Source organism: Apus apus, chromosome 23 (assembly GCF_020740795.1).
Source record: "Apus apus isolate bApuApu2 chromosome 23, bApuApu2.pri.cur, whole genome shotgun sequence".
Classification (NCBI taxonomy): domain Eukaryota; kingdom Metazoa; phylum Chordata; class Aves; order Apodiformes; family Apodidae; genus Apus; species Apus apus.
The window spans coordinates 2282318-2409951 of record NC_067304.1 but is presented as its reverse complement, the minus strand read 5'-3'; the positions used below and the strand labels follow the sequence as shown (position 1 = coordinate 2409951).

The following is a 127634-nucleotide window of genomic DNA, read 5'->3' as shown; positions in this document are numbered from 1 at the left end:
GGCCCAGGTTGCCCAGGGAAGCTGTGGCTGCCCCATCCCTGGCAGTGTTGAAGGGCAGGTTGGATGGGGCTTGGAGCAGCCTGGGCTGGTGGGAGGTGTCCCTGCCCATGCTGGGGGTTGGGACTGGGTGATCTTGAAGGTCCCTTCCAACTCAAACCATCCCATGGTTCTGTGTTTCACAGCACAGAAGCCTTGTGAACTTACAGGGGAGCAGGTTCATGTCCCTGTGGAGCTGTATGGGAAAAGAGATCAGGATTGCCTGGACTTCCTCTCAGCGAGATACTTGTTTTGCAACAGGAATGTCCCTACTTTGAGCACTAACCTACTGACATCTGAGTTGTCCCCTGGTGCTCAACTCCACACGGTCAGGGAGGGGGAGGAAGGAAAGATTTAGAACTTTGCAGAACAAGCAACAACAGCAAAAATAATCAACCTCTCCTTTAAGTTTGCAATGGAGACTTTAGGTGGTGCCAACAGCCAGGAATGCCACTTCATCTCAAATCCAGGCCTGGTGTAGGAGAGCCAAGAGGATCTGGAAATTAGGACTATGCTGTTCATGGGGTTTGGATTAGTGTGTTTTGAACAGAGTTGAGAGGAGCTTGGCATGAAGCCACTATCCAAAACAATGTAGGGAAGCGTGTGTGGTTTGAGAATTACTCAACAGCATTTGAGTTTTCAGTTTTTCCTGACTTCCCATCCAAAAGGTATGAGGGTTCCAGGACTCAGTTTCCTCCACAATAAGCAGCTCCACTCAGTCATGTTCACTAAAATCCTTTGCTGTTGCACTTTACACATGCAAGTGTGTGGTTTCCCTTTAGAAACTGCTTGGAATCAAGCTTTAAACGAAAAAGGGATGAAAAAAAACGCATTAGAAGAACTCACAGGAACACATAACAAGTAGTTGAATGTCAATATCCCAATGATTTGTTCTACCATTGCTAAAATTTAGCAGCCAGGAGCAGCAGAATTCAGAGGAGTCACTTTGCTGTGCACATGCAGCAACCACCCAGTGCCCCGCAGCAAAAGTTAGAGCAGTTCACACTTGAAGGGATTTAACCCAGGGCACAGGATCTGTACACAAAGCAGCCACCATTTAACTCCAGATTTTGAATTTAGGGCCCTGGATGGTGTGTTCACACAGTGCTGGCCACCCATCTGCTTAATTATTAATTAATTATTCACCTGCAGCTCTTCAGCCTGGGCAAGTTGTGCCATGGGATCATCCTCCAGACAAGGGCATGAAGCCTTGCAATCAGTATTGCTGGTACAGTTAATTCTGCTCCCACCTCTTTATTGATATTTCTGTGTCAAACTCCATGGCTGATCTACAGAAAATATAATGAAGTTGATTTTTTTTTCCTGGCTTTTTAAACCAAAGTGATAACATTCCTTCATTCTTCACTATTTTAGTAAAGAACTACAAAAACATGGGGGAAAAGGTGTTTTTAAAAAACACTAATATCTAGTTCTGGTGGATTAGAAAAGGACTGAGCCAGAAATAATGGATGGACAACAAGTTCTGGTAGTGCAGATAATATCAACTTCAGCAAAGTGTTTTCTTTGAAGTTTCACATCATTCTAAATAGATCTGAAAATGATGAAACTGCCTCCATGTAACCTGCTGAAATCTGGCTGATGAATTTTAGTCACTAGCAAGCAGCAAATATATAAGAAGTGCTAAGCTGGGACATTGAAACTTCTGCAGGATTTCAGAAAAGAAGCACAAATAATTTCACGGAGTCACCAAATTATTGAGGCTGGAAAAGACCTTTAAGATCATCAAGTCCATCCTATGACCAACACCACCACATCTCCAGACCTAAGTGCCACCTCCAGCCTTTCCTTGAGCACCTCCAGGGACGGTGCCTCCACCACTTCCCTGGGCAGTCCATTCCAAGCTCTGATCACCCTCTCCATGAGGAAGTGCTTCCTAATATCCAACCTAAACCTCCCTGGTGCAGCTTCCACATCCATCTGAAGAAGAAGAGCAGTTTTATTAGTGTTTTTATTTCCTAATACAGGCTCTTAGAAACCTCCACTGACTGAAAACGTGGTGTTGAGCTTGTGCACCAAATAGGTTTGGAAATGATTTATGTTTGTGAAAGAGATGGAGGACCAGCACTGGAAGATATTGATACCTTCCATCTCCCTTGCTGGAAGACAAAAGTTGTATCTGTGAGGGCTGTACCTAATAATAATAATAATAATAATAATAATAATAATAATAATAATAATAATAATAGCAGGAGCTGTTTTTCCTCCTGTGTCTGTGTTGTAGTCTGCAAGGTCCTACCCTATGGACAGAGTTGGTCTGGTCACATTGTTGACCACAATGCACACTGGTCATGGCATGGGTAACATGGATCTCATTACCATAAACTAATCTGCTTCTCTTGCAATTAAAAACATGCCTCCAGCAGATCTGTCCCTGTTGGGACAGATTGTTGGCTGCTCTAATATAAAATAAGTCAAATTCTTTTTAATGCTCCCTGCAAAAACATACACCATACCCTTGTCTTGTTAACTTTGTCCTTGTGTAATTCCATTTTTTTGCAAATCCAACAGCATTCCATGGGGAATGGACCCTGGTGGCCAAGGCAAAGCTCTCAGCTACTCTGTTGCCTAACTCTGGATGGTGGTGTTGAAAGTAAGGGGTTAAAGAGGCCCTGTGCTGCTTGTTTTCCCATCAGCAGGAGAACCTGTGAGTCAGCCCAGCACATGCATAGTCATCCTTGTGAAAACACACCTGGAGTGGACAAAACCAGACTGAGAAGAGCAGGTCAGCAAAAAAAAAAAAAGCCAAACAGCTCTGGAAGTGACAGCAGCACAGCTTCCATACTGGAGACAGCTCAGATGGACACAAGGAGCTCCACAAGCTGAGCTGGGTATCTGAGTCACTTCACACTACACAGACTTCAGCATCCCTCAGTTTTCAAAGTTTTGAAACAAATGAACCAAGCCTGAGTGATCACCCCCGGGCATTTAAGGGAAGAAGGTGGATTACAGAGATCATAGAATCATGGAATGCTTTGAGTTGGAAGGGATCTTAAAGCTCATCCAGTTCCAACCCCTCTGCATGGGCAGGGACACCTCCCACCAGCCCAGGCTGCTCCAAGCCCCATCCAACCTGCCCTTCAACACTGCCAGGGATGGGGCAGCCACAGCTTCCCTGGGCAACCTGGGCCAGGCTCTCACCACCCTCACAGCAAAGAATCTCCTCCTCACGTCCAACCTCAATCTCCTTCTTCCACTTTTCATCCATCCCCCTCATCCCATCCCTCCCTGCCCTTGTCCCAAGCCCCTCCCCAGCTTTCCTGGAGCCCCTTCAGGCACTGGAAGGTGCTCTAAGGTCTCCCTGGAGCCTTCTCTTCTCCAGGCTGAACACCCCCAATTCTCTCAGGCTGTCCTCATAAGAGAGAGATGGAACATTTGTTTTTTGTTTCCTCTTACAGCTTTGTGAATGGATAAACTATTAATATTCATGTTGGAATCTGTCCCAGCACCACCATCTTCATTCTGAAACAAGATGTTTGTTAGGTTTTCAGAGAGAACAGAGAAAAGCCATCTGTTCCCAAAAGTTTGATCTCCATTCCTCTCCTCCTGATTGGATACACCAAGTGTAACTTAAGAGGGTGTGAGTACAAAAAGTTCTTCACCCATAATTAGGGTTCTTTGAGTATGGAGGCAGTAGACAAACACAGCCTTCAGCTACACTGGTGCCCTCAAGAATGTATAATGTCCCATTCCTAGCTCTGGAACACTTGGATTATTGTTATTATGCTGGGAAGCATGTTCCCTCTCTGTTTCCTAACAGCTCTCCTCAAAGATACACGTACACAGCCAGGTGGAGGCAGCTCTAGCTTGTGCAGGCTGCTCACAGGCTGGGGCTGAGCCAGAGGTTGTGCATTATTGTAGGGTTTTACCTTGAAGGAGAATATCTTGATTTGGGTCCTGTGCTTTGCTGTGTGGTTTAGGGGCGGGTTCTGGTCAGTTCAGGGCATGGATGGAATCAAAATGCAGCTGGCTGGCTGGTTGCTGGCCCTGATGTATGGAAAATTGTTGTCAAGACACTATTCAAAGCAGATAACTTCCCAGGCTTTTGTGAGTGTTGTCAGCATAATGGTCCCACTGGTAGGAAACTGATAAGAGGTTATATATCCTGAAGAGAACACGAACAACAGGGACACTGAACGGAGCAGTGGCTGCAGAAATGCCCTTTGACAATGCTCATTAAATCCCAAAGGCCTAACTCTGGGCAGGGGCAACGCAGTGAGTTTCAGGGAGCAGCTGCAATTCTTCCTGCAGGTAATTCCTTCTGAGCCACTCTGGACCAGATCAGCAGCACTTTGGTATTTAGAATCATAGGATGGTGAAGGCTGAAAGGGACCTTAGAAATCATCACATTCCAAGCCCCCTGCATGGGCAGGGACACCTCCCACCAGCCCAGGCTGCTCCAAGCCCCATCCAACCTGCCCTTCAACACTGCCAGGGATGGGGCAGCCACAGCTTCCCTGGGCAACCTGGGCCAGGGTCTTCCTGCCCTCATGGCAAAGAATTCCCTCCTCACGTCCAACCTCAATCTCCCTCTTCCACTTTTCATCCATCCCCCTGCTCCCATCCCTCCCTGCCCTTGTCCCAAGTCCCTCCCCAGCTTTCCTGGAGCCCCTTCAGGCACTGGAAGGTGCTCTAAGGTCTCCCTGGAGCCTTCTCTTTTCCAGGCTGAATAGAACAGCTTTTTCCCCCCATAGTTTTTACAGATGTAACAGTTCTCCTCTGATCTGCAAACCAACATGACACCAGCATAGAACTTCTTGCTGGATTTCACAACCTCTTCTGCCCATGCAACTGGACTTCCTCTTGAAATGCAACGTGTAGTTTCCATTCCAGTGTCCTCCAGCAGAAGGAGAAAGGCCAACACTATCTGCAGAATTAAGAGCTGCTGTTTCAAAAACTGGTTTTAATTAGCATTCGTAGTTCCCAGCCAGATTGAGGAAGTTGTTTGACACCATTTGTTGAAACAGCCTTTCTTAGCTGAAAAGGAGTTGAAGGGAAACAGATGGTTAAATTCTGTTTTGCCAGCTCATTTTGGGAAAGGAATTAATCCTCCCATCTTCCAAAGAGGCCAGAAAAAAAAAAAATCAGGAAGCAATGCTCTGTGCCAGTGGCTCCCTTAGAAAACTTACAGAAGTAAAAAGAAAGTCTAGATAAAAAATATTAAGGGAAAAGTGGAAAACTGAGGACTCTGAATAAACTACAATAATAAAATGTTTATAGGCACACTGGCAATGCAAAATCCACAGAAGGCAGTTTCAGAGTCCACGTGGTTTTAAAATAAACTCCAAAGACCAAGCTAGAATCAGAGACACTAAATCCAAATTTCCGTTTTGGAAGGTTTTATTTCCCTCTTCACTCCAAAGATTTCAAAGCATCCACCTTAGAACTACTTATACTGATACAAGAGAGGAACTGGTGAATTTTTATACAGGTGTGAAAAGCTTGGGAGTTGTGAGACCAAAAGTGAAATACAATGTTTAAATTATAGAGGTTGGCAGTGAAGTTTTAACCCAGTTTTAGCCAAGGAATTTCAGCTTGTACTGGTAAGTAAGAGATGGGAGAGAGATGCAATATTTATTGTCTAATATGTTAGCCTGCTAAAATTTAGGAGTTTAAAGTTGTTACTTTCATTTGATCCACCCCTGAAAACAATAAACTCTAGAGCATGATACAATCCCTAATTGTCTAGGAAAAGCTCTGCATTATGCTTATAAAGCCTTCATTTTATGCCTAGAAAGTAAGCAGGCTACTGCCATAGTGTTTCAGGTTCACTTATGTCAGGTATCACCTGGAAAAAAGGTGATACCTGGAAAAAGTTCCTACCTTCAGGGCAATCACCAACACCACAGATGCTCCAACTGCTGCAGAAATATTTCATGAGAGAGGCCTGACAGAACCACTTCCTTACTTGTCCTCTCTAAACAAGGAACCCATAGAACACCACTGACTGGGAAAAATAACCAGGGGACAATGAACCGAGGCCACAGCCATGCTGCAATCCATGCTGCAAATTCTAGAATCCTCAAGTTTTCTGTAGATATAAATCTGACCTGACTGGGCCATTCTTAGACACACCAGAACAATGCAGGATTTTGGTGTGATCATTTCACCTGAGTAATAAGGTGATTTCTCTTGCCAGACAGACTTTGGACTCTTTATTAAACCAAAATTACTTCTATGATGCAGTGAAGCGTGTACAGACATTTAGCTGACAACAAAGCTTTGGAAGAATGAGCTGCAAATATTGCATAGCTCCTGGAAACCAGAAAGAGAAGGAAGAAGAGAAAAACCCAAAAGAATGACTTATCTTCATCCTTTCTGCTCTGGTGGTATCTTAAGTTAGAAGAAGGGACGTGAGGAGCAAAACAGCATTTAAAAATCTATCTTGTCTATTGGAATCTGCAGAGAAAACACTGCCACAAATTGCTCTAGTACTGTCATTCTTCTCTGCATGACCTTTCTATCAAGTTGTCTGGTTGACATTACTGAAGTAAATTTGGATCAATTAGCTTTAACTTGTCTTTAGGTTGGACTCTGATGCTCCTTTGTCAGCTATGATGAAGACACTGCGTGCCCCATAGTTTGCCCATTATGATCTACTGAGGAAAAAAGGATGTTTTCCTCTAACCTTTGCTTAAATACAATTGTAGACATGCTGAAAATGTAGGGTAGAGCTACAGGAGTCATTACAAATGTGCACACAGACTTTTTTCTTGCATGTCACACAATCAGCTCCATACAGTGTTCAAGACAACAGGAAGGCAAAGTAAACCACAGCTGAGACTTGCACAAATACTCCCTAGCAACTGAGATTGAAATTGCCTTCAATTTTTAAAGCTGTTCTTTTCTTTCCCCTCCAAATGCTGTGAATTCATGTTGCTAATAATGAGTTTACTTGCATAGAAAATGTCCAGGCAGCCCATAGAATCATAGAATGATATCATAGGATCATGGAACGGTTTGGGTTGGAAGAGACCTTCAAGATCATCCAGTTCCAACCCCCTGCATGGGCAGGGACACCTCCCACCAGCCCAGGCTGCTCCAAGCCCCATCCAACCTGCCCTTCAACACTGCCAGGGATGGGGCAGCCACAGCTTCCCTGGGCAACCTGGGCCAGGGTCTCACCACCCTCACAGCAAAGAATTTCCTCCTCATGTCCAACCTCAATCTCCCTCTTCCACTTTTCATCCATCCCCCTCATCCCATCCCTCCCTGCCCTCGTCCCAAGCCCCTCCCCAGCTTTCCTGGAGCCCCTTCAGGCACTGGAAGGTGCTCTAAGGTCTCCCTGGAGCCTTCTCTTCTCCAGGTAGCCCCCCGGTACCGGCTTGCAACACCAGGCTAAAAACTAAACATGAAGAATGTGCATAACTGAGTAAACTCTGACACAATGCCATGCAGTGCTGGTGCAGTGAGGCACACATCAAGCAGAGGCTTTGGCACTCAGGTTGTTACAAAGCCCAGGCAGAAGCAGCCTAGAAGAAACTTGATGGCACCAATGAGAAGGGAGATGTGATATAATGAGCAGTGTCTAAACCCGCCCTTCTTGTTTTCATATTTGAAGAGCATGACTCTTCCCTGCCTATGATGGATAGTTATTTGAACACACTATTTTCATTAAGCACAATTAAATAAGACACTGCCAAAGCAAAATAGAAGCTGTTTACAACAAATGTGTGCAGTTATGCAGGACTACCTAAGGGTCCACGTATTGCAGAACTGGTCAACAGAAAAGATAATTACTTCACACATTAATATATTAATCATGGACATGTGACTCTAAAGCTGTATTATCTTTTTCAGACAGCATGAGAGGAAGAGACAGACCTTCATGTCCCACTTTGCACAATATTTGCATTAAAATGTGCCAAGCTCAGTATTTGCAGTAACACTGGAACAGGCTGCCCAGGGAAGCTGTGGCTGCCCCATCCCTGGCAGTGTTGAAGGGCAGGTTGGATGGGGCTTGGAGCAGCCTGGGCTGGTGGGAGGTGTCCCTGCCCATGCAGGGGGGTTGGATGTAGATGATCTTGAAGGTCCCTTCCAACCCAAATCATTTAATGATTCTATGATAATATGCAAGTAGTTCTGATCCATAGGGTCTGAGGAGCTGTCCAGTGAACCATTAGAGAACAATGTTTGGTTGAAATTAAAGAGTCTTCAGTATGTTTGTCACCACCACATCCAGGATGCTGACTGAGCCTGGAACCAACAGAACAGAGAACAGAAAACGGAACTGCATGAGATGTTGCAACAAAGACTTAAAAGCACACATCCATCTCTTCCCTCCACCATCAGTCTGTGCAGTAGCAGACAGTCTATCTTCATTTGGGTGTATAATCCACACACATAATTAATTGTTACTGTTTCTGAGTAAGTATCTAAAGTTTCCAAAGTCCTGTCTGAAATTGTCAGATATCTGCCATTTTAGGAGTGAAGTTTTCAGTTGGTCAGATGTACAACAAAAAGATCATAGAATCATGGAATGGTTTGGGTTGGAAGGGACCTTCAAGATCACCCAGTCTCAACCCCCTGCATGGGCAGGGACACCTCCCACCAGCCCAGGTTGCTCCAAGCCCCATCCAACCTGCTCTTCAACACTGCCAGGGATGGGGCAGCCACAGCTTCCCTGGGCAACCTGGGCCAGGCTCTCACCACCCTCACAGCAAAGGATTTCCTCCTCATGTAAAGCACAAAACCATGGATGCATTACAATGAGCTGCCAGAAAAGCTGAAAAAAAATAGTCAGAGCAAGAACTGCCAAGTTACCTAAGAGGCCAGAGCTCCACATACCCACTTATTATGATAATGTGAAGGGCCTTCTCACATGTAAACAGCATTTTAGTAAGCTGGCTTTTGAACAAATTAAGAATGTAAAGTCATCACCAGTTCAGTCATGGCAAGAAACTGCATGGAGAAGACAATGGAGAAGACCAGGAGCCAAACTGTGATTCACAGTAACATCCTGGGGGTAAATGTGAAGCAGTTTCCACTGGTCCTTCACATAGAAGACACCTCCATCACACTCCAGCTCTCACCCTTCCACTGGTGTCTCTGAAAGCTCATGTCCTCAGGGGCACAAAGGACGTTGTAACTGAAACTTGACTGACCTGGTGAAATTCCCACCACAGATCAGCTGCAGAAGTGGAACAACCACCAACTGAGAAGCTGGGGCTCTGGATTCTCACCCAAATACCCTCTGCATATGAGATAAAAGAGACTAGGACATCTCGCCAGATTTTTGAAGCAGCACTGCATGTAATCTTTATGTCCTGCAGAAAGATTTCACAGTAGATCCACCCCCTGCATGGGCAGGGACACCTCCCACCAGCCCAGGCTGCTCCAAGCCCCATCCAACCTGCCCTTCAACACTGCCAGGGATGGGGCAGCCACAGCTTCCCTGGGCAACCTGGGCCAGGGTCTCACCCTCCTCATGTCCAATCTAAAGCTCTCAAGTTTTAATCCATTCCTCCTTGTCCTCTTGCTACAAGCCCTTGTCCCAAGTCCCTCCCCAGCTTTCCTGGAGCCCCTTCAGGTACTGGAAAGCCACTATGAGGTCTCCAAAGGAGACACACAAAGGAGACAGATTATGAAGAGTGTGATTAAAAAAAAAAAAAAGGAAGCCCGAATGTTGTTTTTTTTCTTTCTGCATATCTTGAGGAATCTGAAACATCCCAACAGTTAGGCCTGCATGTAGATTCCTCAAGATCCATCCTCCAAGCTGATAGGAAAACAGTCAGATGAGGGCAGAGAACATCTTGTGATCTTTCTGAACCATCCCCAGGAGAAACAAAAGGAATCAGAGGAGCTAAGCTACATGCAATGGCTTTTACCACCTCCACCTCCACAGCACTTCTGCATGGCCTTGTGTTCTGGGCACTGCTGCAGTTGGCTCTCTGCAGGCACCATGTCCTCTGAACCTTCAGCTCCAGCTGGCACAGAACATCCATCCTCCATAGGTACCATCCTCCCAGTGCCTTCACATTCCATTGGGATGAGTGGCAAACACTCAGTGTGCCATTCCCATGATAGCCTGTCAGCCACAGAGCTGGAGCATGGCATGCATCAATGACTTGACCTCATTAGCCCCACAGAAAAACTGGAGATGGTCTTTTGGTTCCTCCTAGTCTGATCTAGAAGAAAAATACACAAACACTGCTTCTGGAGGGAAAAGAAACAGGCAAGCCTATCCCACCTCCCCAAAACCAGTCAAATGTTTCCAGTATGACACTGTTTAATGAGGAGATGCAAGTGAGACTTGACCTTCATGATTTATTTTGTGTGTATGTTTTTGAATCAGATTTTCCAGTAGGTAAACTCTGACTAACCCCACATCCCTCCTTCTTCCCTTTTTTAATTCCCTGGCAATGTTGGTGATTTTTGATGTATAAACCAAAGAAAAGTGATGTAGTGTCTGCCCAAGGCTTCTGGCAGCCTCCAATAGTAGCTGGGAGGACTGACCCCAGTTAATGTTATGGAGTTGAGTCCCTTTTCATCATTTTGTTGTCCAGGGTGAATAACTACACACTGGGCTGACCAGTGGATAGAAAATGGAGAAGAGAGAAAACACATGAGATGGGGAAGTAGGATAAAAAATCCAAAACACAGGGAAAAAAGCATGAGGAAGCAAGGCAGACATGGCTTTGAAATGAGCTGGGGGAGGGAATAAAGACATTTTCTTATTAAGCATCTCTAGGCAAGACTTATTTATTGCACCAGGTGTTGCTGGGTAGACAGACATTTAACTCTAGATTACCTGTCATACACAACATTTCAACCCTTTCCATCAAGTAATTTTGTTTCTCTGCCTCCAGAACCCCATCCAGGCTCCTTCTTACATTTGGGTGGGTTTTTTTTAATGTATAAAAAGACAGTGCTGGAACAAGTGGCTATTGCACAATCCAAAGGATCTCACTCTGACAGAAATTAATCTTGATGACAAGTCTTTGTGGTGAATGAAAACTGGAAAGCACAAGAGCAGCTCAAACTATGGCCCCACTGGCCTTCACCTACCATCAGGAAAGGACTTTACAGACACGACCCACAGTTTCAGGGTGCAATCCCTGACTTTGCTGAGCTGATGTAAGAGCTAGTTGTGCAGAAAGAGGGAGGTCTGGCTCCCCTGCTTTCCTTTCCCTGTGTGGTCCTGCCCCTCCTGGCAGCAGCAAGGTGTTAGATTAGCTCACCACACCTTGTGGAACCTCACCCATAGCTCAACTTGAGTCTCAAGTCCTGCCGTGGTCTCAAAACAACAGCTGAAGTTTCAGTATATGTTTGGTACACGTGCTGAAACAAGGCCCAGATAAATGATGAATCAGAGATTTTTGTATTTACTTTCTTAGGAGGACTTTGTGGAGTAGACACAGCCAGCACCACTGACAGTCCACTCTGCATGCAAAAAGAGATCCAGAAGGAAAACGGAGTAGAGTCAAACAAAACTAAAAGGGAAGCTGGTGAACAGGCTTCCTATTTTTTATTATATTTGCCTTGCTGAAGAACATCAGGAATTCTCCTATGCTGCCAACAAGGGCTGCCTTCTGGTGAGCCCACAGGGCAGAAGAGATGCTTCTACTCCCAGCATAATGCCCTGAAGAGAATGTTGGCAGATGGGAAAATGAGGCTGTGGAGGCAAATGCTTTATCAGGACTCTCCTCAAAGAACACAGGAACAAGGCAGTTCAACCTCAGCAACACCACTATGCAACTTTCCATGTCCCCAGCTAAGAAGGAACAGAAAATGGCTGAAATTCAAGAAACAAAAGTATCCAAGGGCACAGATCAGTAAAAAGCAAATGAAAGCCTGTGCCTGACAGCTGGGCTGAGGGAAGCACTGGAGGGAACTACAACTGTTGGCAGGTTCTCTTTACAGTGTTTCCCTCCCACTGTCACAGCCCTGAAGTGAACACTTTTGCAGATTGCAAGTAGCAACGTTGGTAGTGCAGCTCTGAGCTGGCCTTGCTGTAACTGGGTGTTCTGCTTCAGTTATCAATCATTGCAGTTCAGCATTTTAATGACCAGCTGTGGGGAAGTTAGCAGCACCTTTTTTATACTTGGGCTTGAAGAGCCTCCTTAGGTTGTTTACATGTGATAAATTCCTGGCATTGAACTCACCCACACTGTAGCCATCTGTTTTCTTGAGGGATGTTGCAGTGCTCCACTCAAGATGGACAGTTTTCTTCCAAAGTATGCCTTGAAGTGCTCCTCACAGTCACTTCTGAGGACAGCCACCTCTTTTCAAGGCAACATAACACAAGCAAAACTAACCAGACCTCCACTTAAAGGTGTTAAAAAAAACCCAGCACTTTTTAGATGCAAGAAATGGAAACTTTCAGCTCTTCACTCCTGTTATGCGGCCTCCAGTGCTGGCTCACAGCAGCAGGGGACACGTTCTCACTCTGTTACACTGTGCAGAAGCATTTTTGACACGGGAAGCCACTGTTTTCAAAGCAGGCTTCCACATCCCATTTAGAAAAGTGTCAGCCTTGCACAGCACAGCTAATAAGGCTCACCTCAAGCTTGAGATCAAAAGCTAAGTGGCCTTAAATGCAAATCCCTAACACTATTTATTTGCTGTGACATTCTGTACTTACTACCTGGCAAAGACACCCTGGGCTCTGCTCTGGAACATGCTTAACCTGCAGCACTTAATGACTTCATTAAGACTTGGGCACGCACTCCAAGCACGCACACACGCATCTTTGGTATCACAAAGCCCGGCGGAGTCTTGAGAAACAGTTCATTCTCCACACGGACACAGGAAGACCGCGACACTGAGGAATCTGGGCAGGGAGAGCCTCGCTTCCCGCACGGCTGCTGGCCTGAAGCTCCTGGAAGGGAACAGTGTGTCCTTTAGACAGTTTGCAGAGCAATTAACCCCGGGCTGTGGGGCTGCAGAAGCACCAGAGCTGTGTGTGCCCGAGCTGTTACCCACCCGTCACCCGCACACGATCCCCCGGGGCCTGCGCAGCTGCTGCCTCAGCGCGTTTTGTCACCCCTTTATTTTTTATTTTTTTTTCCTCGACTCAGAGCAGGGCCTAGCGCGTGAGAGCCAAGCAGGGCTGACGAGAGGGCGACAGAGGGGGAGCGGATCGCGACTTTTTAGCTGATTTCCAGGGCAGAAGGTGCCGAGCGGGACCCTCGCAGCCCTCTCCCCTCAGCCCGCTCCCCTCAGCCCCTCGCTCCCCTCAGCCTCACCCCGCTCCCCTCAGCCCGCTCCCCTCAGCCCCTCGCTCCCCTCAGCCTCAGCCCGCTCCCCTCAGCCCCTCGCTCCCCTCAGCCCCTCGCTCCCCTCAGCCCCTCGCTCCCCTCAGCCCGCTCCCTCAGCCTCATCCCGCCTCCCGCCGCCTCCCGCCGCTCTCGCGAGAGGTCGCCGCGCTGGTGCCATATTGGGTCATCTCTGCCCGCGCCTCTCGCGAGAGCGATGGCGACGGGCGGTTGGGCCGGGAGGGTTTGCGGGGCCGCCTGAGGCGGAGCGGGACCCGTCCCGGGAGCGGGACCCGGCCGTCCCACCCGCGGCGGGAGTGTCACCTCCCCACACACACACACACACCCCGCCCTGCCCGCTGCTTGGCCGCACGGCAGCCGCCCCTCGCCTCTTCACCTCGCCTCCTCTTCACCTCGCCTCACCTCCCCGCGCTATCCCGCCCCGCGCCGTCCGGGGGAGGGACGGAGAGAGAAGCGGGGTGGGTTTGTGTCTGTGTGTGTCTGTGTGTGAGGAGGGGAGGTGGTGACAGGGCCCCCCTCCCCGTTTCGCCGCCCCCTGAGGTGCGGGGAAGGCGGCGGGAGCGGGCGGGGCGGGCGGGGCTGGTGCTGCGGGGCCGCCCCCGCCCGCCGGCCTGAGGAGTGAGGCGGGGAGCGGAGAGGAGGAAGGAAGAAGCCGCCGCTGCTGCTGGAGGAGGAGGAGGAGGGTGGTGGTGGCGGCCGCGGTGCTGCTGCAGCCGCGGGCAGAGCCTCCCCCTCCCGCCGGGCCGGGCGGGGAAGGCTCCGGAGCCGAGATGTCTCAGGAGCGGCCCAAGTTTTATCGGCAGGAACTGAACAAGACGGTGTGGGAGGTACCCGAACGTTACCAGAACCTCTCCCCGGTTGGCTCCGGGGCCTACGGTTCCGTCTGGTGAGTGTCGGGAGGGTACGGGGTTGGTGTGCGTGCAGGGGGGGGGGGTTCGCCCCAGGTTGGTGCCCACCCTGCCCGCGCTTCTCGCCTGGAAACCTGCCCCGGTTTGTAGGGATGAGGAGCGAAGCGACGAGAGCGGGGCGTGCTTGTCCTCCGAGGTGTTCCTCTCCCCCCCAGCTCTTTTTCCTGCAAGAAACGCCTTTTTTTTTTTTTCCCCCCTCCCGGTTGAAGAGCGATACCGCCGGGCAGCGCAGCCCTGGCTTTGGAATGCGTCGGGGATTGCACCACATGGCAGGTGGCACTAAAACATTTTTGCAGGGGAAGATAATCGTGTCCCAACCCTTCCCCCCCCCCCCCCTTCGAGTGAGCTCATATAGACATATTTCACCGTGCCTTTTTGCAGTTGTAGCTGGGGGTGGAGAGGGATGGAGGCTGGCAAGTCCCCCGTAGCTGGCCTTGCAGAGCCGAGGGTTTTCCACCTCTCCCAGTTTCCTTCTGGACCTGATATTTGAGGCAATTACATTTTTAACTGCAATCTGTTGATAGGCAGGGAGGGTAGATGGAAGGCTGGGAGGGCTGTTTCTGCATCCCTGTGCATTTGCAAGTACTCATATTTCCTTGGTAATAGTAGATCAAGATAGAAAACTTGTTTTATTGCTGCAGGACGACAGAATTGCTGCAGTGTGGGCTGCCCAGGGGAGTAAAGTCCTGGTGTGAGAAACACAGAAAGCTTGAAGATAAGAGTTTAGTTTTTAATGCTTACTTGATAGGAGCAAAACATATGACAGGTTACACGTGCAAAATACAATACTTCCTTAATTTGTAGTTTCTCTGCTGAAGTGTGTTGGATCTTAAAGATCATTTGATCTTAAAGGACTTTTCCAGCCCAAGTGATTCTATGATTCTGTGATCAGGAAACACAAATTGGCTGGGCTGCATACATTGTTTACTAAAAGACAAGGTGGTTTTCGAATCAGTTTTACATCTAGACTTTAGCAGGCCTGTGTAAAAGTGTTCATAGGTGACTTTGGCCTTTTATTAAGAAATGTCTTCGACACAAACATTCAGGTTTTTCTTCTCTGCTCTTTGGTGCTGTCCAAGTGTGAGCAGAATTTTCAAATGTGGCTGCACAACGATTACACATCTGCTCTGCTGTTGTATTTGAGCATGCATATTTTTTCATTAACATAACATGCAAATTTGTCACAAATATCTTTATGTTATATCCTGAGGAGGAATGAATACTTCACTCTACTAGTAAAGCAGGGGAGTTGCTCTGCATGTGCTGCAGGTTTAAATAAACAAGGTTCTCAGCTGTTCTTCAACTTACTAAGATTTTTTTAATAGTTTAGCTTAAATAACATGCATTTCTTGAAACTGCTGTGCCTCAAGCATGCAGTTACTTATATTTCAGAAAAGACAAAGGCTGGTCGATTCTACTTAGCAAGAATAACCAAAGTATTTGAGTTTCTGTAAAAGAGGAGGGTTTAATTCTAGGGAAAGGAGGATCTTGCTGTGGTAGCTGATAAATATTCCTGTAAGTGCCACAGAATTACGTAACTCCCCAAATGTAGTAGGAAATTAATTTGCTCAGTGCCTTGTCCATTGTATTTTTAAGGCTGGCCCTCCACAGTCTAGCACTTTCCTCTTGATTTCCCCCCCTCTCCACATCTCCATTGTGCATGTATCACTTCCAAAGTTTGTTTTCACAACCAATAACTAGAGTTTGCATCATTAATTTCCTGTTTTGCTGTGTCAAAGCTTTCAAAGATTGTGCAACTCTCTTCAGTCCAGATGAAACAATTTGGTATTGGAAGCAATTTTAGACATGTGGCACACGAGCCACTTTGCAGCCCACATTAATGGTTTTCTGTACGTTCTGCAAAAAATAAGAACTTAAAGAAATTAAAGTGTGGCTACAAAAGAAGATGGACACTCCCTATTTACAAGGAGTCACATGGAAAAGACAAAGGGTCATGGGCACAAGTTGCTCCTGGGGAGATTCCGATTGGACACAAGAGGTAAATTTTCCCCATGAGAACAATCCTACATTGGAATAGTTTCCCAAGGGAAGAGGTGGATTCCCCCACATTGGACAGTTTGAAGTCTCAGCTGGACAGGGTGCTGAGCCACCACATAACAATTAGAGCAGAACCTGGAAAGGTTGGACCAGATGATCCTTGAGGTCCCTTCCAACCTGGTGTTCTAGGATTCTGTGATTCTATGAAATATGTTTCAGGACAGATGCCATTCAGAAAGACCAGGAGTATGGAAGGTGTGTCAGAATTAAGAAAGCAAAAGCAACAAAAAAACCCTTGCACCTATGCAATTGTATTGAGCTGCAAATGGTGACACATTGAATTTAGGATATTCCTGCAATTACTTGTTCTATTCCCTGTCTCTTTAGACATTTTTCTCCCCTGGCAAGTGTTACCTGCTTTCATTTGAGGCTTTGCATGTGAAGTACCTCTGTGTTGGAATAGTAAATTGCAAGGGTTAGCCACCCTTAAGCTGAATGGTTAAATAATGTTTCTATTAGAATATCACCAAATGCTGTGTTGCTTATTTAGTTGTCAAGATGTTTTTAAAAATGAGGCATTTCTAGGAAGTGGAGGGAAAAGATTAATAAAAAAGAAATAGTTAAGCCAGCAGATGAATAATTTAGAATATGGAGCTGGCTGTTTTAGATGTCTAACGTGAGTGTGACTTGGAACACCCGAACATAAGAACCTGACATGATTTTGTAGTCAGTGGATGGAGAGAGGGGCATTTTCTGCAGGCAGCTCAAGGCACCCCAGGTATGTGCCTAAGCTCACCAGATATCCCAGTGTTTTCTGAAATGCTGTGTGCAGTGTTGGAAGAAGTAGGTTCAAGCAGTCCGCTTGGGTCATTTTCAGGATCTGTTTTTTAAAACGGGGAGTATGTGGAGTTGCAAGTAGGGATTTGATTCCAAAACTTCAAGAAACATCAATATGTGTCCTTAGATTGATGGTTACTAAGTCGTGTAACAATTGCTGTGACATCTGTTGTGTGAAATGCTATTTCACTTCTTGCAGCAGCTTTGTAGAATCTCGTAACACAGACTTTTGCACAAAAAGGATTTTCTAAGCAGGTCCACACTAGAAAAAGTGGGTTCTGGAAGTATCAGCCTTGTAATATTCCATGGAAGGAGGAGAGGGGCCTGGGTAATGCAGCATTTTGCAGTGGGAAGTGGCTGGATGGAGATGGGATCAATGGGTGACTCACACTTCAGCTGGCAGGTTGCTTCATTTCTTGTGTGTGCTGGAGAGAAGTCTCAGCAGCCAGCACTGTTAGCTCAGCCAGCTCTAAGCCAAGCAAAGAGGTGTTTTGATCATCTTTGCCGTCAGTTTCTGAAACTCTGTGAAGTCAGACTCTGTACTCTTCGCAGCTTACTTCATTGTTGTATTTTTTGCAGATGTTTGTGTGTTGCATTGATACCTTTGTAAAAGAAGGGTTTGAGGGTTTGGGGGTTGTTTTTTGTTTTTGTTTTTTTTGTTTAATTGCTTTGCAAACTTTCTGGATTGCCCAGTTTAATTTTGAGAAGAATTGAACAGCTAAGGCTTCCTTTTCCATAAGAATATTTTAGCTTTTCTTGTCCATAGGCTGTCAGGTTACACAGCCCCTGCAAAACCTGTGATTTCTTCACATTTCACCAACACTGACTCTGAATTTCCTGGGTATTGTGAAGATACTGAGATAATTCCCTTCTTTTTAAACTAACAGAGAAACACTATGGATTTAAGAAATTCTAGGATATTAGGCTCCAGAGGAAATGAATTAACAACCCTAAATACCACTTTTTCTCACCAGTGTGGGTCTTCAGGTTTAGTAAACCCTTATCAAAGCATACAAGTGCCTCTGAAGTATGGATGCACTTGGAGGGACAGGTGCCTGCTTCTCCAGTGAGGTGTGGTTGATACTTGAGGAGTGATAGGAGAAGAACTATAAAACTGAGTGGGATGAAGCAGCTGTACAGGTAGGATTAGCAGAACACATGAGGAAGGGGATCAAGCAGGGGGGGTTGCACAAAAAAAGCCACAAGCAGAGCTCTGAAAGCCAAGGCAAAGAGTTGACACTTCACAGGAACTTTGTATATTAAGAAGTGGAATTAGTGTGAGAACATCTGTCCTGCAGGGAGATTTTTTTATTGCAACTTTCTTCAAAGCAGAAGCCAACGTAGCAGAGGAGAGTAAGATTTACAACTTTTTATAGGGTGTTGGGAGGCTGACTGCTTGAAATACATGTGTAGACTGAACTGTAAAGTAGCTGGTGTTAATGAACTGTCAGGTACTAAAAACTCTGAGGTTTATGTCTAACTAGGGATACATAAATTAACTGAAAAGGCACCACCAAAGAAATTCTGGTCATTTGGGTATTTGCACAGGAGAAGTAGTCTGCACAAAAATTAATATGCTGGTTATCTAATGCTGAAATAAATTGTTCTCTTTAAGTAATTCAGTGTGTACTTAGTTCCTCAGGCTGCCTTGCATGTAACTTAAGAAGATGCAAGCTGAATCAGTGCATAGGTTCTCTAAAAATCATTGTTTTATTCTAGCTATTATGCTCTGGATTCAACTCAGGTGAGCTCAGAATTCTAGTTCACTTAGGGTGAGGTGGATGCAGTTCAGGTGCAGTAGAACAATAACCTCTGAAGAGGTTAAAAACCAGAGAAGCTGTGATAAATTCTCCATTTGTGCTGATCTTATTTTAAAACAAATTGAAAACTGAATCATGCAATTTATTTTTTTCCCAAACTGGGCTTTTTTAAGCTGAAATAAGATCAGTGTAATGCAGCTGTTTTGAGTCTGTGATGAAAGCCAGCTTAGTGTTCTTTAAAATGTTCTCCAGCACAACAGCTGTTCTGTAGCTCTGTGTTCTGTACTCAGAAAACCCATTAAGCAGTTATCTGTATTGGCAGAAAAATTACTCAGCATGCCTTTATCTCCAGGGAAATAGTCTTTAGGCCTCAAATATGACTGGACTTGGAGTTCTTCTGGCTTCAAGAGTAACTTTAGATTGCAAATGTGCAGTAATACATGATGTTCTTTCTTGGGATTGTGGACAGTGTCATTGGGCTGGTAAAGAGTTTCTCAGTTTGGCTGGCTGCAACTCTCCTTGGAGGTTGTGGATCTGCTACAGGGGAACAATGACTTGACACAGCCCCAAAAAATGTCATTTAAAAAAAAAGGTGACATTTAACTTCCTTCAGACTCTGAAATAACTTATGCCTGGTGGCTCTGAAATCTCTAAACAAGAATCTTGTGCAAATGAGGAGAGACATCTGAGTGTGTGGCTGGGAAGGTGGTTGATAAGCAGGGGATCCCCTTATATTCAAGGTGGTATCTGCTGCCTTCTGTACCCAAAATGTTTGAAAGCAGGTGAGGATTTGTGACTAATTCCCAGCAGCTTCTGTTGAATTATGATGACTAATCTTTTGCTCTGAGTCCTAGAAAACACCTTGAGTCTCACAAAAGTATTGTTATATAATTACAGCTGGAATTAGGTCTGTTTGGATAGTGCAAAATGGTGTAGGTGAAGCTTAAAAAAAAAAATCATGTGTTTTCCTGAAGTGTTGCAGTGTAAATATTGATATTCTAGTGGTGTGTGAAGACTTGCTGAAGATCATTTGAAATCAAGATTAAAACAACAAATGCTTGATGGCTTCTTTTGTGTGCCCAGGCTGAGGGAGGTGTAGAGAGGAACTCCTGGGTGGAAGTGGTTGATAATGGGCATAATTGAGGCTGTGTGGTGTGGCTTGAGTCACTCAGCTGTGGCAGTTTGGTGCTCCTGTGATCTGTGTAGCTGTGTTTTCATGGCTTTTCCAGTGAGTTCTTCCCACTCTATGTGTACAGGTACCAGTTGTAGAGGAGAGGCTCTTCTTCCACCATGCACTGTGGGTTTTTCCCATTCACTTGCAGGCACTGGGACAAGGATCATTGTTCATAGAAACAAGCTTAGATTTTATTTTCTGTTTCTCATAAACCTCATGTAGCAGGTTCCTTGGAAACTGAGCAACGTGGAGATAAGGAGTCTTTTTTGCAAGTTAATTCCAGTTAGTTGCTTGAAAAATAAAGTGCAGCCACATTTATTTCAGGTTGCTTTGGCAGGAGGTGGGAGACAAGTTCTAAATGCAATTGTGGGTTTGTTCAAGGACTACTTTTGTGATTGGTTTTGAACTTGCTGTTAGTTAAGTGTTTCACACTTTACATTTATAAATGTATAGCTTTCCTTTTCACTTGGTATTTGTCAACAACTAGTACATGCTTGCTGTAGTTTAAATTTAAATGGAAGCAGGAATTTGCCCTGAATTAAAATGCAGCAGGGAATTAAATATTGTCCTTCTCTGACTTTCTCTATTTCATACTTTCCCTTTGCTTGTTATCTTGAATCAAGTTAACCTTGATTTCACATCCTCTCTCTCATCCTCCTTCCTTTTTGGCAAACCAGAGCTGTTTTAGATAAGAAGATCAAAGGAGAGAAGAAAGAGGAGTAATTTGGTTCACAGCTAAATACCTACATTTCTGTAGTTCCTCAAATACAAATCCTCAGTCAGCTCTGGAAGACTTCTTGCAGTGTGTCAGAAATTTAACATAGTTCTTTATGTGTGATTTTTTCAGTAGTTTCAAAAATAACAGGCTTTTGCTTCTTAATATGAGAAATAAGTAGGTTGTAATAGGGCTTAATTCAGAAAATGATATTATAGTACAAAATACCAAGTAAATATATGAAGTTAGGATGGAGTTAGTCTTCCTGGGTTCTAAGAAGAAGCATTTCTATGTACAGGTTTTATGTAAAAGTTTCTAAGCTAAAGGGACACTAAATATCACTTACCACATGGATTTTTGTCTAACAGGAGTTTGGAATTAGGTGTGATTTACTAAAGAGGTTTGATTTCAGCTTCAGTTGTGATTAACAACCATCATAGTTAATGCTATTAGGCACAGGCCTTGTTTTTTTGTATGGACTTAAACCATAAAAAATGGTGTAAATCCATACAAAGTCTTGAGTGTAGCATTTTGTGATGAGGTGTGGTAGATGAAAATATGCTTAGGAATACAGATAAAACCAGTACTCTTCCTCTCCAGACTTTAATTGTCATATTTACATTTAAGAGCACAACTCGTTTTAGACAGAAAAATCATAAACACTTCTCTTTTTTTCCTACAAAATGTCCCTTTACTGTGTGAACAAGATGTTTATTGTAAACATTTTATGTAGAAACCACCAGTTGTGTCAATATGTGGGGATTTTGGGTGGGTTGTGGACCAGGATGTCTAGAAATTCTTTTCATTGCAGACATGGAGAAGTGGGGTTGACTGTGACTAAGTGTCTAGAGTTGCTAAGCGTGGATATGAAGGTTTGAATGAAGAATGAATGTTGATAATTTGATTACTCTTAATTGCAGTTCTGCCTTTGACACAAAAACCGGGCTGCGTGTGGCTGTAAAGAAGCTGTCCCGACCATTTCAGTCTATCATCCATGCCAAGAGGACCTACAGGGAGCTGAGGCTTCTTAAACACATGAAACATGAAAATGTAAGTTGAAGGAGATGGTTTGAAAAGTTGGTCTAAAGTTGGACTATCCATTGAGCATCCAGCATGTTGCATCTGAGGGTTTTGTTGCATAGGTTTTATCCAGTACTAAATACAAAGCTTGCAGTAGTCAAGGGATTATTGTAGAAAAACATGCAGATAAAAAAAAAACCCAAACAAACTAAACCTCAAACAAAACCCACATGGTATTAAGAAGTCTTACTATTTCCTAGAATAATCTGGAAATGACTGCTTTGCAGGTTCATGCTGCCTTAAGGATTGGGGCTGCAGGTGAAGTCACTAATATTCTCCTGCTCATTTGCTGTAGTTGGCATTATGTTAAGAATTTGTTGAAAAAGTAAAATCTCAAAGTTTGTTTTTAGTGTCTTCTGGAGGGTTTTTCATATTTGTTTGGTTGTGGCTTGTCTGTGTCAGAAGGATGGGGAGTGGATGTTTGCTGGATTCCTGTAGGTAAAATAGGGAGGAAAAAATAGGAATGGAAATCAGATGGCTTTTCATACCAACCATCCACTTCAGTCATCAACAGGGACACAAAATAGGATGGTCCAAATGTAGTGTTAAGCTGGGGTTTGATACAACCTCTATTTGGTGTAGAAAGCAGCTGGCTGACCAGTTTGATGTGGCATCAACACACCAGCATCTTTATTGTGTGTGCTGTTTGGAGCATAAAGTCTCATCACCGGCCCTGTTTGGAGCTGTCAGAATGTCAAGAAGAAAGGAGGGTGTGGATTTCTCTTGGCCAAGCAAGCTCCAACTTAGCAGAAGGAAAAAAAGCTGCTTTGGAATTGAGCTGAGCAAAGCAAGGACCTTTATTTATCCAGCACAAAAAGCCGGTGAAGCCTGATTTCATTGGAAGGTTCTCCTGGGAGGTTTTTTTGAGAACTTCTATGATGGTTGTGTTGTGGCTCCTAACCACTGCCATCACCAGCCAGTATTCCCTAAATCCTGGGTTTTTTAATGTGGCAAACAGAACTGGAAATTCTGACACATAGATGGAGTGTTGTCAATGACTCTTCCTCTGTGCCTCTCTATGACTCCCTTGTCTCAGGAGTAGAAGTGGCATTTGGTCCTGCTTAATATCCATCCCCTGGAGACCTTTTCTTGTAGCTGAGATATTCTCCAAACAGGAAAGTTTTGAATATCTGTTTAAAAAATAATAAAAAATCAGCATATAATTCCATTTCCTCTAAGCCAATAAGGTTAAGCAGTGATAATTAGATTGTGACTGATGCTATAACACTTGTGTGTCTGACATTCATTAGTACTTTGGATTAGTGTTGCAAAGAGCCTGTGTAGCTATAGGAAGAGAAGGGGCAACAGGAATAATATATATAGAAATGTTTCTTATCAGTTGATCTGTGGGGAGTTTATCTAGGTTGTGGTTTAAAAATCTGCAGATGCAGAGGTGTTTAGAGCCAGTTCAGGCAGGCTTGTCAGTGTCAGGTTCCAGGAAGTCTTGTTAGCTTGCACAAAGCCCAGCACTGAGCAGATGGGAGAGCAACTGGATTTGTTGTCATAAGAAGAAATTGATAAGATCTGTGATATCCTAAAATGCTGGGAGGGGAAAGGAAAAGGTTGTTAGGGATTGGGTTCTGACTCTTCTGGTGTTCACACTTGCTCAGAGGTACATCAGTGACGTGCTGCAGAGTAACTGGATGGAAGTTGTTGTGAAACTGGATGGAAGGTGTGGATGGTTTGCTACTGTGCTTTACAGCACAGCAAGAAAGAATGATACATAAACCACTGAAGTCTAGATAGCAAAGTCAGTATTTGTCTTTCCATGCTAAACTGGGCGGATAAAGTTGAATTTTTATGTGAGAACTGATAAGGAAGAGTCCACTAGAGAAAGGAATTGTAAGCAAGAGAATTATTATTATACAGGATGGGTGTGAGTGTTACAGTTTGAAGATTCCTGCCTAGAAATGGAGTTGCTGTGATGTGTATCGAGAGAGGCAGGAAAGTGTTCTATCTCTTAAGTTTCCTCAATAAAATGTAATCTATAATGTATAACATAGATTAGACAGAGGCTTTTCCTTCATAGCCACTTGCTCTCTTTTCCAGAAGCACAGTCTAAGTTCCCCAAATGTTTTGTCTTTAATTTTGTGCTTAGGGATAACTCAATTGGCTTTGAGATCCTTGACAAGTGTGAACAATGGGATGAAAAGGATGATGTGAGGGGGAACACAAGAATCCAGCTCTTGGTTTTATTCACACACTTGAACTGTTACTGGGGTTGCTGAAAAGTGCAGGGGGCTTGTGTCTTCAAGACGAGGGAGATGCTGATTTGGAAGAGAATTTTTTGGAAGTGGATGAGGAAAACCTGTCCCTTTTAGCTCATCTATGAATAAAATAAGATATTATTTACTATTAAGAGAAGAAAAACAAGGTTTAAAAGTCCATTCCAATGAAAATTAGGACAATCTTTATCAACCAGATGGGGTTTTTTTAATGCTGTAGGTGACCTAGAAGGTAATTATGGGATAATAAGGTATAGGTCTTCTTTTCCACAAGGGAACACATGCATGTCCTTTTATTCTCTACTGTTAGAACAGCTGAGCTGTAAAATGACAGGTGGAGTAGCTGCTCTTTGGGGAGAAAATACAAATGACTGAGGAGATGTTAGTGAAAATTAGGTCCTTGTTGCATTGCACTGGTTTCCAGACTGATTTTTCTCTGTAGTCATTATTATTCATTGCTTTTGTGAGAGATCCTTGAATTTTTCTAGCCATTACTCAGTACAAGTGAAACAAATGAGACTCTGATTTTAGTGTGTAGTCAACAGTGTAGCTAAGGATTGAGCAGAAAGCAAACAAGTTTGTCTAGTGTTGTTGTTGGGTTTTTTTTCCTTACCCATTTATTTCCTGAACAAATTTGAGCTGGTTTTTGAAATATTTTAAACCAGTGTTTACACCTCCCTGTTGTCATGGCTTCTGTTTGATGCTTTAGGGGGATGGTTGGTGTGAAAAAAACAGATGTATATTTTTAACCTTAATTCTTTTTGTATTTTTTTACACAATAATTGAATGTTTGTTTCTGATCTTATATAAATACTTATTTTTCTATATTTGGATGAATCATTTAGCTGGAAATGAAACATCACCTGGGATGAGTCGTTTCTATTCCACAAAGGATTTTAGGGATTGTATCATATTACATCATGAGTGTATTTCACAGCTTTTTCACTTTACTGTTTTCTTTCCAGGTGATTGGTTTGTTGGATGTGTTCACCCCTGCCAAGTCACTAGAAGAATTCAATGATGTGTAGGTAACTTCTCTGAAGGCTGCAACAAAACATCTTTTGGATCTTCTTTACGTCTCCCAGATTATTATAGAAATATTTGCCACTTTAATTTCTCTGCCATTATTCTCAATCAGTTCTGAACTTGACCGATACTGTAGGAATTGGCTTACTCATCTGCTGCATTATTTAGAATCATGGAATGGTTTGGGTTAGAAGGGACCTTCAAGATCATCCAGTCCCACCCCCTGCATGGGCAGGGACACCTCCCACCAGCCCAGGCTGCTCCAAGCCCCATCCAACCTGCCCTTCAACACTGCCAGGGATGGAGCAGCCACAGCTTCCCTGGGCAACCTGTTCCAGTGTCTCACCACCCTCACACTAAAGTGTTTTGAAGTGTTGTGAACTCTTTTTCATTCAACAGTTTGGGACAGTCAGCCCTGCTACTGGAGCTTCATAGGGGATTTTTATTCTAATCCTGTGGAAGGGATTGCTTCAGAGCTGCTGTGTTTCCTTTTGTTCACAGATATTTGGTGACACACCTGATGGGAGCAGATCTGAACAACATTGTGAAATGCCAGAAGCTCACAGATGACCATGTGCAGTTCCTCATCTACCAGATCCTCCGAGGACTGAAGGTACTTGCACCTGTCCTACCTGAATGTCCATAGCTCAGCAGTGGGAGGTGGAAGTTCCTGGTGAATGTGCCGTCCTTGGAGAACCATATGAGTGCATAGTTGGCCTTCTGGAACAATTGTATTGTAGAATTTATTATTTATTGTCCCTTTCCTTCATCCCTCTGTGGAACTCTGTATCAGGAAAGCTAGGCATCATTTTAGAATGTATTTCTATACATCCCTGATTCTGGAAAATTCTGAAGTATGCTGTCCTTAGATCTGCTCTGACAAGGAATCTTCAGCTTTGTTTACGTGTGCCATTCCACTGGTGGTGGGACTGCTCCTGGGTGTTTCTAAGGAGAGACAAAGTGAATTGGAACCCACAGACAGGCACTCGGTTCCTTCTGCAGACAAGCTGCAGTGTCTGAATTGAATGGGATGGGGTAGGGCTGTAATGCCTAGGGAAGAAATAAGGAGGCTGCTTGGACTGTTAGATAAAATTTGTCACCTTGCCTTGCAGTACATCCATTCAGCTGACATCATACACAGGGTGAGTATTTCTCCTGAGATTGCTTCCTGTACTGAACCACTGCCTTTCAAAAGTGTGTGGCACAAGAATCTGACCCTGCAGCACTTAGAGAAACGAGAAGAAATTTTCCAATAATTATTTCAGTTAAATATTCCAAAGGTTAAACATGGGAAGTGGTTGTCAGGATCCACGGTTTCTTTTCCTGCCTGTGTTTGGCTTGTATCTTTGTGAAATAGGCTCTCTGCTAAAGAAACACCTCCAGCACTGATGTTGCAACAATTCTTAATGCATTTTTGCTTATATGTGGCACCTCTGAGGGCCACAAAATAAATAGCTGACTGTGGGGTAAAATAATTTTCCCAAGTATGGAGAGCTGATATTTACAGTTAGAATCTAGTATCTATCTGCATGTACATTTCTATCTACTTTATACTTGTGAAACAACATATCTACTGTTGTTAATGCTGATATTGTTCAACTTTTTAGGATTTAAAGCCCAGTAACCTAGCTGTAAATGAAGATTGTGAGCTAAAGGTAATGTCATCACAAGCTGTGAGTGGTTTGACTGTGATTTGAGTGGATGTCCCTTGGAATTAAAAGGACAACATAATTCCTTAGGAGAATATTCTTGTGGTCCAAAGTAATAATGTCCTTCCCAGCTGTAAGGGTTGTTTTTTTTTCCCTGTATCTGTTAATGTGTTTTTCATGTATCTTCATACATGTGAGGAGCTGACTTCAGTTTGGGTTTAGTTGTTTTAGAGAGATGATACCCAGATGTAATTCTGGTTGTTGAGTCCTCCCCTGATCGAGGCTGGTGCCTTTTAACAGGTTGTGAAATTGAGTTTCATCATCTGCTTTTGCAGTTGCACCACCTTTCCCCCACCCAGCCCAATAACTGCTTAGTTATTTGCTCTCAGGAGTTTGCTCTGTTCCCCTGCAGTAGTTGGTGGATGTTCTTTCTCCTCTGCAGATCCTGGATTTTGGCTTGGCCCGACACACAGACGATGAGATGACGGGGTACGTGGCCACCCGGTGGTACAGGGCTCCTGAGATCATGCTCAACTGGATGCATTACAACCAAACAGGTAATGCATTGACTAACACCTGCCTCTTCAATTCCTGAATTGTGGAAAACAAAAAGGTTGTCTTTTTGTACCTGCTCCTTTCCATTTGATCACCTAAATTGGCAGTCCTGGTAATTAGGGGAGGGGGATTAAAAGAAGGAAGGCACAGGTTGGTATGTGAGCCACAGCCTCCCAGGTGGACATGGGGAACCATTGTGGTGGCATCCACAGGGCTTCTTCAAACGTAAATTTGAATTGCACAGTGTTTTTTAAACCAAGTGAATGGAATGTATCTGGCTGAGGAAAAGGGGTGTTTCTAGGAAGCTGCTGGGAATGTGCTGAAAATGTTTGGAGTTATGGTGTGAAAAAATCCTAAGAAGTGTATAAATCTCCCTTCCTTTCTTCTCCTCTTCAGCCATTTCTTCAGTTATATTTTCCTCACAGTTTCCAGGATCTTCTCAGCCACACACTGCTTCCCTACAATATTTCCAGATCAGGCCCAGAGAGGAAAAGCAAATTCTAAGGATAGTTTCTGCACATGAGAGCATATGGATCCAAGAAGATAATGTGCTAGTCTGATTTCATCCCTCCCTCCTTTTTCTTCCTTTCTCTTTTCCTCTTGCATGTCTATGGACTTGCCTTGTATCTATAGTGTAGTTGGTGATTGTTTGGGGAAAATTTATTTCTCAGAATTGTCTTGAACAGGTTTCTTCCTCTTGCATTGTGTAGATTCCTCCCCAGCTCTTTGGTGGTCAAGCTCTGCAAGGAAAATTTTCCTGCTGGAATAATCTGTTATTTGGGAAAGCCTTGGATGATATAGTTACTGAACAGTGTCACTGAGCAGTTACTGAACAGTGTCACTGAGCTTGCAGCTTAGATGGTTTTAACAAGGATAAAGTTGTTTGAACCTGTTGGATAGATCCTGCTGAGACTTTATTTTTCTGCATTACATTGTTTTGTTTCTTATTTTATTTTGTTCAGTTGATATTTGGTCAGTGGGCTGCATTATGGCTGAACTGTTGACTGGAAGAACATTGTTCCCTGGTACAGACCGTATCCTTTCAAAAGTCATAGATTTTTCTGAAATGGAAGTTAGAGATCTTCACTTTCACATATCTCACAAGAAAAGGAAGTTCTGGGTTTGTTTTGCTGTTGGGTTTTTTGTTTGTTTCTAAATTAATGGCTTCTTTTACTCACAGAACAATGAGGTGAGTTCTTGATTTTGCTGCACATTGAAACAATCGTAGTGTGCAAGAAGGCAAATCTATTCCTTTTGATTGTCTATTAGTATCCCTGGAATGTTGTTTGTTTCTGGGAGTTACTTTCCTTTAATTTTATTTGAATTTATTAGTCTTTGTAGAAAATAACTGCATGGACTAGGCTGTCTGCTAAGAATCCTCTCACACTTCAGGTTTCTAGCACTTGTGAAGCCTCCCTTCTGGCCTCTGCTGTGTCCTGGTGCTGTGAGACCAGTGAGCTTGCAAATTCCTTAGTGCCAAGGATCTCATTCCAAATTGCTCCAGAATCTTTAGGTTCCACTTCCATGCTTGAGCATCAACAGATTGTGAGCCTTTTGTCACCCTGTGCCTGTATCCATGTGAGAAACCAACCAACCTTGAATAACATCTTTTTAAAATCGTGCTGTTGCTGCACCATAGTGGGCTGGGCAGGACACTTGGGCAAATTGATCAGGATCACTTTGTGAGAGCTGGTCATGATTTCCCCCCAGGAAATTAAACCTGAGACCAGAGGCAAAATATAATTCTTACAGCTTTTGTGCAGCCACAGAACATACAGAGGTAATTTGCTATTGGCAAGATTCTTTGTTGCCTAGAAATTGGACATTATCTACCAGGCAAAATGACATTGCCCACCTTTTGCCAATATTTATTCTTTCACCCACAGTTCATTTACTTTAATAACTTCTATTAATTTATTAGTATTGATATCTACACATATGTTAGCATTTGATTAAAAGAAAACTAGGGTTGGAAGTGCTGCACTTCTGTGTTCTGTGTGACTCCTGCAAAGCATTTAGATTCTAAAACTCTTTGGTGGGGGAAAGGCTTTTATTCCAGTTTCATTTCCCTTTTCAATGTGCTTTAACTTTACCCTCTTTTTTTCCCCTCTCTGCCTGTCTCCATCTCATAATCTGTCTCCAAATATGTTGACCTTGTTACACTCTACTATTTTGTCATCTCTGGTGTATTTTTCTGTGGTCAGAGACAGAAGCAGAACTAACATGAAGGTGACTTAGAAGCTGGAAAGAAGTTGCCATATTTCTGCTGTCTGATTTGGCAGCTGTCATTGGGTTTGGGCAGATTTTGTTTGCTTCTGTCAAGAAACAATGAGAAATCAAGAACTGTTGCTTCAAACAAAGCAAAATCTTCCAAGCTGCTGCCAGCTTTTAACCTCAGTAACAGTTCAGATTTTTTTTAAATCTTGATATTTGCACATAAAATATTTGCTAATAGGATTTGCAATAAGTAAGAAATGTGTTCTTTATGAATTAAACAAAACAGTTCTCTTCCAAACCTGTCAAATCAGGTTTTTTTCCCCAGCCACATTTTTAGCTGTAGATTATAACAAGTAATATCTGCAATACAAAATCAGATTTACTTTCAGGGTCTAAATTGTTTGTCATGTTAAATACTTTACTAATTTATATTTATATTTTTAAATTTATAATTCCTAGAGATACTCTACAGAATCATGGAAGGGTTTGGGTTGGAAGGGACCTTCAAGATCATAGTCCCAACCCCCCTGCATGGGCAGGGACACCTCCCACCAGCCCAGGCTGCTCCAAGCCCCATCCAACCTGCCCTTCAACACTGCCAGGGATGGGGCAGCCACAGCTTCCCTGGGCAACCTGGGCCAGGGTCTCACCCCCCTCACAGCAAAGAATTTCCTCCTCATGTCCAACCTAAATACTTGTTCTTTACCTTAAATGCTCCATTTCTTTTACAAATGGCTTTTGAATTAATTGTTTTTTCTATTGACTTGGTTACATTTTAAGAAAAATAAGGCCAAATCCTTTCCCATTGTAGGTAAAACTTTGTAGTACTCTAGTTCTTACAGGTTGTGTGTGTGGTTTCCCACTGTAAGGAATGTATGTGCTGTTTGATCATGAGGTTAGAGCTATAAGGGAGCAGGGTTTGTGGTTGGGAATCTTTGTGTGTGTGACACTTATCCAAGGATCTAGAGAGGCACCAGCATGGCAGCTTTCACTCCAGTGGTGCTGACATCTAAAGAGAGGAGGGAGATGTAAGGTAATGCTGGGTTCTGGATTCTCCCTGTCTTTAAAATCTCTCTGTATTTATGCCCTTTTTTTTTTTTTTTTTTTTGAGAAAGCTTAAGAAATATTCCAAATGTTGATTCTGTTGGTACTCCTGGGCTCTTCATAATTTCTGGGTGCTCCCAGCTTTGCTGAGGCCTGTGTTCTTCCTGCAGTGTCACTGTGCAGTTGCTGACTTACTGAGTTTGCCATTCATACTAACAAGCTGAATTCAAGATATATTTGAAATCAAGGTATATTCAACTTGCTTCCAGTAGCCAAGGACAGAATCTCTCCAAACCCACTGCAGTTCTAGGGAATTCACTTTGCAGCTGGAGGCACCACAACAGTGTCTTCTGTGTGTTCAGGAGCCTGGAAACTGAAAATGTGACATATTTCTTGCTTTTTTAGTCTCAAGATGTTAATTTTTCTCAACTCTCCAGCTTCATATTTCCAAGCTGAATTAGATAGTGACAGAATGGGTAATTAGATAGTGACAGAACAGGTAATGCCTTCTCAGACTCATCATCCCCCAGTTCAGATGCTTCTTCTATTTGAAATACTGGTCCCTTTCACCAAGGATTTAGCAGAAATGGTGGGATGTTATTTCCAGCCCATCAGATATATCTTTATACAGCCCAGAGATGCATTTATTACTTGCAAGGGGCTTCAGCACAGGCAAGCTCTACACTTAATTTCATCTGGTAAGTAATAAAATTGTATTATGAGGTGATGATCTTTGATACTGTGATAACTGTGTCCCTGATAAGCTAATGCTGAATTTAATTTTCAGTTCTGAAGGACCTAATTTGTAGAGATGCTGAACATGGCAGTTGTTGACTTAAAGCAAGAATTGTAGATACTCTTAAGAAAAAAAAAACCCTATGATTATTATGGGCTTAGTTCTGCAGGATTATTATTACAGTCTTTTTAACTTAAATCTGAATATAAGTTGAATTGTTCCTGTTTGTTGTCTCTGTTTGGAAATACTTGGATGAAAGATGTATTTCTAATATGGGTAAAATCAAATCCTTGCTGGGAGGTGGAGGAGGGGAGCAAGATGGGGGGAAGGACTAGTCAGAGATGAAAAAGGAAGGTAGTGGAGCTCAGTCCTTCAAGATTTTACTGTGAGGCATAACTAGAGGTGCTCCTTTTGTTATTATCCCATCTGCTTTATGCCAAGATCAGCTTCTGTTTAAAATGTGTATCTTGTTGTGTTGGTTTTTCTACAGCTCTTGTAATGTGAATGATTCATACCAAGAAGTAGAAAAGTTGCCTTCCAGTTTGACAGTTTGACTTGCATAAAATGATACAAAGTACAAATATCTTGAATGTTTTGTACTAGTTTAGCCCATTTTCTTTTGCTGTATGTTGTAAATTGACTGTCTTCCCTTTAAACTCTGAAGAATATTTTTATTCCTGTTTTTATTCACTAGTAGGGTGCTTCCATGGTAACTAACCCATGTGTAATTCTTCTGATACATCTTCTTCTTGCTTGTGGTGGCAGCTGAAACAACTTCTAAACTCTGCTTTGCCTGGATGAGCTCTTACAATCTTGCAGTGCCTGCTGGTGATGGCAGGTTGTTCTCTGATTTCTTTTAGATTTCTTTCAGACTCATCACATCAGTTGAGGGTACCTTGGTGATGGTGTTTGGGGTTTGCATGCTGTGCTTTCCTTCTCCATGCACATGCTTCTGGTTTGGTTGTTTATGGTTTGGTTTTTTTTGCTTTTGCTTCATATTTACTGTTTTTCCTGTCTTTAACTGCTTATAGCTCATTTCTCTGGGACATGGTAGGCCCTGTAGTTACTGGGATGATGCAGTTCAGCAGGTTTTGGATCATAGAATCATGGAATAGTTTGGTTGGAAGGGACCTTCAGGATCATCTAGTCCCAACCCCCTGCATGGGCAGGGACACCTCCCACCAGCCCAGGTTGCTCCAAGCCCCATCCAACCTGCCCTTCAACACTGCCAGGGATGGGGCAGCCACAGCTTCCCTGGGCAACCTGGGCCAGGCTCTCACCACCCTCACAGCAAAGAATTTCCTCCTCATGTCCAACCTCAAGTTCCCTCTTCCACTTTTCATCCATCCCCCTCATCCCATCCCTCCCTGCCCTTGTCCCAAGTCCCTCCCCAGCTTTCCTGGAGCCCCTTCAGGCACTGGAAGGTGCTCTAAGGTCTCTCTGGAGCCTTCTCTTCTCCAGGCTGAACACCTCAACTCTCCCAGCCTGTCTCCAGAGCAGAGCTGCTCCAGCCCTTGGATCAGACTTGCAGCAGGGGTTGGGTTTAGACACCTCAGGCAGTGCCAGGTACACATTCTGTGTTTGCTCCTCTTGATCTGAGAAACCACTGAAACATTTTAAATCAGCATCTCCCAATAGCAATTTTTTCCCTGAGAAAAGAGCTGACAGCAAACTGGGCAGCAATATAGTTGGCTCAGCTGGTGCATGTGACTAGAAATGCCTTGAAAAGAATTGAAATACTTAACCTGAGGTATGGCCTGCAACTTCTGAGGTGGGCTAGCAGCCTGAAATTTGCACAACTCTTCCTTGCACAAGGAGGAGTGAAAAGATGTCAGGGCTGTTTTTAAATGGCACTGGAGAAAAGCCAGTTTAACTGAGCTAACTGTGGTTAGTGTGGCACCCTCTGCTAAATCTCCTACACCAGTGGATATCCTGATTTCATTTGAATCATTAGCAATTAAGAGTTGGCAATTCAGCAGCTAAGCTAAATCCCATCTAGGTACATTGGATTTATTCTTAGATTTCCAGTCTTTAAGTAGGTGGGAATTATTCAAGCAACTGGAGAGGTGGGAAATCAGTTCAGCTGTTCTCAGAAAGTACCAGTTCCAGGGCTTTTTAATTAATTCCATATGTAGAACCTTTAAACCAAAGTTTACATCAAAAGGCAAAGCTTTTAGCAAAGTATTGGTGATTTCCTTCATGGGCAGCTTGCCAGGATAGTGGGAGCTCTGAGGCTTTAAAAAACAGGATCTATTTTTTTGGAAGCTCTTTATAGTAGTCAAATTAAAAGATATTCTAACAAGGAATTGCAACTGTATCTTAAAAGATCAGGAAGGCATTGATCCTGGAAAACACATTGCCTAAGAAGTAGGCTACTTTTATTGAAAGGAGAATGGTCACCAGTTTGATACAATTTTCAGGGCAAATCCAAACATTCCACAGTCTGAAATCACCAGTTGGTTTTCAAGAGCAGCATGGAGGATAATTCAGAGAAGAAGGGAGATTATTCTGGTAATAGTTTTAAAAAGATACCTTGTGTCTCCTCACTATCTTGAGCTTTGGACATTAAAAGGTGTCTTGAGTGGATTTTTTTTGCCCCCAAGTGTACATTTTGTCACTTATCACAGAATCATGGAAAGCCAGGTTGGAAGGGACCTCAAGGATCATCTGGTCCAACCTTTCCAGGTGCTGCTCTAGCTGATATGAGGGGGCTCAGCACCCTGTCCAGCTGAGACTTCAGACTGTCCAATGTGGGGGAATCCACCACTTCCCTTGGGAGACTATTCCAACATCTCACTGTTCTCATGGGGAAAAATTATCTTCTGGAATCTAATCAGAGTCTCTCCAAGAGTAACTTCTAGACATTTCCCCTTGTCTTATGCCAAATATTTGTCTGCCTGGTTCAAGAGGACAGCTCAGCCTAGTGGAAGCTCTGGATGAAACAGGCCTTCCCTCTGCACTGTTGTGTCCCAGGAGCTCTCTTCAAAGAGATTTTAAACCTGAGCCCAAATTCTGTTTTTCTCTGCTGCTCCAGTGGGTCTGTAGGATCCAGGGGCTTTGGATCCCTGCCCTGCTCATCCCAGGGAGCTGGTGGGATCCATCCCCTCTGTGGGCTGCTCCAGGCCTGGGAAACCTGCCCCCATGTTCAGGTGGAGGGAGCCTGGAGGTCACAAGCAGGATCCACTCATTTTCTTACTTTCTAAGTTTTAGAAGAGGCCAAATTACCTTGTTCACAAAAGGCCCTGGAATTTTTTAACATCAGCACCTACACTTCAGCCTTCTGCTTTACCTCATCTGTCACTAACACGACCTAATCCTGCTGATTGCTTCTCCTTTGGTGTGGGGCCTGGAAGGGTGCAAGGAGCATGGGAACTGATCCTCAGCCTTGACTTCTGCTCCTGCCTTGGGCAGGGTGCAGTGACCCAGTCAGTGCATGCAGTGTGATTGCAGCCAGGTTGTTCAACTTGCAGCCAGAGCTGTGTGGTAAGAACTTACTCAATTGTAAATGAGAGGAATTAATCCAGTTTGCTTAAAATAGCTCTTCAGGGGAGGCCTTGGCAGGTGTCAACTTTCCACGTTAATAGACTGATGTGTTGCACTTTTCATTTTGATTTGTCCCAGCATTTTCCTTTATTGGTCCATCATTAGATATTGATCAGTTGAAGCTCATTTTGAGACTCGTTGGAACCCCAGGGCCTGAGCTTTTGAAGAAAATCTCCTCAGAGTCTGTGAGTTTACACTTTGATTGTAATATCTGCCCTTTCAAAAGTCCCCAGTTTGTGTATTGCCCTCCCATAGTACGTGTTGGGCTTGATTTTCTGTTCTTCCTTTGTCATTCTTTGCTCTTGGATGGCTTTGAGTTCTGTGTATCTGGTCTTTATTCCTCTTACCTCTGCCTGTGGAATGATTTCTTCCTTCCATATTCTCATTTTCCCACTTTGTGACTTTTCTTTCAGCTTGTGAGTTTATACTTGGTGATACATTGTGTGATCAGATGCTGCTGGGGAAGGATTTTTTACAGCTAAGAGCTTGAGGCTCATCTCTACTATTATCTCTCCAGATTGTCTACCCAAGGTTCTTATCAGAAGCAATGTGTGTTGTCCTCTAAACACACACAGTCCCTTCTGTTGTGTGATTAATTTCTGAAACCCTGCTGCCAGCATCTCTGCTTTGGTGGCATAAAATCCAAAATGCCTTCTAGGTGTTTTTATGTGGCAGCTGTTTCCGGGGCACTCAGTATGTGGTCCTGTGTGTAGAAAGGGTCTTGCTGGATTGGGCCCTTTTATCAAGATAATAGCAAAATCATAGAATCATTGGATGGTTTGGGCTGCAAAGGACCTTCAAGATCATCTAGTTTCAACCTCCTGCATGGCAGGGACACCTCCCACCAGCCCAGGCTGCTCCAAGCCCCATCCAACCTGCCCTTCAACACTGCCAGGGATGGGGCAGCCACAGCTTCCCTGGGCAACCTGGGCCAGGGTCTCCCCACCCTCACACCAAAGAATTTCCTCCTCATGTCCAACCTCAGTCTTCCCCCTCCCAAAAAAAATAAGCTTTCTGCAGTCTCCTTTTTCAAGGGTGACCTCTATTTTCAGCCCAATTTGTGGATTGTTCTAATCTTGAGTTGTGGGCTTCTGCAAAGATAGGATCAAATGGCATTTAATTGGATCTGTTTTTGAAGCTGAAGTGCACAAGAGTTGGAGCAAGAGGTGCCAGGAGTAACAAGCTCCTGCTTAGTGAGCACTGAGCTTGTGTAGAGGTCACTAACAGTGCACTGCAAGTCACCCTGTTGTCTCTGACACCTAAGAGAGGATCAGGGTGGCAGAGAGTGGTGATAAGATGATCCTGTCCTGCAGCTTATGTTCCTGTCCATGTCACACTGACTGTAAAAGCAAACTGGGAGGTTGGCCCTGAGTTACACGGGGGGGGAAGGTGGACAAGCCGTGCAAGTTGGAATCAGTTTGCTGAATGGACACCAAGTTAAACAGCCCTGAGATGTGCTGCCCTCAGAAAGGTTGGAACTGAATAACAGAGGTTGCTTTGGGTGCCCTGGGAACTGACCTCAAGAGGAGTCTGGTATTTGAAGTACAAGGATTAGTGAGAGAGAAGCTTAAAGCTTGACTGGGTTAAGCAAAAGATTAGTTTGCACACGTAGGATTGAAGTGGATCTTTTTTTTTTAACATGGCACAGTAGAAAGTATAATTGCTCTTAGCCAGGTCCAAATCAAGAGGCTGTTGAAAAAAATAAAAGCAGTCAAGAACTGCTTCTCATTTCCTCCATGGTGTGGAGACAACAAAACTATTCAGTGTCTGAGGGCCTTGAGTATGTCACTGTCACTGATCTTCTGCTGCATTACTTGACTTGCTCTCACTTTCTCTGTCTGTTCCCTGACACCAGCAAACTCTGTCTTATGCAATGCTCATGTTTGGCTAATTTTGCATTTATTGCCTCCTGTCACCTCGCCCACACAGCAAAGTGCATTCAAAGCTGTTTAGAAGGAGGTGTCACTTGTGAGCCAGTTTCACTTTGCACCACAAGGAACTGAAGTACTTTCCATGCAGCCAGAAAACAAGCTGGAAACCAGTGCAGAGGAGACATTTTTTTGTTGTTGTTTCTGTTTTCATTTTATTTTCTTTTTTCATTTTCCTGAGGCTTTATGTAGCTGTAGCAGCCTAGGAAAGAATTTTTGAGGAACAGCTTCAGCCAAAGGAAATGTCTACTCAGGTGGCTTAAAACTGTTGGGAAATGTGAACACAAAGTGCTGTGATGTTACAGAAACACTCTGAGCTGACCCTGTTACCAACTGAGCAGTAATTCTCTTCTTTTAAATGTTCACAAGTGCAATTTCTGACCTTTTCACAAGTATTTGAAGATGTTAGTGAGCCCTGCCTGTCTGGCTTTTGCCTTGTGGTTTGCAGAAGAGATGCTTTGTGTGCAGCTGTTGTCTGTTGAAAATGGTTTTTGCCCTGTTTTTAACAAAGCCCTTGACGAGGCACTTAAGATATTAACCAGCTTCAGCAGATCATGCGTCTGACGGGAACACCCCCTGCATATCTCATTAACAGGATGCCCAGCCACGAGGTGAGACCTGAGCAGATGAGGGGGGTTTGCAGGGCAGGTCTTCACTTGCAGTGTTTGCTGCTGCTCTCAGAATCCACTTGCATGTGGCATGGGGTGGGTGATTAATTCCCTGCTCTTCAGCGAGATCAGTTGGTACCGGGTGAAGACCTGAGGTTTGGACTGTGCATCCTCAGCCACAGAGTCTTGAGACTCAGGAGAGCCTGGATGTGAGTTGGTCTTGCTTTGTGTGCCATGTTGTGTGGCTCACTGACAGCCCTGCACGCAGCCCCCCCGGGGCAGCAGCTCTCACTGCACCCCTTTGCTTCTCAGTCTTGCATGTACCCCAAACAACATCAGCTTTTCCTCTGCTCTCTGCAGTGGCCTTTAGTTGGGAAGGGACAGTGCTGGTGGGCTTAGGAAGTAGCAGAAAAAGTGAAGGCAAAGCAGAGAGAGAGAAACCAGAATAGCTTCAGGTTGATTGAAATGTACTCTGTCTGGGTGGCTGTGTTGTCCTGTACTTCAACAAAGTGTTTGTTTCCACAGGCAAGGAACTACATTCAGTCTTTGTCTTACATGCCGAAAATGAACTTTGAAAATGTGTTTATTGGTGCCAACCCTCTAGGTAAGGCTTGTTGGTGAGTGGGGTGCTCTTCTGGAGGCTGGAGTTAGTGTCCTGGGACACCAAGGCTTTGCCCAAAGCTCTTTTGGCTGCAGCAGGAGCTCAGAGCTCTGTGCCATTTTCAGAGTTTACAAAGTACGTTTGGGCTGAGGGTGTAAGAGGAAGAAGTTGCGGGTGACAGGTGGGCCCTGAGAAGCTCCAGGTTCCTCATAGCCATTGGGCTGTTCTGAGCTGGCATTTTGGAATGCAGTGTCCCCCAGCTCACTGTACAATCCTTCCTTTTCTGTGTTGGTGCTTTTGCAGCTGTGGACTTGCTAGAGAAGATGTTGGTGCTGGACACAGACAAGAGAATCACGGCAGCAGAAGCACTGGCTCATGCCTACTTCGCTCAGTATCACGACCCGGATGATGAACCAGTGGCAGATCCCTATGACCAGTCCTTTGAAAGCAGAGAACTTGAAATTGAGGAATGGAAAAGTGAGTGTGGGGGAGTGGAGGGAGCCAACCTGCTTCCCATGGGGACCCCTCCTTAAGCTGCAGTTCAGCTGAGCTGTGGCAAAGAGGCCCAGAAGGATCTGATAAAAACGTGGGCATCCTGTTCACTCTGAGGCCCTTGTAATGGGTGAATCTGTCACGTGGCCTCTTCTCCCTACTGACACACAACAGGACAAGAGGAAATGGCCTCAAGTTGCACCAGGGGAGGTTTAGATTGGAGATTAGAAGAAACTTATTTTAGTAAAAGTGTTACTGAACACTGAGGCTGCCCAGGGAGGGGCTTGAACCCCCATCCCTGGAGGTGTTTCAAAGCCATGTAGATGTGGTGCTGAGGGAAGGGTCTACTGGTGGACTTTATATAGAGTTGGGTTAAGGGTTGGACTGGATGGTCTTAAAGGTCTTTTCCAACCAGAATGACTCTGTGATATAACTAACATAATCCCTGGTAACTAATTATTACCATGAGCATACAAACATGTCATTGACATGGTTGCTCATGTCTTTGTTTTCAAACTTAAGTCACATCTCAAGACTAGAAGTATCTTTTATTGTGTCTGTTTGTCTCTGAGAATGGTGGAACCATTCTCCTCCTGCTGTTTTTTAATGTAAAATGTTTTTTAATGTAAAATAGTGTTAGAACCTTGCAAGTTGCTGTGGCTTTTCTTGCATGAGGGATGTCTCTAGTCCTGCCTGTTCAGTTCCTCTCACCCTTCTCCCACTAGGCCTGACTTATGATGAAGTCATCAGCTTTGTGCCACCCCCGCTTGACCAAGAGGAGATGGAGTCCTGAGGAACTGCTCTTCTGCTTGTCCCACTTCACTGTGAGGGGAAGGCCTTTTCCTGGGGACTCTCCAATTATCGTTCAAGTGCCTCGTCACAACCATATTCTCCTTGGTGGAGGGGTTTTGTGTGTGTTGAGTTGGGGAGGGAGGGGGGGGAGGGAGGAAACCTGAGTCTGTGTGACCATGCTCTGCATGCTCTTGTGTTCTGTGCTCAGCCTGGGACAAGCTGCTGAGGACCTGCTCTGACCCCTCCTGAGTCCTTCCAGTGCTCAACCACTTTGCACTGCTGGGGCAAATGGGGAAGGGGGGGGGTGTGAAATTGACCTTTTAAAGTTGGGTTACAATCGTTGCCATTGATCAATTCTATAATTAAGTAACCTCAAAAGAGTGGAAGGTTGGTTTCTAGGCTGGAGAGTCCTCTGTTTTTTCTTCAGGACTGAAGGTGGGGTGGAGGGATGTCCTCGCTCAGTGCCAGGTGGCTGATCTACATCCAGAGCTTCCTGGCTCAGCAGAACCTTCAGGGCTTCTCGTGTCTGGTTCTTGGAAAGTGAAAAGGTTTTGTTTGAAACTGTAAATATGTTTGTGCCTTAAATTGAATGGGGAGAGAGGGGAAAGGAAGTCTGGAGTGGAAATCTCTGACCCACTGCTCTTCAGGGGGAAGGCTCCCAGATAGCCAGGCATGAACTTGATGTAATCAGGAAATAACTTCCAAGGCAACAGCCTCTACCCCTGGATTTGGATATTCTTGTGTTTTTCCCTCTTCCCTGCCTCTCATTTTGAGGTTTCCCAGCATTAGCTCCCAGGAGACAGAGGCTGGGGAAGATCCCTGCCAGCCACACCTCTGTGTATTTTGTTCCTGAAAAGCTGGGGTGTTCTGCATGTTGTAGCTGTAGCTGCATGTAGAGCTGCTTGTTTTTGTCATTACTTTTTGTGGGGCAGCACTGGGGCAGTGAAACCATCAGGGAACTGTGCTACTGAGTACCTCAGGCAGTGCCAGGAAATCCCAGCATCCTTCTTTTGTGCTGCAGCTCCTTGTGAAATGCCTGGAGACCTGGAGAAGGAGAGGATAAAACAGACAGCATAGAAACGTGCCCCTTTTTCTTTGTTCTGACCTTCTGGTTTCAGAGAAGGAGAGTTTGGGACAGGGGGTTTCTTGTGATATCAAGTGTAAAAAATGTTCTGCAAAGAGACAACTCTGGACTATTGTGCCAGAACTTTTAAGTTGTTTCCTGAAAGTACATTTTTTTTTTTTTAAAGTATTGGGATCCAAAGCAAAGAAATCAGCAAGCTGAAAGCCACAGTCTCACTGTCTGTACCTATAAATATAAATATTTATATATATATATATATAAAACTAACATTTACTAGAGGTTTGGTTTTTTTTTTACCCTCTCAGAGAAGAGCTTCTTGGCTGGTTTGTAGCAGGTTGATCAGGTTGATCTCTGCTTGAGGAAACATGAAAAGCTGAACCCAAACGTGGCTCAAGTATTTTGTATTTTACAAGTGACAAATGGCAGGAGGTTTCTCAGCACCTTTGTGTGCTTGAACTTGCCCTGGGGAGCTCAGGAGCCCCATTTCAGGACTCGTGGAGGAGACTTTTTGTAGAGCAGTGTTTGTTGCAGGCATCCTGGTGGACGAGGTACCTGTGCATGTGAGGAGAGAGGCTTGTGCAGTATTTTTGTGTTCTTGTTACTGGCAGGACAGAGAGGAACTGTTTGTGATGGTTTTGAACCCTGTGTTTGAGGAGGCAGCACAAAGGGGGGTGGGACACGGATGACAAAGCCATGGGTTCTTCCTGGGCTACTTCCCAGTGACCTCTTTAGGTCAAACGTTTCCTAAAGGTGTGGGGTGAGATGAAGAGAGCAGTTATTTCATGCCCTGGGAATAAAACTCTCCTCAGCTCAACAAAATCAAGACAACAACAACAACAAAATACCCCTCCTTTTTCTGCTGGACCAGCAGTTCCAGGTATTGAAATGAAAATGTAGATATACTGTGTAAACCTACAGCAAGATTATTTTTATCAGCCCATTTTATGTGTAGATGCTCCAATGTGATTTCATGCAGAAATATTGCTACAGATTTTTAAAAATATAGGTGTTGTGTGTGTGTGTGTGTGTGTGAGTGGGAAGGTTTCATCCAGGGTCCTTGCTCTGCTGGAGCCCGTGGCTGTTGCTCCCTGCCCTTGGGTGCAGTGGGAGGGGGAGGATGCACTTCAGAGAAGAAATCTGCTATTTTGTTTCTATCCATGAATTTTGCTGTCATTGGTTCTGCCAGATAAGATGTCACGATACCACTGGTTAAAAATAAAACCTATTTTTCAGATGTACTGACCTGATGGTGCTTGGGAAACCTCCTGCACTGGAGGGTTGGGCTTGGCAGGGTGTGGGTTTCTCCCTGGTGTCCTGCAGGGAGATGGTTGGGGTGGAGGCCAAGGGCTTGTGACTTGGTGACTGACTCTGTCTGGTGACACCAGCCTTATATTTGTCCCCAGTGAATGGGTTGATAAAAAAACAACTTAAGAGTCTGACCATGAGTCTGGACACACAAAAATGCTTTATTTTCTGTTTAGTGGAGGAAAGCACTTTTCCCACAGGATGGACCAGCTTTCTGTGTGCCTGGACCTGGGACCCTTCCCCACTAGTGCTGGTTTGTGTTTGTTTGCTATTTAAAAGTGATAAAAGTGGGTTTATTTCATCCTCAGCTGCCAACTAGTCAGTGGTGGAAAGGTGTTTATGGGAGCAGGAGCATCGTGGCTTTCTATCATGGAGATTTCACAGAATGGTTTGGGTTGGAAGGGACCTTCAAGATCATCCAGATCCAACCCCCTGCATGGGCAGGGACACCTCCCACCAGCCCAGGTTGCTCCAAGCCCCATCCAACCTGCCCTTCCCCAACTCCTGTTGTGTGTTGGCACCATTCACTGGGAAGAATGACTGTCCCAAGCTAACAAACAAGCCTCCATCACTGAAGCTCCAGGGCCAGTGAAAGCCAGGTCAGGTGGCTGATACCCCCAGGGTGTCACACCCCCCTGCCCTGAGCTTCTGGTTTGAGGGAGTACAAATGAAAACGTGGGGGTTTCTCCCAGCTCTGTGGAACCTGCCTTCATTGTTGACCCCTTCTGCTGGGCTGGGAACAAACAGAGGGGAGGGGGGAAAAAAGGGCCTAACCAGGACCAGTCACTTGGGTGTTTTCTTGGGAGGGAAAGAAAAAACCAACCACAAAACCCAAGCTAGACAAGTCCTGAATGTTCCTCAGTTACTGCCCTGGTTAGCAAAAAAAAACCCCACCCCTTAACATCAGTGAGAACTGAATTGGGGGGGGGGAGGGGGAATAAACTACACCTAGAAAATCTCATTACTTAATTGAAGGTTTCCTATTTGATTTGAATCCGTCACTGGAATGAATTCATTTCTCTACAGCCAAGACATGCTCTGGGTATTTGGAGCTCCTTAATTGTTCCCTGATTACCTGTGTGCACGTGTGGTTGAGCAAGAGCTGTGCTCATCAAATGACACACGAGTGACACGTTTGCTTCTGTGCCAGGAGCTTTTGCTGAGACATCTCTTGCTCCCAGGGGTATCTGCAGAGCCCAGCCAGCCCTTGGGGTGTTTCCTGCTCTGCTGGTGCTGGAGCCAGGGCTGATTGACACCAGCAAAGGTAAAAACCTGTCACATCTTGTCCCTGGTCTGTGGTTCATAGAACAGCAGATCTTAACAGTGGTGATTTATAGAATTGTGGAATGGTTTGGGTTGGAAGGGACCTTCAAGATCATCTAGAGCCAACCCCCCTGCATGGGCAGGGACACCTCCCACCAGCTCAGGCTGCTCCAGGCCCCATCCAAGCTGCCCTTCAACACTGCCAGGGATGGGGCAGCCACAGCTTCCCTGGGCAACCTGGGCCAGGCTCTCACCACGCTCACAGCAAAGAATTTCCTCCTCATGTCCCTCTTCCACTTTTAACCCATTCCCCCTCATCCCTGCCTTTGTCCCAAAGTCTCTCTGGAGCCTTCTCTTCTCCAGGTTGAACAAACCCAAAATTTAAGGGCCAACACTAGAATGTGTTGCAGTGGTTGCCTGTGAGCAGGTAAAGTGAGTCTTTCCTAATCCCCTGATGGTGCTTTTTCCCTAATTTCTGTTGATCAGGTAATTTAGCCTCATCCACAAAGGTGTCCCTGCTCTGAGCAGGTCTGTGCAGCAGGGTTAGAGCCCTGGCAGGGCTGAGGGCTGGTGGGGCAGAGCACAGGGAGCACCTGGGCTGGCTTGGTGAGGCCCAGCTTAGTCACTTCCTTTGGGAAGCTTGTGGGATGCACCTACCTGCTGTGTGGGAGCCCCACCTGGGCTCCTGGAGCAAAATGTCCAGGTGTTCTCTGCTGACCAGGACTGGACCTTCTTCAGGCTGGGTCTGCTGCCCTGGCAGGGGATGGGCAGGCAGAGCAGAGAACTTGGGCTTCACGTTGTCCAAGAAGACCAGAGGGGTTGGACCTGCTGTGGGAGATGAAACCAGACCCAGCAGAGCCTGGGACACCAACAGCTCTCAGGATGGTCCCATCTTGCAGCTGCTCCAGAACCTCCTGGCTGCAGTCACCTGGGCAAAGGTGGAGAACCTGCTGCCCCACATCCCTGCTCCCCTGGGAAAGCAGGATGGAGAAATCACCGGGGCTTCCTCACTCTCCTGTGGATGCCACAGCCTGGTGTCCCTCTTCGCGAGCCTGGAGCTGTCCTGGAGCTGTCCTGGAGCTGTCCTGGAGCTGTCCTGGAGCTGTCCTCATCAGCTGGAAGGAAGAATGTCCCTGCCTGTCTGACGAGGTGCTGCGGCTTGTCCCCCGGATTCCCCAGCTCGACAAGTCCTTACTCATCCGCTTGTTCAGAGCAGGGATTTCACGAGGCCCCCTCGGAGCCCCACGAGGATATTTCTGGGTGCGTGTCCCGGCGGGAGCAGCGAGCAGAGCGGTGGGTGCCGCTCCCGGGGTGTCCCCGCCGCGGGGCTGGGCGCTCAGCTCCTCTGGCAGAGTCCGGGGACACCTGGAGGAGACCGAGGCGTGTCGAGAAACCTGATGCCTCATCTCCTCCGATGTGGAGGCGGAGGGAGGAGGGCCCAAAGACATGTCCCTTCACGCTCACGACAGCTGAAAACAGAGAAGGAAGCTTAGAACCTTCCTGGAGCGGCTCAGGCCCCGCTGGCCCGGACTCACCCCAGGAGCCCTCCCGCAGCCCGGTACTCTGGGGGGGTTGCAGTCCCGCACCCGCCGGGCGATGAACATCGCAAGGAGAAGAGGTTTTTACAGACAGGAGGTGAACAAAACCCTCTGGGAGCTGCCCAGGAGATACACGTCCCTCCACCCCTTGGGGTCCGGAGCTTACGGCTCGGTGTGGTGAGTGGGGACCTGCTGGGGGTGTTCACAGCGTCGTGCCGGGGGGACATGAGGAGGTGCCTGCCAGCAGCCTCATCAGGAGAGGCCATTTGCATGTGGGATGAAGGCAGGTGGCCTCCTGCTCCAGGAGAGGGTTGGAGATTTGGGTGCTTGAAGAAAACCGGATGTTTTCTGCTGTGGTTGCCCCAGGGGGGCTCAGAGAGGAGAGTTTCCCACCCCCAGTGGGTGGGTCTGGGGACCAGGTGGGCAGGGCTGGGGGTGCCACCTTGACTCTGGGGGGCTTGACCTTGCATTAAAGGGGGCTTGACCTTGCATTAAGGGGGGGGATTTTTGGTCTGGCAGCAAAGGAGGGGGAAAAAAACAATACCTGCTTTGTGATTTGTAGGTGGTGCTAGAGGTGGAACAGGGGTGGCTGCAGCTTGTCCCTGCTGCTTCCTCCAAGGTGATGCAGGACAACCTGGCCCCTGACCTTGAAATCATAAAACAGATAGAAATTACTGTAAATCAGGATGGGAAACAGGCTGGGAACTCCTTCCCAGCTGATAATAAGCTCAGGCTGTGAGGGAGCAGCATGAGCTGCTGACAATGAATCAGTTGGCCAAAGGTGCCCGTAGTGTGAGGAGCAGAACTCAGGTCTCTCTCTTGGTTTTCACCCTGGTGAACCAGAGGGGACAGGTGACTTCTTGGAAGGCTGAAGAATGAAGCAGGATCTGAACCAGCCCTTGTTTCAAAACACACTGAGCTAAAAAAGAAAAACAAACAACAAAAGGTGTGTCCCCTTCAGCAGGTGTTGGGCGAAGGATCCCGACACGGATCTGGACACCCTGGGGCCCAGGTTCTGTCCTTGTCCCCTGGCTGCCTATCCACAAGGAGGCACCTGGAGTTTCCTTTCCCCTCTTTGCTGCTCAGGTGCATTTAAGCTTCTCAGATGCTTCAATGAATCCTGAAAAATCTGAGGAACTTGGCGTTCTTGGTATTTGTACAGTGTTTTCTGGGGTTTATTATAAAGGAAAGCAAAAAGTATCTGAGGGGGCTTCAGGAAAGCTGGGGAGGGACTTGGGACAAGGGCAGGGAGGGATGGGATGAGGGGGGATGGATGAAAACTGGAAGAGGGAGATGGAGGTTGGACATGAGGAGGAAATTCTTCGGTGTGAGGGTGGTGAGAGCCTGGCCCAGGTTGCCCAGGGAAGCTGTGGCTGCCCCATCCCTGGCAGTGTTGAAGGGCAGGTTGGATGGGGCTTGGAGCAGCCTGGGCTGGTGGGAGGTGTCCCTGCCCATGCAGGGGGCTGGAGCTGGATGATCTTGAAGGTCCCTTCCAACCCAAACCATTCCATGATTCTATGAAGACTAAAAGAAAATAAAGCCAGGACAAAAAAGGGAAGAGAGAAATCCTCCCAATATTTCCCTGCCCACCAGAAAAAAAGGACAAGCAAACAAAATCAACAACAACAAAAATCAAACCAAGCAAATAAAAAAAAAAACCCCAAACAAGATGAAGAATCTCTTACTGGTCCCAGGGAAAGCCTGGGCTGCTCTGGAGGTCTTGGGGAGGGATGGAGGGAGGGATGTGGATGGATGTGTGGATGGATGGATTCAGTCAGTCCCGGGGGTGGTGGTTGCCCATGGCCAGTGCCCAGCAGGGAAGGTTTGGTGCAGATCCCTGCACAAAGCAGAGGTGGGAGCACGTGGAGTTGGGATTTGCTGTCCTCTGCTGGGAATTGCTGGGAAGCTTTTCTGTCACAGAGCTACTCAGATTTTCTTTACAGCTCCTGGAGCAGCTGAGGAACTAAGGCAAAACAGCAAAGATGTGGATTTTTTTCCCCTCATTTGTTCTGCCCAAATCTGTAGTAATTTGGTTCCCAGGTGAATGTAACTGTGGGAGAAGAGTCTTCTGGTCCCTCCAACATGGGTCTGGCTGAGGCAGGACACAGCTCTGCCTGGGCACTGTCATCCCAAACTTCAGGCAGGCATGAAACCTGTGCTGGGAAGAAGAACAAGATGGGCATTAATTCCTAACTCTGAGCTGTGCCTCAGGGCAAGGGAGAAGGTGGTGCTGTCCATGCAGGGTGAAGCTCCATTACCCCAACTCTGGAGAGGTGGGGTTAGATGCTCTGGGAAGGCAGGAAGGAACATGCACCTTTGGGTCAGGGAATCTGCCTTGATTTCTGCAGAACATGTGGTCCAAATCCCTTCCTCCTAACTTCTCTGGCTCCTTGGAAAGGAGTTGTCCCCTCTCCTGACACCTGCTGAAGTCCTGAAATGGAGACAATTCCTCCTGGGATACCTCATGCCATCTCCAGGGCTGAAGATGCCTGGTGTAGCTTCTCCAGCACTTCCTTTGCTTCTCCCAGCTCATCAATGAAATCCCAGTTGTACCAAAGCTCCCAAGGGATGTTTCTACTCCTTGTCACTTACAACTGGGAGCAACTGGAAGGGACCTCAGAGGCCAGGAGCAGGACAATAGCCTGGTGCTGTGGGGAGGCTGGTGATGGTCCCAATTGCTGGAGGACAAGACCACAACTGAAGCTGACAACTGGAGAGAGCTGGGCAAGGGGCTTCCCAGAATTGCAGCAAGGAACTGATGATCCCTCCTCAGCAGGAAACTGAAGGGAAAGCCACAGGGAATGGAATATTCCCACCTCTGACTCCCTGAATCCAGAGAAATGCACCATTTTGTTGCATTGTTATAGATGGTGTTTCCCTGTTGTGACAGCCCTGGAGGTCGTGGTAACATGTCCTCTGCTCTGCAGCCTTATGGTACCTGTCCCTCCCCAAGAGCCTTGAGGAAGCAGGTTCTCCAGGGACCTGCCTGAGGTCCTCCAAGAGCCTTGAGGAAGGAGCAGTGGCTGAAGCCTGGCAGTCAGGGACCACGGCAGGTGAATCATGTGTCCCTTTGGAGAAGGAAGCAGAAGAAAAGTGTCTGAGTGAGGCTGGAGGACACCTGGGAAGCACCAAGGCCAGCATTCCCCCAGGCTGGGCTGCTCCATGCAGCTGAGAGCTGAGGGACTGACCACAGGGACTTCCAGCCCTTCCCTTGCCCTGGGAGAGAAGGATTTACAAAGCAGGAAGACCTGCTCTGGGAACCCACAGCACAATTTGGCAGGAAAAACCCTTTCTTCATCTGTTTGCCTCTTGGAGGGCTCAAGGAAGGGCTGAGCCACCAGTGTGTGTGGACAAGGTGGAAAACACCAGTGAGAATCCCTGAGGACATCCCTGCCCTCTTCTTATCTGCTGGAACCTGGGGCCCCCTTTGATCAAAGAGTCTCCAGAAGCGGAGAAGGTGTCACAGGACCACCCTATCCTGCCACAAACAGCAAGTGTGACCAGAAGGAACAGGACATCACGTCTCCAGAGGTGCCTGTTGTACCACCTTCTCATTAGCTTTGTGGGACTCTCCTTTTCAGCCAGATCTGCTCTTACCCAGGACATGTAGCATCAAAGATCCCACATGCAGGAGAGTTCATCCCAGCAACCTGTGTTTCCAGCATGTGGCATCCACTGTCTGGGCTCCAAAATACACCTTAAAATGTCCCTTAGAAGACCACAACCTCTGGGCAGATGGCAAAGCAGGAATTGCTTTATTCCCTTCTCTTCCTAGGTTAGGGATGGAGAAGGCAGAGTGGGAACTAATCCTGACCTTCAACCACTTGTGTTTCCCTCTTCCCATGGCTCTCTTAGCTCCAGCTCATTTCTGCAAGTTAAAGGGAATAAAGACAAACCACTAATGGCTTGCTTGGAATCCCACCTAGTCCTCCAAAGAGCAAGGGCTCTGCTCCCCAAAGTCCTACAGGGTAACTTCCATTGCTTTCCTCCTTTGCTTCCAATACTTGCTTCTCCCCTTCTCAGGCTGCCCAGGGAGGTGGCTGAATCCTCATCCCTGGAGGTGTTTCAAAGCTGTGGAGATGTGGGGCTGAGAGACATGGGTTGGCTCTACACTTGGTAGAGTTGGGGTCGTGGTTGGTAGAGCTGGGGTCATGGTTGGTAGAGCTGGGGTCATGGTTGGTAGAGCTGGGTGGTGGTTGGACTCGATATCTTAAAGGTCTTTTCCAACCAGAAAGATTCTGTGATTCTGTGTGTGGGAAAGATCAAGGGGCCTTCCTCTGAAGGCTCCAGAATAAGCTCTTTTCTAGGAGAAGACCTGTGGTATTGCCAAATGTGTTAAAAGGAACTGCTGGGTTTAATTTGTCTGCTGCAGTTCAGCCATAGACAAGAAGACAGGGGAGAAGGTGGCCATCAAGAAGCTCTGCCGCCCCTTCCAGTCAGAGATCTTTGCCAAGAGAGCCTACAGGGAGCTGATGCTGTTGAAACACATGCAACATGAGAATGTAAGTGCTCATTTTTCTCCACTCCTGATGAAACAAGAGGGATTTTGTTGCCACCTGGGAGCAAGTCCTTCCTGGCATCACTTTGATGGTAATTGAGATGTGCCAACATTTGGCACGCTCAGGCAGTCTGGGGGTTGAACCTGCCTGCTGCTCCCAGTTGGCACCAGGATGCAGCTGGGGTGTAATGGGTGCTCCCAGGTATTAGTAAGAGGAAAAGCAGCTCCACAGCATAGTGAGGAGTCCTGGGATTCCTCACATGGAGTTCTCCGTGCTCACCCATGTGTGTGTGCTGACAGAGCTGCTGCCTGAGTCCCACGTGGACAACAAATGCCTTCCAGGTTTCAGTGCAGGCTTTTCTTCTCCATCAGGTCATCGGGCTGCTCGATGTCTTCACCTCTGCCCCCTCCTACCAGGGATTCCAGGACTTGTAAGTTTGGAATTTGCCTTTGCTCTGTCCAGGCTTAGCCAGTGCCCAGGACACCAGAGACTTAGCAGCAGGACCAGGTTGAGGTGAAGCCCCACGGTCTGAGCTGGAAAGACTAAAGCCAGAAATCCCCAAATAACAAAGAGAATCAGAAGCACAAGGTGGTTCCCATGTCTAGGACACCCAGAATCCATAAAGAGACTCCATGCTGTGCTCCCAGCTGGGACAACACAGCACCCACAGACCCACCTGTGTCACCACGAGGTGTTACATGCATGTGCATCACATGTAGCATGATCCATGCTAAGCTGCTGCCTGTGTGGCTGCTGAGCCCAGAGGCTGCTCTCACCATGGGAGAACCATTCTTCATCAGGCCCTGGAGCAATTAAAAGGAGGATTTTAAGGACCTGCCTTTCTTTTCATTGTCATTCTGGCTGTTCCTTCTCTTTGGCATTTCCCTCCGTGTTGATGGTCAGGTTGGATGAGTTGTTTTCCCTTCCCCATCCTTGGGCAGGAGCAGTTGTGCAGCTGGGGTTGGGTTCTTGGCCAACTGCTGGGGATTTAGCAGCCTGCAGGAAAAGGGTTTGAAGGTTCTCAGAGCAGTTCCTCTTGGAAGATCAGCAACTCAGTCTCAGCAGGCCACAGACTGAAGGAAGCTGGAGGTTGTCTTCTCAGGCAGGGCTGGAGAACATGACAAAGAGAAATTTGGGAGCCAAAACAGAAGTTTTGCAACTCTTCAAAGCTCTGCAAGATGTTTCAGCTCCCAGATGATGTGAGGCTGGATGGAACTGAACTTGAGGCCTGAAGGGAACTAATTCAGGATTGTTAAAGTTTGGAAGATCCTTGTTCTCACTTGACATCAGATATCCCAGTTGAGGGGAGGAGAACGGGCAGTTTTCAGAGGAGGTGGATATCCCAGTGTCACTGCAGGCACCATTGGAATGGGAACATAGGGGACATTGTCACAACTTGTCTTGGCTACAGTAAATTAGACAGACCCAAAAAAAAAGCCCCAGGTGAGAAGAAGGCTGGACTGGTTCCCTGTCTTTTTCTTCTAGACTCAGGGCCTTGTCTTCCTGCCTTTTAGCTACCTGGTGATGCCATACATGAGGACAGATTTACAAAAGATCATGGGACATGAATTCAGTGATGAAAAGATCCAGTACCTGGTCTACCAAATGCTGAAAGGGCTGAAGGTAGGTGGGTCTGGAGGGGTTTAGTGACTCCCTGTGTCTCCTCTACGTGTCATCGTAGAATCCTAGAGTGTCAGGTTGGAAGGGACCTCAAGGATCATCTGGTCCAACCTTTCTAGGTGCTGCTCTAGTTGATATGAGGGGGCTCAGCACCCTGTCCAGCTGAGACTTCAAACTGTCCAATGTGGGGGAATCCACCACTTCCCTTGGGAGACTATTCCAGTGTTGGATTGTTCTCATGGGGAAAAATTCACCTCTGGGTGGACCATAACAAAACCCCCTTCCAACACTGGAGGAACATCCCCTGAGGACAGACACTTGCTGTTAAACTCCTCCTGTTCCAGCAAACATCCATCAAAGTGACTGCTTGGTCACATCACTCAGTTGGGTATTGAAGCCACCAGCAGTCACAGACCTTGGGTTTGTTCTTCTGTGACAGCACTTGGGTCACTCTGACCTCCCCAAACCCTTGGCAAAACTCTGCATGGAAAGGAGGAGGTTGGTAAAAGGGGAGGAGACAGAGGGAATGGTTTTCTGTCTGGTAGGACAGGGAAGGGATAAGCTGCTTTCACTGGCTTTGGGAGAGCAGAGAGAGGTCACTGAACCCTGAGACCAGAGGACACTTGAATGCTGCCATGACATCCTTCACCTGGAGTGAGACCACCAGCTTGCAAGCATCAATGAGCCCACCTTAGTGAGACCTCCCCCCAGATCACTGTTGTCTTGAGTTTAAATGAAGGAGGGAAGAACACACAGAAGGTTTCACCAGTGGGATAAAAGCCCCATAGTCAGGTTTTGCCACTTGAATCTGATTTTTCTATTGTCTTTTCATGATGATTTTTTCACATAGATTAACACCCAAAAGAACCAAGTTTTCCAGTCATCTGCTGACCATGATTCTACCTGGAATCCTGAGGCTTTTGATAGTTTGAAGCTATTTATTTATTCATTCACTGTAAGGAGCTGTTAGGGTTCTGTTACAAAACTATTACTGTCACATACCTCCTCTTCTGCTCTGTGCCTCTTTGGAGTGACAACATCATTGCAAACACTGCCAGAAATTCAGAGCAAAGATCTCAAACTGCTTCCCTGGGCAGGTGCAGAGTTGGGTTCTCAGCAAGTTCTTCTCCAGAGCTTTCATTTCTCTGCTGGAGAACAGAAAGTCTCCTCTGCTGGTGGTCACATGCTGGCTTCTCTTTTTATTGCAGTACATTCATTCAGCTGGAATCATCCACAGGGTAAGTTCTTTGTGCTGTTACTCTGATTTTTTTTGGCTGTTTAGGAGAAACAAAGATTGGTCATAAAGTTAACAAAATTCCTAAACCATCTCACTAACAGCTTTATCTGCTCTAAAGGCCTCTCTGGCATCTTCCCTCTTTTCCCTCCTACACCCTGTTCCTGTTTGGATTTGCTCAGTTGTGCAGCATTTTGAGGAAATGCTGTATTTTCTGACAAGCTGTGAAGCATTTTCTGGTGCTTTTTGACCTCAAAACTGTTTCAGAAAAAATAAAATAGTATTTTAAAGCTGTGGATTAAAGCAGGCACAGAGCCTTGGCTGTATCCATAGTGGGCTGGGGATGTGATGGGCCCCCATTCAAGGTCAGCAGAGGTTCAGCTGAGGTTTGTGTTCATGTGTTGCAACTCAAAACATCCTCATTGTGATGCTCTTGTCTGTTGTAGGACCTGAAGCCAGGGAACCTGGCTGTGAATGAAGACTGTCAGCTCAAGGTAGGTGGAAAAGGACCAACTTTGTAGCATGTAGCATATCACAGAATCCATGGAAGGGTTTGGGCTGGAAGGGACCTTAAAGATCACCCAGTCCCAACCCCCTGCATGGGCAGGGACACCTCCCCCCAGCCCAGGCTGCTCCAAGCCCCATCCAACCTGCTCTTCAACACTGCCAGGGATGGGGCAGCCACAGCTTCCCTGGGCAACCTGTTCCAGGGTCTCACCACCCTCACACTGGGTCATGGAGGAACTGCTCTGCCAGCAGGAATCCAGCACTGTCATATTTCCTCTTGCCTTCTGAGCCTTCACTGGAGAAATTCCACTCCCCTCCGTGGGAAATACTCACCTGCTGATGTAACTTGCTGAATCAGAGCCCAAGACTTGGAATGAACATCCTGTCCCTGGAATTCCTGTGGCATGGCAATTCCTAATGACTTCCTAAACAAATTCAATGCTGCTGAGCAATCCTGGTGTTAGGTGAATAGATCCCTGGAGGATCACTGGGTTCAACCAAAGTTGCTCTTTGGTTCTCATCCACACAGTGGCTGTGATTCCAGCCAAAGCTATTTTCAGGATTGCTATTGAGGATTTTGCTGGCAGCTCGTTGGTGTGATGGTCCAGCATGGGTTTTGTGTGATGTGTCTTACAGGGAATGGCTCTGTTGCCTGTCAAGGTTGGGTCATCTCCAGCAGTGAGGGAGAGGCCACCCCTGACAGCTGCAGGATGTATTAAGGGAGGTGATTCTCCCCCTTGATTAAGCTCTCATGAGATCCCACCTGGAGAATTGTGTCCTGTTCTGGAGCCCCCAACAGAAGAAGGACATGGAGTTCCTGGAGAGGGTCCAGAGGAGGCCTCAGAGATGATGGGAGGGCTGGAGCAGCTCTGCTCTGGAGACAGGCTGGGAGAGTTGGGGTGTTCAGCCTGGAGAAGAGAAGGCTCCAGGGAGACCTGAGAGCACCTTCCAGTGCCTGAAGGGGCTCCAGGAAAGCTGGGGAGGGGCTTGGGACAAGGGCAGGGAGGGATGGGATGAGGGGGATGGATGAAAAGTGGAAGAGGGAGCTTGAGGTTGGAGATGAGGAGGAAATTCTTTGGTGTGAGGGTGGTGAGACCCTGGCCCAGGTTGCCCAGGGAAGCTGTGGCTGCCCCATCCCTGGCAGTGTCCAAGGCCAAGCTGGATGGGGCTTGGAGCAACCTGGGCTGGTGGGAGGTGTCCCTGCCCATGGCAGTTGGCTCTAGATGATCTTGAAGATCCCTTCCAACCCAAACCATTCTATGATTCTAGGAAAGGGTGAGTCCTGATGGCCTGGGATCACACCCTTGCTGCCAGGTTAAATCCTCAATTAAATGAAGCTCATAGAGTTGAAACTTAAATCTTCAAGAAAGGAAGTGACCTTCCAGGTAGCACTCAGCACCCATCTTTTTAGCCTGGTCTCCACACAACTGGTTTTGCAGCCAGCCTGCAATTTACAGTGGAATTAAGAGAAACCTGTTAGTTCTTTGAACCACCCGGTGGGTGGCTGTGGTGTGGTTGTAACTTCATTATTATCTAATTGGATCTGCTTGGTTTCCTCTTAGAAGTAGATTCTCACTTACCCGTAACATTCCTCTTTCCTTTCCTGCCCTTCCTTCTTCCCTCTTCCTTGGGTGAACTGCAGATCTTGGACTTTGGCTTGGCCAGACACGCTGATGCTGAGATGACGGGCTACGTGGTGACGCGCTGGTACCGAGCTCCTGAAGTCATCCTGAACTGGATGCATTACAACCAGACAGGTGAGCTGGGTGGGTTCAGGGCTGTCACTGCCTGGTGACAACCCCCGGGGGATCCCACTGTCACACCCAGCTCAGATCCCAGCTCATCCTCCTGATGGTTTTCTTCTCTGTCATCTGTGTCCCCTGGAGCGGAGCAGGTCCCGGAGCTGCCGCCTGGATCCCAAAGCTCGTGCCTGTGGGGAATGAGGAAACCTGAGATTCCAGCAGCATAGAAAGAACTGGGGAGGGTGGGAAATGGGAGAGAAAAATAACTCAGTGCCTGCTGCAGACTGAGAAAGCAGGAGAGAGCCCCAGCAATCACTGCTGCCTTTTTACTCTCCTTTTTTTTCCTTAATTTACTTATTTTCCTCCTTTTTCTCTCTCAACAGTGGACATCTGGTCTATTGGCTGCATCATGGCAGAAATGCTGACTGGGAAAACACTGTTTAAAGGAAAAGACTGTATCCTTTCTGACTGAACCTCTGCCTTGGGTGGGGGAGAAAAAAGCCCTTTCACACACTCCAAGGATTCTATAAATGAGGCTGCTGAGAAAAAAGGGTGTTGGTCTGGCGGGCCAGGAGGTAATTGCAGGGACCAGGAGGTCTCTTTGGTGAGGAAAAGAGAGAGAAGATGGGAGGGAGCCAAGGTACCCCTAGAAATACACCTCTGTGCTGGCCATGGGTGCTCTGTCTCAGCAGTCCAAGCTTGTGTGGCCACAGCTCCATCCCCAAACCCAAGGGCAGAGTTGTGCCAGCAAAAATAGCTGTTGGTGAAAATGGTCTTCCAGGGAAAAAAATAAGCCTTGGAGCTGTTGAATGAGCTGTTGGGTTTGTTTCAGAACCTACTTGCAGCTCCCATGGGTCCTGGGGCTCTCCAGCACCCAACCTGCAGGCTGAGCTCCTGGGGGTGTCCAAGGTTTGCTCCTAGATAGGTGATCTTTAACCCAGCCTGCCAGACCTGGATCAACTGACTCAGATCCTGAAAGTAACCGGGCATCCAGGAGAAGACTTTGTGGAGAAGCTGGAGGACAAAGCGGTAAGAGAGCTCAGCATGGGCTGAGGTGTTGCTGGCAGAGGTGGGGGGGAGAGGTTGGTTTGGCCATGTCCTTGAGGTGGGAGAGGTGCTGCTTCTACAGCAGCAGTGAGGAGGAGGAACAGCAGCCTTCCCCCTTGGCAAGAAGCTGTTTCTTTTTCCCAGTGGCACATCCAATGGATTTGGGAACTGGGGTGGGTTGCAGGGACTGCCAGGCGAGGCCCCAGCAAACCACCCACCTCCTCTGCTCTCTAGTTTGGCCCTTAAGGCAGCAAGTTCTGTATCTCCAGTGATAAAAACAATTCCCTGCAAAACCTGCTCACTGAAATGTGGCATCTGGGATGATCTGCTGTTCCTTTGCCTTCTCTCAGCTGAGCCCCTGAGCTCCATTTCCCAGCCCCCCTGGCACTCATCTACCTGCACCAAGTATCTCTGCTCTCCTTTCTCTTTCAGGCAAAAAGTTACATCAAGTCCCTGCCTAAAATCCCCAAGAAGGATTTGGCTCTGCTCTTCCCCAAAGCCAATCCTCAGGGTAAGTCATCTCCCAGCACTTCTCACCAGTTTTCACAGCTGGAAAGGATTCAGGTTGGCTGCCCCAGCTCCCATCTTATTGATCCTCTCTTTTATAGCTTCTTGCTACTTCCTCCCTTGTAGGTTTGTGCTCCTGCACCTATTTAATTAATATGCATTAATTAAAAGCAGAAGAATTTTTTAGTGGCTTTGCAATGGCCATTTGCTGCTGTTCTTGGCCATTTCTTTGGTCCTTGGTATTTTTTCTCTAATTTTTAAAATGACGTGGCCTCAAACATGAGGTATTTAAGGAAAAGAGAAACTTTTAACTCCTGTATCAGTGGGTGCTGCACATGAGGGGATGTCCAGGTTGTGGGATGCAAAGTTATGGGATTAGGACAGTTGCACATAGCAGCTCCACTTGGGATGAGAGCTGGGTCGAATTTTGGCTGAGGTTGTTGCTTGTAACCAACCAGGTGAGATGAGGATCAGCAGCATTTTGATAAACCAACCAGCTCTTTGCTGCTGCTGCTGATTTTCCAGCCCCAAATCTAAGGCTTCAAAGGGTTTGATAAAATGCTAAGAGGGCCCCACAGCCCTCTGTGGTAATTGTATTTATTTTTTGTAAAGCTTAGATCCTAACTCTTTCTTGAACACCTGGATCTAGTAACACTCAACAGGCAGCTGAGATGTGCAATTTTCAGGGTAAAAATCAATCTCTTACAAGGAGCTTTTTTCCCAAGTAGATTAGAGGTGAGAGGGAGCAAAATTCTTCTCAAAGCTGCAAGGCAAAAAGCATTAAGATGTTAAAACCAAGGGGAACCAAGGCTGACAGATGAGTTAGTATCTGAGTTTCCTGCCTTCCTGTTTACCAGGGATGTATAGATTTCTATATAGATTACTCATGTTAAGACTATTTTGAGTTGCAGGGGTCAGAGTGAAAGCAAATGATTAAAACTGAAAAGTATCTTGAAGTTACTGGCTCACTCTCTATGTTCTTGCAGCCCCATCTGTGCAGCAAAGGCTTATTCAAGACTGGTTTGTTATTTCTGCACAATTTACACCTCCAGTTGTGTTAGGAAGAGCTCCCTGAGGCTGCTCCTGGGCAGGTTTTGCATCCCCACTGATGGAGCTCCAGGCTGCCTTGGCCAGGTTGAGGGATCTCTTTCATTTTCACCTCTGGAGGTGTAGTCCTGGAAACACCAGTCCCACCACTGGCGTGGGTCATGCACAGGGTCCCTGTTCTCCATCCCACCTTACTTAGCCCTTTTCCTGTCTTCTACAGCAGTGGACCTGCTGGACAAGATGTTGCAGCTGGATGTGGAGAAGCGCCTGACGGCGACAGAGGCCTTGGCCCACTCCTACTTTGACCAGTTCCGAGACATCGAGGAGGAGACAGAAGCACAACAGTCCTATGATGATTCTCTGGAGCATGAAAAGCTGTCCATAGATGAGTGGAGAAGTAAGAGTTGTATCTTCCTTGAAGCTCCTGCCTAGCATGGGACTTGTCTGCCTCTGCCTTTTCCGTGCATGTGCTGAGCGAGGCTGTGATTGCCTCGATGGTGCTGCCTTGTCTTGCTCTTGCTGTCGTGTGTTGAGCCAAGATCATAGAATCATGGAATGGTTTGGGTTGGAAGGGACCTTCAAGATCATGCAGTCCCAACCACCTGCATGGGCAGGGACACCTCCCACCAGCCCAGGTTGCTCCAAGCCCCATCCAACCTGCCCTTCAACACTGCCAGGGATGGGGCAGCCACAGCTTCCCTGGGCAACCTGGGCCAGGCTCTCACCACCCTCACAGCCAAGAATTCCCTCCTCATCTCCAACCTCAATCTCTCCTCTTTCAGTTTTAATCCATTCCCCCTTGTCCTCTCTAAAATCCCACACTCATGGTTCTTTTGTTCTCTTTCCCAAGAGCACATTTACAAGGAGATCCTGTCCTTCAGCCCCATTGCACGGAAGGACTCCAAGAAGCGCAGTGGGATGTCCTTGTAGCAACCAGTGGTGCCTCTGGCTGGGATTCACTTCTCCTGGATGATGGGTTGGATTCACTCCACTCTGCCTTGCTGGTGGCCATCGTTTGGCCAGTGGGACTTCATGTGCCAACACAAGGATGACATGGTGCTGTGGGCTTTGGACTTTGCTCTACCAAAGGAGGAAACACCCCAAGCAGTTTTCAATACAAAATATAAATATATTCTCTTTGAAACTTGAAATGGGACAATTTTACCTGATGGTTGGTTGTTGTTTTTTTTTCCATATTCATCCACTTGAGAGGGCAGAGTTTTCATTGCTCCCTTCTCAACAGTCTTTCCTAGCACAGGTTTTAAACATTATTTATATATAAGGTGAAGAAAAAGGTCAAATTGTCTAGGAAGTGAGTGTGAAGTGAAGTTCAGCACAACAAGACTTTATCCAACTGAACTCTTGAGTGTGTCCCCCTTCCCTGAGCAGTCCCAACAGCATCCAGCACAGTGAGGTTGCTGGGATGGTGTTGGCTCCAGGACACAATGGGAATCTGGTGGATTGTGGGATCTGGTCTGTGTTCAGAGAAGCTCCCAACTCTTGCTGTACACAGAACTCCCTGCTAAGGTGCTTCCTCCTCTGGGCAGCCTCTCCCTCCTCTTTCTTCATTCTGCTTATTCCATCCCCTGGGTTCTGATCGGCCCCCTCCTTCCTGCCAACCACAAACACATGCTGGGAATTCAAGGCCACTTTCCCACACTGATAGACTGGGTATCCCAAGGACCTAGGTTATCATCCAGGCTGCCCCTTCTTTCTCCTCAGCCTGGTTTCCCACCCATATTCTGTCTTCACCAGCCTAATCTTGGGCTGAGCACCCTCTCCAGGCTCCTTTATCTCTGCAGGACTGGTGTTTCCTTACACACCCCTTATATCCTCATTCCTTCTGCTCTGTAGGATCAGTTAAACCAGAGATCCTCAGCTTCAGTCTTTTTTCAGGGCTGCTCATTCCTCAGTTTGCAGAGACATTTAAACTGGTCTTTTGGGAACCAGTCAATCCTAAGGCTCAGCTCTCAAAGTCATCAAAAAAAGTTCACATCTTGGGGAAAAAATAAAGCAGAAAAGAATGTTGCATGAACAGTGAGCAGAAAGAGGAAGGCAATAACTCCACAGAAAAGAAATTCAAGTGTCATAGTTGCTTGGTATCAGGTTAGCTCCTTCAGTCAGCATCATTAGTAAATGCAGCTAAAATAATCTGATTAAATTCCACTACCTGAAGAGGCTACAGGAAAGCTGGGGAGGGACTTTTTACAAGGACTTCTAGTGAGAGGACAAGGGGGAGTGGTTTTAAACTGGAAGAGGAGAGATTTAGGTTAGAGATCAGGAGGAAATTCTTCACTATGAGGGTGGTGAGACCCTGGCCCAGGTTGCCCAGGGAAGCTGTGGCTGCCCCATCCCTGGCAGTGTTGAAGGGCAGGTTGGATGGGGCTTGGAGCAACCTGGGCTGGTGGGAGGTGTCCCTGCCCATGCAGGGGGTTGGGACTGGATGATCTTGAAGGTCTCTTCCAACTCTAACCATTCTGATTCTATGAAATAGAATATCTCACAAATGCCACTACAGGCTGGAAATCATCCCTGTGAACAAGAGCTTCACAGATTCCCTTTATTGCCCTTTCACAGAGGTTTCTGCACTTCTTGGCTGTGCAAATTTTAAGTCATTCACATATTTAGTGAGTAATTCTTGGTAGCTACAAGAAATTGTGTTCTCTGAGCTGCTGGTGGGTGACAGGGTGGGACTGTGCAGGGCTGCTGGGGAGTGCACATGTCCCCAGCCAGCTGCACCCAGCCCTGCCACCACACTGGTGTTTTAATAGATGTGGAGTTTTAGATGAGATTAAAACCAACAGAATAGTCTCCTTTTTTTTTTTTTTTTTGCTCCTGGATATTGTCAACAAAATAAAAAGTAGGATGATGTGAGAAAAATGCTTACTCAACTTGGCTGGATTGAAGTGCTTTGGAAAGGTGCTCAGACAGGACTGTGCTAAAAAGAGCTCGATAAATAGAGGAGGAGGTTTGTTTATCAACTCAGAGCAAGCAGCCAAGTCACCTGGATCCTCCCTCCAGGGAAAGTTTGTTCCATCTTTTGCTTCTGCTATATGCTAAACAGCTCATTCAAATTTAAAAGGATGTTTTGATCTTTAAAGTAATTGGAGGTACAGGAGGTATCCTGACATCACCTGGAGCCTGGCAGGTTTTGATGTGTGTGTTGAAGCCACCACAGGAGTACAGGGGTGTTTGCTAGAAATGCTTTTGCCATTAGAAGAGGGGAGAGATGAAAACTAATTACAAGACCAAAATAAACAGCTGGGATCTGAAAGTGTTACTGTCTGCAGGTTTGTTGTGAGTTTGGGGCTCAAACGAGCATTGAGTAAACCAAGTGTAACTTGTCCTGAGGATACTTCAGGAGAGCAAGTGTGGAGGAGCAGGATTTCGGGGAGGAAAGAAGTCTCAGGTAGTTTCAGAGTCAGATACTCTTGTTATGTAAATTCCTGGCTCTCTTTCTCATTCATCCTGATGATCTTGTGGACAATTGCTCTCATTAATAATCCTTTTGAAACACTTCCCACAATGAGCTGCTGTGGGTCTTTCTAAAGCAACTGAACTGCTCGGTCTTGACCACTGGTATCTGAGGGAACGTCCAGGACAGGAGGTTTCTTGAGGGTTTATTTCCCTTCCTCCTCTATGCTTGGAAGTTCTCATTGTCCACATGCTAAACAGTTAATTGCCAGAGTCTCTTAAGTACAATGGGGTCTTTGGGAGGTAATTTATTCCCTCTCTGCAGTGCTAAAGAATAGATTTTTTGCCTCTGACAGGCCTTTATTCCTGCTCAAAATGGGAATGAGTTTGCTTCACTCCCACCAAAAAATCACCCTGTACTGCATTTTGGTTAATAACCACAGTCCTGGAAATGCTAATTGCTAACCCAAAATGTATAGAGGTGCTTATTAAAAAAAAAAGGCTATGGTTTTCTGCTGGTTTTCCACTGAGCAGGACAGATGAACAGCACGGATTGTGGGGCCTTGAGGAGCTCAGCACAACCCAACCTCGATCTTTACCCAGGATCTTCAGTAATGTTTTCTGGGGTTATTTTTCAGAATGTTTTCAGAAATGAGTCTGGGGTCTCTGCAGATCCGTGGCTTATTGCTACAGTCACTAGATAGTTCAGGCACAGCTGTTAGCTGGGATAACACCTTTGTACTGCAGCATAAATATCTTCTCTGCTGGCATCTTCTGCCCTGTTACTGCTGGTCAGGTTCAGCTGGCCATTCCAAAGTCCATCCCAATGGGAATGTGACAAGAGACAAGTGTCTTTGCTGTGTGGCAGCTCAGAGCACACACTCCCCAGGGCTATAGGAAAAGTGTTTGGTGAGAAGGAACACGAACAATGTTTCTCAGCTCTCCAGCCCTTCTGTAGCTGCTGAGTCATTTTGGTTTAGGTTTAGCCAGGATACACACTTCCAGTACCCTCTCATTTCCTTCTTTGCCTTCAGTGATAACTGGTTTTGCTGTAGAGACCTCAAATAAGGTTGAAAAACTGCAACATTACCAGAATTTTCTGAGCTCTCATCTCTGCTGGGAAGGGGACGAGGTGCTGTTGTGTTTCTTGGCTGCCTCTCAAGCCATGTAACACTCAGGAACAACCCTCCAGCAACTGCAGCTTTGTGATATGACTGTGCTGATGTTATCCTGCTTAGCTGCACAGATGCTCTGCTCTGATGACATGTGGTTTCTCTTGGCTCTTATCTCTCTGGGCCATGGACAAGCCCTTTGCCTCACTCTGCTCTTAGGTGAGGACAGCGAGCACAGAACCCTTGTGACCTTCCCTCAATTCCCTTGAAATTCCATGTTTTTGTTACAATGTGGTCTGAAAAGTGGAGCTGGAGGTGTCCAGCTGGCTATGTCTTGAAGAACTCCAGGTTGGTGAGAGGAAGGGACAATCCTTTCTTCATCCTAAGTGTGAGACAACCTGCATTTTCCTTGAATGGTGGAAGGGAGAAGTTCCAGCTGTGCTGCTCAAACAGCAGTTGAAATATTGTCCTTTTGAACCTGGCCTCTGACTTGGCTGCCATGTCCACTGGATAATCTTTAACAGAGGTCAGAGAGAAGCTCTGTGCAGCTGCCATAGACATCTCAGAGAGCTGCAGATGTTCCAAGCTGCTTGTGACCTGGTACAATGAGGCTTGGTGGTTAGCAGAGGAAGGGCATCATCCAGCTGAGTGTGTGTGAACACACAGGGAGATGTCTCAGGAGGGTGGGTGAGGCAGGTTGGCCTCCTGTTTGCAGGCAGGGAAGAGCCTGAAAAGCTCAGTCTTGCAGAGAAAAAACGAGTGAATCTATGAAGACTTTTGGAGTATAGAGCTTTCTTTCAGAAAGTCATCTGTGAAGAACCCATCAGACAGAATTAATAAACCACTTTCCATGGGAATTTAGGCTGTGATTTCTTAACCAGCTTTGCCCCCTCTTCAAAAAGGAGCAGGCAGACCTGAAGAGGACTGGAGTTTGTTGGCTCTCTGTAGTGATGGCTGAGGGAGAAAACAGCTTCATGCTACAGTAAATGTACTGAGCAATCTGCTGGCAGTTGAAAAGGAGCCTCCATAGCTTTACAGAACAACCTCAGCTGTCCTTTGGGAATGGTGACCAGAGGACAAGCACAAAAGAGGCACTAGGGATTTCAGGTACAAATGGGTGTGAGAACAAGCATGAACACAACCCGAATACACAGATCTTCCTGTCAGTGAGGGAATATTAATCCCACTTGTCTCAAGGATAGGATGTAGAAAAGCCTCTTCAGTATCAGTCTTTCTGCTGAATATATTTCCAGAAAATACCTTCTATTTCAGGGCCTGGGTTTCTCTGTAGGTTTTCCCTTCAGCTTACCCTGAATGCTCTGAAATTGTGAGAGCAATCTTAACAGCTGGTGTGTGGGCTCCACACCCTGGTTTCATTCATTCACTCACTGACCCTTCAACACAACGTCCAGGAGCCAAACATTATTACTTCTGCATTCCCAATATCCTGAGAAACACAGGGAGCTGGTGCTCTTCGAGCCCAGGAACCATGAAGGTGTCAATGTGTTTGGGTTTTGTGGTGGGTACTAGCCAGGAACTCAAAGCAGATAGCAGGAAAGGTTGTAGGTGGGTAGTGGAAAGACAGTCTGACTGCAAAGACCAACCCTCCCAGGGCTCGTATGGCATCTGAGGACATGTCTCAGAGAAGAGGAATCAGCTCCTTGAAGGAAAAAAAAAAAAACCACCATACTCACATTTCATGAAAGGAGTTGAATCACACCTACTCAACACAGCCAGTGACTCAGGCCAAGGTTTAAAATACTTCAAAAATCAGCACAAGAACCAGAGGGTGTGTGGGACCCCAACAGACACCGTTAGTCAACACAGAAACTCATTTACCTTCCTTTGTCACCTTTTCCCCTCCCCTTACACAGTTTACACACTTGAAAATACAAAATTGAGTGATACAAATCACTCAGCCATTAAGTGAACATCCCAAGTTCCATAAATTAGGCCAGCCAGAAATATGTCTGCTGTTTATGTTAAGGATTTATTATTCAAATCTATATGGATAGAACTGTTGTGCCTCCCTCACGTAACATCCAGCTGTTCATCTTGAAATACTGTTTCCTTGCTATTCCTGCAGTTATTTCTGGGTTTATTATCTAAGCTTTTTTATTACTGTTGTTTGGAAAGTGAAGCTTTCATCACAAGCAATCTTTCAGCCTAAGTTTTTGACAGTTAATTAGGTCTGTGAAGTTGCAGCTTTATGGGACACGTTTATTAGGTACTTCATGATGGAAGTGGGGAAGGAAAAAGCAGGTGAAACAATGATTGTTTTTATTTTCTTCTTAAGAGACACCACAAACTTAGCAGGATTTTTTTAAGAGACACAATACTGGCCACTTTTTGGGCACCACCTCTCAACCTTTCAGTGCAGAGCTTTGAAAATACCTGCAGCCTCTTAGAAAACCTTGTTTTATCCTACAGGAAAAAGAATCTGGTTTGATTTTTAAGAAGATGGAGATTGCCTCTTTCCAAGGACTCCCATGGAAAAGACAATGAGTGATGGGCACAAGTTTCTCCTGGGGAGGAGACACAAGAGGTAAATTTTTCCCCATGAGAACAATCCAACACTGGAATAGTTTCCCAAGGGAAGAGGTGGATTCCCCCACATTGGACAGTTTGAAGTCTCAGCTGGACAGGGTGCTGAGCCACCTCATATCAACTAGAGCAGCACCTAGAAAGGTTAGACCAGATGATCCTTGAGGTCTCTTCCAACCTGGCACTCTAGGATTCTTTTCACATTCCCAGCAGCAGACTAAACAAATAATGTTCAGGTTTTAAGTAGGTGATAACGGGGGAAAAGATGAAAAAAACCAGGAAATTTTAGGTACATCTGAGAACTGTAGTGAGATACTGTATGAGGGGAGGTCCTACCTTGTCTTTTTTCCATGTCTCTTGGCTGAGCAGCCAGGGAAAGCATTCCTGATCCTCTGCAGACTCCTGTGCTATGGGTGAGTGGAGTATTGGTAACATGATTATGGCTCTTTTTCTTTGCCCAACTAAGAGAAACAAGACATGAAAGAGAGACATTGAAAGAAGAGCAAAAGAGCCGGTACTAACTCATCCCCCCCCAGTGGCTGAAGGCTTGCTGCACTAATTGCAGTTAAATTCAGCATTCCCCCACTCTGGAAGTGTCAGAGTTTCCAGGTGAATGTTTTTTATGGGCTGTTTTGCCTCATTTCTCTCTACAAAGCCATTTTCTGAGCACATGGCTTTATCCAGCTTATAATGCAATGTTCAGCCTGTGCTGCTTCACAGCTGATCCAGCACTTTGGCTGATTGATAACTCCTTTTTTTTTCCTAGGATTGCTCTCTATTAAATAATACTGAAAGGTGAGTATAAATCTTCAGCCCTCATTGATTTTCTGTTAAATGAAAGGGAGTTCAGTCCTTTTAGCAAAGCTTGGTTAAAAAAAAATAATAAAGAAGTCTTCCCTAATTTCAGATCTGTCTTCAGAATTTTTCACCTGATAAAAAGGTTTTAGAATTGTGATTTGCATGTTAACATTAAAAAAAAACAACACACCACTGAGGAGGTAGATAGTGCTGGGTGGTTGTGTCACCTCTCTGAAATTAATGAGATTGAATGGTATTACAGAATCATGGATTGGTTTGGGTTGGAAGGGACCTTCAAGATCATCCAGTCCCAACCCCCTGCATGGGCAGGGACACCTCCCACCAGCCCAGGTTGCTCCAAGCCCCATCCAACCTGCCCTTCAACACTGCCAGGGATGGGGCAGCCACAGCTTCCCTGGGCAACCTGGGCCAGGCTCTCACCACCCTCACACCAAAGAATTCCCTCCTCATGTCCAACCTCAATCTCCCTCTTCCAGTTTTAATCTACTCCCCCTCATCCCATCCCTCCCTGCCATTGTCCAAAGTCCCTCCCCAATGTCCTCCACATAGAAAACAGGGTCTCAGAGCAGTGCAGCACTTGCAAATCCAGCTGAAATAAACAGCAGCTGAAGCAAATGCCTTTGAGAGATCACGTTTTTAACCTTGAATGCTCGTGGGTCCTTTTTTAACACTTGCATTAATTTCAACCATTCTGAAGAAAAGGGGCACAGAACAAACAGCTGAAGCAGAGATGCCAACATGACTCATTTTTGGAGGCTTCATGAATCAAGAAACAAACAAAAAAAGGTCAGTTCTCCATTCCAAATGATCATTTTCTCCCCTTTTAAAGTATATTTTAAGTACTGCAATAAGGATGAAAAAAGATACATGATTGAAGGTGCCCAGCTCTGTTTGGCTACTGCTTTCATTTGAAGCAACATGGTTTTGAACCTGCACCTTTTAAAACCTGAGAGAGCAAAGAAATGGAATGAAGTTGTGGTGATAAGAAGCCAATTCCAGGGTGAATCCAAGAGCCGTTTCCCAACTGGGGTCAAAATGAGTTTGCAGAACTTTGTTATATATAAAACAAAAAAAATACACTGAAGTGCTAGGAAAAAAAATAAATAAATATGCAAGCCTGCTGTTAAAATAAAAATTAGGTTCTCTCATAAAGAAAACGAGATAGTGAAGTTGCTCATCAGTTACTGAAATGATTTGAATACTGTTTAATTGTCTTCTCTGCTTCTCAGAAGGATCTGTACTTCTTTTTATTCATGGGTACTTGTGGCACAGCTGTTCTTTTGGGGTCAGGTGAGATCCTGTGTAAACCAGTAATGGGACTTTAGTTCTAAATTTTTGACAGGTTGTGTTTCATGCAGGACAGGAACAGAGTGTATTCTCATTTATTTTTGAGCTCTGATGTGCTAACAGCAGATGCTTGAAAAATTATACACAGAAAGGAGTACTCAGAGGTTGACATGTGATATTGTTCAGCACTAGGTAACATTTTCCCACGTTTTTAAGGCTTCATAAAGCTCTGGTCCAGCCTGAGGACTTGCCAAAACAGACTTGTCACAGACTGTTTGGCTGCTCCCAGATTCCACAGCAAATGCACACGCAGACACAAAAGACCTACAGCTGGGACTGTAAATGCAGGAAAACAGCATTCATTTTTATTTTTTTCCCTTTGAAAACAATTTGCTTAATTTCATAAATTCAGATGGTAACATTACGCAACACCCTGCACGATCTGAGTGGGAGATGGGGGTGTAGATATGCCCAAATATGTGGTTTGCTCCATAAAAAAAGAAGCGTAGGAGCCTCTGCAGTTCCCAGCTCCCCGCTTATCTGTTGCAAACACAACTTACTTCCTTGCTCGCTCCTCTCAGTCCCTCTCTCGCCGTCCTTCCACCCCGTCGCAGCTGGAGTTATCAAGACTGGAAAATAAATACAGGCTCTTATTATTCCCAGCGTTTTGTTGGGTGTTGCTTGTTCGGGCTCACGGTGAGCGGGCTCTGGGGGGTGCGGCTCGGTCAGACCCTGGTGTCTCCCGATTCTCCCGCACATTTTGGGGGGCCCCCTGCAAAAAAAACCCACAAAACATAAAAGCGGGTGCAGGCTGAAGCCACCTCGATCAGGATCCGAGCTGCCCCTTCCAGGGCTGCCCGGGGGGGGGAAGAAAAAGACCCCCACGGCTGTACCTGAGCTCAGGGGAACTGGGAGGCAAAGGGGGGGACACAAGGGGACCCAAAACCTCAGCCCTGCGGCCACCACGAAGGGGACCCCCCCCCCCCCGTCACCCCGGGGGTGGGCAGGGGGCGGGCGGTCCCTGCCCGGGGGGGGGGGAGCGGAGCGCGGAGCCCCCTCCCCCGCCTGCCCCGCTGCCACCGCCGCCTCCATCTTGTGCGTCTTGTCCTTCCCCCCCCCCCCCCTCCCCGCTCCCTTTTCGCCTCCACGCAGCACCGGGGGCGCTGGAGCGAGCGGGGGCCCCCGGGGAAAGGCGGGACGGGGACGGGGGGGGTTGAAGGTGTCGTTGTTGGGGGGGGGGGGGGGGTTGAAACGGCGGCACGAGGAGGCGGCGCTGAGGAGGAGGAGGCGGCGGTGGCGGCGCGGACGGACCCGACATCTTGTGCCCTCCCCTCCCGCTGGGTGAGCCCGTCCGCCCCGAGGGGGGAGGGGGAGGGGGGGAGGGCGGAAAGAGGATTTAAAAAAAAAAAAAAAGCCACAAAAAAAAAACCCCAACAAACCCAACACACACACGAATTCCCCCCCCCACCCCACCCCCCCTAAACAACAACAAAAAAAAAGAAGGCGGCGGCGGCAACGGCGGAGAGCACCGCTGAGGCGGGCAGGTAACGCGCTGCGCGGGAGGCGCCGGCTCCCTTCCCTCAGGGGTCTCTCCTCCCTCGCACACCCCGCGCCGGGGTCGCGGGAAGGTGACCGGGCGGGAGGGAAGAAGCCGGGGGAGGGAGGCGGTCGCGCCGCAGCCTGCGGGCTCCCCCCCCCACCCCCCTGCTGGATCCCCGCTTGCCGGGAGCGGCCCCTCGCCCAGCGGGGGACGGCAGCGGAGAGCGCGGGGGGCCGGGGAACGGGCAGCGCCGCGTCCGCCGGGCCCCCCCCTCGCCGCCATCTTGGCCTCCCCCTCCCCGCGCCGCCCGCGGGGGCCCCGCCCACCTTCTCCCTCCCCATTGGCCCGCGCGGGGCGGGGCGCGCCCGCCTGGACACCCGCGGGGCTTTGCTTTGCTATTGGTGGCGGCGCCGGGATGGACGGCGGCGGCAGCCAATAGGATCGCGCGCCGCCCGCGCTCCGCCCGCCCTCGCCCTCCTCCGTCGCTCCCCTCAGACTCCGCTCCCCGGGGCTGAGACCCCGCGCAGCTCATCGCACCGCCCCTCGGTCTGGGTCTGGGGTCCCGCTGTGCCTTGGCCCGGATCGCTGGCTGCTGCAGGGGTCCCGCTGGCCCTCGCTGCACTGAGGAGCTCCTGAAGGGAGTGCCCGGATGGCACCTGGTGTGGCCCGTGTTGTGTCATGGTTCCCTCAGCTGCTGCTGAGGCCGGGCACAGCTCATTGCGTTTCCTCAGCTGCTGTTGAGGCCAGACACAGCTCATTGCATTCCCTCTGAGTGGTGCTGAGGCCGGGCACAGCTCATTGCGTTCCCTCTGAGTGGTGCTGAGACCAGACGCAGCTCATTGCATTCCCTCAGAGCAGTGCTGAGGCCGGGCACAGCTCATTGCATTCCCTCAGAGCGGTGCTGAGGCCAGACACAGCTCATTGCGTTCCCTCTGAGTGGTGCTGAGACCAGACACAGCTCATTGCATTCCCTCAGAGCAGTGCTGAGGCCAGACACAGCTCATTGCATTCCCTCTGAGTGGTGCTGTGGCTGGGCACAACTCATTGCGTTCCCTCTGAGTGGTGCTGAGACCAGACACAGCTCATTGCATTCCCTCTGAGTGGTGCTGAGGCCGGGCACAACTCACGGCGTGCACAACCTGTTGCTCAGCCCAGACTTTTACCTTCAGTTTCCTCCACAGACCGACCGTAATGCCTTGCACCCTCCCTGCACGTGCCGCAGCTTGACTTGAGTACAGAAATATCAGGGGGTTGATAAAGATCTCTGCGTGAGCCAGGGCAGGTGCTGGGTCAGCAGCTCTTCCACAACTTCTGCTGAGCACTGACACACTTCATTGCAGGTGTCAGGGTGGGCATGAGGGGTGTGAGCCCTTGGCAGGTCTCCCGGGGGTGGAATCTGGGCCTATGGCAAACACAGACGGGGCAGGGACATTGGCGAGGGCAGCGGGAGCTTTGCTTGGCATTTGTGGTTGGCAAAAGCAAGGTGGAAAGGGGGTTGCAACTGTTCCCAGTCTCTTTCCTCTGGCATCCGTTGCCGTTGTTTTATGGATTAGTTTCTTAAATAGCTCCCTAGGTGTCTGTTCCTGGCTGCGCAGGAAGAGGTTTTAAATCCCAACGAACAGGAACAAGTGCCTGCCTGGAGCTGCGTGGCTGCCAGCTTGGGATGGCGATGAGGAGGAACATCTCCAGACCTTGTGTTTGACTTGGTGCACCAGAGAGAGACAGCCTCCAGTAACAGCAGAACCCAAACTTTTCAGGGCTGTATCCACTGCCGGTAACTCACGGTGTGCTGGAGAGAAGCAGGAGCCACCTTGTTGCCATCTGCTGCTGCCCACCAAGGTCCAGGTGTCCTTCTCCTCACTGCACATCACTGGAGGTCTTCATCATCATGGGACTTGTCTCTTCACTGGCATCCCCGAGCCTTGTTGGAAAGAGCCAGGAAACTCCCCCAGCAGCACTGCCTTGAGCTCCAGCCTTGTGTCCTCTGCAGGTTAGCAAAGAAACGTGCTGGAAAGAAAATCCTTGGTTGTTCAGCATGGAAAGGCTGGAAAGAAAAGACTGTGGTGGGAAGGAGGGGTGGGAAGGGGACTGAGATCTGTGGTGTGAGAGGCTGCCTCTGATCTGTTGCGTGGGTGTACATCACAGTGCTGGGTAGCCCTTCCTTTAGAGGATCCACTTCTGCTGGATTTTTTTCTGGCTGCACGTACAATAGGAGCCTAAATTGTGATCTTTTCCAATACGTGGAGCTCCCCCAGGTTTGCTGTTTGTTTTTTTTTTTCCAGCGGAGCTTTCAACCTCTTGATAGTAAGCTGAGGTCTCCTGGTGGTGGGCTTGTTTTTCTTGGTCAGCTTTTGCAGACCTCTGGCCCCCAGGTGTGAAACTCGGGAGGACTGAACCGCTGCTGGGGTGGAATTAAGTTCATCCCCGGCGGCTTTGTGAGTTGTAGCCACGTTGTTTGCTCGGTTGTGCTCTCTAGGAACCTCACCCCCTGCTCCTGGCGCAATACCCAGCGGAAATGGACGATGGGAGGTTTTTGGAAAGCCTTGAGCACGCTGTGGGACGGCGAGAGGATTGTTTGAACTTTCTGCTTTCACATCAGCAACCTTTGTCCGTGCTGCGACAGAAGCAGCACGGGCTGAAACAGCACATAACCCCACTGAAACCGAGTCTCTTTCAGCATTTCAGCTTGCACGGGTGCTGTTTGCAGAGGGATTCTTTTTTATCCGTGCCTGGGAGGTGTTTTCCAAGTTTGCCGAGGAGATCAAAACATTCCTAGATTGCTGCTTAGGAGTTTCTGTTGTTGCAGACAAGGTCGCGGTGTTCAGCTCAGTGTGTCTGAGTTCATTTCAGGGCTGCTTTCAAGGTATTTTGGAGGTGGGTAGCTGTGTCTCTCTGCTAATATCCCGGTGCATGCCTTGTCCTAGGTCCTCAGCTCTTCTTGGCAGCAGTTTCCGTGCTGCTTTAGATGCTTCTGCGTAACACTTAAGTAATTGTTTTACAAATGAGCGTTGCTGTGGTGCCCACTTCGGGTAATTTCTCTAGACAATACATTGATTGTTTCACTAAAGCAACAGGAACCTACCCTTGTTTTCCCCATCAACAGGTAAAATAACCCTTCAGGTGCTGATTTTGCTGAAATTTGCTCGTCCTTCAGCACTCCCAGCAATCAGCTAACACCTCACTTTTCCTGAACACAAAATTAATTAAGACTGTGGTCAGCTCATGCTAATTACTTTATCCTCCCGTATCTTTTTGCATATAAGACTTGTTGCCTCCAATACCTTCTCTGTTCATACCTTCCTGAATTATAAGAGGGCTGTTTGATGGCAGGATTTTCTGTTTCTTTCATTTGGTGACCAAGTTGCCTTCATCCCCTTATTTTAAAAACCTTTTTCCTCACTGATTGAAGCCATCAGAGCTCAGCTGGGACAAGATCAGTTGGGCTTCTGCAGTCTGCTGGTCAAGTGGCTGCTTAGAGTTTTAAGGCAAAGGTCCTGAAATCCGTGGTACCTGTATTTGTAGGTGGAAATTGTCATCTGAGATGAAATTGTGCTTACAGGCTCCATCCTTACTGGTGTGTGTACAGAAACTGGCATCTGCAGCTTATTTCTGTGGATGCAGAGGGGAGTTTGGAAACTTGTCCCAAAGCCTGTTGGTTTCTTAGGACACACGTTGTGTCGTGGCTTAATCCCACGGTTCACAGAGCCAGGCTTTTCAAGAAAAGTGTGTTGCTCCTGGAAGTTGTTAGTTCTTTTCTGGAATAAGCTCTGCACTTGTAGGTCCTGGTCCTGCGGGCTGCTGCTTGCTCTGACACACACAGTTGAGTTTGTGGACCTATGTCCTCTACAGAGCAGAAGTAATGCAGCAGCTGAGTACAGATTATAGGTTTGCAGTGTGTTTTCTTGTCTGCAGGTCCCACAGAAAGGGGCTGGCAGTGTGGTTTGCTCTAAATAAGTGTGAGGTGCTGGTTTCAGGCCCCTGTGTAGCAACAGATAAGCTCTGGGCTGACTTATCTGCTCGGGAGGATTTCACATTTGCTTTTCTTTGTCTCCTTTTCAACTTGTTTCTGTTTCAGCCCTTTTCTTCCCATAGCTCATGTTCCCATCCCTGATGCTGCCCTTCTCATGGGCATTACTCACTTGGCTTCCTCTCCTCTCCCCCTTTTCTCTGCCTCCCTCCTCTGATGGCCAGGGTCCTGCCCTGCCTCTCCATCCTTCCCCAGTTCACCTCACCAGCTCCAGGTTTCTGTTCCACTCCCCCTTGACAGGCACCTCCTTTCTGTCAGGAACTGACTCTCAAATAATTATCTGGGTTGCTGATTAGCAGTTTGTGAGGACACAGACTGGGCTTTTAGTTAAGGCTCTGAGCAAATACCATTGCACAGTTCCTGGTGCAGCCCAGAAGCTGTTCCTGCTGCTTTGCTGCTCGGACCCCTTTGGACCCTCCATGCAGAACCAGCTCAGGGGCCTGAACACGGATTGTGGCTCCAGAGGGGCTAACTCTGAGCCAAAACTAGTAAGTCCATCTGGATCCATGCTGCTTGTTCCCCTTCACTTCCTTATGGATCCCACCAAGGAGCAGAAGGGATGCACTCCCAGCACCTGTTAGGTTGCTCAGTTCATGCTCTGGTTTGGGCTTTTGTGACCCATTTTGCATGTTGGGAAGGACACAGTCTGTTCAGTCAACACTGGAGGGTGGTGCAAGGAACAGAAGGGAGAGCAAAGCTGGAGGATGATTTTTCTTTACAGGACTTTTTGCATATGCAATGGAGGAGCACTGCTAGTTTTCTTATCTGGAGCTCAGTGACAAAAAGAAACTGGAAACTGCTTTCACAGGGCAGGAACAGGGCTTTCCTTTCCATCTGGAAAACATTTCATATGCTGTTGGGGGTATAAAAGAAAAGCCATTGGCAAAACAACAGGGAACTCCTTGGCTTGTGTGAGTGGAGCAGGCAGATGGGACAAGTGCTGCTTTGAGTTTTGGGGGATCTGAGTGGTTTGCTGAGCTGGATGCACAACAAACTGGGTGGATGCTATCCTGGAAAATATATTCCAGCTCTTCCCTGGTGGTGTGGGGGTGTTTATATTCCAGTACCTGAAGGGGCTTCAGGAAAGCTGGGGGGGGGCTTTTCACCAGAGAAGACAGTGATAGAACAAGGGGTGATGGTTTTAAACTGAAAGAGGGGAGATTTAGGTCAGGTATTAGGAAGAAATTCTTCACCATGAGGGTAGCAAGGTCCTGGAACAGGTTGCCCAGGGAGATTGTGGAAGCCCCATCCCTGGAGGTTGATGAGGCTTGAGCAGCCTGGTCTGGTGGGAGGTGTCCCTGCTCATAGCAGGGAGGTTGGAACCTGGTGATCTTTAAGGTCCCTTCCAACCTTAACCCTTCTGTGGTTCTAGGTGTATCCTGGCATGGGAACAGAGCAGGCTGGAGGGTGCTGTGGGCTGGGTTGATCTGTCCATACCTGCTTCTGTATAAGAAAGTGAAGAGGCCTCAGTAAATGGTGGAGTCTCCAGTAGGAGTGTTGCTGCCCTGCAGCGCTGTTTCTGAGCTCCTTGCTTGTCTCCTGGCCTTACCCTGCCCTCTCTCCTGGTTTGCTGCAGGCTCCCTGGAGCGCAGCCATGAGGAAGCCTCGGAGGAGGTCCCGGCAGCCCCTGGGGGGGAGACGTTCCCCCTCTCCCTACAGCCTCAAGTGCTCACCCAGCCGGGAGACCCTGACGTACGCGCAGGCCCAGCGGATGGTGGAGGTGGACATCGAGGGGCGGCTGCACCGCATCGGCATCTACGACCCCTTGAAGATCATCACGGAGGACGAGCTGACTGCCCAGGACATCACAGAGTGCAACAGCAACAAGGAGAACAGCGAGCAGCCCCTTTTCCCTTCCAGATCTAAGAAAACGCCTTCCAAAGGCAAGAAGAAGGAGTCCTGCTCCAAACACGTGCCAGGGATATCTTTACACTTACCCCAGCCCAGCTTCCGACTGGTGGACTCCTTCAGCCAGCCAGATGCTCCTCCTCTGCCTGCTGCCTACTACAGGTACATTGAAAAGCCTCCTGAGGACCTCGATGTAGAGGTGGAGTATGACATGGACGAGGAGGACCTGGCGTGGCTGGAAATGGTCAATGAGAAGAGAAGGGACGATGGTTATGGATCAGTTTCTGCTGACACTTTTGAGCTGCTGGTGGACAGGTTGGAAAAGGAGTCGTACCTCGAGAGCCGGAACAACGGGGCTCAGCAATCCCTCATTGATGAGGATGCCTTCTGCTGTGTCTGCATGGATGATGAGTGTCACAACAGCAATGTCATCCTCTTCTGTGATATCTGCAATCTGGCCGTGCACCAGGAGTGTTACGGCGTCCCCTACATCCCCGAGGGGCAGTGGCTTTGTCGCTGCTGCTTGCAGTCCCCTTCTCGCCCTGTGGATTGTGTCCTTTGCCCCAACAAAGGAGGAGCCTTCAAGCAGACCAGCGACGGCCGCTGGGCTCACGTGGTTTGTGCCATCTGGATCCCAGAGGTCTGCTTTGCAAACACTGTGTTCCTGGAGCCCATTGAAGGGATAAATAACATCCCCCCGGCTCGGTGGAAGCTCACGTGCTATATCTGCAAGCAGAAAGGCATGGGAGCTGCCATCCAGTGCCACAAGGTGAACTGTTACACTGCCTTCCATGTCACCTGTGCCCAGCGGGCTGGTCTCTTCATGAAGATTGAACCCATGAGGGAAACCAGCATCAACGGCACGACGTTCACCGTGCGCAAGACTGCCTATTGTGGGAGTCATTCCCCGCCTGGGATGTTGAAAAAAGGGTCTCCAGCTCCTAATGGTGAGGGGCAGGAGGACACTGTGAAGGAGGAGAAAGAGGAGGAAGCCAATTTGGGCCCTCCCAAAGGGTCTCTGAAAAAGAACCAAGTGAAATTGAAGCAGAAGATCAAAAAGGAGCCTGGTGATGTGACCAACGAGCGTTCGTCTGTGCCCATGGTGACAGTTGCACAAATCCCCTCTTACAGGTGAGTGTTGCAGGTGGGTAGGCAGGAGCTGGACAGCTGGGCAGGGTCTGTTCTGAGGGCTTGGTCCCTCTCCTTGATCTTGGAAACACTGAATCTTCAGTCAGGACCTGGCAGTAACAGCGTTCAGAGCGTGCTCTCCAGAATCCTCCCTGCCCAGTGTCACTGGCACACTCTGGTTTTCCTGCCTTGCCAGACACCTCTCCCAAAATGGGTGACAGAATCCATGATAGTCCCTAGAAGCCAAGCACCCATCTAGCCTCTGAATTTACACAGTTGGCTCTGAAGGTGTTTTTAAAATACTTCAAATTGGCAGGCAGGGAGGGGTCATCCTGCTGTTAAATGCTTTTTTAATCTCATTTCATGGGTTCTTAATTCCCTCTTCCATCACAGAGCGTGTCAAACTTGTCAGGGTTGCAGGCAGCTCTGAGTTTGGCTGTGTCTTTTTTTTTCCTCTCTTGTGCAAAACTAGGTAGTGCTGAATTTTCATTTGGTGCCTGAGGGAGTGTGGTGATGTGACACTGGTATTTTAACAGATAAGCTTTAGAAAGCTGCTGATAATGCACCACATTTAATCCAGTGAATGGTTTGGATAGATTGAAATAGGTGCTATATCATTCTTGGGCTCTTGCCACATTATTTTCCCAGGCTGCAGCTCAATAACATCAGATCTAAATGACCCCCAGGAAAGTTCCTGACACTGAAAGTAGTTTTTAAATACTTCCCAACATACTGCCCCCCCGTATTTTGAAATACCCACCAGCATAAGAAGCACATGGAGCTCCTGGAGAGAGTCCAGAGGAGACCTCAGAGATGATGGGAGGGCTGGAGCAGCTCTGCTCCGGAGACAGGCTGGGAGAGTTGGGGTGTTCAGGCTGGAGAAGAGAAGGCTCCAGAGAGACCTTAGAGCACCTTCCAGTGCCTGAAGAGGCTCCAGGAAAGCTGGGGAGGGGCTTGGGACAAGGGCAGGGAGGGATGGGATGAGGGGGATGGATGAAAAGTGGAAGAGAGAGATTGAGGTTGGAGATGAGGAGGAAATTCTTCGGTGTGAGGGTGGTGAGACCCTGGCCCAGGTTGCCCAGAGAAGCTGTGGCTGCCCCATCCCTGGCAGTGTTGAAGGGCAGGTTGGATGGGGCTTGGAGCAGCCTGGGCTGGTGGGAGGTGTCCCTGCCCATGCAGGGGGTTGGAAATGGGTGATCTTTAGGGTCCTTTCCAACCCAAACCATCCCTTGATTCTATGAAGTGGAGCCTCTGAGCTGAATTGGTGGTTGTGTGCTCTGACTGTGCTGGGACAGGTGCTTGGTGAGAACCTCCAGCTGAGCTGCTATTAAAATTGGGATACATTGTGAAAAGTAGAGGTGAATGTATTCATGATGGGCTCAAGGTCTTCATGATGGGACCAGGTGGGTGTGTCATTCAGGGCCTGCCTTGACACAGCACCTCAGAGCTACCTTGAGAAACCTGAGGCATCGCCAGGGTCACGCTGGAGTTGCAGTTGGCTCCCTGACACCTCTTTTGCTTCCTTCAGGCTGAACAAAATCTGCAGTGGCCTCTCCTTCCAGAGGAAGAACCAGTTCATGCAGAGGCTCCACAACTACTGGCTGCTGAAGCGGCAGGCCAGGAACGGGGTGCCCCTGATCCGGCGCCTGCACTCGCACCTCCAGTCCCAGCGGAGCGCCGAGCAGGTACTGCTCCTCAGCTGAACCTCAGGAGGGGACACACACGTCTCATTCCAGGGGGAGATGTGCTTGACACGTGGCTGGGAAAGGGAGGGAGGGTGAAAGGATCAGAGGGTGACCTCATGGAAATGTCCTTTGGTCTCCTCTTGGGGTGCTCGTGCCTGAAGAGCTGAGTTAGTGTAGCAGTGGGATGTCCATCATGCCACTGGAGTTGGTGTTGATGAGACAGCAGGGAAGAGGTTTCTCCCTGAGGCAGGAGACCTGGGATTGTGCAAAGGTGTGATGGGCCCTCCATGGACTGATGCCTTAGATGAATCATAAAACCACGTTCCTCAAGAGTGATTAAAGGTCCCCTCAAGAAAATGGGTGTTAGCTCCAGAGTCCTGGCCAAATTCCAGTTTGGGTCATTCTTCCTGCAGCTTCCATTTCTGACCCTCCCATGCACATTCATATGGAAGTTTAGACATAACCATCAGCTCTGGACTCTTTTGCTTCCTCCTCTGAGCTGGCCTGCAGACTCACTGCACCTGGATGCTGTTAAACAGCGTGGTGTTTGGCACAAGAAGTGGTTGGTGAAGGAATGAAGCAGTCACAGAATCACCTAGGTTGGAAAAGACCTTCAAGATGAAGTCCAACTGTTAACCTAACACAGACAAGTCCTCATTTAAACCATATTCCTCAGTACTATGTCTATATGACTCCTAAATCCCTCCAGGGATGGTGACTCCACCCCTGGGCAGCCTGTTCCAATGCCTGATAACCCTTTTGGTGAAGAAATTCTTCCTAACACCCAAGCCCATTGGGAGACATTGTGCACGTTGTGGACATGTATTTTTACTGGAGTTGGAGGAATTTTTAGGCTTCTGGTTTGCACGAAGACTGCTCTGGGTGACTAATAAAACAATTTTTTCCCACCCATCAGTCTGGAGCTTGGGGAAGTGCAGCGTTTCCTTGGTGTGTTAAGTTGGCAGTTTACCATCAGGAAGTTTTTCAATGTCCTAGAAATACAAACCTTCAAGATCTTGTGAAGCAAGTGTCCTCTCTTGGCAGTCCTGTGACAGTGTGTGCACTTCAGCTAGCTCCTCAGAACCATGTGAAGAGCTGCAGATTTAGGAGAGGGAGGATGATGAAGCCACTCCACTGTATCTTGGAAGGTGTGAGCTCGTCTCCCAGCCTTGACTGTTCCTTTGTGTTTTGGCCAATCTCTTCTTGTTAAATCTCATGATTGGTTCTCTTTCTTCTTGGTTCCCAAGAGGATTATTAACAGCTCTTTTCTCCTATGCTTTCCCTTCCCTTTCTGCTGTAACTCTTTGGGCTGCCTCTTAGATGCCCAGCAGCCAGGGGAAAGGGTTTCCAGCCTCTGTAGTGAACTTGGATGTAAAAGCAGGGAGGGTTTAAGTGAGAATGCACTGAAGCATGTTCCCAGAGTGTAGCTGCAGTGTGATTTAATCCCAACATCCCTGATAACATAATCCAGAGATGCTGTGTTTGTGAGACAGCTGTGAGCTGTAGGAAGGAGGGGCTTGTAGCCTGAAAAGAGGCAAGCAGACAGCAGGAAGACTAGGAGAGCAACTCCCAGGGGATGCCTGGAAAGAGGAGGAAACCAGGAAACCACAGTTGTGGGTTTTTTTTCATCTCACCCCACTGTTGTGTCTTGCAGAAGGAGCAGGATGAGAAGACCAGTGCAGTGAAGGAGGAGCTGAAGTACTGGCAGAAACTGCGGCACGACCTGGAGCGAGCGCGGCTGCTGATCGAGCTGATCCGTAAGAGGGAGAAGCTCAAACGGGAGCAGGTGGGTAAACTGAGCTCCACTGAGCTTCAGACCCATGCAGGCACTACAGGAGGCAGTGGAGGAACTCAAAGAGTTTTTCCTGAGCCTTTTCCTCTTTTCATAGAGTCTGATTTTTGGATGTGCAGCCACCTCTCCCTGTGTCTGTCACAGGCTGGAGCTTCTCAGCTTCTCCCCTCAGAACCAGTGTTGAGCTGCAGAGTGCTGGGAAACTGAGAGCTTGGCCTTCCAGTGCCTGAAGGGGCTCCAGGAAAGCTGGGGAGGGACTTGGGACAAGGGCAGGGAGTGAGAGGATGAGGGGGAATGAATTAAAACTAGAAGAGGAAAGCTTGAGGTTGGAGATGAGGAGGGAATTCTTTGCTGTGAGGGTGGTGAGACCCTGGCCCAGGTTGCCCAGGGAAGCTGTGGCTGCCCCATCCCTAGCAGTGTTGAAGGGCAGGTTGGATGGGGCTTGGAGCAGCCTGGGCTGGTGGGAGGTGTCCCTGCCCATGCAGGGGGGTTAGATCTAGATGATCTTTAAGACCTAAATCTCCCTCTTCCAGTTTTCATCCATTCCCCCTTGTCCTCTCACTCCCTGCCGTTGTCCCATGTCCCTCCCCAGCTTTCCTGGAGCCCCTTCAGGCACTGGAAGCTGCTCTAAGGTCTCCCTGGAGCCTTCTCTTCTCCAGGCTGAACACCCCAACTCTCCCAGCCTGTCTCCAGAGCAGAGCTGCTCCAGCCCTTGGATCATCTCTGAGGCCTCCTCTGGACTCTCTCCAGGAGCTCCTTGTCCTTCTGCTCAGGGCTCCTGAATTGATTCCTTAATTTTTGGGTTCTTTTCTGTTCTGGGCAAGAAGTGTGGTCTTTATATCAGCCATCATTCATTCTCTTATTGATCCTGTCTTGTTGCTGAGCACCTCAAACACGATTTACTTTATGCAAACAGCCTTGCTTTCCTTTGCTACTGAAGTGGTTGATTTAATGACAGAATGAGGGATTATAAGATCAAAGAAATTTAAAAAGTTAAAGGAGACATAAACGCTTCAGTCCTGCTCCAGTCTCCTTTGACTGGAGCTTCAGTGTAAGAGATCAAACCAGTGCTACAACTTGTTTGCTTGAAATCAGTGTTGGAGGCTTCATAAAGGGTGTAAGAGGCTGTGTGAGGAATTTGCAAACATTTAAATCACTGTTGTTGTTTGGCTTCTGCCTTGGAGTGTGAGACCTTACTTTGTTGATGCTCTCCAGCCTGATGATGGGTAGTGTTGTTCATGTAAACACCTGCCTACTTTTAACTTCTCTCTGATGTTGCTAATTGGCATCATAATATCTTGAGGCTGGGAGTTGGACAGGATCATGTAGCATGAAGAGCTTCTTCCTGTTTTCATTTTTAGTTGTAATTATCTTTTAATTCTGTGAGGTTTGCTCTTGGTTTGACTTTATGAGATTGACTAAAGAGGAGTTCCCCATACAGAAGGACTGGGCTGTGCAGTTTCACTCTGCAAAGGGCTGGTTGTGGATCTGGATCCTGCCCATGGGGAGCACCAGGTGCTTGCCAGGAGTTCTTCAGCAGTGGATCTTCCAGAGCAGTGGTGTGATGACCTGTGGTTTCCACCACTGAGTAGAGCTGGGTTGATGATTCGGGTGAAACCAGAGGGAGCCAACACTCTCCTTGTTAACTGCTCGTGGCTGTTGTCCCCTTCCCAGGTCAAGGTGCAGCAGGCTGCCATGGAGCTGCAGCTGACCCCTTTCAACGTGCTGCTGCGCACAACGCTGGACCTGCTGCAGGAGAAGGATGCTGCCCAGATCTTTGCAGAGCCTGTCAACCTGAACGAGGCAAGTCTCTTTCCTAGAGGCATCTAATGGGTTGTAGGTGAGATGCTGCTGTCACCATGTGCTGTCCTACCCCTGGAAGCACAGAGTCACACAGTCCTCGGGGTTGGAAGGGACCTCTGAAGATCATCTAGTCCAACCCCCTGCTAGAGCAGGGTCTCACCTACAGTAGATCCCATAGGAACATGTCCAGATGGGTTTGGAATGTCTCCAGAGGAGACTCCACAGCCTTTCTGGGCAGCTTGTCCCAGTGCTCTGTGTCCCAAACTGCTGATGGACCTAAGAATATCTCAAAGGGGACTCACCATGTGGCTATCCTTCCAAGCCAAAGCAACAACAACAACAACAAAAAAGGGTGTTTGTTTTCTGGAAGCTTCAGCACGTCTCAGTTACGTTTTGCAGAGCCAGGATGTGTCTACTTGGAGTGGGTGACATAGAAAGGACCTGCTGGCTCTGCCCTTTGCTGGTGGAAAGGGCTTTAGGAGTTCTCGTGCTGGACGCGCTCCAGTTTGGCTAGTAAATGGTTTTTGTAATTGTACAGGTTTTATATGTTTAGGTTCCAGATTACCTGGAATTCATTTCCAACCCAATGGATTTTTCCACCATGAGGCGGAAGCTGGAGTCCCACCTCTACCGAACCCTGGAGGAGTTTGAGGAAGACTTTAACCTTATAGTTACCAACTGCATGAGGTATAATGCTAAAGACACGATTTTCCACCGAGCAGCTGTCCGGCTCAGGGACCTCGGAGGAGCCGTTTTGCGCCATGCCCGGAGGCAGGCTGAGAACATTGGCTTTGACACTGATGTGGGGGTTCACCTGCCCGAGTCACCCAAAACCGAGGACTTTTACCGCTTTTCTTGGGAGGATGGTGAGTGGTTGTTCAGTTTTTGGTTGGGTTGTTTCTGGGCAGATGGCGGGTTTGTTTTCTTCCTTCGGGGCGTGTTGCTCGACCCGTGGGAAAATTGTAGAGGTTGTTCAGCATGAAGGAATATTTCTCTCCATCTAAATACCTAAGCATGGATCTCACTCTTTCGGGCCCTCAGAGTGGGATTTCTCTCTCTCTGATGAAGACAGGCTGAGGGGGGTGGGGTTGTTCAGCCTGGAGAAGAGAGAAGACCCTGGGGGCACCTTAGAGCACCTTCCAGTGCCTGAAGGGGCCTGTAGGGAGGCTGGGGAAGAGCTGCTCACCAGGACATGTAATGATAGGACAAGGGGTGATGGTTTTAAGCTAGAAAAGGGTAGATTGAGGTTGGACATTGGGAAAAAGTTCTTTCATATGAGGGTGGTGGATCAGTGGAACAGGCTGCCTAGAGAGGTGGTGGGGACCTCATCCTGGAGACATTCAGGGTGAGGCTTGATGGGGCTCTGAGCAAGGTGGTCTGGTTGGAGATGTCCCTGCTTATTGTAGGGGGGCTGGACCAGATGAGCTTTAATGGTCACTTCCAACCCAACACAATCTATGGTTTCAGGTGAGCCAGGCCCTTGGAGCTAGGTGCAGCTCAGCTCCAGCTCTCCTAGTGCATGTCTGCTCCTGAAGAGCCTCTGGGGGCCCACACTGATTGATTTGTGCCATGGCTGTAGTAAAACTTGGTATTTGAGAGAATGGTGCAAAGGTGGATTTAGGACTTTTGCTCTGAGGAAAGCACATTTCATTGTAAATGGGTAGAGAGCAGCAGGGTTGGTTAGGTGTGGAGCACTGAGGTCTGAGGGGGAGACAGTCCTTCCAACCAAGCCTTTCCATTCACAACAAGAGCCCATCCACTCCCACAGCTGGTCCTGAGCTGCAGCTCCAAAGCACTGGCTGGATAACCTGGCTAACCTCAGTATAGAGCACTGCTGCCACCCAGCAGAGCTCGTGGTGTGATTCCTAAATATTGCAGCCCTCTGGGATACAGACAGTCTGTTGGGAAATTCCTCTTGGTGTAGGACAGCCCAGCCATCAGCTCTCTGCCCTGCACTCTTGGATTCCAGCCCATCAGCAGAGCCAGAGGAAGGGCAAACATGTTCTGTTTTGTGCTCTGATTTTGTTGTTTCATCTGACAATGAATTAGGTTTCTGCCCAGGGCTTGGGCTGTGGGTGCAGCCCTGTCACTGTTGCCCTGGGACAGTAACAGGGACTGGAGAGCAGTGCAGGTTAAATCAGCTGCTCTTTACCCAAAGGAGGGAACTCTGAGCTCCAAGGTTAATTCCTAAATCCATGAACTGAAATTGTTCAAGCAGTGGGAAGGAGGCATGGCAGTGAGCCCAAAATGCTTCTCCAGGAAGCCTTGCTCCTTCCCTTCACTGTCACACTCTCTTTTGATGCAGTGGATAACATCCTCCTCCCGGAGAACCGGGCTCACCTCTCCTTGGAGGCCCAGCTGAAGGAGCTGCTGGAGAAGCTGGACATGGTGAGCACCATGAGGTCCAGCGGCGCCCGGACGCGGCGCATCCGGCTCCTGAGACGGGAAATCAACTCCATTCGGCAGAAACTGGCCCAGCAGCAGAACAAGACCAATCCCAATGGGGAGCCTGTGCCCCAGGAGGGGGGGCTGGATAAAGCATCGAGGGAAGGGGACGAGGAAGAGAATAAAGGTGAGAGGCTGCAGAAGGGTTTTAGCTCCAGGTCTCCTTTCTGTCTCTTTCCCGTATTGTCCGGTGACAGGACAAGGGGCAATGAGCAGAAGCTGGAGCACAGGAGGTTCATGTTAAGCATAAGGAAAATCTTCTTTACTGGGAGAGTAACAGAGCCCTGGAACAGGCCAGAGAGCTTGTGGAGTCTCCTCTGGAGACATTCCAAATGCATCTGGATGTGTTCCTGTGGGATCTACTGTAGGTGACCCTGCTGTAGCAGGGGGTTGCACTGGATGATCTTCAGTGGTCCCTTCCAACCCAAATGATTCTGTGACTCCTAGTGCATGTCAGCAGTCGAGACCTGCTGTTTCTCCTGTCCATGGCCCTAGTGAAAGATGGGAATGGCTGCTGGTAGTTTTGGGGAATAACTTCCTGAAATGCTCAAGCAGATTCTTTGTTCCTTTAACAGATGATGCCAAACCCCCTCAGCCTCCCACCCTGGAACCCACAGGACCCGCACCATCCCTCTCAGAGCTGGACTCTCTCCAGGACCCTCCAACCCTCAAACCCATCAGTGAAAGCAAGTCCTTGAATCAGCTGCAGAAGAAGGTGATGCCAGACAGGGACCTCTTTGACAAGAAGGCCCTGCAACGGGAGAGCCAGGCCTTCCAGCGCCTGCTCAGCGACAACGGCCTCAACGGGCTGGCCTTGCCACCCGCGGGCACCCCGGCCAGCCCCCCCTTCAGCGGCGTGGGCCGAAGGACATCTGTCCTTTTTAGGAAAGCTAAGAATGGGGTGAAGCTGCAGAGAGGCCTGGACTGTTCCCTGGAGAACGGGGAGGGCCACGGGCAGGCCGGGCAGCTTTCACCTTCCCGCCCTCAGGCTCGGAAGCGGCTGCGGAGCGGGACCTGCAGCGAGAGCGACGGGGAGAGGTCGCCCAGGCAGGCAGGACAGAGAGGTAATTCCTTAGGATTTGTCTTCCTTCTGGGAACTGCGAGGTCGAGCTGAGAGAGTGGGAATCCTGGGGCTGGGTGAAGATGCCTGTGTCCAAACTACTCACCTGAAACTCACAAGACATGGTCCTCGTGACCAGGTGTGTCTGGTGAAAGCTTCATCTCTGCTACATGTTCCTGAAGTCGTGCAGGGAATCATGGCATAGAATCATGGGGTGCTTTGGGTTGGAAGGGACCTTTGAGTCCATCCAGTCCCACCCGCCTGCATGGGCAGGGACACCTCCCACCAGCCCAGGTTGCTCCAAGCCCCATCCAACCTGCCCTTCAACACTGCCAGGGATGGGGCAGCCACAGCTTCACCCTCATGGAAGGGTTTGTGTTTGCTTGGACACTCTTAGGAGCAAGAATTTCCAGCTACAGAAGTGGTGCATTGGGTTGGAAGTGTGCAGTGGACCAGGGACACAGCACCCATGTAAGAGGAGATGTTTAAACATTCCTTTTAAATCAGGTCTGGGGTTTAAATAAAATTAGGTTCCTTTTCAAATTAGACCTGCAAACGAGAATGAGCAGCTGTGATGAAATTTGGAAAGACTCAAGGCGAAACGGAACACCTGAGTGACAGGAGTGTGATTGATTTTTAATTCTGTATTAACAGCCACTGTGGGACAGTTCCCATCTGTAAGGCTTGACTTGGCCTACACCTCAAATCTTATCTTAAAGCTGTTTTGACTGTTGGAAGGTCATGAGCAAATTGAGAGTGTGAGGAAAGCAATTGCAGATGATCCTTGGGCTGGAGCAGCTCTGCTCTGGAGACAGGCTGGGAGAGTTGGGGTGTTCAGCCTGGAGAAGAGAAGGCTCCAGGGAGACCTTAGAGCACCTTCCAGTGCCTGAAGGGGCTCCAGGAAAGCTGGGGAGGGGCTTGGGACAAGGGCAGGGAGGGATGGGATGAGGGGGATGGATGAAAAGTGGGAGAGGAGATTGAGGTTGGCCATGAGGAGGAAATTCTTTGGTGTGAGGGTGGTGAGACCCTGGCCCAGGTTGCCCAGGGAAGCTGTGGCTGCCCCATCTCTGGCAGTGTTGAAGGGCAGGTTGGATGGGGCTTGGAGCAGCCTGGGCTGGTGGGAGGTGTCCCTGCCCATGCAGGGGGTTTGGACTGGATCTTGAAGGTCCCTTCCAACCCCAACCATTCTGTGATGATGATGGAGATGGGGATTGTCTTACCAGAACAGGTTAGATGAAACACAAATGGCTTCTCCAAAGAAGGGCAGAGGGTTGAGGGACTCACCATCATCATCTGCCAGTAATTAAAGCAGAAGGGAGTTGTCCTCAAGGGTACAGGTCAGAATGAGAGGCTGAAATTAAAAAAGGAAAAATAAAGGCAGGGTGCTGGAAAATCATGGATAAATCACTGGGCAGTGACATTTTTCCTGTGCTGAAGCAGCCCAGGTGTTTTTTTCCCTGCCAGTTGCAGCCCTGCTTTTGGGATCCAGCTGCTTTTGCTGTTCCCAACACAATGGATGTCTCCTCAGTGGAGGGAGTGCCTGGTTTGCACAGCAGGGGCAGGTCAGCATGATCAGGACTGTCAGAACAAGGTGTTTCCCAGAAACGTTCTCCCTGTGGCTGTTCCAGCTGGGAAAACAATAGTGGCTTTGGCATGGATGTGCCCTCTGGATGGCTGGTGGGCTTTTCCACAGGGAGTGTGGGGGTCATGGATCCCTGGGTGGGGAAGGCAGTGGTCATCTGCTCTGGGCTTGGGGATGCTCCTGGGGGGTCATTCCCTGTCCACCTCTGCCTGTCTCTGGTTGTGGAACTTGTCTAAACTTGGAGGTGATCCCAGCTCTCCGTGTGGGTGTCCCTCTGGTGCACAGAGCAGGAAACCTGGAAGATTTCCAGCTCAGTTGGCATCCAGGGCAAAGAAGTGATGTATCCCACTTACAGCTACAGTGACACTGGTACCAGCCAGAGAGGAGTGTGCTGGGGAACCAGCTTCTGCCCAGGGGGAACTGGCTTCCTCAGTGTCTGCTCCATGCACTGGGAAATCTCCTGTTGGGATCCATGGACCTGCCCTGCAGCCAGGCCTGGGCTGAGGCAGGGGAAGTCCATGGGGGTCAGCATGAAGCCTCCGTGCCTTTTCCAATAACATTTGAAGCCAGATGAGCACGTGGTTCATTTCCTGGCCTGTGGCTTTGCCCAGCAAGCTGGGTGCTGCATGGAGCTCTCCTGTTCCATGCCCAGGCACTTCTCCAGCACTTCCTTCTTCAGGGACAACCTAATATTTCATGTGTTGTGGGTAGAAATACCTGGGATCAGTCCCCTTTTGGTTGCAGCTGAGTCTGGGGAACTCTGCATTGAACTCTCTGATTGAAGTGCTCAGCATCTTGGTGGCTGGCAGTGGTGGGACAGTGACCTTCCCTGAGCCTTGGTAGCATCTCTGTGTGTTGTTGCTGCTGCTGCTTTGGGCTGATTCTTGTTTGTCCCCTGGGCAGGAGTGACAAATGGTTTCACCAAGCACGGAGAAAGTGGCTCTGACTCGGAGTGTGGCTCTGGCAGGGGAGGTGGCCTGGTGTTTGAAGCCTGCAGGTGAGTATCTCCTGCTGAACTGTTCCCCAGAACACCTTCTGTGTCTGGTTTCATCTGCCTGCTTTTATCTTTTGACTTCTTTGTCAAAACCTCCTCAAACTGGTACTTATTATGTGTCCTGACCCTGAAGATAAAAAGCTGCTCAGGTTCCGTCTTTGATTTTTCAAGTAAATGGGTATCATGGGATGGTTTGGGCTGGTGGGACCTCAAAGGTCATCTAGATCCAACCCCCTGCATGGGCAGGGACACCTCCCACCAGCCCAGGCTGCTCCAAGCCCCATCCAACCTGCCCTTCAACACTGCCAGGGATGGGGCAGCCACAGCTTCCCTGGGCAACCTGGGCCAGGCTCTCCCCACCCTCACAGCCAAGAATTCCCTCCTCATGTCCAACCTCAATCTTCCCTATTTGACCTTGATGGGTGAGGTCATCCAGGACAGGCAGAAGCAAGACTTTCTTAGTTGATGTTCTTAGTAATATTTTCAGTGCCTTGAACTTGCCAGGCCCCCTGCTTGTCTTTGATGACCCATCACTAGAGAAATCTGTGCTCATGGCAAAGCTGGGGTGATGTCCAGTGTCCATGCGCCAGCAGAGATGTACTCAAGGTGTTTTGCTGAAGTGTTCAGTGTTCTTCTCATGTCAACCATGCACCAGTACAGTAATTACCCAATATTTCAAGGCTAATCTGTTTTCTCCCCAACTTTTCCATATCTTTCTAACAGTGGTTTGATGCCCCCCAAGAGGAGTCGAGGGAAACCAGCTCTGTCTCGGGTGCCCTTCTTGGAAGGTGTGAATGGAGACTCTGATTTCAGCAGCTCAGGTGAGAACAGCTGCAGAGCAGCTTTGGGGAACACCCTGCTCTTGGTCCCACCACACTGACAGATCCTCTGCACCAGGGGAACCAGTCAGGGACCAGTCCTGTGAGAACTATTCAGCTCATAAAATCAGAGCACTGACCTGCCTGGGTGTTATAGAATCAATTTAGTTGGAAAAGACCTTTAAGATCAAAAGTCCTTTAAAGCAGGCTGAGAGTTGGATTGTCCAGCCTGGAGAAGAGAAGGCTCCAGGGAGACCTTAGAGCACCTTCCAGTGCCTGAAGGGGCTCCAGGAAAGCTGGGGAGGGACTTGGGACAAGGGCAGGAAGGGGTGGGATGAAGGGGATGGATGAAAAGTGGAAGAGGGAGATGGAGGTTGGACATGAGGAGGAAATTCTCCTCCTTGGATGGGGCTTGGAGCAACCTGGGCTGGTGGGATGTGTTCCTGCCCATTTAGGGGGTGGATCTAGATGATCTTTAGGATCCCTGGCCCCATCCTCCTGCCACCCTCCTTTAGAAGCTGATGAATATTCCCATGTTTAAGAGTTCATCTGGAGCTCCATGCGTGGACTTAGACCCCTGGTTTAGGAGCCTGTGGCTCTGTCTTGGTGCAGACCATGACTGGACACTCCCCGTGGCCGGGCTGAGTCGTGCTGCACCTCCCAAATTTATCATAAGCTTCCTGCAGATGAGATGTGTGTCTTGAGCCCCTTGCCAGGACTCACCCTCCTAATCCATGTCTCCTTCTGTCCCTTAGGCAGGACTCTCCTGATGTCCTACGAGAATCAGGCTGAGCTGGAGCCCCTGGAGCTGGTGTGGGCCAAGTGCCGTGGCTACCCCTCCTACCCTGCCTTGGTAAGTGCCCTTTGCTCCTCAGCCTCTCCCCACAGAGCAGGGAGCCCACAACACAGTGCTAGAATCTAGTGGAACCAGACAGAAAACGTCCCAAAATCCTGCAAGATGGGCTTGTTTTGGTTTTTTCCCCCTTTTGCACAGTTAGTTTTCCTCATTGTTGCAGAGGATTCATAAAACATGGGTCTCTCGGGGACAGGAGGGGATCTTCCCTCTCCTGCTCACTCTGCAGCTGTGGGGAAAGTGATCATTGCTCAATTTTCCTTTCCCATCCTAAGTACATTTTAATTGCTTAGCTTGGCTAGACTGAAAGAACTGGGGGAGGTGGAGAAAGCATTTTTCTGCAGCACTGGAAGTGCCTAAATCTCCTTTCCCTGTGTCACCAGATCATCGATCCCAAGATGCCGCGCGAGGGTTTGCTCCACAATGGAGTCCCCATCCCAGTCCCACCCGTGGATGTGTTGAAGCTGGGGGAGCAGAGGCAGACAGAGGCAGGAGAAAAGCTCTTCCTGGTCCTTTTCTTTGACAACAAGAGAACCTGGTGAGTGTGTGGAGGCAGGTGAGGGCCTGTGGTGAGTGCGGGAAGGTTTAAAGTCACCCGTGGTGCTGGGAGTGTCCAGGGGTGATGATGATGTTACATGTACATTGGAGAACTTAAGCCAGAGTCTAAATGAGGAAGCCAGCCCAGCTTTTCCCTGGCCCAAGAGCATCACATCCAGCTGCTCCAATTCCATAGGGAACAGCCCAGTGTCCTTCACCCAAGGGGTCACATCACCACAAAAACCTGGGGCACGCAAAGATCTGATTCCGTAGCCAAAACCTGCAGCGAGTTAAGAGAGGATTTGACTTGAAACCAGCAGCAGATTGAGCAGCCAGTTGCCCTGTGCTCTCCTCTCCCCTGCAGGCAGTGGCTTCCCCGTGACAAAGTCTATCCCTTGGGCGTGGATGACACGGTGGACAAGCTGAAGATGATGGAAGGCAGAAAAACCAGCATCCGCAAGTCTGTGCAGGTGGCCTACGACCGAGCCATGGTCCACCTGAGCAGAGTGAGGGGGGATCACCCCTTCCTCACCTCCTCTTACCTGTGAGGCCTCAGGGTGCCTGCTCCTCCTTTTCCTCCAGACCTGGAGCCAGGTCTCCTCCTCCTCCACGGGTGGAGTGGATGGTGTCGTGCGCTGAGCGGCTGGGGGAACGTTCCCAGCAGCTCATCACTCCTCCAAGTACCCTGAAATGTGCCAAAAAAAGCCTGCCCAGCTTCTTTCTGAATGTGTCTTGCTGAAGAGCTGGCAGGAGGTGAGTTGTTCAGTCTACAGGGCCAGGAGTGAAGCAGGTAGGAAAAGCTGCTGGGTGACAGAGCCACGGTGCAGTGGCAGCACTGGGGTGTTGGGACCTCATCCCTGCCCAACCCCCTCCCTGCCACTGGGGTGTTCAAATCCTCAGCCAGCCCCAGTAATTCCTGGGATCCACTGTAACCCAACCAGGATCCACTGTAACCCAACCAGGATCCACTCAAACCCAACCAGGATCCACCCAAACCCAACCAGGATCCTCTACAACTGGATCTCTACCCAGATCCTCTACCCAACTGGACTTTTCTTGTGCCAAATTCACCCAAATAACCATCATTGGCCTTTTGATACCTTTTTTAATGACATTGATTGTCCCATCACATGAAACAACAACAACAAATGGCAGCTGGGAGTTGGTGTGACAGTTTTCCTGCCTACACCTACGTGGTGTTTTCATGTTTGATTTCTCTCATGTCATGTAGAAAAGCTTGAGGTATTTTGCTGACCTTCCCCTCTGCTGTACACACCTCCATGCACAGAAGCACAGAGCTTTAAATACTAAAAGCAAATGATTTTATGTTTGGTTTTGTGTGTGTGTGTCCTAGAAATTGATTTGGTGGCTTGACATTTCCATTCTGATTTCTGTGACTGTTCCAGGAACGTTTCATATCAGGGTTTCCTAAGAGTCTAAGCAAAGATAATTTCTCTTGTAAGAAGCTAATTCTGGAGGTGTCTAATGAGCTGGAGCAGCTTTGCAGGCACTGAGGTTGATCAGGGTTGGAGGGAGATGCATCTTTTGTGTTGGTTTGTGCACATTTGGTGTCAGGCTCCTCTTCCTTTCTTCCCCCCCCATCCCCCTGTTTTTCCTTTGACTCAGTTTGGGTTGAAACCAAAATGAACCCACCTGGGCCTTTTCACCTTCTCCCACCCACCTGTTCCCTTTTTCTCTTCTCTCCAGAGTTGTTACCCATTAAAAAACCCCAGGACATCCAGCTCTGCAGACAATCCCTGCTTGTTTTTTTTTCCTTGGGGGGGGAGGGTGTGTTTTAATAGCAAAAAAAAACCCCAAAACCAACTGATGTTTGGAAACTCGAGGTAAAAAAAAACCTTTCCAATCAGCCAAGGACTTGGGGACTTCTCTGGGTTTTTTTGGGTACCCCCCCCCCCTTTTTTTTGGTTGTTTTTCCTGCTTTCCCATGTGAAGAACCAAAGGTGCAGAGCAAGATTGTAGATTGAATATCATCATTTCACTTTTTAACTCACTATTTTTTTAATTGCTTTGACTTTTTCATACTGAAGAGAATGGGGGGGGGGGAGGGTGTGGGTAAACAAAGAAATAATACTAATTAAGAATAATTAATAATGAATAGTGGGGAGTAATCACTGCCATTTCTACTTGGTCTACTTTTTTAAAAATACCACTTCTTATACATTGGGACATGGAACCACATTTTAGGGAGGATTCCTGTAACATAAGAGAGAAAGGGGCACAGGGTTTTGTAAAAATGAGAAGAAGAAGAATCATGCCTGTGGAGTGTGGCCAGGGAAGGATGTTTGTGTATATAGCTGTAAAATATTGTTCTAAATTATTTAGACCTATTGTTCACCATTCTTGAAGTCCTCAGTTGTGTTGCTGGGTCTTTTTTTTTATATGCACCATGTGTAATTTATTTCAAGGAACATAACACTTTTCAGGTGGTAGCTCAGCTGTGGACTCGTGACCTGTGTCTATTATTATGCTTTAAGATCTTGGGGGTTTGGGGGGTGGGAGGGGGGGGGGGTTTGTTTTGCTGTTTGTTTGGGGTTTGTTTTGGTTTTAAATGACATTTTAGGATTTGAATTGGCTGATCCTGCTGTTGCTACTGGGACCTAAACATGATTGTCAGGCTGCTGTAAAGCACAGATTGCTCTATTTATTGTAGAAAGTGAGTTTATTTGCTTTCTAGAATTGTTTATATCAGAGGGGTATAAGAGAGGTAATAAGAGAAATCTATGCTTGTAAAGAGAAAAGAAAAGCTAATTTTACCTACTATAATCGGACTGTCTGAGACTATATTTTCTCTCTGAGAAATAAATGTTCTAATGTATAAAAAAAAAAATGAAAAATAAACATCAGAGTCTTTCCTTGCTGCTGGTGCCCTGAGGTCCAGGATTTCACCTCCCATGAGGGTTTTGTATTGGACACGAAGCTGCCAACCCTGTACTGGCATTTCATAGCATCCCAGACTGGTTTGGGTGGGAAGGGACCTTCAAGATCATCCAGTCCCAACCCCGTGCATGGGCAGGGACACCTCCCACCAGCCCAGGTTGCTCCAAGCCCCATCCAACCTGCCCTTCAACACTTCAATGTCTTTTAAAGGTTTTAAAGCAAAAAGAAGCCCCTCATCACCCTCCTTCCTCTCTCCCCACAGGCCAAATAAAAGCCCATTTCCCAAGGCCCTGCACCATCCCCAGGGATTTGGGTACTTCCTCTGCTGTGCAGCACCTCAGGTGGCAATTTTGGGAGTCATTAAGATAATAAAAGAACAATAATTGTCTCCCTGTCAGTTATTTCAAGCCTTTATACCTTAATGTAGGGTCCTGTAAGCAGGAAGGGGGGGGTTATGGTGCAGTGTTCCCTGGCTCAGGGATGGAAGTGAAGGCATTAAAAGGGGAATTCTTCACACTTGTTTGCCTACTCTTCCCACCACGTTGCAAGGAATGGGGAAAAGGAGGATTTAGTAGGAGGATTTAGTAGGAGGAAGCTGGTTCTCTGGAGGAAAATCACACAGAATCACAGCATTTTGGAGGCTGGAAAAGGCCTCTGAGATCATCAAGTCCAGCCTAAGACCTGACACCACATCTCCAGACCATGGCACCAAGTGCCACCTCCAGCCTTTCCTTAAACACCTCCAGCCCCCCGCCCTCCCAGCCCAGCTGCTGCTGGTGACAACCCTGCTGACATTTTTGGGTTAAAATGACATATTAAGAAAATAGCTTCCCCCTCTCCCTCCCCCTTTTCTCCTCTTACATAAAATTCAGACTTACTGAATGACTTTGGTGGCTCAGAGGTTTCCATGACAATGGCAGCTGCAGTGAGGGACCAGCCCCAGGGACAGGAGCAAAGAGTCACACCAAGAAATTCCACCCCTGGCATGAAACAAGTTGTGTGGGGGCTCAGCACAGGGGAAGAAGTTGGGTTTTTTTTTTTGCTGGTCCGTGATGGGATCCCCATTGGTCTCGTCACTGGTGGAGCAGGAAAACAGGTCCCCAAAATGAGGCTGAGCCTCATTTTTGTCCCCATTTCCCCCCCCCCCACACTTGCCCAAAACACCCCATGAGGCCAAGCAAGGCCTGACCCACCACAAACACTCACCACACCCTTCAGATGTTGGGTTTTGGGTTTGGTTGGGCTTTTCCTTTTTAATTTGCCACATGAAACCAAAGCCCAGCAGGGTCCTTCCCCTGGCAGGGAAGCCACAAAAAGGCACATGCAGAAATAAAATGCCTGTGGGGGGGGAAAAAAAGAAACAACTCCAGGATCAGAAACCCATTTCTTGAGACACTGTTTGGAGTTTTATTGGCAACAAGGCTCTGCCTTTCACATGCTCAGCCCCGGCCTCGCGGCCCCGTTGCCCTTTCCCACCAGGAACAGGAATGGAAAGCAGAGGGACCTTCCATGGCCCCCGTCACCCCCTGGGAGCACTGGGAGAAGCCTGGATCTCCCCCCTCTCACCTCCAGTCCTTGGCACACAAACCAGCCCGTTAAAACGTTCCCAGTTGGTTTAAGAGCAGCCAGTGGGAGAGGCCAAGCTGGTCCTTTTCGGCCCCCGGGAGACATTCCAGGAGGAGGGAGGACGTGGGGCTGGGGATCCGGGATCATGGAATCACAGAATGTCAGGTTGGAAGGGACCTCAAGGATGGTTCATTCCCAGATTGTCCCACCAGGGCAGAGGGTCCCATGGCAGCCTGGAGACCCTGGTTCCTTGGCACGGCTCCTTCGCTTCCCGCGGGGATCTCCCAGCACCTTTAAACATTCAAATCCCCTTTGCAAGGGACTCCTTGAGATCCAAATTCCTATCACACCTTTTCCTGGTGGATCCAGCTCTGGAAAAACCACGGTGGGGGCAGAAATACCTGCGGCTCCAAAAATACCCCCCCCTCCTCAACCTCTGGAGGGGTCCAAAGCTCTAGGCCTCCATCCCCAGGGGTGGATGGGGGTGGGAACAAGGTGTGCACGTTATAAATATAAAATCATTATCTGCTACAAACAGAAGACGTATATTGTACATCTCTGACCCATATACACAAGAACACAATATACACAGAACGCCTCAGAGGAGCTGGGGGGTGGGGGGGGGCTTTGCAAGGGGATTTTTTGGGAGATGCAGCCTCCCCCCCCCCCTCATCCCCTTGCATCCCCCTCCCCAGCTGGAGGGGCTGCAGGAACAGCAGTCACCACAAGTCCTTGTCAAGCTGGAGTGAATCACCCCAAGCAGGGCTGGGGGGAGCAGTGCCCACCCTGGGGGAGAAGAGGGGGGGAAGAGGATGGAGAGGAGAGAGGGGCAGCGTGAGAGGTTCTCTCCCAAACCCACAAAGTGCTGACAGGGGAGGGGTGTAGGGGGGTCTCCAGACCCTGGGAGTGAAGTTAGGCCCTGAGAGAAACTTCTTGCCCTGCTGCCCTCAGGGAGGGGGGGAGGTTGGGGTTTTTTTTCCAGCCAGGAGGGTCTCAGATAAGGCATTTTCATCTGGGAGTCGGAGTGAAGGGTGTGGGAAGCGAGGAGGGGGCAGCCCAGGGCAGCAGGTGAACACGAGGCAGCGAAGCCAAGGTGGTCCCAGCTGGACAAGAAGGGGTGGAGAGGACAGGAGGGCTTCATCCTCGGCTCAGATGGTCTGGAAAGCTGGATTCCCACGTGCCCCCCTCCCCAGCTCCTTCATGCCTCTCTGGGTGGCCCAGCCTGACATCCTGGCGGTGGCTGGAGGGGCCCAGGCAGGGAGGGGCAGACAGGCACAACGTTCAGAGTTAAGACAAAAGAGTCCATGTGAGCTTTGTACAGCCAGGAGCAGCTCTGGGCCGGAGCGTCCGAGGACTTGGGACAACAAAAAATGCCACAGTGATCAGATTGGGCCAGGCCAAGGGGGTGGGCAGAGGGGGCAGAGGGTCCTGGCACCTATCGGCGGTAATGGTTGGGGGCATCTGCAAACATGTACTTGAGTCTGTAGGCTTCTGCCAGCAGGAGTCCAATCTCTTCATTGCCCCAGTGTATCGTGGGCAGGTTTTGTAACAACATCAGAAGGCCCTGGAAGAGGGGAAGGGGCTTAGTTTGGAGTGGGGGGTGAAGGCAGAGTAGAGCTCCAGAGCAGGCTCAGGGCAGCAGGGGCAGCAGTTCCCAGCAACTCAGCTCAGCACACTCGGGTCTGAAGGGCTCAGAGACAGCACCAGGATGTGCTGGTGTCTAGATCCCAGTCAGAGAAGCACCTCAGATGTCCCCAAACCCCTGAAGTTAAGGGTGCTACCACCTGGTTACAGCTGGACACCAGAAGGCAAACACAAAGCAACTTAGCATGATCCAGGCTTGAGCCTGGAAGAATTGATAAATCATGGAATGGTTTGGGTTGGAAGGGACTCAAAGATCATCTAGATCCAACCCCTGCATGGGCAGAGACACCTCCCACCAGCCCAGGTTGCTCCAAGCCCCATCCAACCTGCCCTTCAACACTGCCAGGGATGGGGCAGCCACAGCTTCCCTGGGCAACCTGGGCCAGGGTCTCACCACCCTCACAGCAAAGAGTTTCCTCCTCATGTCCAATGTCCTAATGTCTCCCCTCTTCCAGTTTTCATCCATTACCCCTTGTCCCCCCACCACAAGCCCTAGCAAAAAGTCCCACATGTCTCAAGTTTGAAGTTCTGTCCTCAGCACTGAGGCTCTAGAAGTTACTTTTAGCCAAAGATCCTGAGACTGAATAGTCCTGGAGCCAGCTTTGAGACAATAGCTGACTGTGTCCATGCTGGAATTCCAACCAGAGTGACTCCCTCCCCTCTACCCCCAGCAAATTAACCCCCAGCCCCAAGGACTTACTTGGAAGTCTTCCTCATCTAGGATCTCCTTCCGCCACTTGATCAGGAAGGCTGCACAGACATAGAGGTGGAAATGGGAGAATCCTTCTGGCTCCGACTGCAGACAAGACAACTCAGGGTCAGCTCCTGCAGCTCAGCTGGAGCACAACTTATCTGAGTTGGAAGGGACCTTAAAGATCATCTAGTTCCAACCCCCCCCAGCTACAAACTCTTCTCCCAAGCCCCTCCCCAGCTTTCCTGGAGCCCCTTCAGGCACTGGAAGGTGCTCTAAGGTCTCCCTGGAGCCTTCTCTTCTCCAGGCTGAACACCCCAACTCTCCCAGCCTGTCTCCAGAGCAGAGCTGCTCCAGCCCTTGGATCACCTCTGAGGCCTCATCTGGACTCTCTCCAGGAGCTCCACGTGCTTCTTATGCTGGGGGCTCCAGAACTGGACCCAGTTCTCCAGGTGGGGTCTCACAAGAGCCAAGTAAAGGGGGAGAATCTCCCCTTGACCTGCTGGTGATGCAGCCCAGGATGTGGTTGGTTCCTGGGCTGCAAACCAACCTCCCTGGACACAGTTACTGGGCCACCTGTCAGGCAACTGGCTGTAAATGTCCCAGGGCCACATTGCTTTGCTTCCCTGGTCTCCTGAGCTGCACAGGGTGCTGCCAGAAGAGCTTTGTCCCCTTCCCAGAGATGGTCCCAGCAGGAGCAGCCAAGCAGGGAGGGAGCTGCCTACCTGGTAGGTGTCCCAGAGGCGGATGGTGCAGCGAAGGGGCAGCTCCCTCATCAGCAGGTTGTTCATCCAGCGAAAGGCAAACTGCAGGTATTCCACCTCATACTTCCTAAAGTGATTATGTACCTGCTCTGAAACAGCACACTCCACTTACACACCTGAGGGGACCAGGGTGCCCAACTGCCCCCAAATCACTGGCTGTCAGACCTTGCTTCCCCCAACACCTCCTCACCCTGGCCAGCAAATATCCCTGTCCTCAGGGGGTTTCTGGCTGACTCAATCCTGTCCTGCTTCTCTCTGTGTTGTAGGTGAGTGTCTAGTACCCAAGGGTACTACTGGCTAAGAAGACCTCCTGCTGTTGTGACAAAAGAGCCCCCAGCCTGCTCAGATCCCCTTGTCACCTACCATCAATCCGGCTGACCAGCTCCTCCAGGGCTTTGACTTTCTTCTGGATGCCTGGCTGTGCAAAGGTGTAGTTATCCTGTGGGAAGAGGCCACGAGTCAGAAGCAGCAGCTCTAACAACAGCTTGAAATGACCAAAACCAGATTCCCAGCTCCACAGGGAGCTGAGGTCCCCATGAGTTGAGCAGACAAGGCTCTTGAGCACCAGGATCATCCGAGTCAGGACAGTGCCTGGTGGACAAGCCTCAGCATCTTGTTCCCCCAGGATTTTACCTAAAAGATTTAGCTCAGGGATGTAGCAAAATCTCCCTGATGTTACAATACCCAGTACCCAGAGGTCAGAAGTCCAGGCTCACCTGTATCCCATCCAGCAGCTTGCTCATGCACCAGAAGCTGTCAGCTTCAATGCTCCCCAGAACATCCTGGGACAGGTTGGTCACGTCAAAGTTCTCCACGTCTTCCTCTGCAAAAGAGAGGGAAGAGCTTGAGGATGAGGGACACCAGGCAGGTCACTGGACACACTGAGGAGCTTTTATCAAGGCAAGGCAGAGCAAGAAGCACTACAAGGCCCTGTGTGCCACCTGAGAGCACAGTACCCATGCACTGACCTACTTCTCCAAGGCAGGAGAAGGGCTGAAGGACCCCAAGAGGCTCAGCTGCCAGATCTGAAGGCAGCCCTGCTCCCCAGGGGACTGTGGGAGGGACCCCACAGCACTGCTGCTGCTGTCACCCCTCAGGAGTGAGGGTTGTGCATGGACAAAGCTCCCAGCCTATGAGACCCCTCTTGCTGGAGTCCATCCTGTCCTGGTGGACAGGAGGTCTCACCACAGAGACAACTGGGAGAGGTGAGGAGGTTGTGCTGAACAGCCCAACCAAAGCCAACAGCTGGTGAACTCCCACCTCTGCCTGTAAGCTCTGGAGCACACAGGAACACCAGAGGCCCTGGAGAGCTGGGATGGTCCTGCCAAGGCAGCTGCTGTGGGAGGCAGCTCCAAAGGCTCTGGCACCAGGAAAGGTGGTGGGCAGCTAGGCAGAGGAGCAGCTGGCAGCACAGTGGGTGCCTTCTAGCATCTTGCAGTCAAACAAAACACCTGCTCTGAAAGGAGAGTTGGGGCAGCAAATCCAAGAGGTTTGAAAATGGAGCAAGAGCTGGTGCCAACTTCCCAGAGCCAGCTTTCTCTGTGGGCAGGGGCTGCTCCAGCCACACAGCCTGTTCCCTTGCCCCAGGGGGACACAGCTTGAAGAACACAAGCAGAATTGCTTTTGGAGAAGCAGGGTCTCTTTATACTTCACTCATTCCTCCTAGACCAAGAACTAGCTCCAAGCAAAAGCTCTGCAATCAGGGTCCTCCCCTCTCCCAGTTCTGTGTATCAGGGCTTTGCCTAAACTTCCTAGAAGATCCCACTCCCCTCCAAGCTGCAAGGAATACTGCATCCAGCTCTGGAGCCTCCAACACAAGGACATGGGCCTGTTGGAGGATGTCCAGAGGACAGGATTGAGTCAGCCAGAAACCCCCTGAGGACAGGGATATTTGCTGGCCATGAAAATTATTCAAGGGCTGAAGCAGCTCTCTGATGAAGACAGGCTGGGGGAGTTGGGGTGGTTCAGCCTGGAGAAGAGAGAAGACCCTGGGGGGACCTTAGAGCACCTTCCAGTGCCTGAAGGGGCCTGTAGGGAGGCTGGGGAAGAGCTGCTCACAAGGACATGTAATGATAGGCAAGGGGTGATGGTTTTAAGCTAGAAAAGGGTAGATTGAGGTTGGACATTAGGGAAAAGTTCTTTCATATGAGGGTGGTGGATCAGTGGAACAGGCTGCCTAGAGAGGTGGTGGGGACCTCATCCTGGAGACATTCAGGGTGAGGCTTGATGGGGCTCTGAGCAATGTGGTCTAGTTGGAGATGTCCCTGCTTATTGTAGGGGGGCTGGACTAGATGAGCTTTAGAGGTCCCTTCCAACCCAAGACATTCCATGATTCTAAGGAGGTAAAGTTCATTCAAGGGCAAATCTACCCTCAGCACTTTGACTTCATGGAGCTCAGCAAGGTTAGGAAACTGAACTCAACTCAACCAGGCAGCAAAGATACAATAAGAGGTCAAGAACCCACCACCCCCTCCAGCAAGGAAAAGCTTTTCTGCTGACACTTCCAACACCCTGGTGGAGAGGCAGCACCCTGCTTCAAACAGCAAATGTCACTTACCAACATACTCAGAGAGGAACACAACAAAGAAGGGTGTGACCAGGTCGTTGATTCCCTGTACGTAGCCACTGGCCGGGTGGCGAATGGCCCAGATAAACAGGATCCTTTCAAAGATCTAGGGAAGAAGAAGGGAAAGCAGGAACCTGGATCAGCTGTCACCAAGACAAGGCAGAAAAGGACAACTGCTGAGCTCAGGGTGGAGAACATGGCCTGCCAGGCTTTTCTGCAGCAATACAGGTAAGATAAGAAGGACACAAGTCCTAGGAGAAACTCCTGGGTGATCCACAGCTCCCCCAGACATCCCAGCCCACACTTCCAGAACCAGGCAGGTTCCTCAAAGCCTCCACTTGGAGAAGCACAGACACCAACATTTCCAGATCCAGGTGGCTCAAGACCTTTCCACCCACAGGGCAGGGCTGCCTGCCAGCAGAGCAGCACACCTTGCTGAACACCACGTGGCAGCTCAGGCTGTTCTGTTATCAGCCCAGAGCTCCCAAAAACCACCACAGACTGGGAGAGCTCCCAACACAGCAACCTCCACCCAGCAACCAGTGTGGTATTTCCAGACTGGGCCCCAGCCCTAGGACACCATGACACAGAATCACACAATCTCAGGCTGGTTTGGGTTGGAAGGGGCCCTAAAGATCATCTAGATCCAACCCCCTGCATGGGCAGGGACACCTCCCACCAGCCCAGGTTGCTCCAAGCCCCATCCAACCTGCCCTTCAACACTGCCAGGGATGGGGCAGCCACAGCTTCCCTGGGCAACCTGGGCCAGGCTCTCACCCCCCTCACAGCCAAGAATTTCCTCCTCATGTCCAACCTAAATGTCCCTCTTCTAGTTTTCATCTATCCCGCCTTGTACTCTCACTACAAGCCCTAGTAAAAAGTCCCTCCCAACGAGGACAGATGCCCACACCTCCTGGCCACCTCTCAAACCCATCCCTTCCTGGGTTTCTCACACACTGCTTGGCACAACAGAGGTTCTGTAGCACAACAGAACCCCTGTGATGCTCCGAACGCCTTGAATTTGTCTCAAAACTAAAGCTTCAGGTTGTCTACCAACCCTTGGCTACATCTCACCACAGAAGAGCTGATCCCATAACCCCTGAGCTCCAAGTCTGATCTCTTTCAGAAACATGGGACAAACCCAAAGAGTTTCAGCAGGTGCTTGCATCAGGGAAGCTCCTCTGGCTGCTGCTCTAACTCCACACACATGGGGCAGGAGCTTCACTCCCTCTTACCTCCTGGACAAGTGGCTGCTGGAAGAGGGGGATGAGTGGGTTGGTCCTTGGAATGTCAATGTGGATCTGGAAGAGAGGGTGGGTTATACACACCAGTCCTGCTTTCCAGGGGCACAATAACTCATCCCAAGGGGGGAACCCGCCCCTCAGAGTCCCCTCTAGTGACAGCTGCACCTGCTGACAAGCACATCAGGGGCTACAGGTGGCAGCTGAACTTGGAAATCATCCACAGTTTTATTTCCAGCCTCCTCTGCTCAGGTAGATGGAACTGGGGTCTGAAATCAAGTTATCCCATCACTTTAGGGAAGGCTTGAACTAAACAGCTCTTAAGAGAACAGGCAGAAACACGACGCTCTGTCCCCAAGAATCCCAACAGCTACAGCAGGTCCTAACGTGGTCCCAACCAAGGAAGAGGGAGGAAGGGACACAGCCCAGGCAACAGGCAGAGGGCTGGTACCTGCCGGTAGGTGTCCTGGTGGTGCTCCTCGTTCCGGGAATCGTAGTACTGCTGGATGAAGCCAAAGTATTCCTCCCTCTTGCGCTGCAGGGTCAGCTTCCGCCGCTCCGTGTTTGCAGGGAGATAACCCTGCAGCAGGAGAACCCCTGTCAGGGCAGGACCTGCTCCCTCAGCACAGACCAGCCCCCCCCAGTCCCACCAGGGGTGCACCCAGAAGCAGCAAGCACAGAGACTCAGGAGAAGGGGGAAGAGCTTTCATGGGATTTGGCTTTTCCCAGCCCCTGATGTCTTTATTGATCCTGGAGCAACCCAACTTCATGGGATTCCGTTTCCCAAACCAGAGTGAACCCCAAATTTCCAGCCCCTGATGCCTTTATTGATCCTGGAACAACCCAACTTTGTGGGATTCCGTTTCCCAAACCAGAGTGAACCCCAAATTCCCAGCCCCTGATGCCTTTACTGATCTTGGAGCAACCCAGCTTCATAGGATTCAGTTTCCCAAACCAGAGTGAACCCCAAATTCCCAGCCCCTGATGCCTTTACTGATCTTGGAGCAACCCAACTTCATAGGATTCAATTTCCCAAACCAGAGTGAACCCCAAATTCCCAGCCCGGGCTTTGTGCTCAAAGAGGATGCAGGAATTACACTCCCTGACCAGGTAAAACCCAAGAGCTCAGGCTGGGCACAGACACAAGATGAGCAAACCTGGTTATGGGACACATGAAGGTCCAGGAGTGCATGTCTCTGGCTTGGCACATTCCCCCCAAATTCCTGGATCCCAGCTCCAAGTACTCACTGAGAGGAGGCGCCAGGTGACGGGCCGGACCTCTCTGGGCACACCAGGCCAGCTGCACTTCCTCAGCTCATCTGCAAACGGACAGTGGTGGCAATGGATTAGATCCTAGGGCACGTCCAGGCACCACTACACCTAGAAGGAGAGGAAAGCCCAGTCTGCTCCTGCAGGCTCTGGAGACACTGAGCCTCCAGGAAGGCTCCACATGTGCGACGACTGGGGAGGTGGGTCTGGTGCAAGGGGAGGAGGGGACGTGGCAACCAGCTCTGGGTGAGGAAACCCTTTCCTGGGGCTCTGAAGCAATCAGGTGATGCCTTCCCCAGCCAATGGCTGATACAACGGCAGAGGGTCCCCCCTGCCAGATGATTTCAGCTCAATCTGGGCACAGAACTGATGGAGCAAGGGCTCCAATGTGCCAGAACCTCAGTTCTCACGCAGAGCCCAACAGCCCCCAGTGATCACAACCATCATTTGTGAGATGGAGAAAAGCTGGGAACAGACAAGGAGCTGGTGGAGGACATCATCACCTGCCAACAGAGCAGTGTGTGCAACCATCCCACTGCAGGCAGCCATTTCATCCACCCTGGAGCAGACCTGCTCGCAACCTGAGGTGGGCAGCAGACCCTCTCTGCCCTCCCCTTCCCACCCACAGGCACCCCAGTTTTGCCACACTCACCCAGGTCTGTGTTGTGGCTGGAAAGGAGCTGCCGAAACTTCTCCAGGCGGGTTTTCTCCCTGACTGTCATGGGGGGAGCACCCGAGGCGTTTTGGTCAGAGATTCGGGCGACGAGAGGAATGACGGGCCGGAGGGGGAGGGACTGCTGCTTCTGAAGGGGGGTCCTCACACAGGCCTCCTCTGCAAGGAGCAGATCATCTCTGGTGAGGTGGGGAAGGACACTGCACCTCTCCAACCCTACCTTGCTCCTCTGGCCACTGGCAGAGACCAACCACTGCAGATTTCACCCCCCAGCAAACAGCACCACCGGCCCACTCCAATGGATCAGCTCCTTTACAGGCATCTGCTGTGGCTCTTCCAGCACTTTCCCTCCATTTCTCCTTCCTTCCCCCCACATCTCCTTCCCTTCTCTCCTCCTGCATCCAGACACCTACCTGCCAGTGGATCAGACTTCCCCCTTCACTATGGGAAGCCATAGGCAGAGGGACACAGGAGGGAGAAGGAGCTGTAGAAATCCCAGAAGAACTGACCTCCAGATCTGTCCTGCTCGTAAACAGTGATCAAGCTAATTGCTAGTGCAGACAGAGGAGGTGACAGGCTGCCAATGCCACCTGCTGGCAGCAGGGATCTGCTGAGTTATGTCCACAGCACAGGCACCCAAGCAGGGGCTGATACTGCCCAGTTCCCTGTCAAAGCTGTACCTCATCCAGAGCTTTACTAAGAGTAGCGCTCTGGGCCACAAGGGAAACAGGTGGTGAGCAACCCCAAGCAAGTACCTAACAGCTCCAAAATCCCTTAGCAGCCAAAACACAGGATCCTGTGGGACAGACATGTCTGTATGCAGGATATTGAAACTGAAGCATTAAGACCAGGACCTCAAAAATGTCTCCCTGAAGTAGAGGACACCACAAGGAGGTGAAAGCCTCTGTTGAGCTTACAGGCTGTGCCCCTCACCCATAACATGCGAGTAGCAAGAGGCTGAGTTCAACCAGGAGAGCACTGGAGCAGGAGGCTACTCCTAAGGGTGGCTCTTACCAGAGGTCCTGGAGAGCTGGGCCTCACTGCTGGACTTGATGACCTTGCAGTTGGTGGGCACGTCGCTGAGAGCCGACTGGGTCCGCTCAGGTTTCGCCCGCAGCTTGCTGTGGTTCTCCAGAACCTGAGCTGCCGTGGCCTTGGCCACTTTAGAGTTCAGAGTTTGCAAAGAGGAAGAGGAGGAGGTGAAGTCCTCATCTTCATCATCGCCAATGTCCCAGGCATCACTGGTGTTACGGGCAAACTCGTGAAAGCTGGAGGCCTTCTTGCTTTTCATAGGCAGCGCGTTGGCCTTGGAGCGGTCCTTGATGAAGCTGGGAGCCAGAGGGAAACAGAATCAGAGCCAACACTGTTAGATGAGTCCATTTTCTAGCCTTCCCTACATCCTCGCTTCAATCAGCCAGTCCCTTTTTCCAGTTTCCCTGTTCCTCCTCCCAAACCCAAGGAACATGTTAAGTCCCTCCGGGCTGCCAGGAGGCAGTGCCCAGTACGATGGCAGGGGACGGAGGTCACAGTGGCAGCAGCCAGCTGGAGAGGTGCCAGGTTTTCTGGCTCAGAAGGGCAAATGGGAGAGACAGATAATTCCTCCAGCTCTGCCTCCTTCCACCCTAGAAAAAAACCTGGTAGATTAACACCCTCCCCCCCAAAAAAAAACAAGCCTGGTGACCTGGGAAGAGGCATCTCAGAGGTCAGACCGAGCCGGTCTGCGCTCGGGGACGCTCCCGATCCAGCTGTGATGGCTCCCAGCAGACAGACCAGCCTGGTTCTTTTCCCAGGCACAGGAGGAGCCTTGGCATTCACCTTTATGCTACAGGAGGCAAAGTCCATCACCTGAAGCGTCACAGAACAGGGGAAAGCTTCCCAGTGACACAGCAGGAGATAGGGACAAGGAGGGAGTTCAGGTCAGCTCTGCCTTTTCCTGCCGGGAAGGTGAAGTTTTTACTCTCCCTGCCCTTAATTCTTCCATCTCTGCAGGGGAGCAGAGGGCTCAGACAACACTGCTAAAAAAATACACCTGTCCCCTTTGATGTGGCTGGTGTGATATTGATTTCTGGCCATAAAGGGCACCAGCAGATGAGGTTTCCCTGCAAGCTTTCACAGAGCTCAAGACAGCACCACTGCTGCCCTGCTGGAATACCCCAGGAATGCTGGAGACCTTCACCCACTGTGGGACTGAGCCAAAAACGTGCAAAGCCTCGTGTCTGCAGGAGACAAACACTTACTTTTTGGTGAGCCTGGGATCCAGGGGAGGATGCTGTGCTCCATAGACAGGTTGGATGCTGCAGGAAGGGGAAAGGAAAACTCAAGACCATGGAAAAAGCCACAGAGCACCCAGGAATAATCTCCTCAGCCTGGACGGGGGTCACACTTCTTGCCTGCTCTTGGGAACTGAAAACAGACCAAAGGCAACTTCAATAACCTTCTGTCTTCAAAGCCTTAGATCCAAAGTGCCACATTCAGCTGAAGATTTGTTCTTTGAGGCAGCAAAGAGAAGCCTTGTTTATACTCTGAGGCTCCTTCCAGCCTGAGCTGGGATTTGGGATCTGCTCTTTTCTGTACCAGTGATCCACTCCAAGTGACCACGTGTCCCAGTCCCCCTGCCTTACACACTGGCACTCATTCTCTTTTCCATCAAGGGGATTTCCAGGTTTGGAAATTCCAAGCCTCGTGGGACAGGGAAAGACTCTACCCAGTGACAATGGGGCTCCTCTGCAACACGTGAGGGTCTGAACCCCAGGCTGGCTCTCAGGCTTGTAGCCAACGCTACAGGGAAGCAGCAGCTGGTAAGGGACAAGGTTTGACTCGGGTCCAAATCCCAGATTAATCAACTACTTCCTACGTGGCCTGAAATGAGTCACCAGGTCTCAGTCCCTTGGTTCTTCTCCCTGTGGAGTGGGGCTGCTGGGGCATAAAAGCCTGAGGGCTGCAGGCACTACCTGGAGAGCACCTCCTTGGAAAGGAGCTGCTAGATGAGTGCTCATCACTAGTTTTACAGGCTCTGGATGTGAGACAGGGATCCTGAGTTACTACCTCCATTTGGGTGACCATTCACAGCCACCCCACCCTGAAAAACCATCTCTGGAAAACAAGTCCTCCCCATCTCCTGCTACACAGCACAGTCCTGCATCCCACAGCAGAGACAAGGGCCCATTCAGAGCTGGCACACAAGGGACATGCTCCTCTTGGTCAACAGAGCTGGCCTGGTTTCCAGGAGCTGCAGATGGTGCCCGGTAGTAAAACAAGCAGAGCCCAGCAGTGTAGGAAGGGAATGACAGCCTGGTGCAGCTGGAAGGCAGGCTGGGAACCAGTTGATGCTGGGGAATTAGCAGGAGAGAGGCACAGAGATCATCAAATCACAGAATGGTTTGGGTTGGAAGGGACCTTCAAGATCATCTAGATCCAACCCCCTGCATGGGCAGGGACACCTCCCACCAGCCCAGGTTGCTCCAAGCCCCATCCAACCTGCCCTTCAACACTGCCAGGGATGAGAAGTTGCAGAACAGAGGCTGGAAACCACCTCAGCACAGAGAGACCCTGGTGATGAATTCTGGCTGTCCCTCGTGGCTGGAAGCACTGAAAAGACTCACTGTGTTTACCCACCAGCGATCGTCTAGGAAAGAGTTTGCTGACTAATTAGCATCTAGGAGTCAGGACAGCTATTAAGCAGAGGCATCCCCGTGGGTGGGCATGGCAAGCAGATTATCAGGAGTAAGAAAAACAAGCCCTCCAGATCAGTGCTGCTTCCCAATGAGTCATGGCAGCTCCCTGCAGAAGGAGAGGGCAGAGCCTCTCCAAGAAGCCCCAGCTGGTCTCGTGACTGCAGCCTCAACACTGCTCCTCTCCGTGGGTGCCTGCTCTTGATTCACAAGCAAAGGGCTGAAGTTCACAAGCCAAACCAAGGATGTGTGTTAGACACTGAGGAGGGGACGTGGCAACCAGCTCTGGGTGAGGAAACCCTTTCCTGGGGCTCTGAAGCAATCAGGTGATGCCTTCTCTGGCCAACGGCCGATACAACAGCAGAGGGTCCCCCCTGCCAGGGACCTCTTTTTAAAGAGTGTGAACCCAGGCTCCTCCAGACAAAGCACCTTGAGCTGATCTATTTGCAGCTGAAGATGACAGTTTTGGTTCCAGCAGGCTAGAGAAGCAGGGCTGAACACCACTGTCCTGCACGGGGGAGCTCCAGTCACTGCCTGGAGCAGCTTCACCCCATGTCTGTCCCGTGTTCTCCAAGTCTCTGCCCTGCCCACCCATGCAGAGGGTGCAAGAGGCTGCACAGGAGTGTGGATGCTCTGAGCTGTGCAACAGGTGATTCCTAAACCACACAAGCATTTGCACAGCTGTCAGAGAGCAAGTCTGTGCTGCCACGTCTGTGGTGCCCTGGTCTGATCCGGCTCCTTCAGCTCACATCCCTGCAGCTGAGCCCCAGCAGGTCCCACAGCTCCAAAGAAGAGTTACAACATCCTGCTGGCACAGCTGAGCCAACTGAGGCCAAGGAGTGATACCACCAAGTGCTGCTCTGTACCTTCAGTCATCCTTGTCTGGTTTGCCCTGATGCAGCTCAGGCAGATGAACCTGCTGTCTCCAAGCTGAACTCCCTGCCCATCTTCACCCGACTTTTGCCCAAGGAAAACTCAGGGCAGGCACCACTTCTCTCAGTGCAGGCACCACTTCTCTCAGTGCACTCAGGAGCCCAGACCTAAGCTGTGCTCTCAAAATGACTGTCCTGTCTCAGTTTAAGCTCTTTGGGACAGGCATTTCTCATTACCTGTCTGTTCAGTACCTGGTTCAAGGGGTAACTGACAGTGTCTGCACAACACCACTGCCAAGGAGATCACCACAGGACCTGGGTTATTGACACTGCAGCAGAAAGCACATCCATTCAACCTTCTTTCCCTTTTGAAACAGCATTTAAATACCTGCCCTGAAGCCTGGATGCCCATCTCACTAAAGAGCAGGAAATAAACAACCCATGAACACAGGGTAACAGGCTAGAACAACCTGCCAACACATCCCCAGAAAATTACTGGGGTGAGATTCCAGTGCAAAAATCCCCAGGGCAGTCTTTGAAATATGAAACACTTACTAGTTCTGACCCCCCCCCCAAAAAAAAAAAATCTACAGGGGAAAAAGCACTAACTAAAAGCTAACACAAAGTGGACAAGTGTCATGGAAAAGAGAGCTGCCACAGCCTCTAAATCTTTACCAAGCCTCCCTCTGCCAGCTCATCAGGGGAAAGAAAGGAGAGCCAAGAATCTGTGCAGAAGATCTCTCAAAGCTCAGACAGAAAAAGGGAGCTTCACATCTAGTGACCATGGACACCTCACAACCCACCTCCACCTTTCATGGTTGTGTTGCCCAAGACCTGCTTGGTAAACATCCCTGGAAGGGATGAGCAGGCAGGGTTTTTGGAGGTGGTGAGAAGGCTCCTGGAGAGCAGGATCTTTGCCAACCAGGCAGTTAGGAGTGCCAAAAACTTGAGCTGGAGTGCTTTGTCTAGGCAGGAGCAGCTGCCTCCCAGACCGGTTCACCTGGTTTGAGCTTTCCAAGCTGCAAGTCACCCAGGGCAGGAGAGAGATGCAGCCTAAGACCACCAGGGGCTGTGACCTCTGGGTCAGGGCTGGGAGCAACCGGGAGACAAAATGACCCCTGGAGAGCAGAGCATTTTCCTCCCCCACGAGCAGAAGATGAGGAACATGTAGTGCTTGTTGCTTTCCCTTCACCTGCCACAGACCTGGACTGTCCCACCAACCCGAGGGGGCTGGTGCAGCGACAAAGAACAGGGTGGAAGCACATCAGAAAGAGAGATTTAACTGGCCTGGCAGGATTTAAAGCCAACTAAGCATTTCAGGCTGCATCCACACATCAGGAGGGGAAGGGCAGGGTTCAGATAAGGCACAAGAGAGCAAACGTGAGGAGTACCAGATGAGAACAGCACTTGTAAAAGCCATCCCAGAGAGGTGGGTGCCCTCTCCCCATGGGAGCCTTGCTCTCAAGGCCTTGGAGGGAGCATCTCCTTCACCACCACCAGCCTCTTCCTCCTAGACACTGCTCAAATCAGGTATTTCATTTGTTTCTCCCATTCCAGGGTGAGTACAGGTGCCTTGACAGGAACCAGGGCAGCACAGCCCAAGGAACAGAAGGAGGGGAGGCGATCACAGCAAGACCCCACAGCCCCTCATACTGGGTAGAGGTGGACCAGGAGTGACACCCCAGATAGGAGAAGATAACAGGAGAGCACACGTGCTGGCAGGGGCACCTGTTTGGGACAGAGTTGCTGCCATCCAAGATCTCTAAGGGCTTCAGGAAGGGATGAGGTTCCTCCAGTATCTGTGGAAAGGAGGACGGTAGAGCCCCCCACCCCGGGGGGACCTTCCAAGCCCTGACCCCCTCCAGGCTGCTTCCCCCAGGGCCCTGCAGCACCCACGCAGCCCTACAAATGAGGGGACAATCCTGACGCTACCCTTGAACAGGGGGACTTCCTCCAGCAAAACTCCCCTGCCCCAGGGTCTGGGGTGCCCCGAACAACCCTCCTCTCGCAGGGGGGAACCCCAGCCAGCTCCCCTGCCCCGCAGCCGGGCTGGGTATCCCTGGCGTACCCCACCCCGACTGCTTTGCAGGGGGGAAACCCCGAGGCCGCCAGGCCCATAGGCAGGGGAGGTACCCCTGGCATCCCCAGACGTTTCAGAGGAGCACCTCGGGGCCCCCAGCCAGCTCCCCTGCCCCACAGCCCAGGCGGACACCCCTGATGTGCCCCCGGGCCCGCAGCCACAGCCAGGGCCCCTGGCAGCCCCTTCCCAAGGCTGAGGAGCTACCCCAGCTCCCCTCCTCCCCACCCCTCAGCTGAGGAGGGGGTCTGCGGCCCCTCGCCCCCCCCTTTCCCCGGGGGCCTGGGCCGGCACGGGGCGGGCCGGGCCCGCTCTCACCTGCCCGGCAGCTTGGCGCTCCGCTTCCAAAACTGCCTACCGCTCTCGGCCGCCATGGCGGAGGGGATGCGAGGGGCGGGCCCGCCCGGCCGGCCGGCCAGCCAGCGAGCGAGCAAGCCCACCGGCCGGCCGGCCCCGCGGCGCAGCGGCGGAGCGCGGAGCAGGCGCCGACCCCCGCAGGCCGCCTCAGCGCCCGCCCGCCGCGCCCGGCGCCGCCATCTTGGGTCCGGGCGGGCCCGGCGACGCCATTGGCCGCGGCGGGCGAGGCGCCGCGTCTCGACCAATGGCGACAGGGAGGCGGGATGACGTCAGCGAAGGGGGCGGGGCGTGAGGGCTGGTGGCGGCGCGGTGCGGGAGAGACCACCTGTGTGGGGGGAGGGGGGAGGCGGGGGATGAACCATCCCGCCCCGCGAGGGGTGTTTGCCGGTGGGAGCCGAACAGCAGCGCTGGAGTGGGGCGGGAAAGCAGCGCTGGGAAGCGCGTCCCCGCCGAGCCCGGCGGATCAACGGGAACCCCGCAGAGGAGCGGGCGGGTGGGGTTAAATAGCGCCCTGGGGCAGGGGAGAGACCATTCCCGCTGCGGGGAGGGGGAGCGACGCGCCCTGGGCGAAACCATCGCGGGGGGGGTGGGGGGGGCGAGTTTATAAGACCCCGCGAAGCGCGCGCGGGGAGAGTCTGAGCGTGACACGGAGCGGGTCGGGAGCGGGGCGGGAGCGGGGGGTGCGCTGGGTCCCCGCGGCTCTCGGGGTCCCCTCGGGGAGCCCAAGCCCTGGGGAGCCCAAGCCCTGGGGAGCCCTCCCCGGCCCTCCGCCCAGAATCCCGAACCGGGGGGAGGGAGGAGGCGCCGCCATTTTGGGGCGAGCTGCGAGGCGCGGGTGGTCACACACACACACAGGGATATCCTTCAGGGCGATAACCTGAGGAAAATAGACCCCAGAGCTACAAAAAGAGCAGATATAAACCCCCCCGCGAGCTTCCCAAGGGACGCGGGGCCCTGCCCAGCCCATCCTCGCCGTGCCCCGAGGAGAAACGCTGCCGGGGGTGACGGCCCTGGGGCCTCGGTCGTGCCTGGTGTGGGCTGAGGAGGCCGGGCTGGGCTGTCCTTGTCACCCCGGGGCCGCGGGGACCTCCTTTTCCTGGAGAAAAGGGGTGATGGGCTCTGTGGGGAGCGCGCGGCCGCCTCTCGGGGTCCCGGCTGTGCCCGCCTGAGCCAGCTCCTCACGGGGTGCTCGGCTTCCCCTGCCTGCACAGGGCAGGAGGGGAGCTGGGTGTCCCCCGGGGTGCCTCGGGTGTCGGGGACAGGAGAAAAGGGACGGTGGTCACCCCCAGCTCAACCTCTAGCCGTCCCCTCGGGGTGAGCGCCCGGCTGGGGTGCCGAGCATCGCTCGGGGAGAGCCCTGGGGAGCCCTCTGGGATGTTGTGGGGCGCGCAGCGCTTCAAACAGGGATGAAGATTTGAAAAGCAGGCACTTTTCTGCGAAACCAGGCTGTTTTGGGAGGACTGGCTTGGCAGCAGAGGGCGGCACAGGCTCGTTGCTGGGTCCCAGCTGCAGAGCCTGGGCCTGTCCCCTGGGTGCTTTGCCCTGACCCAACCTGCTATTATTGCTTTTTCCCTCTCCTTGCTGCTCTCGAGGTACAGGAGGATATTTGGGGGAGCAGAACAAGCCCAAGACCATGGCAGAAAGGCCAGTAATTCTGGCAGTAGCCCGGGATTTCCAACAGCTTTCAATTGTGAACAAGAACGAAAGCTGAGAAAGGAGTCAGTTCCTTTTCCCATCCTGAAGCTGAAACGAAGAAAGGAAACTTAAGAGCTGACAAAAATACAGCGTTTTGAGGTACCCAGCTGCAGGGAGATCACTCCTGGTCTGTATTGGACGAGGAAAAGTTTCCAGAAAGGAGCTGGTTTCAAGAGGGAGGCACCCAGGACAGAAACACCGCTTTTTCAACCCAGAGTTAAAAACCTGTGGGCTTGAAAGATGGGAGAGAGTTGTTGCAAATCACTTCATCCCATAACATGACTGAAAAACTCTGGAGAAATGGGAACCATCCCACACTGGAGTGGGAGGGTTTGGTGTCAGTGGGAGGCTGATCACCCCAGAGTCTGTCCAGTCTGTCTCAGAGTCACTTGCAGTGTCTGCACCCCCTTACAAAGCCTCCTTCAGATGCCTGCTGTCCCCTCCACCTAGACGAGGTGGTTTCACTCTGCTGTTCCCTGAGGGATAGATCCTCCTTGGAGGAGTTTTCCCACCCGCTTTTCCATGGCAATTCACACATCATCTTCTCGTGCTTCGTTTATTTGCTTTTTCAAAGACTTTGTTTGGAAACACCCAGCTAGAAAAACAGGAGTGACCCCCTCCACCCTGAAGGTGCCTCATTGTCTGCTCTGCCCACATCCTGAAAAAGAGATAAAACCCACCTAGAGGATGGGGAATCACACAATTGTCAGAGCTGGAAGGGGACCTCTAGAAGTCACCTAGTCCAACCCCCTGCTAAAGCAGGATCCCCTGGAGCACATTCCACAGGATGCATTCAGGAGGGTTTTGAACATCTCCAGAGGAGACTCCACAACCTGTCCCAGGGCTCTTTCACCCTCATAGTAAAGAACCTTTTCCTCATATTTAAATGGAACTTCTCATGCTCAGTTTGTGCCCGTTGCCCCTCGTCCTGTCACTGGGAACTACTGAACAAAATCTGGCTCCATCCTCCCTGCACCCACCCAAGTCCTGGGTATCCGTGACCGTGCTTGCTGGTGACAGCAGGAACCAACCAGCCAAACTGAGCCAAATCTATGAGCTTTGGAGTGATCTGCACACACACAGCAGGGATGCTACAGCAAGCAGTCTACTACCAGGAGTAGCCTGGCACCAAGGTTACAGCTGCCATGGCACATCCGTGCCCTGCGGTTGGCAACACGGGGGCGATTTCCGTGGGGGTCGGTACCGATGCCTTCCGAAACTTGTCTTGGGGATGGGGGGGGGGGGAGAAAGACCAGCCCTGCCTGCCCATTTCTAGGGAGGAAGCTGAAGAATTTCGGCAGGTTTTTGACCTGAAATGACATTTTGCTGTTTCTGTTTTTCTCACAGCTTTCGCAGCAGAGCCAGAGCTCCCTTCCTGCCAATGCTCTCGTGCCTGCTCCCCTGTGCCATTTCAGGTTGACTGAAGTGGCTGCTTCAATTTGAAACAGGAGCTGTTGTTTCAGTTTTCGGGGTGGCTTAACCCCCTCCTAACTGTAATAAACACAGTGATTAAGGCCGCAAAAACTTTACTCGGGAGGAAGGGGACCAAAAGCTTGGAAAAGGATGAAGGAAACATGCTTTAAAAATATGTTTCTTTAGCTGAAGCTGCTAAATTTGACTCAACTTTACACACTGGAAAGGTTTTGCGGTTGTTGTGGTTTGGGGTTTGTTGTTTTTTTTTTTACAGTGAATAAAGTGTTTTTTCCTCACAAAAACCCCCACCAACTCTGGGGCTGAGTGATGCAGTTTCGATGTGTCACGGAGGCAGGGTTAGAGCAGATCCCACTCTCAGGATGTAGGTGTCAACTCCAAAACATAACTCTGGTCTCGAGCAGGGCTCCAGGTGTCCAAAACCAGCACCTGGCCCCCTTTCCCAGCACAGCACTGGGTTTTTTTTTTCTGAAGAGATCTGCAAAGGGACACATTTCACCCCAGGTTCATCCTGAGGAGGGTGAAGGGCTTTGGTCTTAGCTCCTGGAGGCCTCACTTCCCTGCCTGAGGGATGTGAGGACACGGGGAGTTTGAAGCTGGGAGCTCCTCCACCGCTGGTTCCACCAGCCCAAGGAGGGATAGTGCAGGGAAAGGAAGGCAAGCCCAAGCTGCACCACAAATGATCAGCAGCGAGTCAGGGCCCCGTGCCTCAGTTTCCCCACATGCCCCATGGAGATAATGCTGTTGCCACACAGGCCGTTGGGCAAAGCACTCGGGAGACCAGCACCCACAAGGGTTCATTACCAGGGAGCTGGAGCCGTGGGACACCTGGTTTGCTGATAATTCACCTCATCCTAAGGCAGGTGTTGAAAATAGCTCCTGTGACTCACGGTGCCGAGAAGGGCCAAAGGGTTTCAGACACCACCTCGGGGGCAGCTGGATGTTTTCAATGGCATGGCACACAGGGAGAGATGCCACCTCCTAGTCTCCAGCTCTTCAGGTTCCCTGTGGCCAGCCCAGCCCTCGCTCCCTGGGCAGCTTTCTCCTCAGTGCTCATGTTTTTCCAGCCGTGGCAGACGTTTGGCTGTAGCTCATCTCCCATTCCCAGAAAGGAATGTGGAAAATATAAATGTCCCTTTTGCTGTGGCTCCAGGCTCCCCTGACCAGTCCTTTCTGCATCACCAAGCACCTTGGCTGTGTACAGGAACATGTACAGGATGGATGTGGACAGGAAGCCAAAGGTGTCAGGAGTGCTGGCCCTTTGCAAGTCCTCAGCCATCCATGGGGTGCTAGTGCTCCCAGAACAGGAGGTCCAGAAGCCTGAAAACTCATCCAGGTCCTCTCATCCTGGTCCTCATCTTTTTTTCCAGTTTCTGAACTGCAGGTGTTTCTCCTGCTTCCCAGGGAGAAACAAAAAGCTGTGAAATGGAGGTGGGAGAGTGATGCTGGCTCTGAACAGCTTCCTGCTGGGTAACTCCTGTGGGTCTTCATCCTCTCCTGTCATAGCTGATGGCCTCAAAGTGCAGTGAACATTCCCCCATCAAGGAGAAACAAGGGGTGAAAAGACCTTTTCCTTTCCTCCAGCCCCCATGCCACGATGGGATGGTGATGGGCAGCAGGGAGGGGACCGACAGGCAGGCGACGCAGCAGCTGCCCATCTTCAGGTCCCCATCACATCTACCACGGTCCTTCCCTGATGCCAGAACTCTGGGACCCAAACCTGCTGGCTCTCTGCCTTGTGAAGGTGTCCCTGCCCAGGGGATCAAACACACACCCATCCTTTTCCAGCACCCAACCCTGGGATTCACCCAGTCACAGGGCAAGATGGTCACCGGGGTCTTGTAGGGGGGAAGACGATGGCGCCGTTCCCCTCCTGCAGCACAAACACAATCATCAGCAGCAGGCAGAAAAGAAGCGACTATCAGCACCCCAGCCCCACGCTGGACCTGCTGAGCCTTTTTGAGGCAAGTTTTCTAAGAAACACCGCAGCAGTTAGCGAGTGTTTACGGGAAGGGCGGGCCGAGCGTGGCCTGCAGCGGCTGCGATAGCATTTTGGTGGTGCTGAGGGAGGGAACAGTGGGCTACCCGGGGGGCTCAGCAGCAGGAGGAGTGGTGGAGAGGTTTGCTTTCGTGTAAGAGCAGCTTCCCGGATGGTCTAAGAGGTGGGGGGGGGGAGAGAGAGAGAGGGGAGGTTAAATACAAACCACAGCTCAAAATAGGCCTGAAGTTTGAAGGCGTTTGGAGCTGCGCTTCCTGCTTCGAGCAGCCCCGAGGAGGAGATGAAAGATGCAGCTGAGGAAAGGAAAAAAAAAAAAACACAAACCAAAAAGCAAAACAAACAGACTTAACACTTTCTGCTGAAGGCAGAGGCGCAGCAGTGACACAGCACACCAGGTCACCCCACAAAGCTTTTCCAAGGTTATGGAAAGAGGTGCTGACAAGGCCCGGGTGAGGCAGGGAAAGGGGCTGTTCCCTGGGGGTTTTAAGCAAGGAAAGACCCGTGCGACCCTAGGAAAAGCCCTGGGCAAACCAAGGAACCACCAGGGCAACCCTAGGAAAGGCTCTGGGCAAACCTAGGAAGCACCAGGGCAACCCTAGGAAAGGCCCTGGGCAAACCAAGGAAACACCAGGGCAAACCTGGGAAAGGGCTCTGGGCAATCCAAGGAAAGGGCTTGTTCTGGGTCAGATCTGCCTGGGGGATTTGCAAAATAACCTGCAGAAAGGGAAACATGCCCCTTGCTTGGAGCTGACACGCAGCCTTGTGAGCGCACAAGCAGCTCCATCAGGTCAAGCAGCAACGGAGCTTCAAAATTCACACATTAGTCTTTTTAAAAAGCCCAAGAAAAAAAACCAAAACAACACACAAAAAAGCAACACTCCTGAAGCCAAAGTGCTGCGGAGCTGGGCAGGGGGGTTTGACAGTTTGGAGGGTAAAAGCCTGAGCGAAGCGTTGCCGCGGCTGCCCAAGAGTGACCGACTTCTCGTCCTCCCAAGATCGACTCGACTTCCTCCGGCTCCACGTTGGCCGCAGCCGGGCTGGAGGTGGGGACAGCCGGCCCTGGAGGTGGGGACAGCCCGGCGGCTGCTTTCCTCACCCACCGGCAGCCGGCACGCAACGCCCGCCAACAGAGCCGGAGCAACAGGATCTGCCCTACCAAAATGTAATTTGGCTGACAACATCCGGCCTTTCGTAAGGCTGCTTTGATCTTTGTTTACTCGCTGTCCCCAGCACATGCTCCGCACCAGCCTGCTGGATGAATAGGAACGAGAAAGGCTCCACACTCCCTTTGATCTCTCTCAGGAGTCCTGCCAGGAGCAGTCGGTGCTGGAAAGACTCGGCCAAGGGCTGGATCCAGCCTTCCCCGTGGTGCTGTCAGCCAGCTGGTCCTGCTTGATGCCGCTTGACAAGACTTCGGGTGGGATCTCTGGTGTGATCGTGGTTGGAGACAAACCGGTGGTCCCCGAAGTAGCCATGGTGTGGTCACCAGCAGCCAGCACGCTCCCAACATCCTTCATCTCCTTCTCTGGAGACTCTCAGGACCCATCTGGATGCGTTTCTGTGTGACCTGGCCTAGAATTCTGTGGTGACCCTGCTCTGGCAGAGGGATTGAACTCCATCTCCAGAGGTTCCGTCCCCTGCCATTCTGTCATTCTGTGCTTCAGCCCTGCCCCACAAGAAAGGGACGTCTCAAATCACATCGAGTGGTTTGTTTTTATTTAAAACCGCATAAAAAAAATAAGATTTCTGAATTCCCCTGTACAATATTAACTAGTAACAAAAAAAAAAAAAAAAAAAAAACCAACAAACCCGCCGGCTAAACACTTGGTTACATGGAAAGACTCGACAGCACAGACAGCCCAGGCTGGCTCCCCCCTCTCCAGCCAAGACACCCATGGGGAAAACAACCCAAAAAACTCATCTGCACAAGGCAGGGAAACAACAGCAACCAGGACAGTGACAGCTGGGGAGCAACAGCCGCTCCACACCTCTGCCAAACACCCGACGGAAACGCTACGGACCCGGGGAGGGACACTGGACAGACACGGAGGGAAGACCCCAATGGGAAACTGGGGAGGGGGGGGGGGATCAGCAGCTGTGAGAAGCAAGGTGTGGGCTGGAAACCCACGTGAATTATAAATAAATAAATAAGTTATCCTACCAGCTAGACTTCTTATAAAAAAAAAACCAAAACACCAACAACCAAACAAACAAAACAAACCCAGAACAAATTCATGAAAATAAATTAACAAAAACCTGGAGAGAGAAAAAAAAAATATGAAAACAAGTAAAATCTTATCACTATTAACAACTGTACAACGAGCTTTGCTTCTATAGAACTTTGTATACTCTGTTGGTTTGCATTGTTTGTGCATTCGTGAGGGCACAGGGAAGCAAAGAACTGCAGAAAAATCCTCGTGAGGTGGAGGCACAGGAGGTGAGGCATTGCCTGCTTGGCTCCCAAACATCTTCTGACCAGTTTTCTTTTGGAAAAGGGAAAAAAGAAACTATATACCCAGGCGAGTCTTGGAAAAGCAGCAGTGTAGGAAAATTCAAGTATTTTTTCCTCCAGAACAGCCCAGATCTCAACTGAAGGCACTCGAGCGTGGTGATAGAGGAGAAGAGACAGCCATTTGACCACGGCACCTGCCCACCCCCAAGTCAGTTTTCTACCATTGAAGCTTTCCTTGCAATAAGGTCTCCAATCCTCTTGCGGTCCCGGAGATTCAGCAGGTCCAGAAGACATGTGGGAGCCTCCAAAAACAGAACCAAAACAAAAAAACCCAACAACAACAACAAAAAATTACTGGCAAAACATCAAACGAGACAGGGTCACTCAGATGGAGTCCAGGACAGCTGGGTTGGATGGTGGCCACCAGCACCTAGAAGACCAGTCTCCAGTTCCAGACCAAGGTGTGCGTGTTCCCATCTGGTGATCCCTGCTCGGTGCTACAGTCACGAGGAAATCTGGAGTTCATTGCTTCTCTGGCCAGATGCGTGGGGCTGTTACTTGCCAGACCCCTGAATCAAACTGTGCAGGTGGATCTCTGCAGTTTCCTGGGCCAGGAGGATGCCCTGCAGCCAAGAATGGTTGAAAATATCTTCCAAAGACGGCCTGTCCGAGGGGCATATGGACAAACACCACCTGATGAGATGCTGGCACTCTGGGGAGAGAAACCAGAAACCACTGGTCAGTCAGAGAAGACTTTTGTTTACTTTGTACCACTGTCCAGTTCCCAGGCCATGCCGGGTGTGATCAGAGCTGCAGAGATTTCACAGAATTGTCTAGAGATCATCTAGTCCAACTCTGCTACTAAAGCACCCAAACCTATCGATTATTTGTTTTGAAGGAGAGCAGGATGGCTGGACATGTGCTACCTCCTCTCCAAGTAACCATGGGAGGTCAACCTCCTCAAGGGCCACCTCCTCCAGCTAACCATGGGAGATCAACCTCCTCAAGGGCCACCTCCTCCAGCTAACCATGGGAGATCAACCTCCTCAAGGGCCACCTCCTCCAGCTAACCATGGGAGATCAACCTCCTCTACAGCTCTAAGACCGGGGTGCTCGTGTGTCTGGTGCACCTCCCAAACCCCGTTATCCCTCTCCACTGCCCAGCCAGGTAACCCACCTAAGGAGATCCGCCGCCGGAAGAAGAGCTGTCCCCGGATGATGTCCTCATCCTGCTCGAAGGGGACATCCCCGCAGACCATGTCATAGAGCAGGACCCCCAGGGACCAGACGGTCGCCGAGCGGCCGTGGTAGCGGTGGTAGCGGATCCACTCGGGGGGGCTGTACACCCGGGTGCCTGCGGTGGGGGGGGGATACAGGCGGAGTTCATCCCGGGATCCTCACCGGAGGGATGCGGGATGGAGAGGGGGGGGTGGGAAGGCGGGACAGAGACGACACAGCCGTGACCCGCCACCCCCCCCCCCCCCCCCATCGCCAGCAGCACGTGACTGTTGTTTACAAACTTTGGGTTGTAAAATAATTCCGCGGGTGCCGGGAGAGGGCAGCACGGGGCTGGGGGCGGCGCGACCGTTACACGCCAGGGGGGGAAAAACCCCACGGGTGGGAGGGGAAAAACCACGCCTCCCCACCCCCCCACCCCCCCCCCCCCGCCTCAGCCCCGGCCAAAAAATAGAAATAATAATAATAACAACAGGGAAAGGCAAAACGAGGGGAGCCGAGCAGCCTCCTGCAAACCCAACTGGCCGGCTCACGGGTTTTGCAACCCCCCCTCCACACACACACCCCCCCCTCTCTGCTACCAACCCCCCCCCCAAGGGGTGTTTGTTTTGGTGGCGCCGGCTGCCCCCGCCCCAGGGGCAGGGTGGGTGGCAGAGGCTGTCGGCAGGGCCAGGAGCCGGCTCCCGTTTCACAACATCCGCCCGGTGCCAACAAGCAACTTGGCGGGCGGGCTGATTAATTAATCCCTCTCCCCAGGAAAGCAGGGAACCGCCGGGGCCGGGCAGCGCCCGGAGCATCCCAACCCCCCCCCCCAACACACACACACAGGGGGGCTTTGGGGCTCACCGTCAAATTCGGTGTAGACCGTGTCCTTGAGCAAGGTGCCGGAGCCGAAGTCGATGAGCTTGAGCTCCCCGGTGGCGAGGTCGACGATGATGTTCTCGTCCTTGATGTCGCGGTGCAGGACGCCGCAGCTGTTGCAGTGCCGCACGGCCTCCAGCACCTGGCGGAACAGCCCCCGGGCCAGCTCCTCCGACAGGGCCCCCCGCTCCGTGATGAAGTCGAACAGATCCTGCGAGCGCTCAGGACGCTCCAACACCAGCACGAAACAGTCTGGCAGCTCAAACCAGTCGACCAGCTGGATGACTCCGCGGAAGCCGGTGCCCACCTTGTTCAGCAGCACGATTTCCATCGGCACACGGATGCCGCTGGGCTGCGGGGGGGGGCGGACACGGACCACCAGGCCGTCAGCGGGGCTGTGGCTGCACCGGGAGCCCTGTACCCCCTGCCCGGGATGCTCCAGTGCCCCCGCGCTCAGCCCCACCGGTGCTGGGCATCCCCCCCGCCCCGGGTGATGCTCCGGTGCCCCCCTTGCTCGGCCTTATTGGTGCCTGGGCATCCCCCAGCCCCGGGAAAGCTCCGGTGCCCCCGCGTTCATCCCACCGGTGCTGTGCATCCCCCCCGCCCCAGGTGATGCTCCGGTGTCCCCCTGCCCAACCCCACCGGGGCTGTGCATCCCCCCGCCCCGGGTGATGATGCTCCGCGTCTCCTGGTAACCCCGCTCCCGCTCCCCGCCGTGGCGTCCCGGTTTCTCGACACCCCCCCCCCCCCCTCACCCCTTCCTCCCGGTAGCCCCCATCACTCACCAGCTCGCCCCACTCGGGGATGCGGTCCCGGGCCACGTGTTTGATGGCCACCTGCAAGCCGAGGGGAGCGGCGGGCTGAGCTCGGCGGGCCGGGCACACGCCGCCCGCCGCCCCCTCCTCCTCCTCCTCCTCCTCGCCCTCCGCCCCGCCGGCCCCGCCACTTACCGGCGTGCTGTCTGCCAGGCGGATACCGGAGTACACCGAGCCGAAGCCCCCGCTCCCCAGCAGCGGGCCCACCCGGTACAGCTTCTCCAGCGGCTCCTTCTCCTTCCCTGCGGGCCAAACCGGGCCGTTAAAAGCTGCGCTCGGGGCCCCAAACCGAACCGAACCGAGCAGAAGCCGCCTCGTTCCTTCCTTACCTGGCTGTAGTTTGGCGCTGTGGAGCTCCCCCCCGGTCCCGGCACGGAGATGGGCCAACGAATTAATTTTCGAGAGCAGCATCCCGTCTCTCTCGCCCGATTTCGGTGCCGTCCTCGGCACCTCCTGAACCGGACCCGGGCTCCGGTTGGGCTCGGTTCCGGTGGGTTTGCCGAGGGGCAGAGCTCCGGAGGGGAAGGTTAGAACCGCGGAGAGGGCGGCAGGGAGCGGCGGCGCGGCTGCTCCGCGCTCGGCCGGGCTCCCGTGTGGCTCGGCGGCCCCAGGCAGCCCCGTGAGTAGCGGGGGCCGGAGGCGGGACCGGGAGAGCCAGGGGGGCGGGGATTCCCCGGCAGGCCCGGCGGGACCGGCCCGCCCAGCCCCGCACAGCCAGTGAGAGCGAGCGGGGGGCGAGGCCGGCGCGGGAGCCACGACGTGGCGGGAAGGAAAAGGCGCCAAAGGCTGCCCGAGGAGGGGGTGGGGGGACCTTGATCTGGGGTGGGGGGGGTTTGGGGAGAGGGTTGAGGGAAGGGGAGTGAGAAATTAAGAGGGAGGGAGGGGGAGGAGCTGCCGCCCTCCGGTCGCGCCGCCGCCCCGCGCCCCTCCGCGTCCTTCGGTTGCCATGGCGGGGGCAGCGGAACCGGGGGGGGCTGTGGAACCGGGGGTCCCACTGTCGCGATAGCGCTGGGACCCCCGGATCGGGTCCTCTCCGTTCGGTTGCAGCGTCCCCACAAGCGGGCGGGCAGGATCCAAGCCGAGCGGCTCTCCCGCATCCATGTCAAAAACCCCCATTTTATTGTATGTTTTTGGTGAAGCTGATTTTCCACTTGATTATTTTTCCCTGCCCTCTCACGACTTCCCGGTGGTGCTCGGCAATCCCTCAGACCCCATCCCACCCGTTCACCCCACATTACTTCATCCCGGGCAAACCAGTGTCTGAACTTTTCCCTTTTCTAGTAAAAGCAGCGATTCCAGCTGGGGACTCTTGACTAACAACTCTTTAAAAAAAATAATAAAATAAATAAAAATTCCCTTTTTTTTTCCCCTCAGAAGTTACTGGCTGAGATGCTTTCCTGAGTTCCAGAGATAAGATAAATAATTTACTGGATGGAGGTCTCTGATTACTCACTCTATTAGCATGTGGAGCAAAGAGCTCCAGCCACCAGGAGCTGAATTATTCCAGACGAAGCCCATCTGGGTTCCTGCTCCCCGAGAGAGATCGAGGAGTTCCCAGCATCCCACACATACTTGTGGGATGAATTGCTTGAAATCGAATGGGGCTTTACTGGAAGTGCTGGTGAGCTCCCCAGTCCTTTCGTGTTTCTTGAAATCGATACAGAAATAAGAAGGAAATAAAAAATAAAACACAACCAAAATGCAAAGCCCCCCCAAAAAGTCTTGTGGCTCAGCCCTCGTGCTGGCTGGGAAGGGCTTGTCACCACCATTGCCTCTTTTAGACTTTACCAAGAATGTGGCACATCCTCTTTCAGGGGCCTGAAACCAACTACAAACCTAAAACCAGAAAAACCTACCACTGATTCTTTATTTTTGTTTTTCCCCAGAAGTTGACGTTTTTATCGGGGGGGGGGGGAGGAGGGAAAAGTGGAGGATCTGACCCACTTCTTCCCTTTTTTTTTGTTTGTTTTCAATCTTATTTTAAATCTATTGTTATTATTTGGGGTGATGCAAAAGCTGAGGGTGGAGGGGAGGGGCAGGCAGCACCTTTCTCCTGCCTTTATTCCCACCCAACGCTTGGGCATATTTGGGACAACTGGTTCTTCCAGTCGATGCTCAGCCATGGGATGAGGTGACTCAGCATCTGGCCCCAAAACTCAAATCAAATACTTTTTTTTTTTTTTTTTTTTCCCTGGGATGATGAAAGTTACCAAAGGGGCTGCCCTGGAAACCTGGGCTCTGTATTGACAAACAAAGCTCACCCTGGGAGTGGCCAAGCTTTCCTGGGGGCTGCCTTCTCCTGACCTCCTTGGGAGGTGCAACCTTCTTCCTTGCTCTGCCCCAAACCTGCTAATTAGCGTCGAAGGGAAACAACGTGTCTTACAACCTGGATGATCCGGGGCCAAATCATCCTTCTGCGTAAACCTGCCCAGCTCCTCATTTCCCCAGGGGACTGAGTCAGTGGCCACTTCTTCCTGCTGCTGTGGAGGGGTTTGCATCCCTTCTGGGTTGGGGAAAAACCCCATGGTTTTGGAGGTGATGGGGAGCAATTGCTGCAGCTGTGTGGAGCAGAATGTCCCCCCATTTCCCAGCTGTATCCATCTCTTTCCAGAATAACCCACCCAGACACATCCCTGTTCCCCAAATTACCCCAAACCAGGACTGGAAGCCACTTTTTTTTTCCCCCCAAGCCCATCCCACATACTCACCTCTATCCCTACTAGCCCAGGCAAGGCCACTGGGATGTGTCAGCCATTTAAAAGCCAACATGAAACAAACCCCATCCTGCTTCCTACCCGCTTTGCCCTCATCCCAAGGAATTGCTTCTATTCCCAGCCCTCTTCCTCTGGGATGAAAGCTGCTGAGGAAGCCAAGTGCAGGAGAGCACACCTTGCACGGACACAGGGATGTCCAAGCAGGTCCTGCCTTGGCCAGGCAGCAGCATCCCTGACCCAGGCTGCCTCTTTCCACCCCTGTGTCCAACCCGAGCTCCCCGGGGAGCAGTTTGCAGCTCAGAGGGCTCGAAAGGAGGCAAAAAAAACCCACGCGGGATCATGCCTGGGAAGAAGCAGGACCCCGGGATGGCACATGATGGCAGGTCTGGGGGAAGAGGAGCTCTCAGCAGACATCAAAAGATCAGTTCGCAGCACTGCAAACAATCCCGGCAGCTTTCGGGCTCTTCAGCGGCATTCCAGTCTAACCGGGGCTGCCTTGCATGATAATCAGGCTTAATTACTGCTTTATCGCTTGATTGCTGTGCTGGGCCCTCGGAGCCGCAGTGTTGCTTTCGCAGTTTACTTTTTGTATTTCCTCCCCCCCCACCCCCCACCTCCCTCTCCGCCTTCCCCGCCAGCACAATTAGTAAATAGGTGAAAATGAGGAGGCCCAGGGCAATACCCAGGGCGGAGAGAGGGGCGAATTGCTGCCCAGGAGGCCCTGGGGTGGGGTGAGGAAACAGATTTGCAGCCCATGAAGAGCTAAAATTGAGGTTTCCACCTGTGTCCTGCAGGCGAAACATCAAGGTCAATGCCAAGCCAGGAGCACAACCCCCATATCAGCCCCGCGAGCATCCCCCTCCGGAGCGGACAGCATCCCTGGAGGAGGGAAGGGAGGGTTGCAAGGACCATTAAAGCCGTGACACAGAAAGGCTGTGGTTTTCCTAACACGAGCTTTGAGTCACGGCGTGACCTTGGTGTGTTTCCCGTGGCTCCGGTGCCCGCAGAACCGGCTGGTCCAGGGCGTGGGGCGAAGCGGCGGCCCCGACCGGCTGCACGAAACCACCGTGGGGCTGGTGAAGGTGCTCCCACCTCACTTCCATGAGCTGTCCCAGGCCGTGCCAGCCAGGAAGCAGGCTCTGCCCTCGGCCAGGCAATGGGTGTCACGGTTGGGACCCCCCCGGTGTGCTGTCACCTGCTTCAAGTCCCCTCTGACGGGCGGTGAAGTGGTGCCTCGGTGTCCCAGTGGTGGCTTTGGATGTGCAATAAAACCCTCGTGTGTTCCCCAGCGTTGTCACAGTGCAAGTGAGGGGCATCATCCTGCAGGATGTGGCCAGTCCCAAGGTGCCCAGAGGCTCCTGGGGGCCGCAGAGGTGCTGGGCTCCCCCAAAAGTGGGTTGGGATCATGGATGCTGAGAGCCAGTGTGGCCACAGGGTGCTGGAGGGGTGTTGCTTCTCACCCTCTGGGTTCCCAGACCCAGTTGGGACCCCAGTGCTGTGGTGGCACCTTGGGAACCACACGTCCCATCCTGGGCTGGAGTCACCCACGGACAGACAGATCCTCACTGGAGCACCCCAAAACCCCTCCAAGCCCTTCTTAGGAGGGTCGGGTCTTTAAGCCAGCACCCAATCCTGGGCCTTGGGGTGCCAATCCCTGCTGTTTTACCAGGGTGATGGGACCTGTGAGTGGAGCAGACGATGCAGGGATCTCCCCTGCACCCCAGGAGGAGCAGACGTGGGGATTTCTTTATTCATTCGATTTAATTTGTGTCTGTGAGTGTGTGTCGGATTTTTAGCGCGGGCTTTCGGGGAGAGGTGTGCGGGGAGGCGGCAGCGTGGCTAATCTGCTTTGTGAATGGAGCTGCACGGGGGGTGGAAGGGGGGGGCGAGAAGGAGGAGGGGGCTCGAGGGGGATCGGAGAGGTGGAGGGAGCCACATATTTGGGATTCCTTCATCTGGGTGGGCTCCTTCTCCCCAGACTCTCAGGATGTGGGAAATGGAAGATGAAAGGAGCTGCATTTCCAGCCTCTCGGGTTACAATGTCTAAAGCAGAAAAGGGTGGTTGGGGGTTGGAGGGGAGAGGGGAGGGGGGGGGTGGTGGTTAAAAAAGAGGGAGGAGAAGGAGAAGGAGGAGGGGGAGTGGGATGCTACAGGGAAACCTGGGTTGGGAAATGGCCCGGCGAGGTTGGGGCAGGGAAGGGGGCGGCTGGGGCCGAGTCCGCTCGTGTTTCACATCACGTCAGGGCTGAGGAATTTCCTCTGCTCTGGGGGTGCCTCGCAGAGAAAAAGGGGGGAGGCTTGGAGGGTAGTCGGGGATGAATAATAGCCAAGAGGCAAGGGATTAAAAGTGTTACCCAGGGGCTGCTGTTGACAAGCAAACCCTCTTGCAGCGCAGAGGGGGATGCAGGAGGGTGATGGTGGGGACCCCAGGCCACACACCGCCCCAATCCCACCCCCGGTGAGCAGAGAGGGGTGATGGACCCAGCCCCTGTGGGGATTCAACCCCCAGAGCCCCTGCCAGGTCCCCCTGGATGGTCCCCTGCACGTGTGGTGTGTCCTGGGGTGCCCAGCCTGGCTTCCTCTCTGTGTCCTCCTGTGGCCCCAGGAGCTTTTCCATCCCTCCTGTCCCCCTGAGCTGCAGAGAACGGATCATCCCTGTGCACAGGCAGGAAAATCTGCTTCTCAGGGGGGGCTTGTGCCACCCACTGTGTGCCCAGGAAAGGGGCAGGGAGAAGGGACAGCTGGAGACACAGGACTCAGTGCAGGGGACGTGGGGTTTGTACCCTGTTGGGTGACAGGAGCAGGACCCAGACCTGGGCATCATCCCACCACCTCCTGAGCTGGGGCCCAGGTTTTGTCCTAAACCAGGTAATTTTCATTCCCCTTTTATCACTATTTTGGATGGTGAAAATTCAAGGTGGGGAGGAGTAGGGAAACACATTTCTCCAGTGTTATTCCCTGTCATCCTCCCTCTCTGAGCTGACAGTTGGGAAGGGACCATCAGAGGGTGGAAGTGCAGCCCCTAGGACCAAGGGATGCTGCAGGATCCACCCTGGGATGGCAGAGATGCTGGCAGGTGCTGTGGGCAGCCAAGCTCCACTTCCAGGGAATGTGTGCTAGGGACAGGCTGTTCTTCATGATTTAGCCCAGGGAAACTGAGGCATGGGTGGCCCATGGAGCCCGTGCAGAGCTGGAGGAGATGGGCTTATTCCATCCTAAAAAGGGGATGAGAAGGTTTGGAAGCCAGGGAAATGTGGATGTTTGGAGAGAGTGTAGCTGGGCTGTGCTGGAGAGACCCTTCAGCACCCAGGGAAGACCCCTGACCCTGCCTGGGGACTCAGCATCCAGCCTGGTGACCAGCACCATGGGCTGGCACCACTTGAGGGGACAGAAAAATACACCAGTCTCCAAGGCTCAGGGTCCCTGGGCACCCCCTGACAGAACAGCTCCGTTTCTGCAGCGCGTTTGCATGAGAAAAGCACCTTTTCCATCTCATCAAATGGATTTAGGTGGGTGATGGGGAACAGGAGGGTGCCTGGCTCTCCTCTCCCCCCCCTCCACCCTGCAAAGCCCTGCCTATTCCCAGGTACATTCCTGACATTGCTCCTGCCGGGAGTGCGGGGAGGGCACTGACCCCCCGAGCATGGGAAAAATGCCTGTCTGGGTGCAGGAGTGGAGGTGCAAATAGTGCAGGGTGAGGAGGTCAGCCGGGAAATCCCTTTCATCTTCCCCGAGGCCTGGAGGAGCCGACGTGAGGCCCCGGGAGCCCTTGGGGCAAGAAGGAGAAGGTTTTTGTCTGTGGCTGGAAAAAGGGGAAGCTCCCAGGAAACCCGGATGCTGTTTCCAAGCCGGAGGAGGCTCAATTTGCCACGCGGGGTGGATGGTGTGGAGATGGGATGGACAGGTCACAGCAGTGACCCCCGGGACAGGCGATGGGCAATTAGGCTGGTCCTTGGTCATCCTGTTGTGAGGCACAGGAGGATGCTGGAACCCCCCACACCTTGGAGAGACGGGGGTGAAGGGACATTGTCCCTGTCCCCAGTGGTGCCCGTGACTTGGTCCTGGTGGCTCAGCCCCACTGGTGACATGGAGGTCCCTGGCTACCAGTCACTGCCCCGACATCACCCTGAGGGGGTCTGGGTGCCACAGGGAGCTGGGCTAGGGTGCTGCTCCCACCCTGGAGAAATCCCAGTAGAAGTCTAGCCCTGTCAGGGCAGCTTGCAGACCAGGCTGCCCCCCATGCTGGGTGTGGAGGGTCAGAGCAGCTGGGCCTGATGCTGCACAGGGCTGCTGGGGCAGGAGAGGGTCTCTTGGCAAGAGCATAATAAAAGGCAGCTCTCGTCCTCCCTGCCTGCTTGGCAAAAAAATCCCTGAGCCAAGGAGCTGTGGGGAAGCCCCCTGGGAGCCCAGGAGATGTGGGGCTGTCCCCTCCTCTGCCACAGCTCCCGCTGTGCGGCCTCAGTCTGATCCCTCCATCTCTTTATCTCACCATAAACCTCTCCCCGTGGCTTGAACCCCGGCATCTCCCTCCTGGCAGCCCCTGGGGACTGTCGGGACTGTCGCCGCTGTCGCCTGCCCTTGTTGGTCTAGGGAGGAGCCCCAGCGCAGCCCTGCCCCTCGCTGAGCCGGATCCGCTCTGGCTTCCAGGAATCAGGGCTGGGACGGGTGGCCGTGGGTGACAGCTGGTGCTTTGGGTGGCATCTGCTTGTCCTGACGTGCTTGGGTCCCGATGCACCCTTTTCCTAAAGCACCCAGGTCCTGATGCACCCAGGGACTCTGGCCCTCCCTGGGGAATTTCTTCCCCTCTGCCCGGCTGCGCCGCGGGGCTCCTGCCTGCACAAAGCAGATGGTAAAAGACAGACTAACGAGATCAGAGATTAATCTGCACTTTGCTTCCAAATCACATAATCATCTAATTATTCCCGGTATCGGGGTGGAGCAGGCTCCAGGCTCCAGTTCCTGATCCCCCCTGGGGCACTTGGCACGGCAGGATGGTGGCAGGGGCTCAGATCCTGCCCTGGTGCTGCTCCAGGGCTTCGTTACTTTGGTGGGACTACCTGATGTTCTGCTGGTTTGCCAGCCTCTGGGCCTGTGCCCTGTGGGAGGTGGTGGGAGAGGACCAGAGGAGGCCACGGAGACTATTTGAGGGCTGGAGCAGCTCTGCTCTGGAGACAGGCTGGGAGAGTTGGGGTGTTCAGCCTGGAGAAGAGAAGGCTCCAGGGAGACCTGAGAGCACCTTCCAGTGCCTGAAGGGGCTCCAGGAAAGCTGGGGAGGGACTTGGGACAAGGGCAGGGAGGGATGGGATGAGTGGGATGGATGAAAACTGGAAGAGGGAGATGGAGGTTGGAGATGAGGAGGAAATTCTTTGCTGTGAGGGTGGGGAGACCGTGGCCCAGGTTGCCCAGGGAAGCTGTGGCTGCCCCATCCCTGGCAGTGTTGAAGGGCAGGTTGGATGGGGCTTGGAGCTGGTGGGAGGTGTCCCTGCCCATGTGGGGGTTTGGCTCTAGATGATCTTGAAGGTCCCTTGCAACCCAAACCATCCCACGACTCAGCTCCCCAGCTGTGCAGGAGCAGCAGCTGCCCATGGCACATCCAGCTTCAGCCTTGCCCCGGGGTGACCCACCTTGACTCTGGGCAGCCTGGTGGGGAGACACATCCCCAGGCACCTCCCCCTACTCCAGCACAGCCCAGGCCCAAACCCCAGCCCAGCAACTCCCAATTACCACCAGTAAGTGGCACTGGGGTGGGAAGCGGGGGCAGCACCAGCTGCTGCTCCGGCACCGCGACCTGCTCGGAGGGGGCAAGAACTGGGGGGAGGAATCCGGGGGGCAAATCCCACATTCCAGGCAGCTCGTGCAGCCAGCAGCCCCCAGTTCCTGCGGGGCCCCGTTATCGGCCCGGCCGGGCTGTTTGCTGGAAGAGGGCAGCAGCGGGGCTGGGTGACCCCCACACTTCCTTCCTTTCCTGGAAGCCGCTCGTGACACCGCGAACCGGCTGCTTTCACAGCGCGGGGCTGCGGGTGCCCCCTGCTCTGCTGCCTCAGTTTCCCCTTCCCCATAGAGGTGGGAGCGCAGCTCCGAGAGCTGCAATTCCCACCCCCCCCACCCCCCTCCCAGGGTGCTTGCAAGGCGGGTGAGAGCGTGGATGTGCCCCACTGCAGGGTGTAGTGAAGTGTGTCGGGTCTCAGCCTCCTTTCCCCCTCACGCAGCCACCCAAGGAGTAAGGGCCGTGCTGGAAACTCCACTCTGCAAAACCTTGAGTGAGGACAAGGGAATGAGGGTCCCTCCTTTCCCTGGCAGCA

At 50.4% G+C, this 127634-nt stretch overlaps 6 protein-coding genes across 22 annotated transcripts; 3 read left to right on the top strand and 3 right to left on the bottom strand.

The window, feature by feature from the left end:
• Positions 1–13477: 13477 nt before the first annotated feature.
• On the top strand, positions 13478–40510 carry MAPK14 (mitogen-activated protein kinase 14). 4 transcript variants are annotated; one of them, XM_051639263.1, is made up of 12 exons: positions 13478–14157; positions 21584–21713; positions 24934–24992; positions 25496–25607; positions 26107–26136; positions 26602–26649; positions 27086–27200; positions 28161–28232; positions 37198–37277; positions 37800–37878; positions 38179–38352; positions 39093–40510. In XM_051639263.1, the coding sequence occupies exons 1-12, from the start codon at positions 14042–14044 to the stop codon at positions 39158–39160; spliced, it is 1083 nt and encodes a 360-aa protein (XP_051495223.1). In that variant the 5' UTR covers positions 13478–14041; the 3' UTR covers positions 39161–40510. The 4 variants fall into 4 exon arrangements, with proteins under 4 accessions (XP_051495223.1, XP_051495222.1, XP_051495225.1 ...); XM_051639262.1 differs by lacking the exon at positions 37198–37277 and adding an exon at positions 34844–34923; XM_051639265.1 differs by lacking the exons at positions 28161–28232; positions 37198–37277 and adding an exon at positions 34844–34923.
• Positions 40511–44194: 3684 nt separating this feature from the next.
• Positions 44195–66983, bottom strand: LOC127393808 (uncharacterized). Of its 5 annotated transcripts, none has more exons than XR_007891538.1 (9): positions 66289–66983; positions 63959–64083; positions 54033–54139; positions 53790–53943; positions 51471–51742; positions 49128–49956; positions 46035–46507; positions 44894–44995; positions 44195–44280 (listed from the first exon to the last, which is right to left on the bottom strand). XR_007891538.1 is itself a non-coding variant. In XM_051639290.1 (3 exons), exons 1-3 carry the CDS (start codon positions 66818–66820, stop codon positions 54077–54079), a joined length of 720 nt encoding a protein of 239 aa, XP_051495250.1. In that variant the 5' UTR covers positions 66821–66983; the 3' UTR covers positions 53790–54076. The 5 variants fall into 5 exon arrangements, 3 of the variants coding, with proteins under 3 accessions (XP_051495250.1, XP_051495251.1, XP_051495253.1); XR_007891537.1 differs by having other exon boundaries at positions 53790–54139; positions 66289–66500; positions 66622–66983; XM_051639290.1 differs by lacking the exons at positions 44195–44280; positions 44894–44995; positions 46035–46507; positions 49128–49956; positions 51471–51742 and having other exon boundaries at positions 53790–54139.
• MAPK13 (mitogen-activated protein kinase 13) lies at positions 44241–57699 on the top strand. The gene is made up of 12 exons (XM_051639260.1): positions 44241–44526; positions 48722–48851; positions 49220–49278; positions 50363–50471; positions 51677–51706; positions 52149–52196; positions 53852–53966; positions 54335–54406; positions 54901–54980; positions 55431–55509; positions 56773–56949; positions 57403–57699. Exons 1-12 carry the CDS (start codon positions 44408–44410, stop codon positions 57480–57482), a joined length of 1098 nt encoding a protein of 365 aa, XP_051495220.1. The 5' UTR covers positions 44241–44407; the 3' UTR covers positions 57483–57699.
• On the top strand, positions 66983–90339 carry BRPF3 (bromodomain and PHD finger containing 3). Of its 8 annotated transcripts, XM_051639159.1 has the most exons (15): positions 66989–67069; positions 69026–69258; positions 69946–70142; positions 72872–74274; positions 75800–75956; positions 77611–77742; positions 79423–79551; positions 80105–80417; positions 81857–82123; positions 82572–83060; positions 85542–85635; positions 86356–86453; positions 87206–87303; positions 87687–87841; positions 88205–90339. In XM_051639159.1, exons 4-15 carry the CDS (start codon positions 72890–72892, stop codon positions 88386–88388), a joined length of 3501 nt encoding a protein of 1166 aa, XP_051495119.1. In that variant the 5' UTR covers positions 66989–67069; positions 69026–69258; positions 69946–70142; positions 72872–72889; the 3' UTR covers positions 88389–90339. The 8 variants fall into 8 exon arrangements, with proteins under 8 accessions (XP_051495115.1, XP_051495119.1, XP_051495117.1 ...); XM_051639155.1 differs by lacking the exon at positions 69946–70142 and having other exon boundaries at positions 66983–67069; XM_051639153.1 differs by lacking the exon at positions 69946–70142 and having other exon boundaries at positions 67055–67069; positions 68834–69258.
• Positions 90340–92825: 2486 nt separating this feature from the next.
• Positions 92826–108312, bottom strand: TBC1D22B (TBC1 domain family member 22B). Of its 2 annotated transcripts, XM_051639218.1 has the most exons (13): positions 108091–108312; positions 103390–103446; positions 102167–102480; positions 101132–101311; positions 100459–100529; positions 99662–99790; positions 99205–99270; positions 97961–98075; positions 96120–96226; positions 95767–95842; positions 95365–95492; positions 94649–94744; positions 92826–93868 (listed from the first exon to the last, which is right to left on the bottom strand). In XM_051639218.1, exons 1-13 carry the CDS (start codon positions 108144–108146, stop codon positions 93740–93742), a joined length of 1524 nt encoding a protein of 507 aa, XP_051495178.1. In that variant the 5' UTR covers positions 108147–108312; the 3' UTR covers positions 92826–93739. The 2 variants fall into 2 exon arrangements, with proteins under 2 accessions (XP_051495178.1, XP_051495179.1); XM_051639219.1 differs by lacking the exon at positions 95365–95492 and having other exon boundaries at positions 93775–93868.
• A 6636-nt stretch (positions 108313–114948) lies between these two features.
• Positions 114949–119196, bottom strand: PIM1 (Pim-1 proto-oncogene, serine/threonine kinase). Of its 2 annotated transcripts, XM_051639273.1 has the most exons (6): positions 118948–119196; positions 118754–118860; positions 118589–118639; positions 117789–118155; positions 116884–117060; positions 114949–116418 (listed from the first exon to the last, which is right to left on the bottom strand). In XM_051639273.1, exons 1-6 carry the CDS (start codon positions 119027–119029, stop codon positions 116261–116263), a joined length of 942 nt encoding a protein of 313 aa, XP_051495233.1. In that variant the 5' UTR covers positions 119030–119196; the 3' UTR covers positions 114949–116260. The 2 variants fall into 2 exon arrangements, with proteins under 2 accessions (XP_051495233.1, XP_051495232.1); XM_051639272.1 differs by having other exon boundaries at positions 118754–119196.
• Positions 119197–127634: the final 8438 nt, after the last annotated feature.

What these genes read in the sequence shown, in the direction of transcription:
- MAPK14 (XM_051639263.1), top strand. Translation starts at nt 14,042, where the DNA reads ATGTCTCAGGAGCGGCCCAAGTTTTATCGGCAGGAACTGAACAAGACG. An exon ending in AGATCCTCCGAGGACTGAAG is followed by an intron (nt 25,608 to 26,106) that starts GTACTTGCACCT and finishes CTTGCCTTGCAG; the next exon opens with TACATCCATTCAGCTGACAT. An exon ending in TGAAATTGAGGAATGGAAAA is followed by an intron (nt 38,353 to 39,092) that starts GTGAGTGTGGGG and finishes TTCTCCCACTAG; the next exon opens with GCCTGACTTATGATGAAGTC.
- MAPK13 (XM_051639260.1), top strand. Translation starts at nt 44,408, where the DNA reads ATGAACATCGCAAGGAGAAGAGGTTTTTACAGACAGGAGGTGAACAAA. An exon ending in GGAGCTTACGGCTCGGTGTG is followed by an intron (nt 44,527 to 48,721) that starts GTGAGTGGGGAC and finishes TGTCTGCTGCAG; the next exon opens with TTCAGCCATAGACAAGAAGA. An exon ending in TACCAGGGATTCCAGGACTT is followed by an intron (nt 49,279 to 50,362) that starts GTAAGTTTGGAA and finishes CCTGCCTTTTAG; the next exon opens with CTACCTGGTGATGCCATACA.
- LOC127393808 (XM_051639290.1), bottom strand. Translation starts at nt 66,820, where the DNA reads ATGGAGGCGGCGGTGGCAGCGGGGCAGGCGGGGGAGGGGGCTCCGCGC. An exon ending in TGAGAGGAGCGAGCAAGGAA is followed by an intron (nt 64,084 to 66,288) that starts GTAAGTTGTGTT and finishes TGTTTCTCTTAG; the next exon opens with TTGGGCAAAGAAAAAGAGCC. An exon ending in AGACATGGAAAAAAGACAAG is followed by an intron (nt 54,140 to 63,958) that starts GTAGGACCTCCC and finishes CATTCCCCACAG; the next exon opens with GCACGAGCTTTGGGATCCAG.
- BRPF3 (XM_051639155.1), top strand. Translation starts at nt 72,890, where the DNA reads ATGAGGAAGCCTCGGAGGAGGTCCCGGCAGCCCCTGGGGGGGAGACGT. An exon ending in CCCAGCGGAGCGCCGAGCAG is followed by an intron (nt 75,957 to 77,610) that starts GTACTGCTCCTC and finishes TGTGTCTTGCAG; the next exon opens with AAGGAGCAGGATGAGAAGAC. An exon ending in CCGCTTTTCTTGGGAGGATG is followed by an intron (nt 80,418 to 81,856) that starts GTGAGTGGTTGT and finishes CTTTTGATGCAG; the next exon opens with TGGATAACATCCTCCTCCCG.
- TBC1D22B (XM_051639218.1), bottom strand. Translation starts at nt 108,146, where the DNA reads ATGGCGGCCGAGAGCGGTAGGCAGTTTTGGAAGCGGAGCGCCAAGCTG. An exon ending in CAGCCACAACACAGACCTGG is followed by an intron (nt 100,530 to 101,131) that starts GTGAGTGTGGCA and finishes GTCCGTTTGCAG; the next exon opens with ATGAGCTGAGGAAGTGCAGC. An exon ending in TCACCTGGCGCCTCCTCTCA is followed by an intron (nt 99,791 to 100,458) that starts GTGAGTACTTGG and finishes CTCCTGCTGCAG; the next exon opens with GGTTATCTCCCTGCAAACAC.
- PIM1 (XM_051639272.1), bottom strand. Translation starts at nt 119,029, where the DNA reads ATGCTGCTCTCGAAAATTAATTCGTTGGCCCATCTCCGTGCCGGGACC. An exon ending in GGTCTACACCGAATTTGACG is followed by an intron (nt 117,061 to 117,788) that starts GTGAGCCCCAAA and finishes CCCCCACCGCAG; the next exon opens with GCACCCGGGTGTACAGCCCC. An exon ending in CCGGCGGCGGATCTCCTTAG is followed by an intron (nt 116,419 to 116,883) that starts GTGGGTTACCTG and finishes TTCTCTCCCCAG; the next exon opens with AGTGCCAGCATCTCATCAGG.